Source organism: Antechinus flavipes, chromosome 1 (genome assembly GCF_016432865.1).
Source record: "Antechinus flavipes isolate AdamAnt ecotype Samford, QLD, Australia chromosome 1, AdamAnt_v2, whole genome shotgun sequence".
NCBI lineage: Eukaryota > Metazoa > Chordata > Mammalia > Dasyuromorphia > Dasyuridae > Antechinus > Antechinus flavipes.
Genome location: NC_067398.1, coordinates 676,037,514 through 676,157,582, shown reverse-complemented (window position 1 = coordinate 676,157,582; position 120,069 = coordinate 676,037,514). Strand labels below are relative to the sequence as shown.

Sequence of the window (120,069 nt, the reverse complement as noted above, 5' to 3'; positions counted from 1 at the left end):
CATGACGATGTGGCACCTCGGACGGCTGACGGGGGCGGCTGAAGCCGGGGAAAGCCAGGCTCGCAGAGCGCCTGCGCGAGGTGCTCGGCTCACGAGCCGGGGCTTCCCTGAGTGCTGGGCTTGCCGGGGAGGGGGAGGGACCGCGGTGACGTGGCGGGGACTGCGGGGCTCCGAGGGCCAACTGGGAGAGGAGAGAGAGAGGAGGGGGAGATACAGGACAAAGGAAGGGGAGACATGGCGAAGGGGGACACGCGAGGATGGACAAGGGGTGGCTGGGGCTGTAATAGCGGGAGAGAGGAGACCTCAAGAGGAAGCATAAGAATGCAGGAGGGAAAAGGAGACGGTGGAGATGGGGAGGGAAACACGAGGCTGGCGGGCTGGAGCAGAGGGCGCAGGCGGGTGAACCAGGGATGGAGAAGAAGGCAGACACGGGGATGCTCCATGGGGGCCCAGCAATGCAGGAAGGGGAGACACGGAGATTCACAGCAGTACACGTGCATCAGGGAAAGTCTGGCGATGGAAGAAGCTTTAGGGGAGCCCCTGCAAACGTGAGGGGGCCACCGCGGCACTAATATCAGCACGAGGAATCCCTCCCCCCTACCCCCCGCACTGCGGCATCCTCCGCGCGGAATCCCCTAGCCCACGCGCATGCGCCGCCCCCAGGCCGGGGAATCCCCCCTCTTCTCCCCTCCCATATCCTCTCCCGCAGTCTGTCTCGAGGGGGCTGGTGGAGAAACTGGCTTAAACCGGAGCAAGGATGAATTATTGATTTGCTGAAAGAAGCAGACGGAAGGAACTGGAAAAGGAATGGGGGAGGGGCGGGGGCTCTCGCTCTTTTCTTTTGAGATTCCCTTCCCCCCAACTTCCCCTTCGCGGTTCATCCCGGCGGGGCTGCCCGTTGCCATGACGACCGGGAGCCTCGGTTGACAGGCTGCGGGGGCGGCTGCTCGGCTGCTCGGGGGAAGCCAAGCACACTCGGCGCTTGCGCGAGGGCCCAGGGCTCACGAGCCCGGGCTTCCCCTCCTGCGTGTGTGGACCCGCAGGTGTGGGGGGAAGGGCGGAGAGCTCCGCAGAAGATGCAGCCTGGCCTGAAGGGAAGGGGTCCCGGCCTCCTCCCCCTAGGATGCACTAAGACCGGGGCGGGTATGGGAAGGGGGTCACTGGGGGCAGGAGACTTAAGTTAGGACTGTTGAGGTACTTGGAGGTCTCCAGTGGAACGTCCTCTGTACAATTTCGACTGCCAAGTGGACGGAGGGCTGGAGCTGGCCTGCAGAGTGACAGGCTAAAGCGCTGGAGGACCCCGAGCTTCTCCCCTAAGCCAAAGCCCGTGTTTTAAACATTGCTGTGCTTCCAGCGTGCTCTTATGGGAGCCAGTAATTGAAATTGAAGCTAAGTGCCCCCCATCCCCAAATGGCAATGGAGCCCTGCAGGGTGGCGTGAATGGACTGTAACGCATGACAGAGGAGGAAACCGGGGAAATCGTGAAAAGGAAGTCATCCAAGAAATGCATGCGCTAAAATGGACTGTTCCCATACGGTGAGAACCAAGGGTAGCCCATGGAACAGCCCAAGTCCTCCTCTGGTAACCTTGACACGTCAAGAGAAATGGGAAGGCTGACCCCACCCCCCAGTGACTTGTCCGGACCCCGGGAGACGAGCTCCCCAGGGATTTTTTAATAGTGAAAAGTAGACTCCCAAAAGGACCCGCACGGACTCCGTGCACAGAGTAGACCCACACTTAATACTCGGTTCTTAAGCTCAGCTGGACAAGGGCAGGCTAGAAAAATCTAGAAAGCTGAAACCGTGGGTGGGTTGGACCAAATGTAAAAGTCTTCCGTTTGGGTGCAAAGAATCAACTTCCGAACTACAAGATAGAAGAGGCTGAGCCAGCCCAGCAGTTAATCTGGAAAACCCCAAACTTACTGGACTTCAGGGGGCCTTTGGTGGCAGCCCAGGAAGCCAATGCCTTTAACTGTGGGATGGAGGGATAGTGTCCAGAACTGAGGAGATATTTAGTCCTCCTGCCCTCTTCTCTGGTCAGACCCCATTTGGGAAATTTTAGGTTACAGGAGTCGAATTTTAGCAAATGATTAACAGAAGTACAGATTGGCCAGAGGAGCTCAATTAGGACTTTGAAAAGCCTTGAGTTTGTGCTGTCCAAGGATCAATCGAAGTTTGGAGGAAAAAAGACCTGAGGGGAACATGACAACTGCCCTCAAGTATTTGTGGGGTTAGGGTTAGATTAGTATTTGGCCCCAAAGGACAGAGCTAGAAGTAATGCGTGTCAGTTGCAAAGAGGCAGATTTAGGTTTGATTTAAGGGAAAACTTGTTAACAATGAAAGCTGTGGTTCCAAAAGGGAATGGGCTGCCTCCATTCTTTGGGTTCTTTGTCACTGGATATCTCCAAGCAAAAGCTGGATGACCACGGAGCAGGTAAGTTCTAACACAGTCTGTTGGAAACAGATCTGAGAATCTGTGGTTCTGTGATAGGGGAGGGTAATTTGGGGGAGGGGGGAAGACAAAGGAGTAATGGGGAGGGGAATGAGGGAAGAGGAGGAAGATAGAGCCACAGTCGGCCAGGCTGTGGAAAATACAGGGACTTCTGGAGAAAGGCCCCTCCCCAAGCTGGGAGCTGGCCAAGGCAACAACCAGCTTGTCAAGAGAAAGGAGGATGGAGTGGGAATGGGAGGGAGAATGGATGAAGGATGGAGGGAGAAGGGGAGTAGGAGGAAGGGAAGAGCCCTGGGCTGGGAATCTGCAGACCTTGATCCTGCTGCTATCTCTGACCTTGAACAAGTGTTTTTACTCCCTTAGTCTGTTTCTCTTGGGCTGCAAAATTGGGGAGCTGGATCTGCTGGTTCCTAATTTCCCGTATATCTTTCTCCTGCTCTTTCTTTTTCACACAGATACATACACACCCTTCTATCACCCTCTCAGCACACTTCTCTGAACCTTCCCCCCCACACACACACACACACACGCCTACTCACACGTGCATCCTGACACACTGAGTGCCTGGCATTTTTCCCTGCTTCCTGGCCAGCACTGAATTCATACAACTGAGCCCTTTTCACACCCTCTGCCTGCTTTGTTCATGTGTGCGCTGTTCCCAGCACCCCTTCAGATACAAATATGTGGCATTTTATACAGCATTTCCCTTCCCTCTTGACCCTCATGTTCTCCTTTGGTGCCCTTGTGCTGTTTCCCACATCCCTTTCTCTTTCATTGGCATTTTCTAATATTCTCTGTCTGTCTCTGTCTGTCTCTGTCTCTCTTATACAAACACACACAGTGTCCTCCCTCTGATACTCTCTGATTTCCATCTCATATCCAACATCACACAGTTTCATTCTCTCATACATACAATATTATTTATTTTTTACTCCCTTATCTTTCTTACATACCTTTGTGTATTCTTTCTCTATCATTCTTTCCTTAAACACCCTTGTTGTCTTTGACACACGCCTGTTTGTGTTCTCTCTCACCACCACACCCTCCCCTCACACACACACACACACACACACACACACACACACACATCCCTGTGTTCTGTCACACACCTCCATACTCTTTCATACAGATGCCTACCTTCTTTCTCATATTCCCTTTGTTCTCTTTATCTCTGACTCTTCCCCTTTCTCTCATCCTCCCCTTCTCTCTTTTCTTTCTCTGCCTCTCAACTCTTTTTCTTTCCCTATCTCTTACACATACACAGACTTATTTTTTCTTACAACTGAGATGTGTGAAATATCAGAAACAGGGATAGAGAAATCAGAGAGAGAGAAATGAGAGGAGAAACAGAAGAAAGAGAGAGAGAGACAGGAAGAAAGGAGAAACAGGATGGGAACAGAGGGAGAGGTGAAGGAAGAGAGAAGAGAGAAAGAGGCAGAGAAATGGGATAGGGAGAAGAGAATCATGGTGGGGATAAAAGAGAAAATAAAGAGATTAAAAAAAGAGAAAAAAGGAAAAAAGAGGGAGAAGGCAAGAAAGAGAGAAAATAGATGTGTATTTGTGAGACAAAAAATACAGGTTGTAAGACAAAATATAGATATATGTGAGGGAACACAAAAGTATATGTAAGAGAAAAAGCAGGAATGCATCTTTCATATCCCATGTTCTCTCTATCTCTTTATTTCTTTTGTCTGTGTGTGTGTCTGTTTCTGTTTGTCTCTGACGTTTTCCCTCTTTTATACCCTCCTCATTCTATCTCACATATCCATTGTTCTCTTTTACACACAGTTGGGCTCTTTCACATACCCCATGCGAGCTCTCTCTCTCTCTCTCTCTCTCTCTCTCTCTCTCTCTCTCTCTCACACACACACACACACACACACACACACACACACACACACACATACACACACACACATCCATTTCTTTTTCATTTATATACACCATTGCTCTCTCTTCCTCTCTCTTTTTTCTCTCTCTTGCTCTGTTTTTCTCCTTTCTCTCTCTTCTCTCTCTTGTTCTCTTTCACACACACACTCCCCCTATGCTTTTCTCTTATAAATCCTTGTTCTCTTTTACAATCATATTCTCATATACCCCTCTCTCACATACACACACCACCTCTGTCTTCTCACGTACACACTCTCTGCACTTACATTTCTGCTCTCTCAAACACCTACTTTCTTTCTCTTACACATACTCTCACCCACACTCATGTTCACTCTTACACACCCACATTCTCTCACACATACCTCCATGTTCTCTCTCTTACCTCACATTCTCACTTTCTAACACCCCACATTCTCTTTATCTTACATACTGATGCCTTTATCTCTTGTACACCCCCACATTCTCTCACACTTCCCCAGGTTCTCTGCCACACACTCCTATGTTCTCATATCTACCCTTGTTCTTTCATGCCCACGTTCAAATACACTCTTGTGTCCCCACAAATGACCCCCGTTTTCTCCTCTCACTTTTATCTTTCTTGCACAAACTAAGCTCTCCCAAATCTCTTTCCTTTTTGCTGTTTTATCTTCACTTCCCCAAGTGGAAAGGATAGGAAGTATGATAGAGAAGTGGGAGCAGGGGCAGGGAGGGAGGTGAGGAACATGATGGAGGGAGCCCACCTGCAGAGAAAGAAGGGAGGGGGTGCTACATGGGCAAGATGGAGGGGGAAATCTCATCCAATGACTGCAGCTCTTCCACGCTGGCCCAGTGCTGTGGGGAGGGCTCTGAAGAGCATCAGGCTATTTTTAGAACAAGGAGAGAGAAAAGGAGAAAGGGACAGCCCCAGAGAGAGTCCAATTGGGAGAGAAAACTCCCCCATTCAGGGGTTTAGGAACCCCCAGTGCTTGGGCATTCCTCACAGCCCGTAGGCAGCCCAGCCATCCCAAAAGGGGAGGGGGATGATGAGGGGTCTCTCCCTATCCACGCTATACCTGTTACCCCACCCATCCCTCAGAGGTTAATAGTCGGGATACCCTCGGCTTAAAAGAGAAACCGAAGGTTGTACAAGTCATTGCTAAGGGAAGAGGGGAAAAAAATTATATCAAAAACAAAACGAAATTTACTGTTTGCATGTTTATTAACCATAATATGAATCACAGAATGTCAGAACTAGGAGAGACCTTAGAAACCTTATAGTTGGAATTCCAAGTTTTACACATTAGGGCTGGGGGGAAGGGCGAGGCGATAAGGGACTTACGGAGCCCTGAGCCGGATGGGCTGACAAAGAGATCTGAAATTCAAAGTCTAGACAAGATTCATGAAGGTTCCTGCCCTCCTTCGGAAGGTTAAACTGCAAACACGAGTAACTCTAAATCAGAACATTTCATGTTAAGTATGTTAAAGAGATTTTTAAAAATACTGAGTGAATACTGTCACGTCCATTCAGGCAAGGCTTCCTGAAAGAGGGAGCATTTCAGTTGGGCTTTAAAGGATTGATAGACTTATTGTCCTCATCATCATTATTATTGTTATCCATAATATATTATTATTATTATAATCTCTGTCTCAGTTTGCTCATCTGTAAAATATGTATAATCATAGCACCTAACTCCCAACGTTGTTGTGAGGATCACATGAGATATATGTTTAAAGCACTTTGCAAATTTTAAACTTTTTTATATAAATGCTAGCTAATATTAATATTATTATTATTAATGACAACTTAAAAGAAACAGTCTGGTGTAGTAAATATTAGGTCAGGCTTAGAATCAGAAAGACCTACCTCTGGCAAATATTAGCTGTGTAATGCTGGACAAATTTCTTGACTCCTCTGACATTCTCTAAAGCTAAGGCATGGTCTTGCCTCTGATCTTTATCATTTGAGGGTATTTCCACACCGAGTCTGAACCAAAATAATAATCATGACAACAACAACAACTACTATTACTACTACACAGTCATTGACGCATATATCACTCTTTAAAGTTTTCCAGTTTTTCTACACATTTATCTCAAGAGGAAGATTAGATGGAGCAGGAAGAAGACAGTACAGACAAAAAGAATAAGTATCATAGTATATATAAAAAAGAATAAGTATAATAGATAGATAGATATATGGAGAGAGAGAAAGTACATAAGTAAAAGCACAGAGAATAGGTAATTATTTAGTATATTAGGCAGGCAAATTGTACCCTAATCAATCCAATAGGTGCATGGAGTAGAGTATAGCATTTGAGGAGGGTAGGAATTGTGAGAATTGTGTCTCTTGGCACCAGATAGTTGGAAAGTCTTGAGAGCCAGGCAAAGGAGTTTGAACTGGATGCATTAAATGAGGCTGAGATGACCAGAACCCTGCATCAGGACCAGGGACAGAGCTGAGCTCAGCCCCAAGGCCTGGGAGACTTTTGCTGCAATCAGACGCACTGGCAGAAATGAAGGCCTGTACTAGTTAGGGGAGAGGACAGTAAAAAGAGCAATGGAATTTCACTGGAGTCAGGGTCACTCTGAGCCTCACTTTCCCCATCTACAAAATAGAGTAATAAATAGGACATAAAGTACCTAACCAAACAGGTCAGGGTATTTTGAAATTTAAAGGAGATAATGGATGTAAAGTACCTTGAAATCCTTAAAGGGCTATAGAAATGTCCATCATTATCACCATCTTCATTGAGGGAAGACACTTCAACATTTTGTTGTCCATGAGAAAGAGAGAAGTCAAAGATAGGCCCCAAAGTTTTGAACAAGGGAGAATAGGGAGTGCTAGTGCCCATGACAAAAGAGAGGGAAAATCAGAAAGGGCAGAGGAAAGATTAAATAAGTTTCTCCTTGGACTTGCTGAATCTGAGATTCCAGAAAGAACTTCAGATGAAGATGGAACTGGGAAACTAGAGCTCAGCTTTACACTGATAGCCATCTGGCCATCCCTGTGATCTGACGATCACCCAGAACTGTTCCTCCTCCATGATGGAGAATGCCAGAAGCCTTCTCTCTAATCTCTGCTGCCTCTCCTCCTCCTTAACTTCTCTCTTTATCTGTCTATCCACCATCTCCAGTTCTCACAGTCCAACCCTATTTCAGCCTCATTTCCCTGCCTTCCTTATCTTGGCACTATGCTTGACCAACTCAATAGATGCTCTTTATCCTTTGTCCCCTTGTCCTATCAGTTCTGCTTTGCTAAGCCTTAAAGCTGGAACCCTCCCTCCCCATTCTCACTCATTTGCCTTCTCTCTTCTATTTGTTGGTGAGTGCTGCTGAAATAAGTCACCCAGCACTGCTAATTGAGTTCTCCACAGATTTATGTCCTCTGATAGCAATTTGGCCTTCAAGGGTGCATACGATGCTTTTATTCTTCCCTGTTTGACTACCTGTCAAAATTTCCATAGCAGCTCTTCTGGACCTTCTCCTCTCTCTTTAACCTGTCAATTTTCAATAGAAGACCCCAACTCCTAATCCATTGAGAAAAGAAACCATCCATCCACCATGACATTTACATCATGCCTCATTCTCTCCTTGTATGATTCGGTCTTTAAAGAGGAGGTGACCCTTTTTGCTAAAGCTTACTTCTTCACACATGCCCTCAATCCCATTCCCTTCTGTACCCTGCAAAAGTTTGCTCCCTTGATCATTTTCTTTCTTTTTGTTAATCTCTTCTTATTCATTGGTTTCCAAGTCTCTCCATAACCTTTTTTAAAAATCACTTAACCTTGCAATCCCCTCATGCTCTTGTCCTATAGTATATCAGTTTTCTCTTACATAACCAAAACGGGTTTTCTGTGCAAGCTATTTCAATTTCCTCACCTGCTTCTCAGTCCCTGGTGATCTAATCTCCAAAGCTACCACCAGACAAGAATATCTACCATCAATTTCTTCTCTGTTCACCAGTGAGTGGTCTTTCTCGGTCTTCTGTCTCTTCTATCTGCTGCTGATACCCTCTCAAGCCAGATACTCTCTCCTCCCCTGGTTCTGTGATTACCACCCCCCTCCTTTGTTCTCTATCTGGTTGATTACTTTGCTTCATCATCCTTCTCGATTTCACTAAGTATGGGTGACCAAAAAGGCTCCATTCTGGGGCCTCATCTGTCTCTGTTTGGTGATCTCAGTTCCCATGGGTACACCTGAGTATCGTTTCCATGCAGACTCCACATCTACACATCCAACCCCCCAACCTGTCTCCCAAACTTCAGCCCTACCTACAAATTCAACATTTCTGAAACAGAAATGTATTCTATTTCTCCCAAAACTCATCCATCCTTCAAACTTCTTTATTTCTCTTGAAGTCACTACCATACTTTTAATCCATATAAGGTTTGCCACCTCACCCAATTTTCCTTTTCCATTCACTTGCCAAGTCTTGTCAATTCTCTCTTCACAGCTCAGGCATCTGTCTCTTTTCCTTCTCTCACCCTCACCTCTTGCCTTGATTCAGTGATTTCTCATTAGTTCCTGCTTCTAATCTCTCCTCTCCCTAGTCTACTTCTACACAGCTGCCAAATTGATATTTCTAAAATACAGATCCCTTCATCTTACTCTCCTGTTCACAAGCTCCACTGCATCCCTGTTGCCTCTGGGACAAAATACAGCCTGGTCTTCAAAGTCCTCTGCATTGTGAATCCCACCTCCTTTTCCTGTCTGATATCATAATATTTTCCCTTTTGTGCAATCTCTGATTCAGTCAGACTGGCCTGTAATCGTTTTCCCCATGTGATATTCCATTTTCTGCCGTGATGTTTTTATACAATTGTCCCTTTTCCCTATCAGGTAGCCCCCTTTCATTTCTATTTTATAGAAATGGACCTGGCAGCCCATAAGTTCCTTTCAAAGCATAGCTTGGGCCTCTCTGGACTGCCCTATTTATCTGCAATCTCTCCTTCACTTTTGAAATTACTTAATATTTATTGATTTGCTTTCCCACGGTCTCCCCAGTAGAATGGAAGGTCCAAGAGGTAAGGATGGCTCATATTTGTCTCTATATCCCTAGTGCCTAGCATAGTGTCTGACTCCAAGGAATTACTTACTAAATGTTTCCTGAGCTTAATTGCTAAAGAGCTTCAGAACTGTACACAGAGATTTGGGAGTCCTCTTTAATGGTGCTAATTGAATCCATGGCAGTGGATAAGATCACAAATAATAACAACTGACATTTATCTGGAGTTTCTCATGATCTCATTTGAGATGTCCTCAATTTCCCCAAGCCTTCCCCACTCCATTCTGCCATACTTTGTGGCTCAGTATTCCAGATGAGAATGAGTATTCCAGGGCACATACAGCATAACAAGACCATTACTTTCTCCTTCCTGGGAGTTCTGCCTTTCCCAAAGCAGCCCAAGATCTTAAGATTTTTTTTTACATCATCTTACCCTGTTGGCTCATAATCAGTTGGTAGTCCACTAAAGCACTGAGCTCTTTTTTTTCCCCAAACTGCTGTCTAGCAGTTGCCTCCCTCATCTTGTTCTTGTAATGTCTATTTTTTAAACCTAGATTTGAGACCTGACATTATCCCTGTTATGTTTTATTTTATTAACTTTATTAGCTCTGCATTCTAAAGCAGCAAGATCTTTCTGTATCCTTTGCAATCCAATGTGTTTGCCATCCTTGCCAGCCTTTTGTAGTTATTATGATGGGGTGCTGTGTTCTAAGGGGCAACCTGGCTCTGACATTAAGGGTCCCCATCTCTGATATTCTGTGTTCTAAAGACCCTCTAAGCTCTGACATCCTGTGTCCTAAGAGCCCTCCAAGCTCTGACATTTGTTTTCCCAAGTGCCTTCCCAGCTCAGACAACTAAGGGCCCTTGAAGTCCTGACCTTCTCTGTTCTATGGTCCTTTTAGATAGAACTTTGGGGTCACAAAATCTCAGATGGGGAAAAGACCCCACAGGTCAGTTAACTAAGCCTGCCCTGCTTAGGACTCCCTCCCCCATTTTATCTGTGGCAGATGTCATAGAGCTGCCTCTTGAAAATTTCTAGTAAGGAACAAATGCTCCCTTCCAAGGAGGCACATTTCATTTTTGGACAGCTCTAATTGGTGAAGACTTTTTCCTTCCATTGAATTGACGCCTTCCTCTCTGCCGGCGCTCCTCATTGCTCCACGTTTGTCCCACGGGACCAGACCTGTGTTCTCATGTCCATTTCTATTCTAACCTTCTATATTTGAGTCTCCTTCCGAATTCTATGTTCTGTATGCTAAGGACTCTTCCATTTCTGAAATTCCATTTCTTCCAGGGATCCTCCCAGCTCAGCTTTTATGTGTTCTAAGAGTTCTTTCAAACCTCACGTTGTGAGATCCTAGGAAAGCATGACCCAGCCTGGCAGAGAAGGGGCCGCCATGTGGGTAAGACTGGCTATGGGCAGATGAGATAGAGGGCCGTTCTCCCTCTAACCCCCATCAGTCTGGGGGAAGAAAACCCTAAGTCCTGGGCTTCCTCCACCAGGCCTGGTCCACTTTCTACCTGGGGAGAGGTGTACCAAGCTGCTCCACTAGCAGTACTGATTGACAGTTCAGCCCACCAGTGAGAGGAGAGGCAGGACGACCTGCTCAGAGTGCCTACCCTGGATGGATCTCCCCCAAGGTCAAGGCAGTTGCCCGGCCCTTCTAGACTAGTGAATGGGGCACTGCATCACTGGCTCCCTTGGGGGGCTACTCGGCCCCTCGGCTTAGACCTGTCCCTCTAAGCCCCAGAAGAAGGAAGCTGAGCAAAGCAGGGGCTCACTGGTGGAGGGCAAGGAGCTCTGTGCTGGGGGATTCTGGGCCGGAGCCTCCCTAGATGCCGGGACCTGGCCCAGCCTCCTGCCGCCGGAGGTGCTCCTGGTGTCAGGCTGGTGTGGAAGTCCAGGGAGTCAGTGTGTGAAGCTGAGGCCCTGGGAGGCCCCACACCCAGCTCTGAGAGAAGCTAGTAACCCCCTGGGCCAGGAAGCCAGCCCTCTCTCCCTGCTCTGAAGCCCCCAGGACCCTGCGGGAAGGCAGAAAGAGTCCTTGGCACCCAGCCGGTGGAACACAGACTGGAGGGGCGGTGGGTGGGGGGAGGCTTAGAACCGGAAGGAGCCATGGAACACCCTCAGAAGAGGATGGCAGAGCTGCAGGGAGCCTTAGAATAGAGACTTCTGGGGCGGATCGGGCGTTGCGGTGCCGGGCAGGCCTTGGAAACCACCTGGGGTGCTTTGCCCGGGAGGCCCCCGAGGCTGGGGGGGGCTATGTGACTTGGCCAAGGTCGCACGGGGCACCCAAGCGCAAGTCCTCAGCTGCCCAGGCCGGAGAGCGCCCGCTCCTCCACACCCGGAGTGCTCTTGGAGCCAGGCTTTTTCTCCCTTCCCAAGCTGGGACCTTCTTCCACCTTGTGCTCCCCGCTTCCCCGTCCAGAGAGAAAAGGGACTCGCGTGGCCGAGCAGTTGAGCACACAGCCAAGGGGCCGGGTGCGCATGGCACCTGCGAGAGATGCTGCCCTGCGCTCCCCCGGGCCCAGTGCTCACCGACTCGGCGCGAGCCTGGGACCCCGTAGGGGAAGGGAGATGGGGGAGGGAGGAGGGAAGGGGCGGGGCTTCGGGGCTGCGAGGGGGCGGGGCCTTCGGGGCGGGCCGAGAGCGTCACGAGGGTCTCGCGCCCGCCTGAGCCCACCAATCAGCGGGCCGGCGCGGACGTCCCCGGCCCCCGGGAGGGCGCGGGCCCCAGTCGGGCGGGCGGCAGCAGCGGCCGCAGCGGCTGCAGCCCCCAGTGGAGGTGGAGACGGCGCGAGGCGGCGCGGCTGCTGCCGGCGCGGGGCGGGGCGCGGGGCGGCCGGGCCAGGGCAGGGCATGCACCAGCCGCCGCCGCCGCCGCCCCCCGCAATCCCCTGCCCGCGCCCGCCCCGCAGTCGCCCCCCGGAGTCCCCGGGCCATGGCCCGCCGCCGGGCTACTGGCATTGCCCGCCCCCGCCGCGGCCCCGGCCCGCGGCCCCGGGGGGGAGCCCACCGGGATCTGGGGCCACGGCTAGGACGCGGCCGCCCCCTCAGCCCCCGCCGCCGCCGCCTCCGGCACCCCTCGGAAACTTCTCCCGCTCCCCCTCCTCCTCTTCCTGCTGTTCCGCCCGCGGCCCCTGGAGCCCGAGCCCAGCCCCGCTCCAGCAGGTAGGCGGGCGGCTCGGGACGGGGCGCCCAGAATCCTAGGGCCCCCCGGGGGGGGGGCGGGGGACGGCAGCGGGGGCCCGGGGTCTGGGGAGGGCGCGGCGGGACACGAGCGGGGAACAGCAGCCTATGAGCTGGGGGTAGCGGGCGGCAAGCGGGGAGCTGGAGCTGCAGTAAGGGCTGAGAAGGGCAGGGGCTTCCGAGGGGTCTGCGAAGGCAGGCGACTGTGGCCGGGCTTCCGGGGCGCTGGACAGGGATCTGGGCGGGAAGATGGGGGAGGGGCCCTTCAGGGAGCAGTCCTGGGAGGGAGTCACCTGGGACCCTTTCCCATGGCCGGGGCCTGGCAGGGGCCCCCCAGTGCCTGGGCGGCAGGGGCGGCTATGAGTGCGTGTGTTGGTGCCGCACCGGGAAAGGCAGACGGAGGGCGCCCGGTGGCGGCGTCAGGCTGACTCGGGAGAGCTGCCGCTAATTGCACCCTGCTGATGGGGTAGCCACTGGGGAGATGCGGGAGGGAGCCCCGAAGCCCGAGACACTCGGCTTAGGCTGAGAGAGGCACCGGGCAATTAATCGGGCCGTTGCATAATGCAAAGACCTTCCTCCTTTGTCTGGAGGGAGAGGGGAGTAGGAGACGGAGCCCCAAGTTGGCGAAGAATCCAGCTCCCAGGGGAAGGGAGGGTCCTTGCATGGAGCCCCTGACCCGCAAGAAAGGGGAGGACCCTGGTGGGGTAAGCTGCTGCGGTCCTTCCCCTGGTCCTATCCCTCTGCCTGGGGGAAGGTGGCCCCCATCCTTCCTGCGCCCGGTGCCAGGCGCTTCCTTCTGGGAAAGTTGAGTCCTCTTCCCAGGGGCAGGGATGCGGAATGCCGGAGCTTTGGGTCACTTTTCAGGGGGACTCCCGCCGCTTGTTTCCTTCTGGGAAAGTTGAAGTCTCTTCTACAAGAGGAGGTGGGGATGGTGAAATTGGGAGCCGGGTGTTGGATTAGATCAAGGGCGGTTCTCCCTCGAGAAAAATCGGTTCCTCTTCTATCCCACTAAATTGGGAGGCCCTGGGGGCGCCTTACACCCTGCTAAGTCCCTCTCTTTCCCGGCCCCTTCGGAGAGCTCCCTTCTCCTTACCGCTGCTCCGAGCCACTTGCTCCTAAGCAGCTCTCTGCCCCTACTTTGATTCTTAGGGTGGGAGATGTGCTGGAACTCCTCCCGGATTCCTCGGCCGACTCTGGGTCCCCCGTTTGACCTTGAACAAACCCCTTCCTTGCTTGGGGGTAAAATGAGGAAGCTGGTCTCTCCCAACTCTCACGTTTTTGTGTTCTGAGGTCCTTTTCAGCCCTCGTGTGGCCTTTTTAATGCCTTTCCCAGGTTTCAGGATATATTCTAAGGGCCCTCCCTGCTCTGATGAGATATTAAAGGTTTCTATGACTAGTTCCCAGGAACTCACTCTAGCCATATTACCACTTCCCAGGGCCGGCGAACCTCTATAGGCATGTGGGGGGACAGAGGGGAGAAACCCTTCTCTTATCTCCCCCCAGTACCACCTGAGGCAGCATTCTTGGGTCTTCCACTTGACAGAAAATCCACCCTCTTATCCTAAACTGCCAAAGTTAAAAGGGCACTGAGACATCAAGTTCACCCCCCCCCCCATTTTATTTAGTTAGAAATTGAAACCGAGAGAGGAGAAAGGACTGTGTCAGCCATAGTGTGACCACAACTGATTGCTTTTACCCAGTGAGACGTGAGGAAGGAGGGTTTTTCCTGAAGCACACTTGGTCTGTTTGTAAGACCTGGGCACGTCTGCCAGGGGACCTTTTGGCCGGTCCAGTAGAGTGGTGACCTTAGGTGTCTCGCTGAGCCTGCGCCTCCCCAACCAGGACTCTTCAGAACTGGAGTCAAATAAAATCGGGGTGGGGGGGGATTGCAGGTTAGGGGAAGGCCAGAAACAGCAGCATGGCAGGAGCTCCTGCAGGCTCCTGTGTGTCCGGAGGCACTCGGCCGAGGAGCCAGATTTCCAAATGGCAGCTTTGTCAACGCGTTTCTAGAAGGTCACTTGTTCCCAGCCCTCTGGCCCACTCCCCTCCCTTCTTGTTAAACCCCTTTAATAGCCTTCAGCCTCCACAGCCCTGGTGAGAATTCCACCATGACCCTGGCATCCTGTGTGGATTTAAGTCGCAGCATTCCCTGGTGATAGAGAATCATAGATTCACAGAATGACAGAGCCCAGAAAGGCCATTAAACCAGGAGATTTCAGAGCTGAGAGGGCCCTCGGGCCAGACTCAGCAGAACCTGTGAGCCAAGGGGCATGGAAAAAACACTCGTGTAATAGGGTAGGAGCCCTGCGGGGAACATCAATTAGGAATAGAGAAAACTGAGTTGATCCTCCCACCTTCCCCCCAGTTTGCTACCTCCTAACCCCCTCAAGGTGTGACCTTGAGCACCAGGTCCCTCGAGCTCCCTGAGCCTCAGTTTCTCCCTGTGTAAGATGAGAGGCTTGGAACGGAGAGTTCCTTCCAGCTGTGATGTTCTTGCATGTCTTGTCCTTTGTAACAAGTGTTCCTGCTCTCCTCGTGGTTTGCCAGCTTTTTGCTTCGACCTTTCCTTCTCCGGCTTTTTGGTTCCTTTTCCAGGCAAAAACAACATCTCTGCCTGTTCACCTTGGGAGTATTTTTAACAGGTCGTTCTGAGACTAGGGAGTGAAGGGATAATTAGCCCTTTGTTTGGCTGTGGGAGCTGGGCAGGCCCATAATCATCCCTCACATAGGCACCCAGCTTTATAGTTTGCAAGGTGCTTCTGCAAAGTGATTTTGATTAATCCAATATCCTTTTTTTGATCCTTATGGCAGCCCTGGAAGGGAGGTGATGGGACTTTTACTATCCCCTTGTTATGAATTACTAATGGGGAAACAAAACCCCAAAAGGGGAAGTAATTATCTGTGGTTCCAGGTCCATGCAGAGTCAGGTCTGGAATCCACGTGCCCTGCCTCTAGCCCCAGCAGTCTCTCATCCGTGGAAAGCTGCCTTTATCTTGTTAAGATCTTCTTCCTACTCAGAGGTTTCCTTCCACCCTGATTCTTGGGCCCAGAAAAGAGCATCCTTTTTCCTCCATGTTGGGAGCAGGTAGTCACCCTGATGCCCAGATTTATCCAACAGCCACTTAGCCCTCCTGCCTCCCTGACCCATCCCAGACAGCCTCCTTCTGCCCTGATACCCTCACCCAACCACCCCAAATCCAACAGACCTTTCCCAGAACTCTGTCCCAAGCGACCTTCCTTGGAAGACCCAGATGAACCTTAGCTAGTTTTGACAGCATTGACTTGTCCACCCTGAGCTGCCATGGGCTTGACTGGTGGGATGTTCATGATTGCTATTTGTTATGTGGTGACTGTGGAGCCTGAGTAGCCTAGGACAGCTAAAACGAAGGGGCTTAGACTAGACTGCACTGGAGTTCCCTTTCAGTTCTGTGGCCATGATCTTGTGCCCCTCAGGGACTCCTCCTCTTGGGACTTCAGTTTCCTCAGGTATCCAATAGAAGATGGATATCTAAGGTCCTTCTGGTTCTGACCCGAAAGTTCTGTGGTTCTGTGATGGGCAGGGAAGTGCCAGTCCCCTGAGGCCCATCCAGATAAATGGTGTGGGTTTACCCTGCAGCCGGCAGCACTAAGTTAGACCTTAGAAGAAGGTCCCAAGGAAAGGCTTGGAAATCCTAAGACACACTGCTGGAGAATTGAGGAGAAGTTTGAGCACATTTCTGATAGGCTCTCCTAACCTGGCTCCCCGAGAGCCTGGGTGAGTAATGTGGGGTACCAGAGACTCGTTGCCATAAATTAATCCAACCTGGCCAGCCAGCAAAAGACGTTGAGGAAATTAGCATAAAAGGAACCTGCAAGTTATATCTGAGTCTCAGTTTCCTTGGGTGTAAAATGTGTCAAATGATTTCTAACTCTGGGATCCCTTCAGGTTTCTACCCCTGTGCATAATTAGAGATTAGACTCTTAGAAATAAAGAAATAAATATTTTTACATTTTAGAAATTAACTTAGAAATAAAGTCAGGATTCCAGGAACTTCTGAAGGAAATATTAAGTTCCATTTCTGAGCTCTCTCCCCATTCCATTGTCAGCCGGCCCTCAGTGACAGAGGTGAATGTGGAGAGTAAAGTGGCCATGGGAGTTGAGCCCAGGGCCTGGCTGGCCCCCGGGCCTGACAGGAATCCCCTCGGTGGTGCAAGACGGACGGCCGCCCTCTCCCCGGCTCTGAGTTTGCCTGTCTTTGTTTTCACGCCATCCAATGACGGTGACTCCTGCCTTGCATCATCGAGGGGGCCTCCTGACTCACAGCCTCCCCTTGCTGCCCGCAGGTTGGCGTCGACAGTGGGAGGCTGAGCCATGCCGCCTCAAGATCAGCCAGCAGTGAGCCCAACCCCTTTGTCCCGAGAGCCATGAACAGCTGCAGGTACAACGGGAGTGTGGGGCAGCCCCCAGGTGCTCTCAGCTTCTCCCTCCACGAGCCTGAGGGCCAGCCCTTGCAGGCCCTGGGGGGCGGGGGCACCAGCCGGAGCTCGGGCCTGGAAGTGGTCGTGTCTAAAGGGGAGCAGGTGCGGGTGTCCCCGGCCAGCCTGCACGACCGCGTGGAGGAGGAAGAGGAAGAGGAGGAGGAGGAAGAGGGAGACCACACTCCCCGGAGGGGCCCCCGGAAAACGCAGAACATCGGCTACCGGCTAGGACACCGTCGGATCCTCTTCGAGAAGCGCAAGCGGCTCAGCGACTACGCTCTTATCTTTGGCATGTTTGGCATTGTGGTTATGGTGACTGAGACGGAGCTGTCCTGGGGCGTCTACACCAAGGTACCCCTCCCCGGGGGTCCCGGCTCCTGGGAGACTTCCTTCTGCAGGCGGGAGGGCCTCCCCCCGGCTTCCTCCCCAGGGATTTCACTCCGGCTCTTCCCCACCGGCCCTGCCCTTCTCTTGGAGTCCCAGTGAAGCTGTGGCCTTGGATGGGCCCGAGCAGGGCCCAGGAGCCCACAGCAGGATCAGTGTCAGGCCCTGCACACGTGGGTGGGAGAAAGCAGCCTCTCTGTTTTCTCTGAGCTTTAACCGACGTGTGGTGGGGTTTTGGGTGGGGTTTTGTTGCATGATTCCTCAGTTTATTACCCGGATGAGTGAGCCTGCTCTGGTCCAACAGCACACCCCAAGGGGAGACATTCCATGAGCCGTGAGGGTTCTTCTGATAAGGGAGAGGCCCCTGATCCCAAAAACATAAAGAAGCTGTGGGCGGGGGTCAGTGGCAAGAATACCCCTGCTCTTGGCCATGGGGAGGACTCAGGTTCAAGTGCCACTCGTGGTCTTAAATACTTACATGACCTTGGGCAAATAACAATCTCTCCAGCCCCTGTTTTCTCAGCTGAAGAAGGCAGGGGGTCCCTGATCCCTTCCTTGAAGAGACCAACTTAGCTCCTGCCATCCTTGTCCTGACCCTCAGCATTGGAGCCTTTTCTATGTAAATGAGTGTCATGGGCAAGGACGGCAGGCAAGGAAGGCAGAGGTGCTTTGGGCTCTGCAGGAGGGAAATCCAGAGGAAAGAACGGGGAGACGGGAGATAAAACCCAGCCGGTGAGAGTCAGAGCGGAGGGGCCTTTCTCTGGGACCATGCACGCAGGATCCCTGGAGACTGTGTGACTTAACACCGCTGCGCTTGGCCCTCAAGCTGACTTCCCAGGAATTTGTAGGGAAAGTGCCCGAGATTAACTAGTTCATGGGCTAGAAGAGCTAACATAAGAGCCCTAGGGAAGGCCATGAAAAAAGAAATCCCCCTCCTAGAATCGCTTTTGCCACCTGCAGAATGGACATGAGAATACCGAAACCCAGGGAGTGCCCTCTGTTAATCAAGTGTGTTTCACCTCACTTGTTTTTCTCAATCAGCCCTGGGAGATGTGGATGGTGTGCAATGGAAAAGCCCTTGTGACCACAGCTTAGAGGCTGAGGTCAAGGGCTGGCTCCAGAGCTTCTGGCTGTGTGACTGTGGGCAAAGGACTCCATTCTCTTTAAGAAGGGCCCCTCAAGGGCAGCTAGATGGCACAGTGGATAGAATATTGACCCTGAAGTCAGGAGGACCTGAGTTCAAATCTGTCTCAGATATTTAACACTTTTCCTAGCTGTGTGACTGGGCAAATCACTTAACCCCAATTGCCTCAGCAAAAAAAAAAAAAAAAAGAGCCCCTTAAGTTTGCACTTCAGAGCCTGCTTTGTTGGGTCCAAATCCTTGTTAGCACCTAATGAGGAGGATGGAAGAAAACCAAGAGCCAGAGGTGATCGGGCTCCCTGGAGGCCAAGGGACTGCCAGCTCCCTGTATTTCCCAGTACGTCACCTGGCCTCCCGGGGCACCATTCTACAAATATTTATTGAGTTTTTTTCAGGCTGTAGGTAGAATGTCCCACTGCCCCAGACTTTTCCATGAAGGATTGCTCCTCTTTCCTTGTTGTTCTGCTGTGTCCATAGACCTGCCTCCAGCCTATTACCAAAAGGAAAAGCTGGAGGGCTTTGCTAATGTCTAGGAAAGAGTACTGGATTCAAAGTCAGAGGATCTAGATCCAAGTGCTGCCTCTTATAATTAATTACTGTACAATTTTGGGCAAACCATCAGATGTTTCTGAATCCTCCTTTCTTTTTCTTTAAAATGAGGATGGGGTGATCCATGCATTCTGAAGTTCTTCCTGAGTGTAAATCTATAGTCCTTTGCAGAGTGTGGCCACTCCTCCAAACCTCCCAATTATCATGGACCCATTTCTCTCTCTTTCCCAGGAATCTTCATATTCATTTACACTAAAATGCCTTATCAGCCTCTCCACTGTCATCCTGCTGGGTCTCATCATCATGTACCATGCCCGGGAGATCCAGGTGAGTGCTTCCCCAGCCCCATCCCATGCCCATGGAGCTTCTGCAGCCCAGCAGCAGAAGGCAGCTCCTTCTGGCCACAGCTTGGAGAAACACCTCTGCTGGACCAGGGGAGTGGGTCTGCCTCTGGAGGCTTCTACTTCAAAAGACCAGCCAGCCTGGACTTTCCAAAGGGTGCATTCAGTTCATTTAATTAAAATTGATTCAGTGCCTACTGTGGACAAGACCCTATAGACGGAAAGACAAAAATACATCAGTTTTTGTCCTGTAGGAGAATATGTCCTTGTGAGGGAATCAGCATACCTCAGAGAGGTAAAGAGCAAATAACTGCAGCTTTCTCAAGCCTCTTAAATGAACCAGTGGGACCAGATATCTGGTCTCTAAGGCCCTCCCACCTCTAATGTTCTGTGTTCTAAGGTCTCTCCCAGCTCTGATATCCCATGTTCTAAGCCCTCTTTGCCCTGACATCCTGGGTTCTAAGGGCCCTCCCAGCTCTGACATCTTGGGTTCTAAGCCCTCTCTGCCCTGACATCTTGTGTTCTAAGGACCCTCCCAGTTCTGACATCATGGGTTCTAAGAGCTCTCCCTGCCCTAACATCTTGTATTCTGAGGGCCCTCCCAGCTCTGATATCCTGTATTTTTTGTTTTTTTTACATTTAGCTTAATTTTATTTGTGCTCGCTTTGAGGTAGGGATCATTTAGTAGAAACAAAATGTGTCTTACTATGTAGACCTTTTAGCCTACAATAATGATGTACCTTAATTGTGTCCTTGCACACAAGTCTAACATTACAATTTTAAAAATAAACACAAGTAAGACTTCTAGGAGCCTTTTAGGATGAAGTCATTCCTAATTTTTCTTTGTAGATAGATCGAGCACCTCCAAATACAGGTTTCTATTCCCAATGGATGCTTTATGTAAAATGAACTCTTAAGTAAATTGAGCACAAGGTCAGTCTCAGAACAAGCCAACGTAACATTCAGCCCAGCTGGCAATAAACCATAAGGCCAAGTGAATAAACTTTATTTGCAAATAAATTTCAAAATCTAAGTTAACTTTCTATATTTAAATCTAGAAATCATGCTGATTAACACTTCGCTACACAGAATGCTCACCAGAACGTTATAAACAATGAATGATGCTGGTTTAAAAGTTAATATAATAACACTGATTAGAAGTGCAGCTTGTGAAGCATTGTGGGTGGTACATGTTTGGCCACATACTTCAATGGGTAACATATACTGAATATGTCCTTCATTTTCAATTGCTGCTGGGATCATGTGCTGTAAGAAATGTGTACAGTATGAAAAACCCAAATACTCAGGAATGAAAAATATTTTAGGGGAAAAAATAGATTTTTCACCAAGCAATTATGCAGTCTCACTGTATAATTTTCAGGCAAGATTTTTCCCCCCACGTAAAACAGATAACATTTTACAGAACCAATGTTTTTAGTTGGCTTGGTGCATTTCCTTTGTCTCTGTACATTGCATTATTTTGGCCTGTTCTTTAATTTCATGTGCAAACAACATGCCAGTTTCAAAGGAAAACGATTTCTTGTGTCAAAAATAATTCTGGATTTGAAAAACCAAGGACTAAAGAAATCCATACTAAAATGACATCACCTGATTCAAGGGGGAAAATGACATAACTAGTAATAGAAAATACTAAATATTTTTCATGAGAAAGAAGTCTCTGCTGAGAGTTTAGTTTTGATGTTTCAGAATGCTGCTGTTTGTTTTATTGGAAATCATGGGGACTGAGTCCCAGCAGAAAATGTGAATGTGATCTGCATTGATTTTAGTGTTGCTCTGTGAAACTGGGAGGTGCCCCTAGACTCAAACATCTTGTTAAAGAGGAGCACTCCTCACCTTTGCTTTCCCCAAACTCATCACTCTCCACTGGCTCAGTTGCTAGCATTTCAGTGTCTTTCTTCCTGCTAAAATAACGTGTTTCAGGAACTGGTAGAAATGATTTCTTTCTCATATAGTTCATCTTATCTTACTTCACAACAAACTGATAGATGATAAAACTTTCTTCCCTAAAACCTCCAAGCCAAGAACCTGGGGGCAAAGATTCCAACTGAGCCAAATTTGCCCTTCTTTTTTCCTATTTTTCCTGGCTTCCTAACTTTGATATCAAACTTTTCATTTCCATTTAGGACCATGAGCTATTCAGGTCATTTAGTTTGTCAATTAATTATTTTTAGCAAGTCATTTTGTCAATTTAATTGATTAATTTATCAAGTTATTTAATTTATCAATATCACTAGACTTCTTCGTAAAGGAATGTAAGTCAAATCCTAGATTCTCCACATTTTTCAACCAATTGCTGCAATTCTTCTTCAGGGGCTATTTGACTTTTAAGCAATCTTTTCCTTTCATTTTGACTTGCCTCTAATCAGAATCGCTCTTTGCTTTGTTCTGACTCCAATTAGAAAGATCTGTATGAGTATGAGCTGCTAGTAATGGTTAACTTCACTCTCTCTTCAAATTACATTACCCAGGTGGGATGACAGCCTCACTTTGTAGTTACAAGTATGGCTGCCTTCCAGGTCTCAGTACTTATTTTCATGATGTTCTAGGGATAAGCCAACAAGGCTCAGTAGAGAAATGAATTGGGTATCAAAGGTAGGATCCTTCAGATGCTTTTCATTATCTCCATCCAAACATTTTCAAGGATTTATATATACTCCCTCTTCATCAGTGACATCAGAAAGAGCACCCTTGGTTCGCTGAACTTCACCATCAAAATTATTGTGTATATTGACATACTCTGTGTTCTAAGGATCCTCCCAGCCCTGACCTCCTGGGTTCTCTGATAGTATCTTTTTTAAAAGCACTTAATGCTTTTTACTGCTCCACCTCACAGGGTCCCTCTTCCCTGATAGCAGAGCCCCTGGCAAGCAGAAGAAACCAGCCTCTTAACTCAGTCTGGGGGTCTGCTCCTGGTCCTGCATCCAGGCCACTCTGGGTGTCAGAACTGCTTTCCTCCACATGATTTCGGCCCTGGCTGAGATCGTTCTGGTCCGGGCAGCTTTGCTCGGCGTCACTTCTTCCAAACTTTTCTATATTTCACTCTCTCTTCCTCTTCACTCTCTCTTCCAAGCTTTGTTTGGCCATTCCCGGGTTCGCCAGTGCCCCTGGCCCCTCTTCCTTCCTGCCACAGAGAGTGAGGCTTCTGGGACACTTTTGCACATGGGCCTTTCCTGCCATCTTTGATTTCCTTGGGAGGGATGTTCAGGAGAGGAGCCCCTGGCTGTGGACGTTATTTTTTTAAAGGCCCCGTGTTGTCCGCCTCCAGCCTCCCGCCAGCATGGGCCCCTTGGTGACAAACAGGATAGATCAGAGCCCTGACAGAGCACAGCTGGCCGGTGTCTCCCTGTCCTGGCCCCACAGGCTCGCCTTTCTGTGGTCGCCTGCGTTTAGTTGCTTGGTCAGCGTTCAGTCTGGTGTGGAAAGTAGTTTGGGGGTCCGCCTCCACGCCCTTTCCCAGGGGTCCCAAAGGACCCTTTGGCCCTGGCGTTCTCCCCTCGGGGAACCTTCCTTACTTGGGCAGCCAGGCCGGTCAGCAGGCAGAACTTGCCACATTCGAATCCAGTCTCAGAGACTAACTAGCTTCCAACCCTGCCCCAGTTTCCCCAACTGCAAAATGGGTGGTTGTGACCGTCAGATGAGGTGGCATTTATAGTTCTCAGCTGCGTGCCAGGGTGCTGTCTGGATGCTGCTTCTCCCCCATAGGGCAGGCTTTGGGTAGCCCTTCCCCCTTAGTCTCCTCCCCCCTAGGGCCTCGGGCAGCCCCTCCCCCTTGGGCCTCCGGCAGCCCCTCCCCCTTAGGGCCTCGGGCAGCCCCTCCCCCTTGGGCCTCCGGCAGCCCCTCCCCCCTAGTCTCCTCCCCCTTAGGGCCTCGGGCAGCCCCTCCCCCTTGGGCCTCCGGCAGCCCCTCCCCCTGAGTCTCCTCCCTCCTCTCACAGCTGTTCATGGTGGACAACGGGGCCGACGACTGGCGCATCGCCATGACGTACGAGCGCATCTTTTTCATCGCGCTGGAGCTGGCCGTGTGCGCGGTGCACCCCGTGCCCGGCCACTACCTGTTCACCTGGACGGCGCGGCTGGCTTTCACCTACACCACGTCGGTGGCGGACGCGGACGTGGACGTCATTCTCTCCATCCCCATGTTCCTGCGCCTCTACCTCATCGGCCGGGTCATGCTCCTCCACAGCAAGCTCTTCACGGACGCCTCGTCCCGGAGCATCGGGGCCCTCAACAAGATCCACTTCGACACCCGCTTCGTCATGAAGACGCTCATGACCATCTGTCCCGGCACCGTCCTGCTCGTTTTCAGCATCTCCTCCTGGATCATCGCCGCCTGGACCGTGCGCGTCTGCGAGAGGTGCGCCTCGGGCTCTGCGCCTTCCCCCCTTCGCTGTGGCCTTTACTTGAGGCTCCGAGTTAGGCCCCCAACTCTTCTCCCAAGCTCTCTCCCTAGGGGTCCCTGTGACCCCCAGTTAGATGCCCCCCAATACGCCACCCAGCACTTCCCCATCCGCCCCAGGGTCCTTGCCATCTCTTCTTCCCTTCTATCCTTGGAGTGACCCCGAGACCCCCTCTGAGGCCCCCTTCCCTGCAGACTCCCTGGGATGCCCACTCGGCCCCCTCACACCAGGTCTCTCTTCCAACCCTCTCTGGCTCCTCTCCCCTGGACGCCCTTCCGGTCTCGGCAAGGTCCTGGTGCCCATTTCTCTCGGTGACCGACGCCCCACTCTGCCATCCTGAGCCCCCGGCCTTCTTTTCTGCCCCTCCCGACACGGTTTCTCCCCAGTCTGCTCTCTGACCCCTGCATAGCCCTCAGTGACTTCCCCCCAGTCCTTCTCTTCTCTGAGCCCCTCAGGGCTCCCCACCCTTATACCTCTCTGCCCCCGGCCCCTCTCTGCCCCTGGCCCCTCTCTGCCCCCGGCCCCTCTCTGCCCCCAGCCCCCTCTCTGCCCCTGGCCCCTCTCTGCCCCCGGCCCCTCTCTGCCCCCGGCCCCTCTCTGCCCCCGGCCCCTCTCTGCCCCCGGCCCCTCTCTGCCCCCAGCCCCCTCTCTGCCCCCGGCCCCTCTCTGCTCCCAGGCTCTCTGGGATGCTGTTCTTCCAGGACCCCTATGGTCTCTTGTGTCCAGAGCCTGAGGTCAGCCCCAAGTGGGCTACACGTTGTGTCCTCATCCTGGCCCAGCTCTTGTCCCCTCTGACACAGGGAGCTCCCTGCTCCACCCCATCCCCTTCCTCTTTTCTGACTCCTCTTGGCCATCCTTCTTCTAAGCAGCCCGGAAGCCGGAGAAGCCGACAGTCTGCCTCGTGTCCTGCCAGGGACCCCCTTTTCTCTCTGCCCCCCACTGGAGCCCAGCTCAGTCAGCTCAGAGTGCTAGCAGCCCCGGGCCCAGGTAGCATCCTGCTTGCTACCTGGGGCAAGGAGCCTGGGCAACAGGGCGGATGCTGCGGGTCTCTGGCTTCCCAGCCCCCTCTCCCCCCTTTCCGGCTCCCCAGAGGGTAGGCAGATGCTTCATTTAACCACCTCTCTTCTTCCTTTCCTTCGCTCCGTCATCTGCTAGGGAAAAAATGTGAGTTGGCCTCCGTAGCACAGAGCTGTTGGCTCCCTCCCTTCCCTGACTCATGCCCGTCAGAATTTATGATGAGCTGCTGTGGCTGGAGGAGGGTGGGCTAAGGGAGGGGGCAGACGGGGAGAGGCTCCCTGGGGGAGGCAGCGAGGCCGGGGAGGAAAGGCTGGAACATTGCCCTGGAGAGGGGTCCGGGCCCTGCTGCCACAGCCCCGCTCCAGTGGAGCCTCTTGGGTAGCAGCCCAGCTTCCAGCTCCTTTCTGTCCCCACCTGTAATGTGGGGCGTTGTTTCTCCTACCTGAGCTTAGAGGAAGAAGCCCTGGGCTCGGGCGGCCCTCCAGCCTCCCCCTCCCGGCCCCGGACGTTACCGCAGTGCTGGGAGAAAGGCCTAGGGCCACACAGACCCCCTGCCGAGTCCCCCATTCCCCTGGCACGTGGGCGTGTAGGCCTGATCCTGCCCAGAGAGCTTCGAGTCAAGCTGAGGACCCGAGACCTGCTGGGGAGGGGGATGATTCACCATCAGGTTGGGCTGGGGTTGGCCAGCGGCCCAGGGAGTCAGGAGAGCCGGGGCCGCAGGCTGGCTCTGCCCTCACCGGGCAGCTCGGGGTCGCCATCTGCAAAGGGAAGGGGTTGAGCTGCCCCCCCCAGCTCCAGAATGACGCCTCCGTGACTTCTCAGACAGGAGCCCTAAAACCTTAGGATTCTAGTCCTTAGTGCCGGAGAAGGTCCCAGAGGAGGCTGTAGTCCGGTCTTCTGTGTCCCCGTGGGCATCCAGCCTCTAGTGCTTGGAAGACCAGGGACACGTTCCCTAAATCACCTCTCGGTGCAGCCGCAGAGATGAGGGTGGGGCCGTGAGGGATGTGCAGGGGGAGGGTCCCCCACAGTCCCTCCCACCCAGAATCCTCCGAGCCGAGGCAGGGGTACCTTGTCCTGCTTGGGCTCAGAGAGCCCAGCCCGGAGGCTGCATCTGGCTCATACCCGCCAGTGAGAACGGTCCCCCCCAGACCGGCTGTCCCGCCCGGGTGAGGAGCAGGTGCTGCTGCAGAATAGACAGAAGGGTGTTCTAGAGGCAGCCCCATTCAGGAAGGGGACGGCCCTCTCGTTAGGGTGTCTCCTGTGCCCAGGGCTGCGCTCTCGGGCTGGCCTGGACTGCAGAGTCCCCCCTTCTTCCCTGTCCTCCCCAGGCTTGCGGGGCCCTGACTCAGGAGGGGTGGAGCCTCTGTGGGCCCCAGCCCTTGGAGAGAGCGCTAGGCTAGGAGCCCCAGCTGAAGGCCAGGCTGCCCCCTCATCCCGGGCAGAGCTGAGCCCCCAGGTCCTCGTAGCCCCCAGCCCTCCTCAGATCCCAAGCTTCTCCCTTCAAGGGTCGCTTCCTGCCTCGGCCTCTCTGATCCCCGAGGACCTAGGGAAAGGAAAGGAGCCTGGGAAGGGAGTGGGGAAGCGGGGAGAAGCGGCCAATCCTAAATTCTCAGCCTGACTTGCTTAACGCTGCCTGTGTGTCCTCTGCGGATCTGTTCCCGCTCCTGCCCCTCCCCATCCCGCATGCCCCCTTGTCCGCCCCCGCCCGAGGGGGTCCTTGGTCCCTTCTCTGTGTTTGATGCCCAGCCCTCCGGTACCTTTGAGGGGCCCCACCATGGGTTTGGTCAGGACTGGAGGGGGTCTAGGGTACCCCAGCACCTCACTGGCTCGCAGGGCCCCAAAGCGGGGTGAAGAGGGGAATGGCTTTCAGGAAGCAGGGAGCTCTCAGCCCCTCGCTGTCACCATTTCTAACGGGGTCCTGTGGCCATTCTGGGGGGCAAGAGGAGACAGTCTGCTCAAACTCAGGGTAGATCCTGGCAACGTCCTCCTTCCCCTCAGCCACTTTGCCCCATTGCAAACGTTACTTCGAGATTCCTGCGCCAGTTCTCTGCCTCCTTTTCCCCTCCTGCACCCACCGTAAATCCCAGGCTTTCAGGCTTTCTTTGTCTCCCTCTCCCTTGTAGGCTAGGCAGAGTTCTGGCCACTGTTCTGCCATTGACTGTATGATGTGGACAAATCCCTTCCCTTCTTGGAGCCTCAATTTTCCCACCCATCAAATGGGGGCACCATTTCCCATCCTCCTTCCTTTCTCACTGGGGGGCAAAGAGAACAGCTGCCCCTGAGTGTCTCCCTCATGTTCCAGGCATCCCTTGTGGCTTTCCCACCAGCCGGGGCGCTGCCTCCTTGTGTCTGGCCCCCGGCCCCTCTCCCCTGCTGCAGCTTTTGCCGCCGCCTCAGTCTCTTGCTGACTGTCTGTGTCTCATTCTGTCTCTTGGATGGGAGTGTCAGTCTCTTAATGCCCCCGGACTGGGGGAGGGCACCAGTAAAAGTCCCCCCGTGGGCTGTGGGGAGGGGGCAGGAAGGACGGCATCCCGAGGGGCCAGAGGGAGCTGCCTGTCTGGGGCCACATAAAATCCTGTGTTTCCCAAGCCTCCCGGGGTCAGCCCACCACCCTTCCTGCTTGGCTCATGCTCGCTGGGCCTGGGCGGGCCTATTTTGGGCTGCTTCGAGCTGTCGCCCTGCGGGCAGGGGTCGTGGAGAGGGCACGCCCCCGCGCCCGGAGGTTCCTGTTTGGGCAGCTGTTGGGGCAGGAAGAGCCTGCCACGAGCTCGCCCGGACCTCGCCCTTCCTTTCCCTCTAGGTACCACGACAAACAGGAGGTGACCAGCAGCTTCCTGGGGGCCATGTGGCTGATCTCCATCACCTTTCTGTCCATCGGCTATGGGGACATGGTGCCCCACACCTACTGCGGGAAGGGCGTGTGTCTCCTCACGGGCATCATGGTAATGGATCTGGCCTGCGCAGGGTGGGCCCTGCCTGGGGGGCTGTGAGAAGGGGGGTCCCACCCCCTCCCCGCCGGCATCAAGAAGCGCCCGTGCCCCCCCCCACCCCCGTGGGCACCGGCAGGGCCCGCAGAGGGCGAGACGGGAGCCCTGAATCCCAGGGGCTTTCCGGGCTGGGCCTGGGAGGGAGGCTGGAGGGGGCATCTCCCACCCCCTCCCCGCTGGCATCGAGAAGCGCCCGTGCCCCCCCACCCCCGTGGGCACCGGCAGGGCCCGCAGAGGGTGAGACGGGAGCCCTGAATCCCAGGGGCTTTCTGGGCTGGGCCTGGGTCACGGCCTCACACTGGCCCCCTCCGCAGGGTGCGGGCTGCACAGCCCTGGTGGTGGCCGTGGTGGCCCGGAAGCTGGAGCTCACCAAGGCTGAGAAGCATGTGCACAACTTCATGATGGACACTCAGCTCACCAAGCGGGTAAGTGTTTCTCTGCCCTCCCAGAGCGTCTGCCCCCGACTGGCACGGCCAGATCCTCCTCCCGTCTCTCAGGGGCTGCCCGGGCACAGGCAGAGAGACGGCCTCCGTGCCCCCGCCTGGGGCCAGATCCGAGGGTCCCTGGGAGAGGGGCTGCCTGGGGAGGCTCCCGGAGGTGCCCCGCGCTGGGGGCAGGTCCTCACTTCCTCGTGTGTCTCGTCAGGTCAAAAATGCTGCCGCCAACGTACTCAGGGAAACGTGGCTCATTTACAAACACACCAAGCTGGTGAGGAAGCCCGACCATGCCCGAGTTCGGAAACACCAGCGTAAGTTCCTTCAGGCCATCCATCAGTAAGTGCAACACCTTTCCCTGCTTCTGTTTCTGGGTCAGTCCTTCCCCTTCCACACCCTCCGCCCCGGCCGCCGCTGCCGGACAGCGAGCCCAGCCCTCCCTCGGCCACGGGGCCACCGTCCCCCGGGAGGAGAAGCCTGTGCCCACCCCGGCTCTGCCGCCCTGAAGCCGAGGGTCACAGCCTCCCCCGGGGGCGGCATCGGGAGCTGCTGCGATGGCGGGGAGGCCGAGCCGTTTGTCTGCCCTGTCGGGGGTGGGGCCCCGGATGGCCTCGGTGCCATGGGCGTTCTGGGTGCTGGGTGATGGGGGCCCGGCCCGGGGGGCTGACACAGACGGCCTGTGAGTGCCTCCTACGCGCTGGGCGCTGTGTGGGCCTGAAATGGCCTCCAGCCGGCGGGGAAGGGCCGTGAGGAGAACTGGCCGTCTGAGCCACGTGGGAAAGGGCGTCCCGGGCCGCCTGCAGCTAGGCTAGGCTGGACTGAGCCGGACCAGAGGCCTGGAAGGGAGATAGCCCGGCCAGGGCCACGCCGCGCCTCTGGGGAGCCAGGTCCCGTCTCCTCCGCCCTGTGCTGGGCACAAAGGGAGACCCTCCTCGGGCCTGGGGAAGGGGCAGGGCCCGAGCGCGCCGGCCCCTGGGAGGGGGGAGCCTGTCAGGCTTCAGGAGTCCGGGTGGGGGGATGAGGCCCTGAGCGGGCCGGACTTGGCCATGGGGAGGAAGAGAGGAGTTCGAGCTGTCCCGGGTTTGGAGCCTGGGAGACGGGGATTTGGAAGGGGGGGAACAAGCTTGTCCCGGTGTGGTGGCCCAGCAGAGGCCGGGAGACGCATGGGACGGGCCCCCTGTGTTTGGGCTGGGAGGCCGCGCTCTCCGAGGGCCCACCGGGGTTGGGGCTGGGGCCGGGGCCGGGGCCGGGGCCGGGGCTGAGGCTGAGGCCGGGGCTGGGGCCGGGGCCGAGGCTGGGGCTGGGGCCGGGGCCGGGGCCGGGGTTGGGGCTGGGGCCGGGGCCGGGGCCGGGGCCGGGGCCGGGGCTGGGGCTGGACGCAGTGCTAGGCTGCCCTGCCTGACCCATGAGGCCCTAGACCGCCTGCGCTCCGCTCCTGTTGGGCCTTAGGGCCGCCCGAAGAGAGTAGATTTGCTGAATCCCATGCAGGCTGGGCGTCAGAGGGTGGGTTACGGCCTCGCTCTCTCATCTGGGAAACGGGGGAGCTGGCCCTCCTCCCGCCCACCTCCTGGGATGGCTCTGAGGAAAGCCCTTAAATGTTAGGCCGGAGGCCGCGCAGGGGAGAACTATATCCTGGCGCGGTGATTCAGGCCGGGAGGAGGGGCAGCGTCCCTCCCAGACTCCGGGGGGCAGGAGCAGCTGCGGGAGAGTGCCTGGGCCTGGATCGCTCCAGGGACTTCTCTAAGCTGTGCGGGGGTTCAGGGAGTCGGGCCCTGCCGACCACTCTCCTGCCATTGGGGAGCCCCCATTCTGATGGGGAGAAGCTCCCCGGGGGCTGTGGGCCTGGGCCAGTCATCGTTAGGTCTCAGCTTCCTCATCTGTCCAATAGAAATGTAGCAGCCCCTGGTCACTGTGAGCATCAAACGTGTCTGGAAGCCCAGAGGGGGGGCCCCGGAAGGGCCTTCTGGGGGAGGGGGTGTCCGTCTGACAGAACTGGGAGGGCTAGCCAGCGGTTTGCCCAAGACGGATCAAAGCTGCGGGGCGGGGGAGCTGGGACGTGAATGGATCTCCCAGCTCCAAGGCATGAATTGGGCACCTGCTGTGTATGAGGCACTGATAAAGGAACAGAGAAGACCCGCTCCCTGCCACTGGCGCCCAGTCAGAGCTGGGACCCCCACCCCGGGACACAGGGCGGACAATGACAGTGGGGACTGAGTCTGGGACTTGCCCAAAGTCACCTGGCAAGAGAGAGAGTCTGCAAGACAAGGGACCCCTGCCTGCCCCTCGCTGCTTCCTGGGGGCACAAGCACTTGGCCATTTTTTAAGGTCCTTTGGTTTTAAGGAAACACTCACAGCTATCTTTACCGTCAGCTCGCACCCAACTGCTTCTGAGCCGCAAGCCCTGATTAAGCCCTTACGCTGTGCCCGGCACAGTGCTGGGGGCACAAGCAGGGATGGGCGCCCCTGCCTTCAGGGCCCCCTGCTGGGGCTGCGGGTGAGACACGAGCACTCACAGAGCTCATCTCTGAGCAGGGACCAGGGAGGGGGAGCAAGGAGGGGGTCAGAGAACCGGGGGCAGCCCGAGCGAGGAGAACCTGAAGGAGAAGTGGCTAATGGGCGGTGTCGGAGGCCCCACTTAGAGGGGTCAGCAGAGGGGAGGGCCGAGAAAAGGCCATTCGATCTGGCCATTAAGAGATAATTGGCAATTTTAGAGAGGTTCCGGTGGCCGGGCAAGGTGGGAGGGGCTTGCAGAGGGCGTCAAATGGAACGACGAGCTCCAGATGCCAAGTGTCCATGGCTTTCTCCAGGAGTCTGGCCAGGAAGGGAGGAGAGACAGGCTGCTAGCGCCAGGGAAGGGCTGGGGGGGACATCCAGGGAGCGATGGGAGAGAGCGGACAGGCCGTCGGCGGGCAGCAGGGCCGCCCGGGCCACTTCCTCCCATGAGACGGGGCGACGGGAGGTGGAGGAAGGCGTGCGGGAGGTGAGATGTGGCGGGGGGAGCGCCCGGGCCTGCTTCCGTGAAGGGCAAGTGGAGGGCCTGGGGGATGGAAACGCTGAGGGGCTGCGCTCAGGCCCGGGTGGGAGGATACGGCACCGGCTGCCAGCTCCATTCAGCCCATGGTAGGAGGGAAGGAGGCAACTGGCAGGGTGAGCTCTGGGGATCTGATGGTAGAACCCAGGGAAGGGGGGCACGAGCGCCGAGGGGAGGTCAGGAAGGACCCTGGGGTCAGTGCCGGAGACAGCCCGGGGGACAGAGAGCTGAGAGGTCAGGGAGAGTGAAAAGCAGACGAGATGTGGTGGCGGAACGTTGTGACCGAAGGGTCTGCATGGGCCCTGATCAGGCCTGGCCATCTCTGCAGGCCGTGAGTGGGGATGCCCAAACCCCCCACCGAAGGCAGCAGTTGTGGGGGGAGAAAGGGAGCCTTTCTCAGAAAGCCTTCGGGTCACCCAGAGCTGGGACTAGAAGGCGGCTCTCCCAGCCCTTGCTCCTTCCCCTGAAATCTTGCTTAGTCTGGTGGGAACAGACTGGATTCCTTGGGGCCCTGCTGCCTGCTGCTGGGTGGGCGGGCAAGGACCGAGATAGAATGCCCCGGTCTGTGCACCATGAGTAGAAGTAGCTGAAGGGGGGCCGGCGAGGTGGGAGGGAAGCTGACCCAGGTTTGAGGTGCTTCTGGGGGACTGGGACAAATCCCGGGCAGTCCGGGTTCCTTAATAAGAAGGGAGGAATGTCCTCTCCCCCAGATGGCACGGGCTGGACTTGTCAGCTGCCCCCAGTGTCGGCCATAAAGCCTTGGAGGACACTGGCTTCTTTAGCCCCAGCACAGTGGGCACTGTGGGGAGGAAGGGACTTGGGCCTCCACTGTGGCATGGTGGGGGTGGCAAGGACTCAGTCCCCACAGCCCCTGAGGTGCAGTTGCTCAGTTTGGGGGCTCGCCACCCCTGACCAAGGCACTGCCAGCCCGCCCTTTGTCCAGATTCCTGTACTGGGTGAGAGCCCCAGCTGTAAGGCCAGTGCCATCCCCTCCCTCCCCTCTGAAGGGATGGCATCGGGCGACCCGGGCTGGGGGGAGTCTGGCCAAGGAAGCTGGCTGGTGGGGCAAGTGCCAACTGGCAGAGGTCCCCAAAGCTGGCGCAGCCTGGCCCGTCCCCTCCGGGGTGCCGTGGTGGGGAGGTGGGCAGAGCTAATGGGCACCGGGCTTGGGGCAGGCGCTGATTAAAATCTACACTGTGATTTCTTTGCTCTGCTTGGTCCCACCAGGGCTCAGAAGTAAGTCCCGCCCCACCCATGGGGATCAATTGCTTGCCCACCACCTGCATGGTTCTGCATCAAGGGAGGGATGGGGAGACATGATCCAGCCCATCTTTGGCCATGAGAACCACCGGGCAGCCCCTTCTCCCCCTCCCCAGGCAGATCCCCACCCCCAGCCAGGACGGGCCGGGCCTAGAGCAGGCGGCTCTGGTGGGGCCTGTCCCAGCCTGCCTGCCTGCACTGGGCCTTTGCTCAGGCCTAGGGGACGAGCAGGCCCTGCCCGGCTGCAGGCCTGGCCCGGGGCAGAAGGGGCGGAGCCCATCACCTCACGCCTGAGACATCACCCCATGGCCTGGCTTTGGGTCCCAGGCGCTGCCTCCCTGGGAGGAGGGGGCCGGGAGGCCAGCTCGCTCTCCCTCCCTGGCCTGTTGCCATGCCCCCGCCCCACGACACCAGCTTCGTTTCTGACTCCAGGTGGATCACAACTAGGAGCGGAAAGAGTGGAGGAAATGGGGGGCCCCGGGGGCACTGCCCCCCAAAACCCTCCATTGCTCCACAGGCTCCCCCTCCCACCTCATTCTCTTGCTGCATGTCCTGTGAGGTTCATCCCCCAGGGCTGGGTGGAAGGGCTGGGGTGGGACCCCTGCATGAAGGGGAGGAGGCCCCAGGGGCCACCCCCTGCTCCGGCCCTGCCCCTCACCCCCTTGTCCCTCTCCACCTCCTCCCATTCCCCGTGTCTCTGCAGGCTGAGGAGCGTGAAGATGGAACAGAGGAAGCTGAGTGATCAGGCTAACACTCTGGTGGACTTGGCCAAGGTGAGGCGGGCACGGGGCGCTGGGAGAGCCAAACTGGCCAGGCCGAGGGGGCACGGGGCCCTGGGAGAGCCAAACTGGCCAAGCGAGGGGGGCACGGGGCCCCGGGAGAGCCAAACTGGCCAAGCCGAGGGGGGCACGGGGTGCCGGGAGAGCCAAACTGGCCAGGCTGAGGCGGGCACGGGGCCCCAGGAGAGCCAAACTGGCCAGGCCGAGGGGGGCACGGGGCCCTGGGAGAGCCAAACTGGCCAAGCCGAGGGGGGCACGGGGCGCCGGGCGAGCCAAACTGGCCAGGCTGAGGCGGGCACGGGGCCCCGGGAGAGCCAAACTGGCCAAGCCGAGGGGGGCACGGGGTGCCGGGAGAGCCAAACTGGCCAGGCTGAGGCGGGCACGGGGCCCCAGGAGAGCCAAACTGGCCAGGCCGAGGGGGGCACGGGGCCCTGGGAGAGCCAAACTGGCCAGGCTGAGGCGGGCACGGGGCGCCAGGAGAGCCAAACTGGCCAGGCTGAGGCGGGCACGGGGTGCCAGGAGAGCCAAACTGGCCAGGCTGAGGCGGGCACGGGGTGCCGGGAGAGCCAAACTGTCCAGGCCGAGGGGGCACGGGGTGCCGGGCGAGCCAAACTGGCCAGGCCGAGGGGGCACGGGGTGCCGGGAGAGCCAAACTGGCCAGGCCGAGGGGGCACGGGGTGCCGGGCGAGCCAAACTGGCCAGGCTGAGGGGGCATGGGGCGCCGGGAGAGCCAAACTGGCCAGGCCGAGGGGGCACGGGGTGCCGGGAGAGCCAAACTGGCCAGGCCGAGGGGGCACGGGGCGCCGGGAGAGCCAAACTAGCCAGGCCGAGGGGGCACGGGGTGCCAGGCAATCTACTACTTTTATCTGGTCTGGGGAGAGGCTCCCATGCTTGAGGAGCCAAAAGGATTCTGTCTCCCCCCCACCCCCACCGAAGTTCTTTCCGGTTCTAGAAGTCTGGGTTTTAGGTGTGACCGAGTGCCCGCAGCCTCGGGGCTGTGGTGCCCGACTGGCAGCGGGCTGGAGGGCAGCACAAACTAGAATTGGCTTCCTGCCAAACTCGGAGAATAAAATGAAGCCTCAGCGGAGGTCCCGAGAGCCGAACGCTGCTCTGGGCCAGTGGCTAGCAGTGCCCGGCCCCAGGCCTGAATCTCCCCCCTGCCCTCCAGGCCTGCGGCCGGGCCCTCCAACCTCGTTGCCTTCCTCCTCAGACCCAGAACATCATGTACGACATGGTGGCTGAGCTCCAGGGGCGCAGCGAGGACCTGGAGAAGCGGATCACAGCCCTGGAGACCAAGCTGGACACTCTGGGGGCCACCCTGCAGGCCCTGCCCGGCCTCATCACCCAAGCCATACGCCAGGTGCCGGCCGTGGCTGGGGACGGGGGCGCTGGGACCTCCCCCCGCCGGCGCCTGGCCCCGCTGGCCCCCGACAGCGGGTGAGCCTGGGGCGGCGGGGGCAGGGAGAGTAACTCGGACCTTTTATGTTTAGCCATTGTGTGGCTGATCTCATTTGCTTTTTCTGTAAAGCCCTGTACAGTTATCTCTCTTGGAGTTCAAGATGCTGGAGTGGAGCCCGGCCTCCTTCAGCTGGGGCCCTGAGCCCTGGTGGCCCTCCTCTCTCGGTCTGGGTCCCCAGGGCTGAGGGCGGCGGCTCCCCCCGCTGCCCCCCTGCCTTCCCCTCCCCCCCAGGGCCCCCTCCGAGGGCGGAGACTGGCCGCTGAGGCCCCCTGGAAACGGGGGCTCCGGATGGCGATCTCCCCGCGCCCCCGGCCAGCCTCTGCTGTCCGGATCCGAGGGAGTCTCTGGGGCTCTTGTTCCCTGGGCCCCTGGGAACTGACTGGAGCCTCCTCAGAGTTGGGGTCCCCTCCTCCCGCCGCAGGGGTAAGGGGCTGGCCGCTTGCCCACTTCAGAGAGGCGGAATGTGTCGGGGAGCCGAGCCTCCCTCTGTTCCTCCCGGCCCCAGCTCTGTGGGGTTGAGGCGGGCCGGGGAGAGGAATATGGAATATGGGCAGTGAGGGCAGGGAGGCTCAGGAAATGGCGAGGAGGAGAGCGTGGCTGAGAGCGAGACCCCGGAGTTGTTACCCTTCTCCCCAAGGCCCCTCTCATCACTTCACTAACACCTTTCTGACCCGGGGGGCCGACTCCCAAGAGGGCTGGGCCACAGAGTTAAAACTGTATGGGGGTACGGGTGGGGGCGGGGAAGGTTTCACTGCCATTAGCTCCGGGCCAGGGTCCTGGGCCCCCCTTTGGCAGAACATCTCAGCCGGCCCTCTGGCCCCCAGAGGGCCTACAGGAGGAGGAGGAGGCTCAGCGGTCTCTCTGAGGTGCTTGTTGCCACCAGTGGGGGCTGGCTAGAGATCCACTGGGGAGGGAAGGAGGCTGGTGGCCTCTGGGTCCTCTCCCTGCCCCCAGGAGCCCCCCACCCTCAGAGGCCAGGTCCCTGACTGGAGTAACTGATCCAACACTGCTTAAGCGCCACTGTCTACAGAGCTTTGTGGAAGCCCATGGGGAGATTTCGGGGATCCATGAACTTGGAGGGAGAAAACAACGACATCTTTATTTTCAGTAACCTTTACCAGAAATTTAGGATTCCCTCCAGTGAGGGCCCCGAGGCTTCAGCAGGCCGGCTGAGGGATCCACGGCACACACGAGACCAAGAACCCCTGGCGGGTTGGGGTGAGGGCCAAGGGGTAGCTGAGCTCCTCCCTGCCCTGGAGTCCCAATGATAACTAACCCAAGAGCGCACAGAGGGGAGAGGTCTGTCCAAGGGCCGGGGTCAGGCTTTCCAGAGGGGCCTGATGGCTTTTTAAGAGAGGTCAGGCGTTCTATTCATAGGGGGCTCCCCCAGCCCTGGGTGGGGTCAGGAGGGGGCTGTGGTGATCTACCCCGGAAAGGCTTTGAATTGTGCTGGAGAGGTGCTAGCCCAGAGGCTTTCAATCAGCCCAAAATATGAATCTAGCGATGGGCGATTGCTCGAACAGCCCAAGAGTGGGCCCTCTGACCCTGCCTCTCAGAGCAAAAGGAGAAGGCCCTCCCTCGGGCCACGGAGCACTGGGCACAATTGGGGGTCCACCCGGTGCATCCGGGGAGCACAAACACCAAGGCCTCAGCCCAAGCCAAGCCCGTGGTTCCAGGATGCCCCACCAAGAACCACTCCTCGAGGGCCGGTCTCCTCCGCCACACCTTAGAGCAGGGGTTCCCCAACTTTTTGGTCTCAGGACCCTTTTGCACTCTTAAAATTACTGAGGACTCCCTAAAGAGCTTTTGTTTATCTGGGTCATATCTACTGATATTTACTGTATTAGAAATTAAAATGTCTTAGTATTATTATAAAACTAGTTTGATCTTGCAGACCCCCCCTAAAACAGGCTCAGGAACCACTACCACTCCCCAGGGTCCCTGGGCCACACTTTGAAGTCAACAAGCATTTATTAAGTGCCTACTGTGTACCAGGTACTGTGCTAAGTGCTGAGGACTTTTTCAATCCCTGGGGCCTGGGAGCTTCCTCAGACTGGGATCCAGGGTTACCTTTAGGCAAGGTCCACTTATAGCCTATTCCCTACGGGCTTGGGGTGGTGAAGTCACTGGGAAAATAGATGAACTGGGAAGGCAGGTGGCTTTTGGCTCTCATTGAATACAAGACCCTTGGCCCACTGTGAGCCTGTCCGCCCACCCATAGAGTTCCAGCACTGGGCTGGCTCATCCCTAGGTCCCCAACAGGGGCTTCTAGGGCGCCTCCCCCTGACGTGGCCGTCTGTAATCTGGCACGGCCCTTCTAGACTTGGCCACAGGGGGGCGTGCGGAGACTGAGCCACAACTGAAGCTATCCCCTAGAAGGGACCTAGGGCTCAGAATCGGAGAGAGAAGGGCTTCCGGCCCCCTGCGTGGCTCTGCGAGAACTGGGGTCGCTTCCCAGCTGCTGGGAGCCCGCCTTGACTTCCCCTCCATTCCGCTCTGCTCTGCAGACTTTCCTGGAGCACTGCCTTTACCTCCCTCCACCCCAGACACTTTGTAATGATGGGACCCCCCCCCTCATAGGCTCCCATCTCCTTGGGGGCAGGGACTGCCACACAGCTCTCCTCGTCTCCAACATTCTTAAAAATAGTAGGGGGCTAATAAATGCTTGTTGCAATTAAGATAGAGGAAAAGAGCAAGACTTGTGGTCAAAGGGCCAGAAAAGGAGAGGAAGTTAAAAAGTGAAACAGAGAAAGGGAAGTCCATGTACCTCCTCCCTCCCCCAGTCCTCATTTAGAATAAGCTGAAGGTGCTGCACACAGTAAGTGCTTAATAAATGTCTTGAATTCCTTTGTTGGGGTGGAGTCCTTCACTCTGCTGTGTCTACTGAGTGCAGCAGCTTTAGGTTGGCCCCCAGCAGAGAACTGGCTCCATAGCTTAGTTATCTGGGCACTGCTCAGCAAAGTCCCTTTGGGGTTCCCAAGCCTCGGCACCCCTTTATCCCAGGGCTTAACTCTTATGTCATGGATCCCTCTGGCAGTGTGCTCAAGCCTATGGGTCTCTTTTTAAATGAATAAAATAAGATTCATAGGGTTAGAAAGGACGTGAATTATAGTTACTATTTTGAACAAGTTTGTGGACCAAGTTGATGAGCCCCAAGAGCTTTGTTGGAAATCCCTTTTTCCAGCAGCTGCAGGGGGAGGGGAAGCAGCCTGTTGTTTGAAATCCTGAGGAGCTGTTATCAGGGACACCAAACTGAGGGCCCCAGACAGGATGGGGACCGTATCAGGCTGAGCCCAAGTTGGAGGGAGGCCTGGACACCTCAGATAAGGCTTGTTTTCCTTTCCCCTAGGACAGAAAACATGTAGCTACAGTTGGGGCCTCAAGGGAAACAAATCCAGCTAGGTGCCCTTCTCCCTCCCGTCAGAATCTGAAAGATTGGTTGGGCCTTTAGAACAAAGAACATTAGAACTGGTGGTCTTAGAACCTGGAGTGTCAGCTGAAAGGACCCTTAGAGCACAGAATGTCAGAGCTGGAAGACCTTTAGAACATAGGATATCAGGGAGAAAGGACTTTGGGGCAAAGAATAGCAGAGCCGGGATGGACAGTAGGACCTAATATCAGAATCTCAAAGGGACCTTCAGATGCTGTGTAGTCCAGGCTCAGTCCCCACTGCAATCCCTTCTGCAGTTCCCCCTACAAGAGGTCCTCTAGCTTTCCTAACAGGGCAAGTTTCTGTGTGTGAATGGGAACCTGGGAAAATGGGTAACTTCTCAATAATCAGAACTGTCCAAGTCAGGATTGGCCTCTGGTGGCTTTTATTAGGAAATTTCTATTTAGATGGAACCAAATCTGCCTCTCATTTCTCTGAGACATCACAGGAGACGTCTGTCATATCCCCACTGTCTTCCCCACTCTCCCAGGGCAAATATCCTGTTTCTTTCATCATAAAAGTTGCTTTCTACGGCCCTCACTATTCTTGTCACGTTCCCTAATCTTAAACTATCATACCCCAGGTTGAATGCAATATTTCAGACATGCTATGACCAAGACGGAGGGATGACAGGATCATCACCCTCTTTGTTCTAGACATGATACTCCATACAGTCGAATTTATTTTTTTCCTTCAAGTCACACTATTTGTATTAAGCCTGTGGTCCACTGAAACCCCCCAGATCTTTCTCAGGCAAACTTTTCTCTAGTCACAATTCCCTTAGCTTGTACTTGTGAAGTTTTGTTTTTTTTTCTTCTTTTAAACCCAGGGTTATGTCTGTTCAACTGTATTAGATGCAGCCTATTGCTCTAGCTAATTGAGATCTTCATTCACTGTGTCAGCTATCTTCCCCAACTGCATTATCCAAGTCAAGAGCATTAGACTTAGAATCAGGGAGACCCAAAATCCTGCTTCTGAAAATAGCTGTGTGGCTGTGGGCAAGTCAATTACCCTCAATGAGTCTGTTTTCATATTTGTGAAATGGGGCTAATACCTGTGCTACCTACCTCACAGGGTTGTTGTGAGGCTCCAAGGGAATCGTGTGTGAAGTGCTTTGGAAACTTGAAAGGCCTTGATTGTTGTTCTCTGCGTGCCCTCAGCCAAGGGTCCCGCTCCAGGAGCTCCTCAAAAGTTAGAACACGGAGATCTCAGGGACAGCCTGGGGTGAGGGTGGGGGCCAGTCAGCCAGCTCTGAATCTCCCAGCGATGTTCTCATCTCACCCACATTGACCAGCTAGACCCCAAAGACTGCATGAAGACTCGCTTGCTGAAATCTAGGGACACTGATAAGCACAGAACACCAGAGCAGGGGGGAACCTTTAGAACCCAGGAGGTCAGAGCTGGGAGAGCCCTAAGAACATAGACTGGGAGGGCTCTTGGAACACAGGATGTCAGAGCTGGGAGGACCTTTAGAACCAAGGTGTCAGGGTTGGGAAGGTCCTTGGAACATAAAACAAGATCTCTGAATGCCCCATTCTTGGGTGGATCTGTTTCCGACCCCTTGACCGTTGGTGATTTTTCCTGTAATTTCTGGGAGGAGCTGTTGTGAAGTGCTGTGCAAATTTAGTTATTTGTCATTCCATACCAAAGTCAAGAATACCTTTTCCCCAACATCCCTGGCAAGCAGTGGGGGCCTCTGTTTAAAGCCCTCGGATGATAAGGACCTCGTGACTGCTCTCCCAAGTGAGGAAAGGTACATAGATGCGCAGATGACTGGCGTGGTCTCTGAAGACTTTTAAAATGCGTGTGTATTGTGTGTACGTGCGTGTAAAAATCCGTTACATCCCTTCTCCCTGGGAATGTGTCTTCCCTGCGTCCGCTCTCCCTTTTGACGATCCATTTTCACGCCTTGCCCAGAACTACGAGCCACCTTTCAGCTCGGGTCCGCCCTTATCCTGGACCCTGGGGTCCCGGGCACGCAGGGACGAGCCCAGCCTCCCCCGTCGGTGTTTCCCCACGCGGCGAGCACGGAATTTCCAGCCGCGAGGGTGGGAACCTTCCGGGCAGGGGCAGGGAGGATGCCTGGGGCGGGGCTTGCAGACAAGGTGTGGCCTTGGGCCACGTAGGGGCCCCGCAGAGTTCAGCTTCTTGCCGGGCTGCTGCCAGCGTCCGACAGAGCCTGAGCTCCGACCTCCCACCCTTGGTCCCCCGCGGTCCCGCCACGGCCCCGTCGGGCTGAGTAAAGGACCCAGAGAAGACTGGGCTGCCGGTCCTCCATCCCTCCGTCTCCTGGGACCGCAGGCCCCGAGACGTGCACGGGCTGCTCCCTCCACCAGCCCCCGGCCAGAGGCGCGCAGGCTGCCCAGAGCAGCAGCCACCCGGGACGACGCCCTGCCCAGGCCGCCCGGCTCCCCCAGCCCGGGCTGCCATTGAAGCGCTGCTCCGCGCTCCGCTAGCTCTCCGACGGCTCCGCGCCATGGGCCCCGGCGGCATCCGCAGCTTCAGGCTGGAGCTCAGGCCCGGCGCCTATCACGGCGGGGAGCTGCTGACCGGCCTGCTGGTGCTGGAGCTGAGCCGGCCCCTGCGAGTGAAGGGCCTGGACGTGGCGGCCAGGGGAGCGGCGGCCGTGCACTGGCTGGACAGCCGCAGCGTGGGCGTGAACGCCGTGTACAACGACTACGCGGCCTTCCAGAGCTTCCTGCGGAGGCGTAGCCAGCTGCTTCCCCGAGGTAAGCCCCGCCCCCGGCCCCACTGCCGGCTCGGAGGCCTCTCTCCCTAACTGGTCCTTCTGGGGCCGCGTCGTCTTGGTCTGGAAAATGGGCCCAACTTCCCTCGGCAGCGCCCCCGATTTGTGAAACTAGCCTTGATTTCACACCACCCTTCCTCTGAAAAACGGGCCTCGGTTTCCCCAGTTTGTTATTCCATCCGTGACCTAACAAACGGGCCTCAGCCCACCTTCCCTCTTCAGCTCAACTTCGCCGGCATCTCCCCAGTGCCCACCGGGTGTGCATTCGGGCCTGGAGAATTCGGACCACGGCAAACAGACCGAATATGAAACGCTGAGTTAGGGACACAAGAAGCAACCAGTTTGCTGGGAACTTAGAATAGCCTTTGTTAGAATGGCTGGCCGGGGCGCAGGAAAGGAAGTAGCGAGAAATGGCTGGGAAAGTAAACGTCAGCCAGTTTGAGAAGGGCTTTAAAGGCCAAAGTGAGGAGTTCTCATATACATATCTATGGGTATACATGTGCATATAATGTATGTGTGTGTATGTACACACACACACATATGTGTAGCAGTAGGGAGCCATTAAAGATGTCTAAGCCAAGAAGTGACATGTCAGAGCCTGACTTTCTCCCTAGATTATTTGACAGCTATGTCTGTGGATGATGGATGGAAGAGGGAAGAAACTGGGGGCAGGTAGACCAATGAGGAAGCTGTTGCTGTAGGGTGAGTTCAGGCCCCTCAATTCGTAGGTTGCTCTGGCAATGATGAATAAAAGACTTATGAAGCGTTTACTATGCACAAAGCACTTTGCTAAGCCATGAGAACATAAACACAAGTGAGCCAATTGGAGGAGATAATACATATGGAAGCTTTCGGCTGCAAGTCTGATGGGAAAGTCCTATGGTCCTGGGAGTGTGGTAATAGCAAAGTAGTGTAATGTCATTTCCTTTGATGAAATCGTAACGGTTTCTGACATTGAACCATCGGAGAGGCCGATAACTTTGGTGAGGAGAACTCTCCTTTCTGAGTCTTTGACAGCTGTGGCCACAACCCCAGCAGAAGTAGGGCGAGGCTGCGTCTCCGTGAGTGTTGCTTCTTGGAGAAAGGCGGAAGGCCCTGGGCTGGAAGCCCTGCTCTTCCCAAGGCTCTTGTCCCCGGCTGCTTCCATCAGGGTGTCGGGGAGATGTTAGCTAAGGGGAGGGTAGGTTGACATGTCTGGCACAGGCTACCTCCTGTCTCTGTCCCTCAGGGGGCCTTGCCGCTTCAGCCAAGCTGGCTTACCTGCCTGTATATGGCCATTGGTAGTTAGTTGGTAGGAGTGGCTGGCCCCTTCTCCATAGGAGTTGCTTCCTGGATAATAGCTGTGCAGCCTGGGTTGGAAGCGAGACTGGTTTGTGGGATGCTGTCAATAGGATTTCTGTGTTTATCTGATGATTGGAGGCAGTTGTCTCAGTTGGTGATGAGACAAATAGGGCCCCCTCTCTACAATTATGTTTCCCCTCAATGATGACTTTGACAACTGGACTGGGGGCTGAACTGGTAAGGTCACTGCTATCTACTGTTATTTATATAGATTTGGGAGTCAGTCATGATTCTATTATCATTAGAGAATATACGTAGATTTGGGAATCAGTCTTGATTCCCAATTATCATTAGAGAATCAATGACCCCAGAGTGGATAAGCTCACTGAGGGAGGGTGTAAAAAGAAGAGAGGAAGTCAGAGATCTGGGGCTCATGGGACAGTAGTGACCCCACACAGAAGGAGCAGGTGATGCTTATTTAGGTACCTGAGTTCTTGCTTGAGTCACAAGAGCAAGATTCAAGGCCTGTCTCATCTACTTATTATTTCTGGCAAATCCTGTCATCTCATCTGAAAAAATGAAAGAATTGGGCTAGATACTCTTTGAAGTCCCTCTGGGATTCTATGACAATCACATTTCAAGTGGATCAGAAGTGACTGAGAAAGATAGGGAGGAGGAGAATTAGGGAAAAACAGAGGGAAGGGGGGCTTTCTTAGAAAGTATGGGGGACATTGTCCAGAAAGAGAGAGGTCCAGAAGACTGAAGGCTGACAAAACACCGTCAACCTCAACAGGGCTAACCAGAGAGTACACCTTCAACAGAGTGACAGAGTTGGAACTTGGATCAAAAATGGTTGAAAAGTGAGTATCAAGAGAGGAAATGGAGGCAATGAGCAGCAATGACTTTCTGAGACTTTAGCCAGAAAAGGGGTGAAAGAGCATAATAGCCTTAGAGGATGTTGAAGTTGTTTGTTGCTGTTGTTATCAGAGGCAAATTTGGGCATATGAATAGGCAACCTGGAAGGATCCAGGAGAGGAGAGGTTAAGATGAAAGGGGCTTGGGGATTGTTTTATTAAAGCAGTGATTCCCCCCCCAATCCAATCCTAAAAGCATTTATTAAGTGCTGACTGTATACTGGCTAGACACTGGAGGAATAAAGATGAAAGAAAACTAACAGCCCTTGGCCTCGAGGAGCTTACAATCTAGTTGAGAGGGTACAACATGTAAACAGATAAGTATAAACATGATAGTTTGTAGCATAAAAGAGAAGTAAATACACAGCTCACCCACTTCATGCCCATAATCCTTCTAGCTGTGGCCAGAATCAGATTAAAATGTAATTGGTAAATATTTAGGTGCTGTTAATAGATAGAGAATCAGGTCTGGAGTCAAGAAGATCTGAGTTCAAATGTGACCTTAGACACTTACTATGTGAGCCTGGCCAAGTCAGTTCACCCTGTTTGCCGCAGTTTTCTTATCTGTAAAAAAGAGGAGCTAGAGAAAGAAAAACCAAATCACTCCATCGTCTTTACCAAGAATACCTCAAATGGGGGTCACAAAGAGGCAGATATGAATGAAATTCTGAAAACCATGAAACAAAGAATAGGGAAAAATTAACATGATAAATAAAATTACAGTAAAAGATAGCACTACATTTTAAAACTAAGAATATAATCTTTAGAGATAATAAAATAAAACTACAGCAAAAGATAGCACTACATTTAAAAACTAAGATTATAATCTTAAGGGTTCTTTGTGTGTGGATTGGAAGACCCCTTTCTATTTTAATTAGGCACTCCTGGTGAGGAGGATGTATAAGATAGGATGGTTGGCCCTGTCAAGAAGGGCCATCTCTTTCAAAACTGGAGCAAAGGAAAAGGAAATAGGAAACAATGCAGAAAGATTTTGAGGTGTGGAAAAAGGGAGAGAATATTACTATGGATGGAGGTCTCAGTAAAGTACAAGGGAAGGTGGGAGACAATAAAGAGTATTGCATACACGGTCACCTGATTTCACCACGTATCATTTAGTTTTGCATTTTTCTTTGTTACAAATGAAGGCTCACTGACTATGAGGAAAGGGGATAGGATAGAGGAGAAGATATATCCAAAATTGATTCTGATATAAAAACTTTAAACATCAATAAAACTTAAAAAAAATAAATAAAGTAGAAGAGAGTGTACTTCATCTGCAGAGAAGGAAGGAAACAGGAAATTGAGGAAAGAAGAGAAAGCTCAGGACAGTCACTATGAGGCCTTAGTAGCATGAAAGATCCATTTCTCTTCTCCACATCCCATGTTCCAGGAAGAGGGCCTCTCCATTCCTAATTTGGGAAATGAAAGACTAATCCCAGCCAGGAACCTGGAGGTTTGACCTAGTACTGAGGTGGTGAATGGTAGGTTGTTTTTGGAGCCCTGAGCTGGCTAGCCCGCCTTAGATGGAATTAGTATGTCTGTTCCCATTAAGAAGAGGGGAGGTTTTTTTTTTGGGGGGTAGGGTAGTAGTTCTGTGCCCAAAAGGCTGAAATTCATATTTGGGTCCTGCCACTGCCTAGATAAGCAATGCCTGAAGATTAATATTTGCTCTTACTTGTGAAATGGAGGAAGAGGACTTGCTCCTGCCTCTTATCTTCTGCTGTCCCTGTAAGATATTAAGAGTGAGAACTTAGAGAACTTCTACATTTGATGTTTTTACAGTTAGGGAAACTGAGGCTCAGATATGGAAATTGACCTGCTCAGCATTGCACACTTGTTTTGTCATCTGGGGAGCTACCTAGTTTGAGGCTGGGCAGAGTTTATAGGCATTAAGAGCTAAAGAGGACCTTGCTATTCATGTTGTCTAAACTACTTATCTAGCAGATGAGACTCTGAGGACTAGAAACATTAAAATGACTTTTCCAAAGTCTCATAACTAAACTGGCCGATTTAAACCTAGGTTTTCTCATCTCAAATTCAGAACTTCATTGCTTTACTATAGATGGAGAGACTGAGGCCCAGAGTACCAACTGCCTCAATCAGTCAGTCAGTATTTGTTAAGTCCCTACTATGTGCCTAGCACTATGATAAGTACTGGGGGAACAAAAAAGAGACAGTCCCTGCTTGTTGGAATCCTTACAAACTGCTAAGTCATTAGAGTTGATAGATTATTGATCTGATCTTACAAGAAGATGTTTTGGGCCAGAACCTGAAACAAGGTACTAAGTAGAACTAATTAGTACAATATTGATGGATTTATGTATACCATGTATATCTGTTACAAAGTTCTGGCCCATATTGATGGATTTATGTGTACCCCTTCAGAAACCCACTAATCTGATTTGATTTCTTTTTTCCTTTGGTGTTTTCATCTCCCTTCCTGAGGTGTCAGGGAAGGCGTGATCACCTCCTTGAGAAATCAGGGAGGTCATGACCACCCTATGTTCTAAAACAAAAGAAAGGCGGAGATGTTGGAATCCTTCCAAACTGCTAACTCATTAGAGTTGATAGATTATTGATCTGATCTTACAAGAAGATGTTTTAGGCCAGAACCTGAAACAAGGTACTAAGTAGAACTAATTAGTACAATGCTTGTGTTTACACCTTTACTCATCGGAGTTCACAAGTATGCCAGATTCATCTTCATCTCACGCCACTGTAGTTGGTGGCTGGGCTCCTGCACTTCCCCCACTGAGACCAAGCTGGTCTGAAAGACTCACCAGACCTGCTCTTAAGGAACTCACACGTCTAATGATCACAGTAAGATGCAAGATGGCATGAATACTAGATCTGGAGGCTGAAGATCTGGGCTCAAATTCTGGCTCTGCTGCATACTATTTGTGTGCTCTTGAACAAATCCCTTAACTTATCCAGGCTTCACTTTCCTTTTCTGTGAAATGAAGGAGTTAGACTAGCTGGTCCTTAAGGTATCTTCTAATCCTCCATCTGTGATCCTGGACCTTCTCTGACCCCTAATTCTGAATCTCCTCTCCCTCTGGCCCCACCTCTTCTGAAGGCCTTTCCTTCCTTTCTGTATCCTCCCAGCTTGGTCCTCCCTTAATGGAAAGACTGCAGTTATAGCCCTAAAAAAGCTGTTTACACATAGGAAAGCAAATTGAAAAGACCTGAGGTTTCCAGGTGTGAAGATGGAGCCCTTTGGCCCATGGGTAAATATTTATCCCGGAGTTTGTGCCAGCTTGGAAACTGCCTGCAGGAGAGGCAAAAGGGTGGATTCAAAAATGGAGGGGGCCCAAGAATTCCCCAGCTGTGTAACCCAGGGTCTTCAAAGCCTGGTCATCCCCACCTGGACCAACTCTGATGTTTTTTATTCTCCCAAAGACTTTTTAGAGGAAGTTTCACAAGGGAAGAATACTAAACTAAGTTCAAATCCTGTTTCTACCCTTTACAGTGTGACCTTGAGCCATCTGCTTCCCCTCGTTTGAGGAAGAGGGGGGACAGATTGCTAAGGTACTTTTCAAATCACAGATACAGAAAAAACCAGATGTGGTCGCCGGGGTCTGGGGGAACAGAGGGAGGTCCCCAGGTGTATTCAGAGGTGGGGTTGAGATGTGCTTCCTTCCCCCTCCTTCTCCACACACCCCTTCACCCCAAGAGAACTTTGCCAAGGAAGCTCTGGGTAGCTTGTTCTGAGATGTTCTCCACATATCAGCCCTAGCGGGAGCTAGCAAACAAACATGTCAAGTCACGGGCCAGGGATGAAGTATGCGGGGTAGAGTCCTGGCAGGCCCACTCCAAAGCCTCGGGGATGCTACTTATCTCCCCTTCTTGCAACAAGGATGCAAGTCTGCTTGTTTATTCAGCAGACCTTCACCAAGCACCTACTATGTAAAGGGGAGAGGCAACAGAGTAACCATCCTCCCAGATCCCAAAGATTCAAGCCCAACCACAGATACTTTTTAGCTATTATGACCTTGAGCAAGTTACTTAACCTCTCACTCCCTAAGCTCTCAGACTTGAAGTAACCAAACTAGTATCGATTTACATTGATAGAGTTTCTTCATTGAAAGTTCCCTATGCCAATGAAATCACAGATTCTGTTCCATACACCCGCCCCCATACTTGGAAGACTGGGATGGATGCTGGGAAGGATAAACAATTTAACTCAGACCGGGGTCCCCGGCCTCGTAGAGATTACAGTGCAGTAGAGGGCTAAGACATAAATACGGAATATCATGTGACATCTGAGTAAAAGGTGAAAACAGTGTTTTGTGAAGTTCCAAAGAAAGTCATTACCAACAACTAAGGGTAATGGAAGGACTTCTGGAGGAGGGGGTGTTGGAGTGGGGCTTTAACGGATCCAAAAGACAAAGAGGAAGAGAGAGGACTTTTTGAACAAAGGTAAGGAAAGAGGCAAGGAGGCATGTGGTGTGTTTGGGGGGCAGAGGGTGGACCAGTGTGATGATGACACAGGGCAGGAACATGAGAAAAACCAGGGAACACGGAGGCTGGTCAGACAGAGGAGGCTGAACTTGGGCTTGTGGACATCAGAGAACCCATGGGGATATTTTCGTGGGAAGGAGTGACTAGTCCAGAACTGCTGCATAAGGGAGATAAGCAGGGAAGGGACAGATTGGAGGCAGGAAGACTTGTTTGGAGGCTAATTACCATCATCTAAATTGGGGGAGGAAGGGAGTGATCAGTCAAGAGGAAAGGGGGTGGGGAATGTTCTGGTAAAGGAATAGATCTCTTAAGAGAGCAGAGTTCAAGAGGACCCCAAGGGGTTTCAAACACAGAAGACTAAGGGAAAGGTATTGCCATAGAGTATTCTGGGTAATTCTGGATATGACTTTTTAGGAAGGACATTGATTGCCAAACCGAATAAAAAAGGGAAACCTTTTTTAGTGCAAACTTGAGGATTGGCCAAAGGGGAAAGAAGGAAAAGGAGGGAGGGAACAAGCGTCTTTTAAGCATCTACTATGTGTCAGGCACCGTGCTAAGCATTTTACAAATACTATCTCATCGAAACTTCACAATAACCTTAGGAGGGAGATGCAGCTGAAGGAATAGGAGGAGTTTAGGCTAAAGAAGAGATGAATAGGGAGAGCATGAGCTCCATCTCAAATATTTGAAGGGCTATTATATGCAGAAAGGATTTGACTTGTTCTGCTTAGACCCACACAGAGTTAGAAGTACTGAGTGGAAGAAAGACAGGTTTGGAGTTCCGTGGAAAGGATATTTCCTAAGAATCATCCTTGTCCAAAAAAGGAAATGATCTACCTGGAAGTCACTAAGTGGAGAAAGTTGGAGATATTGAACACATTAGAGAAGAAAATCAGCCAGATCCCACTACAGCTCTCTAGCTTCTGTGACTTTGGAATAGTGGAGTTCAGAGTCATTTCAGTCATGCCAGGCTCTTCATAATCCAATTCGGGACTTTCTTAGTAAAAATACTGGAGTAATTTATCATTTCCTTCTTTACCTCATTTTACAGATGAGGAACTGAGGCAAAAGAAGGGACTTGTCCAGGTTCACACAACTAGTAAACGTCTGAAGCTAGATTTGAATTCAGAAAGATGACTCCAATTCTAGGCTGATATCTAGAATCCTCTGTATCACCAAGCTGTCCAGGAGTAAGGGAGGAGAAGGATGACTCTTGGACATTTTGAATTTGTGATGTTGATAGGACATCCAATTAGAAATGATCTGTAGGCACCTGGAGATGTAGAGAGCAAAATAAAGGTCAAGGATAGAGGTGGAGATGTGAGAGTCAAATGCATAGATTGTTTAGGGAGAAAAAATAGCGGGATAAAGGCCCAGAGTCACCACTTGTGCATATTCACATTGAAGAGTTCCAAGGTTCCATGAACATTCTGTATCCTAAGGACCCTCCCAGCTCTGACATTCTATGTTCTAAGGTCCTTCTAGCTCTTTGTGTCCTAAGGATCCTTCTATTTCAGATACTCTGCAATTCATCTCTTCTCCTTACCATCTTTTAAGATTTGGTTTGTAAAAATCAATTGATAACTGTATTTAAGAAAAAAATTGGTTTCATTTGTAATTCTACATATTTTTAATTCATTTACAAAGATTATCCAGAAAAACGATCCTAAGGTGCCCACAGAGGTCCTTGAAACAAAAATAGGTCCATCATCTATTTGAGAGGGGTCCATCCCAGGGGAGGAGAGACAGAGACAGAAACAGGCAAACAGACAGAAGTGAAGAAGATAAGAGGAGAGGAGAATAGAGGCGGAGAGAGAGAAAAACACACACAGAGAGAGGAGAGAGATGGAAGGAGGGAAGGAAAGAGGGAGGGAGGAGAAAATGAGAGAGATAATAGTGTAGAACTTTTGCTTTAAATTAAAATTAAATGCATATTTAACATGTATTGATCAACCTGCCATCTGGGGGAAGAGGTGGGGGGAAGGAGGGGAAAAGTTGGAATAAAAGGTTTTGCAATTGTCAATGCTGAACAATTACCCGTGCATATATCTTGTAAATTAAAAGCTATAATAATAAAAAAAGAAAAAATAAAATCAATTAGAGCTAAATGCCATTTCCACCTCCTCCAGAAAGAGTACTCTGATTTCTGTCCCTACCCCCTCCCTCAGAGCTTTTCTCTTCCCTAGGGCTTTACCTAGAGAATGTAGTGCTGTGGAATCTAAACTTGTCAGGGTCTTGACTGTGAGCTCCAAAGAGGGCATCATTTCTTTCACAAAACACCGACCTTTCCCCAGGACCAAGTGCTACCGTTTTCATTGTGTAGTTTATTTTGGAGTAACTAAATTCCATGCCATGGAGTTCTGTGGCACCTTCCTGGTTCCCCCACTAGATGTCGCTACAAGTGCACAGTCACTCTATTCCAGGTGTCCTAGTGGAGTGGGTGGGGGCAGGTGGCGAGTTCCAAAGAGGTCCAAGTCTGACCTCTGTGTCCTGGGCAGGATCCAGCTTGAACTTGTGACTGGGTGTCCACAGTGTGAGGAAGGGTGGGGTTGGGAAGGGATCATGGCTGGCTGTATTTTTCCGTACCTCTGGACGCCAGGCCCGGGCTCAGGTGGGTGGGTAGCCACCTGGCCCTGTGGGCAGGATGAGGACTCAGGAGCAGGATCAGTATACTGGTTGCCTTAATGAAAGGGGACTCACCCCCTCCAGTCCAGAGCCCCAGGAAATGCCCTCAGTGGGCCTCCTTCCTTTTTTGCCCCTCCCTGTTGCCAACCCTAACCCTCAGACCTGGCACACACACAAACAAATCATTTGATTCAGAGCTGAAAGAAGCCTCTGGTTCTCCACTCCTCATTTTACAGATCAAGATGCCGAGGTCCAGAGGAAGGACGTGTGCTTTTTCTTAGCTCATACATGTGGGTGAAGAGAAGGGAGCTAGGGTAGAATTTGAACTCAGCATTTCTTCCACTACAGAAAGACAAGTCTGGTAGAATGAGAAGAGCCCTCTGCAGGAAAAGGACTGGGTTCAAGTTCCCTGCCCCTTCTCCAGGCTGGCCATAGTTGGTTGTGCTATGAGCTTTCTGACGCTTTTGGGAAAAGGTCTTGGCTATTCCTCGAATTCTTGGGAGGGAGGTCATGGGGGGGTCCCCGCCTCTCTTGGACCCGGGGCATGTTTATCTCTTGACGATTCTTCACACATGTTCCCTGAGAGTACAGTCTGATCTCACCCTCACCCCATCCTCTGCTCCATCTAGCCCTGCCCCCAGCCGTCAAGAGGGGACATGGCCCTCTGCCACCCCCACAGCAGGCAGCTGGCTCTGGCTCTGGGGCAAGAGATCTGACTGAGCCTTCCTTTTCCCCACACCCTCCTCCAAACCCAGCTTCCTGAGGACAGAGGCAGGCCCAGGCAATGTAGGGACTCTCAAGCTAAGGGTTTCCCATTCTAGAAGAGAGGGGGAGAAAGAAGAAGAGCGGAAGAGGGAAAGGAGAGGGAGGAAGAGAGGGCAAGTGAATCACCAGAATCCCAGAACTGGAGCCAGGACTTCTGCAAGCTGAGGGCATGGATGAAGGGGAGTCAGGGAATGAGTGCATCCTAGATGGGAGAGCCCATACCCTTCCTACCAAGCCTTGCATCAAAACCCCTCTAGCGACTGCTGCTCCTCAATCTGTCTCTCAGTCTTGAAGAACTACTCTTAAAAGAAAGGCTGTGGTGGAAAGACCATTTATTCCTTTGGGAGTCACAATCCCACTTCTGTGACTCATGAGCTGTGGCCTGAGGTGAGACTAGGGAAGGAAGGAAGATAACAATAACTGTCCTAAGTGCTTGTCTGGATTGTTATGGGGCTCAAGTAACAGCATGAGCTTTGTGAACTTTAAAGCTCTTTAGAAATGAATCATCATCATCATCATTGTCATGATTATAAATAACATTTATATACTATCTCCTGTGTCAGACACTTTACAATTCTAATCTCATTTGATCCTTCCTTCCTTCTTTCCTTCCTTCCTTGCTTCCTTCCTTCCTTCCTTCCTTCCTTCCTTCCTTCCTTCCTTTTCCCTCACAACAATACTGAGAGTTGGGCATTATTATTATCCCCATTCTACAGAGAAAGAAATAATCAGTTAAATTACTTGCCCAGGCCACATATCTAGTAAGTATCTGAGCCTAGATTTGCTCTTGTCTTCCTGACTCCAACCCCTCCACATCCTTTTTTTTTTTTTTTTTTTAAGAATCATAGGGATCCTAGGTTGAAAACTGGAAAGAATCTCAGAGACTATCTAATCCAGCCCTCTCATTTCATGAATGAGGAAACTGAGACCCAGAGTCACATAGGTAAGGAGTGACAAAGTTCTAGGAAATCAAAATCCCCCGATATCCAGCCCAGAACCCCTTCCCCTGCTGCTATATCGGCTCTACCACAATAAGGAAATGAAGCCACTTACTCAAAGTGAAACATGCTGATGGAACTGAAGCCATATAGCAAGTAAGTGGGACAGCTGAGATTTGAACCCAGAGTAGAACTTCTCACGACCCCAACCCATTCTTTCAGGTTCTCTTTCTCTCATGCTTATTCTTTAATCTCTCTCTCTCTCTCTCTCTCTCTCTCTCTTTCTTTCTCTCTCTCTGTCTCTCTCTCTCTCTCTCTCTCTCTGTGTGTGTGGGGGGGATGTCTCTTTCTCTCTCTCTGGCTCTGGCTCTTTGTCTCTGTCTATCTGTCTCTGTTTCTGTCTCTCTCTCTCTCTCTGTCTCTGTCTGTCTCTCTCTGTGTCTGTCTGTGTGTGTCTCTCTGTCTTTGTCTTTCTCTCTGACTCTGTCTCTCTATCTCTCTATGTCTGTCTCTGTCTCTGTCTCTCTCTCTCTCTCTCCCTCCCCCCTCCCAATTTATGTTTGCATTTTCTTGGATATACTTCCTACCATTCAGCCATTGTAACAAAGAATTAAAATAAACACCCACAGAATAATAATCTACACGGTCAGATCAGTCAATAAACACTTATTAAGCACCTCCTATGTGCCAGGCACAGTGCTAAGTGCTGGGGATACAAAAAGGCAAAAGACAAAAAGGAGTTTACTGAGTGATGGAGAGCACACAAAAGTTCTACGTGTGGTCAAGTTACATGCAGTAGAAACTGACAATAACCAGCCGAGGGGAAGCACCAGGTTTAGGGCGACTGGGAAGGGTTTCCTGGAGAAGGTGGGAGCCTTTTAGCTGGAATTTGAAGGAAGCCAGGAGGCAGAGACGAAGAAGGAAACTATTCCAGGTATGAGAGCCCGAAAAAAAGCCCGCTGGGACAACAGCGTCGTCACTCTCTGCAAAGGAGAGAAGGTCACACTCACTCTTTCACATTCTTTCCCTCCCTCCCTCCCTTACACACACATCATCTCAGATTCACTCTCACCAGTACATAAAGTCATTCCTTCTGGGCACAAATGCTCTCTCTCTCTTACACACACACACACACACACACACACACACACACACACACACACACACACACTGGGTGGGTGGGGTGGACCCCTGCCTTAAGAGTTCCATCCTGGGTCCCAGCTTTAAACAACAATGTGCCAGTTTTCTAGAAAGATGGGAACATTCTGCTCCTGCCCAGCGAGATGGGTGGGTGGAAGTCTGCCTCTCCAGTGCTGCCCGGGCCTGGGCTGATTTCACAGCTGAGGCCCCCACACCTGGGCCTGGGCCAGTAGTCAAGCTCTCCTGGAGAGAGGAGCCTTCCTGACCTCTTGACCTCCACCCAGTACCTCCCCCCCTGGAGGATTCCGGCTCCATCTGTGTGCCTAACAATGCAATGGCGCAGTATTCTCCCCCTTCTCTTCTTGAAGACTACCAGATGTTGGGGGGAGGGAGGGAAGGAAGGCTTGTGGGAGAGGGAACAGAAGCGGTCCCCCCCCTTCTCCATGTTAAGATAAAAAAATTAGTTTTGTTCTCCTCTGTCCCAGAGGACAAGACTAGATGGAAGTTACAGAAAGACACATTTTGACTTGATGTCAGTAAAAATTTCATAACAATTAGAGTCTGCCTTAAATAGAATGGGGCAAAGGTGGTGCAGTGGTTAGTCAGGCTTGGAGTCCAAGTCTCATTTTCTTGAGTTCAAATCCGGCCTTTGACACAGCTACTATGATCCTGGGCCAGTCACTTTGCCCTGTTTGCCCTGTTTCCCTGTGAGCTAGAGAAGAAAATGGCAAACCACTCCAGTCTTTGCCAAGAAAATCCCAAATGGGGTCACAAAGAATCAGACATGACTGAAATGCCTGAACAACAAAGTGGAATGGGTAGCTTTGAGAGATGGTGGGTTCCCTTTCCTTGGAGGGTTTCAAGCAAAACTGGGCAGAAGCTTTGTCCAGTCTTTTTCTGTGGGGATTTCTTCAGTTGCACCAGATAACTACTGAACTCCCTCTCCACTCTCAAGTTCCCTATTTCAGGATAAGCCTGGGATCATGAATACAGAAAACAAAACCAGTTCTTGAGATGGAGAATGGCAGTCTTGACCTCAGGAATCATTTAGGATGATACCAGTCATTAAAATAAAACCCATGTAACTAGATGAGGATCATGGATCCCTGTTCTAGAGCTGGAAAGATCCTTGGTTTTACAGATATAGAAACTGAGGCCCGAGTGACTTGCCCAAGTTCTTTCTAATACACTGGTGGATTCCCCTTCCCTGGAAGTCTTACAGAGAGGAGTCTTTTTCACTTAGTCCTCAGACACCCCCGCTCAGGGACTCTGTAATTGAGGGAGTCACAGCAATTTTTCCCCTGCAGGCTGGGGGGATGCTAAGGAAGTGGGGCAAAGGTGTGAGCAGTGACCAGCCCCACTGATATAGAACCTTAGAAAGGTCATCTAACCCAGATCTGTCATTTTACAGATGAGGAAAACCAAGGTGTGGAAAAGGAAAGTGACTTGCCTGGTGTCACAGTAATAAGAGCTAAGATTTGAACCCAGGGTCCACAATTCCAAACTGTCCCCTTTCCACTGTACTAAAGAAGTTCCTCTAACTATTTAGGGAACAGGAGAAATCCCAATCGATCTCCGTTAAATTAGGAAGGTAGGGCATGAAGAAAGATTTGGATAAGCAATCTCTACCTTGTCCCTGGGCCCGGGAAAACTCCCATTTCCAGAAAATTGAAACCTTTGCATTTGGATTACAAAGTTTTTGGGAGCTCTTGGGCCCAGAGGGATGGGAAGAGGGATGGAAGGGCTGGTGGCCTGAAACGTAAGGGGAGGGGCTGATTAGTTCTGGAGGATGGGCCAAGTCTGCCTTGAAGTCACCTTGTTAGACCAGCTTCTCCACGGGGGGTAGGGGTGGGAAGGAGGGGGTTAAGGAGTGTCTCCTCCTCCATTCTCCTCCCTGCTCTAGACTGTGGGGAAATTCCCAACTCTGACCCACAGTTTCATCACTAAGAAGCTCAGCGCAGGCTTGGGAAAACTTGGTTTCCTATCGGTATTGAAGTCAGAGCTGGAAGGGCCCTTAGAACACAGGGGGTCGGAGCTGAGAAGGAGGCGCTTAGAACATGGAAGGCAGAACTTGGTAGGCCCTTAGCACACTGTGTCAGGGCCGGCGGGCCCTTCGAAAGCAGAGCTGGGAGGAAGGAGACCCCACAGTTCGACCCCATGGCAAAGATGGGGCAGCTGATACCCGCAGTTGGGAAAGGAGCTCGCCACCCACTGCCATTGGCCCCGAGGCCTGTGCCCTTGCCACGGCGGCCAATTAGTCGGTTAACTTATAATGAAGTTCAACCCCGAGGGTTGGGGGGAAGGGAGGGCAGAACCGCAGCGAACCTGGCTCAGGGCCAGGACTCCCAGCTCAGTAAATAAACTTGAAAAGCCCCAGGAGTCCAGTGCCACGACCTCGGGTTTCCCGTCTCTGCTGTCCCATGCCCCCACTGTGTGAGCTCGGAGCGGTCCCTTCATCCTCCCGCCCTCAGTTTCCCCAGCTGAGGGCACTGTGGTCGGGGACAGAGTGGTCAGCAAGGCCTGCGCTGAGATTCTCCCCCCGCCGCTTTCTTGTAGCCTGTGAGCCGCAGCGAGTCACACTCTTCCCCAGCCTCCGGAGGTTTCGCGTTCTCTCGGGAAAATGGGGACAGACCCTCCCCAGAGGACGGTTGGGAGGCGCTGGTGCAGGGGCTCGGCCCGCTTGAAAGCGGGATGGTTGTAAGCGGGGGGCGAGAACTCCAGGCTCCGGAGTGAGGGAGATGCAATTCCGGCCCGGGGGGGCAGGGTGAAGGTCAGCGGGCCGGACTTTGCCGAGACCGTTCCCTGAGCCTAGGAGGGGCAGGCGGGGCCCTCGAGGCCTCAGGTTGTTGGCGCATAGGTGAGGGGGAGTGGCAGGAAGGTCGCAGAAGGCCGGGTGCCACGGCATGGGGAGAAGCACCGGGATCGTCGGGACGGGCGGCCTCGGATCCGCTCCCAGGAACCCGGACCCCCAAATCTGGGCGGGGGAAGGGGAAGCTCTTCCACGTGTTTGTTTTTCTTCGCCGCTGCGCTCCGCCGTTAGCCACGCCCACATCGTCGCGCCATTGGCCGCGCCTTCTCAAGGGCTCGCGGCGCGGAGTCGCGATTGGTCGGAGGCCTCTTCTCGGCCCGCCCTCTCGCGGTATAAAGGAAGCTGCAGGCGCTCTCGGGAAGTAGAGCCTCCGGTGAGGCGGCCTGTGGTAGCGGAAGCTTACGTGCTCTGGCCTCCGCCCCACTCTTGCCCATCTCCGGTATCCGCGATGATCTTCGACAAGGTGAAGCGCTTCGCCGTCTTGCTAGACGGACCCGAGCCCGAGCCCGCATTCTGTGGCGGCCAGGCCGTGTCCGGGACGGTGCTGCTGGAGCTGGCGGCCCCGGCGCGGGTGAGAGCCCTGCACCTCCGAGCCCTCGGCTGCGCCCGGGTGCACTGGACCGAGTCCCGCAGCGCCGGCTCCAGCACCGCCTACACGCAGAGCTACAGCGAGCAGGTGGAACTGGTGAACCACCACGATATGCTGCTGGCCCCAGGTACGGCACCCCCGCCCCCAGCAGCCCTGGCGTCCGGAACCCCGGGGATGGGGGTGGGGTGCACGGGAGCAGCGGCCGGGATCCCCGCCAGTCTCCCTAGCTCCTCAGTGGCCTCTGCACTCCCCTCCCCTGGACTGGGCATGAAGACGATCCCGGCAGTCTGAGCGGACCGCTCCCCGGCCGGTTTTATTGTTGTCTGGGGGCAACTGGCCCTAATAAGTTCCCTTAGCCTGCGCGTCTATTCTCCGGCCCCGCCCCCATCACCAACCTCACCACAACCCCCCTCAATCTCTTCCGCCTTTCAGACTCTGGGGACACAACTACCTTACAACCGGGAAGGCACGAGTTCCCCTTCAGCTTCCAGTTGCCCACGTAAGTGTCTGAGCTGGGCAGCACTTGGTGGGACCGGGGACTGACTCCCCAACCTGTTACTGGGGATGCTAAAAATACCCCGGACCTCTGTGGGTGGTACCACCTAGTGTCCTCCCATCTGTGCCTGTTTCCCTCGCCTCTGCGAGCCCCCCTCCGGCTGTCTCCTTCTGTCTGTCTGTCCCCTCGCCACCCCCTTTCCCCTGTGTCTTCTTCCCCGCTTTTTCCCTTCCTCTCATCCAGTCTCCTCCCAAGAGCCCACATGTACATTCATGCTCAGCCCTTCTAAAGAAGCCAAGTGTGGATAGAGTAGGGGAGTTTCCTGAAGCTCTTTCCCAGGGCCTTCCACCCCCAGAGTCTCACCTACCTCTCCTCTCCACCGATAGGACTTTGGTGACCTCATTTGAAGGGAAGCATGGGAGTGTTCGTTACTGCGTGAAAGCTAAGCTCCATAGACCCTGGGGTACGGCCAAACGGGCCAGAAAGGAGTTCACTGTGATCGAGCCCATCGACATCAACACTCCTGCTCTGCTGGTATGTCGGGGCACAAGCTACATCACTGAGGCTGACTCCGGCTCTCCGGAGCCCCCCCCCCTTTCCCGGCGCCATTCCGAATCCCCTGAGACACACACTAAGCCAATAGGCTCCATTATGGGAAGGTCTTTACAGGAGTGGGGATCGTATTGGGAGCACACAGCAGGAACTCGCTGAACAACCTTCAGCAAAATCTCCAAATCTGCCTCAATTTCCTCATCTGTCAAAAGGGTGATCTTATCTTTACCTTATGGGATAAAATGAAGTAATAAATCATAAACTGTCTGATCTGGGAGGGAATCTTGTCCCATCCCTTTATTAAAACAGGTGTGGAGAGGGGAGGGAACTTGCTTGTGGTCCCCAGAGCCAATGAGTCACAGAGCAGGACTTTGAAAAAAACATTTGCAGCGGGTTTATGGAGCATAGCTGGAGAGGCAGCCTCAAAGCCAGGAAAATTCACCCCTGACCCGCAGTGCCTGCCTGACTCTGGACAAGTCACATCACCCATCGATGCCCCAGGCAGTTTTCTGTGGCTAGCCGTGCCACTGTGCTTTGGTAAAGGGAATTTCTGCGCTGGGAATTCCCAAGGCTCAGTTCTTGGCTCCTTGATTGATAAGGTACATTTCTTAAGCATCTGCAGACAGACCTGGGGCTGCAGACACAAATGAAGCAGACTTTTTCTTAGAAGAGCTTCTGTTGTCATTGTTTCTTCCCTATTGAGTCTGAGCACATTGCAAATAGAAATGGTTCCTTTTTTATCTGTGGCCCCGATGCCCCACACAGTGGCTGGAACTTCCCAAATTCTGGTCTGAATGAATCAGAGTTCCATGGAGTGAGAAAAGGCACAGTGAGGCTGTGAACCCCAATAGGTACAGGGAGTGGTACCCATCCTGGCCCTTCTGATATCCAACCAGGTGTAGTCTTAGTGTGAATAGCCTCTTGTTTATTTTTGCTTTTTGGGTTCTGTTCTTTCACAGGCGCCTCAAGCAGGTGTGAAAGAGAAGATCGCCAGGGCCTGGTACTGCAATCGAGGCCCAGTTTCCATTACAGCCAAGATTGATAGGAAAGGCTATACCCCAGGTAAATGGGGCACTGTGTGCTCACCTGCATCCTGGAGAGGGCCAAAGGGAGGCTGGGCTGTCGTTATCTTTTATCTTAATCATCTGCCAAGGGGACCAGAGACAGCTGAGCGGACAGTACTCCTAGAGGAGAGACTATAGTGTGTGGGTAGGGAGGAACTTCTTGTGTATGTGTGGCCCCCAAAGGAAAGGGGCCCTCAAGGAGAGGGGTAGGGTAGAGTACAGCGTACCCCATGTCTCACTCTGATTTGACAAATTCCCCTTCTCCCTGGACCACAGAGATTTCCCCTCTAAAATATGGGGTCATCTATTTATAAAGTTGAAAGGGACCACAGAGAGTCAAACTCCCTCATTTTAACAAAAGTTTTCAGTGACTGACAGGGTCTCACAGCTAGATCTGATGTGGAATTGGATCATGTTTTGGAAGGCCCCTTCCAGCCGTAGAATTCTACCATTCTTAGCCTAACATCAAGGGTTAGCTTCCTTCTCCCTTCCTCCTCCTCCTCATGGATCATCCATCCTCTTTCCCAGGTGAGGTCATCCCCATCTTTGCTGAGATAGACAATGGCACTAGTCGGCCCGTTGTGCCCAAGGCTGCCATTATCCAGACCCAGACCTTTGTTGCTCGAGGGGCCCGGAAGGAGAAGAGATCAGTGGTGGCGAGCATTGTGGGGGAGCCCGTTGCTGCAGGGAAACGGGAGCTTTGGCAAGGGAGGGCACTGAAGATTCCTCCCGTGGGACCTTCCATTCTGCAGTGCCGAGTCCTGCGTGTGGATTACACTCTCAAGGTAAGACCCTCAGTTTTATGGTGGGGACTAGGGGGAAGGGTTTTGGGAGTATCAGAAATGAGGCCATCTGACCCTGAGGTAATTAAGTGCCTTCTCTGAGCCTCAGTTTCCCTGTCTGGAAAATGTGACAGTTGAATTAAGAACTCTTCCAGCTCTTAAAGTCTCTGGTGAATAGAGATCATGCCATGTGTGGTTTGTTCCATTTCCATAATATTTAGTAAGCACTGACAAGCGGAGCCAAGGATACAGAGAAAAAAGTGAAGGTCGGACCCCCATGCTTGAGTTTACTATGAGATCAGTTAAAATAACTAAGAGTGTTTAAGCCAGAGAACAGTAGGCTGAGGGAGGAGGGGCCTGTGAGACTGTTATCCTGTCTCTGGACTTGCTGAGCTGCCATATAAAAGCTTTGCTTTCCTAACCCCAGAGGGCAGAACTAGTAGTGGGTGAACGTGAGAAGGGCAGATTGAGCCTTGCGGTCAGGAAAAACTAACTGTCAATTTGGTGGTGCTATTCAGTCATGTACAACTCTTCGTGATCTCATTTTGGGTTTTCTTGGCAAAGATACTAGAGTAGTTTGCCATTTGTTTCCTTCCCCAGCTCATTTTACAGATGAGGACATTGAGGCAAACAGGATGAAATGTCTTGTCCAGAGTCACACAGCTAGTAAGTGTCTGAGCCTGATTTGAACCCAGGAAGCTGTTTTCCTGACTCCAGACTGGGAGTTACATACTCTGTACCACTTAGCGGCCCTAGAATGGAAGGCCAGCCTGAGTGCCTTTGAGCTGAGCCTAGTCAAAGTACGGAGGAGGGTTGATTTAGGGCTGAAAGAGATCTCCAGAGCCTAAGATGGGTAATAAGCCTCAGAACCAGGATTTTAGCTCAAGGCCTCTGATTTCAATGCTCTTTGGAAGGAATACTGTCCAGGGAGAGAGTAGCCTGTGGATGCCTAGAAACACCCTCTGTTCTAAGGCTCCAAATCTAGGCAATCTGGAATGGCTGCAGCTTTCTCTCATTATGCATGCGGGGAAGGTGCTCCCTCTGGGATAGTGGGGAAGATGCGCTTGCATCTGCTGCTACATGTAGGCCTCTGGCTGTCATGGTGAGAAAAGCACGGGCTTTGGAGTCGGGACTCCCCCAGTATGACTTTGGTTGGCCAAGTCCCCTGATTCCCGCACCTTGGAACCTTCTGTTAAATGAGAAGGGCTGACAAGACAACTTCTTCCCGCTCTCAATCTGTAATCTTCACGGGTCCTTCCTTGTGTCAGAGGACTAGGAGAAAGTTAAGAAAGGAAGGAATCGCTTCCTCCTGGTCCAGGAGGACTTCAGGGAAGAAGTGGAGCTTGAAGGAAGAAAGGGGAAGGACTCCATGGTAATATGAAGAGAAGACTGACATTGATAGGCCTGAAAGGTTACTATCAGCTCCTCCCAGTAGATAGAGAGAATGGGCAGGAGCTCATCCCATTTGACAGATGAGGAAACTGAGGCCAGTAGTCAAGGAGCAGAGCTAATGCTAGAACCCATGACTAACACATGATCTGAGGTTCTGTCTGTGAGTCAGATTCTGGAAGAAAATGAGAGACAGACTAGAGAGACCCAGAAAGAGCAAAAAATGATCGGCACAGTATTGGAGAAGGAGCCTAGAACAGCATCAGGAGACCCAGGTTTTCATCCCAGCCCATGGGTGAGGCCCTTTCCTTGTGAGTCTCAACTCCCTCATGTGAAAAATAAAGATAATAAAATCTGCCCTGACTATCTCTGGAAGTTGTTGTGAAAGAACCGGGTTATCGGGCTACAGAAATAGTTGTATGTACTACATGATCGTGTAATTGCATGTCAAGCAGTGAGGTCTGGTGGCTAGACTGGCAGCCTCCAAACAGAAAAGATCTGAGTGCAAGTCTTGGTTCTGACACATACAGGACTTTGGGCAATTCATGGCATCTCTCAGTGCCCCAGGAAACTCTTGAAACCAAAAAGCACAGAGCTGGTGCTGATTGCACTGGTGAAGGGAGTTCCCTCACCCACAAGTTTCTCCCACTGGGAGGATGGAGTTCCCCACATACCAAGTGTTGTAGAACATCTTAGAGCTGCAAAAACAAAGCAGCCTCCCCTCAGGATGCCTATCTTCAGCTCTGTTTAGTGCCTAGCGTCAGAGGAGGGGGAAGAAGATTTACCTCCAAGACAGTGGGTGCCCAATTGAGTCCAAACTCTGGCATAGTGTGCTGGCAGGACATGTGCCTCCCCTGCCCTTGTTCTTTCTTGTCCCAACAACCCTGTTCCTTGCCTCCTTCCCAGGTGTGTGTGGACATCCCAGGCACATCCAAATTGCTCCTGGAGCTGCCCCTTGTCATTGGAACCATCCCCCTGCATCCATTTGGCAGCCGGACATCCAGCGTGGGTAGCCAGTATAGTGTCAATCTGGACTGGCTGCATATGGCCATCCCTGAACAGCCTGAAGGTAAGCTTTGGAGTCTGCACTAGGGGAGGGACCGTCAGTGTCATCCAGGCCAGTGCCCTGGAATATGGGGGATCTGAGGTCTAGAAAGAACCCAGGACTTGCTGAGCTAGGTCTTAGGCCTTGGACCCCTCCTACTCCCCCAACTTCTCAGACTGGGGCTCTTTCTGAGGCAACTGCCCGCTCCGCTGCGGGTTTTGGAGTCAGACAGCCTCGATCCTGGTCTCAGCACTGAGGTCTCAGGACCTCACTTCTGTCCTCCACATTTTTCTTCCCGTTAAAATGAGAGTAGTACAGGGAGGCTTCCTCTCAGTGAGCGGAAGTAGTACAGTGAGGCGGGGTGAGGGAGGACAGAGGTTACCTCTGGGGCTGAGACTACTTCCCCCCTTTCTCACTGCTTCCCCGTGATGTTTCAGCTCCCCCAGAGTACTCTGAAGTGGTGTCTGAGGAGACCAGCCCAGGCCTCTCGCCTCCACCCCAGGAGGCTGGCAGCAGCCAGGCCCTCGAGGGCCCCTTCTTTGCCTACATCCAGGAATTCCGCTACCGTCCGCCTCCCCTGTACTCTGAGGTCAGTGAACTCTCTTCCCTGGGGTCCATTCCCTGAGGGCCCTAAATGGTGGGGAGCAGGAAGATGATGGCCCCTCCCTTCCTGCTTCCCAGAACATTCTGGATCTCTTCTCTCATGTAGAAGGAAATTCACATAACCTCCTTTCATTCCTCATCAGAAACTCCTGAAGGGTTGTTGAGAGGGAAGGGATTTGTAGAAAGATGAAGGAATTGCATTTTGTTCAGTTGTTAAATAAGCCTGTGGTCCATGGAAGAGATCCAATTTTTTTTTTATTTACAAAGCATATGCATGGGTAATTTTTCCAACATTGACCCTTGCATAACCTTTTGTTCCAAATTGTCCTCTCCTTCCCCCCACCCCCTCCCCAGCTGGCAGGTAGTCCGATACATGTTACATATGTTGAAATACATGTTAGATCCAATATATGTATACATACTTATACAGTTAAAAATCAGATCAAGAAGGAAGAAAAAGAAAGAAAACAGTGCAAGCAAATAACAACAGAGAGTGAGAATGCTAGGTTGTGATCTACACTCGGTTCCTGTGGTTCTCTCTCTTCATCACTAAACAACTGATCTCCTGGTTCTGCTCATTTCACTCAGCATCAGTTCATAAGCCTCTCCAGGCTTCTCTGAAATCATCCTCCTAATCGTTTCTTACAGAACAATAATATTCCATAACTTACTCAGCCATTCCCCAACTGATGGGCATCCACTCAGTTTCCAGTTCCTTGCCACCACAAAAAGGACTGCCACAAACATTTTTCACAAGGGGGGGTCCCTTGCCCTCCTTTAGGAGGAAATCCAATTTTTTAAACTTTTTTTTTTTTTTTTTTTTTTTTTTTGCTGAGGTAATTGGGGTTAAGTGACTTGGCCCAGGGCGCACAGCTAGGAAGTGTTAAGTGTCTGAGGCCAGATTTGAACTCCTATCCTCCCGATTTCAGGTGCTCTATCTACTGCACCACCTAGTTGCTCCAACTATTTTTTTAAAAATCTCTTTCCTCTCCCACTTTCTTCTACCTATTGAAGGAAGAAATACATAAATAAAATCTGAGCATAACAGACTCCCCTTGCCCAGGTCCAGAAGCCTGTCTCGTTCTGCAGCAGGAACTCCAGTTCACCCCTGACTCTTGCTTTTCTCTCAGGTGGATCCAAATCCTCCCTTGCAGACCATTCGGCGGCGATGCATGACGTGTTGAGGCCTGAGACAGCGTCTTGATTCTGACCAGAACCAGTCCCCGGGATCCGGGGAAGGCTTCCCGGCTGGAGCGAGGCCCAGGAGCCCCACTGTCCCACGCCAGAGCAGGCAGCTGGAGCGAGCTCCGGCCTTGGGTGGCGATGCCAGGGGGTGGGGAGTCTGCTCTCCGTGACTTTAGGACCTGGCTGCCGAGTTCCTCCTTTTTCTCTGGCCCCAAGCTGCTTTCGGGTGAAGATGGTCCCTGACGTGAGACCACCTTGTTCTGTTCCAAACTTCTCCTCCAACTTGGAATTAGGAGAGCAATCTTACACGATCTTCTTGAAGATTACAGAGATGAGGTCCCTCGAGGGGTCTAAAAGGAAAACTGTGACTCGGCCAAAGGCACCTGTTGATCATACATGATGGAGTCCCCACTAGAAGCAAGGCCATCTCTCCCCAGCCTGGGGCTCTCACCTACGGACTGCCTCATTTTGGACTGAGGACCCCTGAGAAGGCTGGGACAGCAAGGGCTTATGGGGCTGGCCCTATCCACTGAGCCCAGGAGGGGGGATGGAGTTAGAAGAGACAGAGCAGACAGGGCTTTAAGAGGGAAGGATGGTCTGGGGTGCTAAAGGTGAGCATGGCCAGGGCTTGAGCAGTCCCTGTGAAGCTGGTGCTAAAACTGGGCGGGACCAAAGGGGCTTCCCCCGGCCCACCTGGGTCTCAGAGCCCAGGTGGCTGCCCACCACAGTGCCCAACTCAAACCTAGGCAGTGCTAGCTCCTTCCTTTCATGAGCAAGTATACACTTGGCCTTGACTACAAACACACACTCATCTGCACTGTGGTTTTGATAAAATCAAAGAACATTCAGGGGAGGTTCCTTCTCTTTTTGTACAGTTGTTTGAAAATAAATAAAGGTGAATACCAGATTTTCTACTGAGATGGATGTTGGCTTTCTCTGTTTCATCTCTAAAGCAATGTACCTGAATAATAGTTGACCTTTCCAGAGTTCCCTAAGGTATAGAATTTGAAGGTGGATTTTAACTTTTAAATTCCAAATTCTTCCCTCCAGCTCCTCCCCCACCCATTGAAAAGACAAGCAGTATTATACATGTTAAATCATGCAAAACTTATTTCCATATTAGCCATGTTACCAAAAAATAAATAAAAATAAGCTGAAGGAGGTTTCTATGCTTAGAGTCCGGTTTAGAACTGTATTTCTCTTTAGTTATCTAGATATTTTTTCCTTTGACATCAGCATCTTTTCCAAAAATATCCATTCTTTGGTGCCAAAGAATAAGAAATAGAGACAGTTCATTACCACTACCCATGTCTATAGGCTGTGCACTGTTTGGCACCCATACCTCCCCCACCTCTGCAAATAAAAGCATGAGGTGCTTCTCTTCAGGACCACCTCCCATTAATAATTACTCTGCAGGCGGGTTTCTTTGCTATATCCATTTTGTATGTTCCTCCCTCACTGCTTCAGTTTAAGTCTTCCCAGGTGAGAGAGAATTTCTTCCCAACCTTACTTTTGAAGACAAAGTAAGATTCCATCCCATTCGTGGACTACAGATTTATTTAACAACTGGACAACATGTAATTGCTTCATCTTTCTACAAATCCCTTTCCTCTTAACCCCTCAAGAGTTTCTGATGAAGAATGAAAGGAGATTACGTGAATTCCCTGAGGTCAGACATGGCCAGTGAGTCCTGCTCCCTTCCCACTGCCCCACCCTGCCTCTGAAGCTTTTGAGTGGAGGATCTGGCTCTAGATTCCTCCTTGGAGGAAGAATGGCAGGAGGTAGTCTTGGTAGGAAGGATTAATAAAGGTGGATTAGATTAAAAGGATCTGCCCACAGTATCACTCAAGATCTGCAGACAAGGGCCGAGTGTCTCGTTTTACAAATATAGAAAAGAATTCTATTCTAAGACATGGAAATCCCTGATTTGAGTCTAGCTCCAGCTAGTAATCCGTTATGTAATTTGTACAGGTGCATTTCCCTTTCTGAGCCTCAGTTTGCCCCCTTAAAAAACAAAAACAAAATTCCCAATAGTCTGTTTGATCCTTCCTATCTCTGAAGGCCGAGTCCAAAGAGCCCTTCCAGCATTGACATCCTGTACTCTGAGGTCACTCTCCACCTCTGACTTTCTTTCCTGCTTTTAATAGAAATCCTCTGTTCTGGCCCTCCCTTCCCCAAGGGAGCCAGAGTCACAGCATCTGAGCGGGACCGAGGGTTTCTGGGTGTCGATTTCAGCATCCTAGCAGGGGAAGGTTGGGGCGAGCGGGACAGAGACCTGATCCCTGTCACGAGGTTCCCGCTCCCCTCCTACCCACCCCCAGCCGTCTGGGCCGAGCTTCTGGGAGGAACAAGGCCTGCCTGTGCACAGGAAGTGCCTGTCCAGCTGTTCCTGGGACACAAAGCCGCCCCAGTTTGGGCACAGAGCAGCCGTTGCTCTCGGGGGTGGGGGTGGGGGGAGTGCGGAGGGGGGAGAGCGTAGTTCAGCCTGTACCAGCACCCCAAGAACCCCGGCTCCTCAGCGCCTCCCCACCGCAGAGGAAACGACCATTGTTGATTCTTCTGCAGACCAGAAAGCTTGACTAAGAATTTTGTAAGCATTCTATCATGTGAACCTCACACACACACAAAAGAAAGAAATCCCTGTTGCTGGTATTATTCAACAGATTGGGAAACTGAGGGAAACCGAGAGCTTAAGGGTCTAAGGGATTCCTAAGGAACTGCTCATCTCAGAAGCACAAGGCTTGGGGATTTTAAAGGCTTGGGACTGGGTTCAATATAACTTGAGGGTGAGGGTGTCCCCTGCACACACACTCCTCGATCTCTTTAGGCCATCAGGAGACATGGGTGGGGTCTCCTGCTTTACCTGGAGGTATACAAACCTTGGGTGGAAGATCACCCCAACCAGGAGTCTGGGGAAGAGAAAACTGAGTGGGGGAAGGTGGGACGAAGGACTTCTGAAACCTTCACCTTTGCCTCCTATTGGCTCTAGATCTTGGACATGGCCCCTAACCTCCCTCTCAGCTTCCTGTCAAAAAGCTCCAACGAATAGAGCACTGGGCTTGGAGTCAAGAAGACCTGAATTCGAATCCAGCCTCAGATACTTTATTGGCAAATCAGTTTTCCCATTTGTAAAATGGGGATAATAATTCCATCCATTTCTCAGGATTGGGGTGAAGATCAAATTTGAAAAGTCCTTAGCACATAATAGGGGCTATGCAAACATTAATTAAACAAGTACAACACCCATTGAAGAGCATCTGAGGGAAGGCAATCAGAATGGGGAAGGGCCTCAAATTTATGACATGGAAGTAACAGTAGAAAGAACAGGGTATTTAGCGGGGAGAAAAGAGCACTTGGAAGTATTTGATTAGGATTGTCCTGTGAAGGATTTAGCTTTATTCTGCTTGGTCTCAGAGGGAAGAACAACTGGAAATAGGGGGAAGATGCAAAAAAAAACCCCTCAATTCAGGCTTAATGTCAGGGAAAAAATTCCAAAGAATTAGCCCTCTCCAGAAGTGGAATCGGCTGCCCCTCCCCCAGTCCACCCAGGAGGCCTTTTGGTGGAGTCCAGGTGACTACTGGTCAGCGATTCTTGTTCAAGGACGGGTCAGTCAGGCTGGCCTGAGGTTTCTGCCCGGCTCTCAGGCTCTGTGATCCTGCCCTGCCTTCCTCACAGAGCCGGCATTTGAGGTCCCACACGCTTGGGTACCAATCCACCTTTCCAGTGAGTGGAATTTTCCACTCTTCTCCTTGCACACTCTTTCAGTCCAGCCAAACTAGAAATACTGTGGGCTACTCTCGCTCTACCCTCTCGCTTCCCTCTTGCTGTCTCCTCATCTCTCTTGAAGAATCTTTTTTCTTCAAGGCTTAGCTCAGGTACCACCTCCTCCATGAAACCTTCCTCGATTTTTCCCACTGAAGCCTTTGTAGGGCACTTCCTCTAGCCTCATTTACCCCCTACTCTGTCTTATACTTTAGCCCCGTCCCTGCTGGGTCCCTTCCCCAGGTGGCACAAGGGCCAGACTGCAAGGTCCGGAGTAGGTTCGAATGTGGTCTCCCTGTGCTGGTTATAGGAGGGAGGTGGGTACAGACACCCCCTGAGCACGCAAAGATTTTTCCCAGGGAAATGGGCGGATGAGAACAATTTGTTCCAATGGCCATTGGCTGAGGGCGGCTGGAGCAGGTGCCAGGGAGAGCCGAGACCTGGGTTAGACCTCAAAGATGCTACGGTTATCCGTTGCATCCTGTGCCGTCGGCAGCCTCGACTTCTGTTCTGCTGTGGGACTTTGATGAATCTAGAATAGAGACTGAGACTGATGGCTTTGTGCAACTCTGCCTTCCTTAAATCCAGCTCACAAGCAATCGAGACATTCCCTCCATGATGTTGTCAAATAACAAAAAGACATTTAGTAAGAATATTGAACGGAAGAGGAAGCATCTCATGGCTTCAGAGACCGTTAAAGCTTTAGACTGGGAGGTGGGAGAACACTGCAGATGCTCAGATGGGCACTGACCCCCTTCTGGGAAGCTGGTCCTGAGCTCCATGAACCTTCCCAGAAGCCTTTGGAAGCCGGGTTACAGCCCTTAGGCTTTGATAAGTATTCTACTGGAAAGTTCCTCCAGCCAGGCTCAATTAGGGCTGTTGTTTTAAATCATGTAACCTGTTGTATTTAAATCAAGTATCCATTTGGGGCTTATTGTGGTCTGCTGTCCCAAGCCTAATATCTTCCAAGTTGCTGTCCAGGTTTAAGTTTCTTAAGTTTCTCTTAAGTTTTTCCAGCTTTAAGTGAGTGAATGGGGAGCCCCTCCTTCAGTGATTTGTATTCTAGAGTTTATTGAACATCCAATTTTTGTAAGACCGAGCTCCCAAACTGAGGCCCGAGAAAAAATTTCTCAGGGTCCATAAACTTGAAGGGAAAGACAATTACATTTTTATTTTCACTGACTTCTAACTGAAAATTTCCAACAACCATGACACGCTAGGCCATGGGAGGTAGGGAGGGTGAGCAAAAGATCATGTAACAGCTGAGCCAAGGGAAAGACAAGGACCTGGGGAGGGGATATTGGTTCCAGGGTCCAGACTATTTGTCAAGAATCCCCTTAAGCCCCCCACCAAGAAGCCCCAGTGACAGCTACTTCTGTTGCTGTTGTTTCCCCCCATGCAGGTCTATCTAGGTCTCTAGGAACTGCTTCCTGTAGCCATAGGGAACTTTGGCTCTAGCAGCAGAAGGCCTTTGTCATGGCCCTCCAAGGACTCATTACAGGCTTTAGAAGTGGAGGAGACCCTAGAAATCATTGAGTCATCTCCACCATTTTATAGAAGGGGAAATCATAGCTCGTAAAGGCTTTGTTGCCCCCCAAAAGTCGCAGAGATGTTACATGTGCCTGAACAAGAATCCATTCCATGTCAGAAAATCATAGAACTAGAGCATTGGAAGGGTCTCCAGGACCAACTGATGCCCAGGTGATTGCCCAGTCTCTGCCTGAACACTTCCAAGGGGAAGGGAAGCACTCCTCCTTAGAGACAGCTCATTTATTCCACTTCTGGACAACTCTTATTGCTAGGCAGCTTTCCCTGATATCAAGCCTCAGTTCACCTCTTTGTAACTTTCCTGGTTCTGCCCTCTTGCACCGAGCAGAACAAGCTTCCTCCACATGACCACCCTTTAAAGACCTGAAGAAATATCTCCCTCAGACTTCTCTTCATGCTAAACATGGTCCAGTTCCTTTACCTGATCCTTTTCTGTTATAAACTTAAAACCCTTCTCTCTCCTGTTTTCTCTCCTCTGGAAAGCTTATCAATGTCTGTTTTAAACCATGATGTCCAAAACAGGAAGTTCTGATGAGGGTAAAAGACAACGGACTTATCACCTCCCTGTTGCCCAAAGCTAGGCCCCCTATTCATGTAGCCCAGACTTGCTTTAGCTTCTTCAGCAACCTAATCACACTGCTGACTCATCTGAGTTTTCAGTCTACTAAAAACCCCAGATCTTTTTCAGACCAGCTGCTAACTAGCCGTTCGATGGGGATTGTGTTATTTTTTTTCACCATAGCCAACAAGTGGTCATCCAACCTCTGAAGATTCCTAGAGACAGGAAATCTGCTACCTTCTGAAGGAGCCCATCTCAGTGTGCCAAAGTGGAAAGGTCATTGGCTATAGGTTCAAAGGATCTGGGGTCAAATCCTGCCTGTGTTGTTTGCTCTATGTGTGTTTTTGGGAAGTTAATTTAATCCCTCTGGACCTCAGTTTTCTTACCTATAAAGTTAAGGTAGAGGGATTAGTTCACTAGATAGTCTCTGATATCTCTTCCAACTCTAAATTTATTTTTTTGTTTGTTGTTGCTGAGGCTATTGGGGTTAAGTGACTTGCTCAGAGTCACACAGCCAGGAAGCTTTAAGTGTCTGAAGCCAGATTTGAACTCAGGTCCTCCTGACTTCAGGGCTGGGGCTCTATCCACTGCACCAACTAGCTGCCCCTCAATTCTAAATTTATGGTCTGCTTCTGGATAATCCTAATTGTTAAGAAAGTTTTTTGTTTTGTTTTTTTTAACTAGGGCTGAAATGTATAGAAGGCACCCATGTATATACATGGTTAGGTATAAGAAATATAGGTATGTGTCTGTGTACTAACATAAACATGTATTCAAATCCTAACCTTTAGAAATATGTACTCACACATAATTCCCCAGCATCCAGAAGTCTTAGAGATGTCTCCCCTTCTCCCCTAAACTCCAGTCTCCCCAGACAGACACTTGGTTGCCTTCTTATCAATTTTCAGGGAATTCTTGGAAAATCCCCAAAATTGGCTTGAAAAATAACTATTCTTAGACCTATGTGGTTGTTTGTCCCGTTGCCGAATGGGGTCAGACTCTGAGGATCAGAATACACACCATTACTCATCTTCCGCCCCCAGCTCTGTGCCTGGCGCCATCACAAATGGGCCATGTTCCCCCATAAACAACCTCGAGTTTTTGGAGAAGGAACATGTGTGAACCGTAAACAAGCCTGCTTGGGGCCAGAAGAGCTGGATGGAGGGAGGGTGGGTCAGAGGGAAATTCCTCCTCTCAGCCCAGAGGAGGGACCCTCTTTAAGGAGGAGGTCAGAGCCCTCAGACCAAAGAGCCTGAGAACCTGAAGTGGAGAGACATAGAACGTTACAACTAATTGGATCTTATTACCTTAAAAATCCTAACATCTTAGAATAGGAAATCATGGAGTTCTAGAACCTTAAACGCACAGAATCTTAGGACTTTAGAAGTAAGGAAGAAAGAAAAGAAGAGAGGGGAAAGAAGAGAAGGACAGGAGGGAAGGAGAGAAAGAAAGAGGGAAGGGAAAGAGGAAGGAGGAAAAAGGAGGGAAGTAGAGAAGGAAGGGAGGGAGGAAAAGGAAGGAGGGGAAGATGGAAGGAAAGGGAGGATGGAAAAGAAGGAGGAAGGAAGGAATTAAGGGAGGAAGGAAGAAAGAATATTCATTAAGCTTCTACTATGTGTAGGCACTGTGCTAAAGGTTTTACAGATAATACCTCATTTGATCTTCACAATAACTCTGAGAGGTTCATGATGTCATTATTCCCATTTTAGAGATGAGGAAACTGAGGCAGACCAATATTAAAGTGACTTGCCCAGGGTTACAGCTAGTAAATTTCCAAGGCTGAATTAAAACTCAGGACTTCTGATTCCAGATTTTGGAATCAAAGAGTCTTAGGACTTTAGAATTAAACTCATAGAAGACTCAACAAAGATTCATAGCATCTTTAAAAGATTCAATGGGATTTTTTTCTCTTTCATAAATGCTACTTTTTCCATATGTCTTTTGTTTTCCCATTCCACTCATTCCTGAATCTGTCTTTCCCAGGTCTATCAAGGACCTTTTAAAAAAGGAATCCAGTGGAACTGTCCTTTGAGCCTGACACACCATGTCACAATCTCCCAGAATCTCAAGATCACAGAATCTTGGGACCTTGAAATTAGACCCTCTCAAAGCTAAATGCCCCTTTAGAGATAATTATTGAGTCCAACCATGCATTCCCCTGCAGGAAGCCCCTTCCAAAGACTCTGCAATGATTGAATTGACTTCCCAGGCATTTATTAAGTGTCTACAGTGTGTCAGCCATCAGGCATACAAATGCAGAAATATTTGTCAGGGGACAGAATATGCACAGCATTTAAAGAGGAAGGAAGCCTTAGGGATCAGGAAAGACCTTTTGCTCAAGGTGGAACCCGAGATGCCTCTGAAGGAAGTTGGGCGAGGAAGGAATCACTGGAACAAAGGTTATACTTAGACCCAGAGACTCATAGGCAGCGAGGTGGTCCAGTGGCTAACCACCTCAAATCAAGAAGACCTAGCCCAAATCCAGGGCCAGATACTTAACTAGCTGTGTGACTCTGGGTGAGTCACTTCACCTTTGTCTGCCTCAGTTACCTCATTTGCAAAATGGGGATAATGATAGTACCCAACTCCCAGAATGAGATATTGTTGTTAAGTCATTGTGCAATCCCATTTGGGGTTTTCTTGACAAAGATCTGGAATAGTTTACCATTTCCTTCTCATTTTATGGACGAGGAAACAGAAGCAAGCAGAATTAAAGGGACTTCTCAGGGTCATTAAGCTACTGAGGTTTCCTGACTCCATCCCCAATGCTCTAACCCTGTACCACCTAGTTGCCCCTTCAAATGAAATGATTATTATTAGAAGCAATTCAGTCCAATTTCCTTATTTTACAGTGAGGGAAACTGAGGTAGAGAGGTAAAGTAACTTGGCCAAGCTTGCACAGGGAAATGAGCATTAGAAATGAGATTTGAACCTGCGGCCCCTCGTTCCAAATCTAGTGCTCTAATCTTGTACCACAGTGAGTCACTCAATAAAGTCGTCACCATTCTCTGACTCCCTCCCCTCCGGACTTAGCTAGACTAGCCTTTGGCCAATAGCCCAACAGCCCAAAGAGCTGGGGGAGGGGGAAGATGAAGAGATCATTCCACAATTGGAGCTCTAGATCTATAAACTCTGTCACTACATACATGTCAAGTCCAGTCAACAAGTACTTACTAAGCGCCTACCATGTGCCTACTAACAAATAGTAGGATCTTAATAAGTATAGGCCCTTAATAAATCTTCTGATTACGCAGTACAATGAAAGGTGAAAGCTATCCTTGCTTACAAGGTGTTCCTAATGGGAGAGTCTACATGTAAACAGGTAGATACAAACACAATTCAAACAAGGAAAATTCGAGATACCTAAAATGGAAGGCCCTGGCATTTAGGAGGAAGGGGAAGTGATTTATCTAGTTATACAGCTCATGTTAGAGGTGAAATCTGAGCCCAAGGCAGCCTGACCCAACTTTGGTACTTTAAACTCCCCACCATCAACTTAGACCCATAGAATTTGCCAGCCAACTATGGATAAAAATTAGCTCCCAGTGGGTGATTGTTTCTTCCCAACCCCAGGAACTTTTAGGAAAGTGTAAAAGGCCCGGGCCACAGGAAGTCTCACTCCAAAGAGTTCCTGGAAATCTTTGAAATGTTGAAGAAGCTGTAATTGTAGGCATTCTTAAACTAATTCTCACTCTTTCATTAAAGACACAGACCCCATTTCTATGGCGCTCACCATCTAGGAAGGGGAGAAAACACCAACTCTGAGGAAGGAAACAAGCATTTATTAAGTTATTATAAAAACTTAATAAATAAATAATTTTAAAAGCCTTATTATGTGCCAGATACTGAGCTATCACTTTACAAATATCTTGTCTGATCCTCACAATAACCCAGGTACCTGGGTACTATTATAATATCATTAAAATTAGGAAATTGAGGCAAAAAAGATCCTAAATGTCCCAGGATCATACTACCAGTAAGCATCTAAGGCTAGATTTTAACTTGGGTCTGGACTCTAAGTCCAGCAGAATAAATAGAAAGGAAATACCATATCATATTAATAGGATATAGCTTCTAGAGGAAATATAGCCATAATCCTAAAGTCTCCTGACCTTACATAGAATGCTATTGTTCTGACAATGAGTCTGTCAAAGATTCTAAAGTCTTCTGGCCTTAGGACTGTCCTATAAACATTACTGCCTGTTAGATAATCTGCAGGTCAGTGATAACCAAATTCCTGAGACCACTTCTCAGCTCTACCTCTGGGTCATAAAATTAGCATATCAGTGACAAGAAGAATTGGATCAAAAACTGAGGGAGGCTCCTAAGAGGGAGGAAGAGACCCGGCCACAGTGCCAAGGCAACTCCACTCTTACCACAAGAATTTTTGTAATCCAAATCTATTCAACCTCCATTTTATAGTGGGGAAATCATGGCCAGGGGGAAAGTCACTGAAATGACTTTCTTGCTATGTCTCCCATCCCACAGTCCCGCTTTCATCTCTACATCTTTGCACTCAGGTCACTAGATCTGTAAGACATTCCCTCCTCATCTCTTAAAAATTTTTGTTTCTCAAGAGAACTGTTCGGTTCTGTAAACAAATATTGTATCTAGAATATACCGTAACATATTTAACATGTATAAGTCTGCTTGCCATCTAGAGGAGGGGGTGGAGGGAGGGAAGGGAAAATTCGGAACAAAAGTGAGTGCAAGGGATAATGTTGTAAAAAATTACCCATCCATATGTAGTCAATAAAAAGTTATAATTATTTTAAAAAATTGTTTCTTTCCAAATTCTATTCAGTTGTCATCTTCTCCATAAAGGCTTTTCTAACTCCACTCCACTTACACCCAGCCGATAGAGCTGCCCCCCCACAAAAGTTACCTAGTCTAATCAAATCAGGTCAACATACATTTGTTAATTTTTTACTATGTGCCAGGCACTATACTAAGTTTTGGAAATACAAATACAAGCAAAAGTAGTGGCTGCCCTCAAGGAGCTTACATTCTCTTCCTCCCCCCCTTTCCTTTTCCCCATCTATCCTCTTGCTTGAAGCTGGGCAGGAGTTATGCTTCTATATTATTTAATCTTCACAACAGCTCTGAGAGGGGGATGCTATTATTATCACCATTTTACAATTGGAGAAACTGAGGCAATCAGAAGGGTTTTTTTTTTAATGATTTGGCCCAGGATCCCACAGCTAATAAGTATCTAAGATAAAATTTGAACTCAGAGCTTCCTGACACCAGACCCAGCCAGTGCTCATGGCCCTTTCTCCAGTATCACTCAAGCATTCAGCCTAAGTAATTTGAGAAGTCTCATTTGTTGGACTATTTCTCTTTCTTATAAGGAAGGATTGAAATAGTTCCAGAAATGACTTGTATAAAAGTGAAAAACATTCATAAAACTAAAATCAACTTTTTTTAAAAATTAAAACTTTTTCTTCTCTTTTTTCTTTTTGCTGATGTTATTGGTTTTTTTTTAATTTAATTTTATTTTTTATAAAGCTTTTTATTTTTGAAACATATGCATGGATTCTCCTCCTCCCCCTCACTCCTTCCTCGAGATGGCAAGCAATTCAATATATGTTAAACATGTTAAAATATATGTTAAATCAATATGTATAAACATATTTATATAATTCTCTTGATGCACAAGAGAAACCAGATTAAAAAAAGAAATTATATGAGTAAGAAAACAAAATGCAAAATCTTTTTATTTTTAAAATATATGCATAGATATAACATTCACCTTTGCAAAACCTTGTGTTCCAAATTTTTCTCACTTCCTTCCCTCCACGCCCTTCCCCAGATGGCAAGTAATTCAATAAGCATTAAACATGTATAATACTTCTATACATATTTACACAATTATCATACTGCACAAGAAAAATCAGATCAAAAAGGAAAAAAATGAGAAAAAAATGCAAGCAAACAACAACAAGAGAATGCTCTGTTGTGGTCCACATTCAGTTCTCCCCAGTCCTATGCAGATAGCTCTCTCCATCACAAGAACATTGGAACTGAGAGAGCCGCATTCATCAGAATTGATCATCATATAGTCTTGTTGTTGCCATGTACAATGATCTCCTGGTTCTGTTCATTTCACTTAGCATCAGTTCATGTAAGTCTCTCCAGGCCTCTCTAAATCATTATTTCTTACAGAACAATAATATTCCATAATATTCATATACCACAATTTATTCAGCCATTCTCCAATTGACAAGCTTCCACTCAGTTTCCAGTTTCTGGCCACTATGAAAAGGGCTGCCACAAACATTTTGGCACATACAGGTCCCTTTCCCTCCTTTAAGATCTCTTTAGGATACAGGCCCAGTAGTAACACTGTTGGATCAAAGGGTATGCACAGTTTGATAACTTTCTGATTATAGTTCCAAATTGCTCTTCAGTGTGGTTGGATCAGTTCACAACTCCACCAACAGTGTATTAATGTCCCTGTTTTCCCACATGCCTTCCAACATTCATCATTATCTTTTCCTATCATCTTAGCCAATCTGACAGATGTATAGTGCTATCTCAGAGTTGTCTTAATTTGCATTTCTATGACCAATAATAATTTAGAACACCTTTTCATATGGCTAGAAATGGTTTCAATTTCCTCATCTGAAAATTGTCTTTTTTTTTTTCTTTCTTTTTTAAAATTTTATTTATAAAACATATGCATGGGTAATTTTTCCAACATTGACCCTTGCAAAACCTTTTGTTCCAAATTTTCCCCTCCTTCCCCACCCCCCTCCCCTAGCTGGTAGGTAGTCCAATATATGTTAAATATGTCAAAATACATATTAAATCCAATATATGTACACATATTTATATAGTTATCTTTCTACACAAGAAAAATCAAATCAAGAAGGAAGAAAAAGAAAAACTGAGAAAGAAAACGAAATGCAACCAGATAACAACAGAGTGAGAATGCTATGTTGTGGTCCATACTTTGTTCCCATGGTTCTCTCTCTGAGTGTAGATGGCTCTTTATCACTGAACAAGTAGAACTGGTTTGAATCCTCTCACTGTTGAAAAGAGCCACATCCATCAGAATTGATCATCGTATAGTCTTGTTGCTGTGTTTAATGCTCTCCTGGTCCTGCTCATTTCCCTCAGCATCAGTCCAGGGCTTTCTGAAATCATCCTGCTGGTCATTTCTTACAGAACAATAATATTCCATAACATTCATATACCACAATTTATGAAAATTGTCTTTAAAACAACTTTTTTTTAAAAGGAAGATCCTGGCTTTCCAAGTGTGGCCAGCCTTGTGTTCTGGAGTAACCTGTGCAGCATCTTTTCACTTCACGGAAGGGCAGAGATTGCTTCCCCAGCCCTTCCCCCAGTTGGCCCAAGGTTTGTCATATTTTCTAGTAAAGGGCCGGAAATCTCATAGGATATTTTGGATCTGACCTGAGCACTCTGGGACAGCCTGCAGTCATTAGTATGGCCTGAGACTTCAGACTAGGCCCTCACAAAGAAATCTAATTACAGCCAATTCACACTTTCCACTAATTGCAGGAAGGGAAAAGTTGTGGGTAAGAGAAAGATCAACGTGAAGATTGTAATCAGAGGCAGTTTGGCAAGGAAGGTGGAGGAAGGGCCTAGTGCCCTGGGCTGGCAGCTCCCAATCCCTGGCTCAATAGCTGACAAAGTGGGACTGTAGGCAAGTCTTTGCCTTGCTTTGGGTCTCAGTTTCTCTATCTGCAAAATAGACATCTTTAATGTCTACCTCAACCTTCTGTGATCTAAAGGCACTCCCAGCTCTGACATTCTCTGTCCCGTGTCCCCTCCCAGGTTGACATTCTGTATTCTAAGGTCCCTCCCAGCCTTGATGTTTTCTGGTTTGTTTGTTTGTTTTTTAATTATTGTTATATTTTAAATTTCAAGATGTCTCCCTCCCTCCCCACCCCCAACTAGAAAAGGCCACAATTTCTCACAGATATAGATATATGTGTATATGTACACACACGCACACACAACATACACACACACACACACACACAAAAGTAAAAACAAATTATGTGTATCAATTCTTTCTCTGGAAGTGGATAGCAACTTCCTTTATAAATCTTTTGAAGTTGATTTGAACACATTCTCTATTCCAAGAACCCTCCCAATTCTGACATTCTGAGTTGTAAGAACCCTCCCAGCTCTGACAATCCCTATACTAAGCCCTCCTTCCCACTTTCTGTCTTCTAATTCCCCCAAGTTCTGCCATTCTGAGTTCTAAGGTTCTCCCATCTAGTTCTGACATCCTCTGTTTTAAGGACCTCCTCCCCAATTCTGACATTCCCTATTCTAAAGTTCCCTGTAGTTGCAACATTCTGTGTTCTAAGAACCCTCCCAAATCTGACATTCTGTGTTCTAAGAACCCTCCCAAATCTGACATTCTGTGTTCTAAGAGCCCACCCAGCTCTGACATTTCCTGTTCTAAAATTCCAGAATGCCCAAATGTACTAGTTTCATCATAAAACAACAAAACTCCATTAGGGGGTCACCTTATCAACTTCAGTCGGGCTTCAGACTCCAGCTTCCCCTCGATTGAGGCTTTTCAGCCTTCCTGTTTATGCTTACTGAGGCTCATTTAGGACTTTAGATGGATCTCCTGGTCTAGCCAGGATGGAGGAGCCCAGCTTTCCAGGAGAAGCAGAGGGAGATGCTGCCTGGTGCCTTGGAAGGAGCTCTGGATCTGGAAGGAGTTCTGGATCTGGCTTCTAAGCCTGGTTCTCTTGTTCCCTATCTGTAAAGTGTTGACCAAGGCACTTCTCCTGTATGAGCCTCAATTTCCTCATTTGTGATATAAAGACTTTTATTGTCCATTCTAACCCTAAATCTATAATCACAGGAACCTATAAAGTCTCTTCCCCTCCCCATCTCCCCTATAAAAATCCTGGCTCTGTAAAGTCTCTAGCTTCAGTCAGGAAGTAGGAACTCACAGAGTCTCCTGAGGATCCAAGTGGCAGGTACCATGTCACCTCCAGGTTGGAGGATCAGACTCTCAGACAGTTCTGAACTGGGAATTAAGGCAGGGTTCCCATCTTTGGGCACACCCCAATACTTTGTACCCATAAGCCACTCCACCAGTAGGTGGTTTTCCAGCCTCCCTAGAGGTTGAGCTCTGTACACAGTCACACTGTAGGGCTGCTGGGCCATGAGGAGAAGTGGACCCATACCCTTAGGACACTCCCAGATTAGCTAGAACAACTAGACTCAGGCCTCAGAAAGGACCCCCAGGACAGAGATCTTCCCATTGACGCTCTGAGCAAACCCATTTCTGTCTCTGGGACTAAATTTCCCCTTTTAAAAAATAAAGATCCCTTCTAGTTATAATAATAATAATACTTGTCATAGTCATGGTAATAAAGAATCATAGTAATAATATTTATACATACCTTAAAGTTTACTAGTACTATAGGTATGTTATTCTGTCCTCACAGCCACCCTGGGAGGGAAGTCATACTATTATCCCCATATGATAGATGAGGAATCAAGGCCTCTAGACTTTGAATGATTTGCCCAGGGGGTCAAACAGCTAATAAGTGTCTGGGGCAGTATTTTAACTCAGGTTCTCCTAACTTCTAGCCCAGCTTATTATTTAGTCAATTAGTCACATTGGATTCTTTTTTCCTGAGACAATTGGGGGTAAGTGACTTGCCCAGGATCACACAGCCAAGAAATGTTAAGTGTCTGAGACCATATTTGAACTCAGCTCCTCTTGACTTTAGGGCTGGTGCTCCATCCACTGAGCCACCTAGCTGTCCCTACATTGGATTCTTCATGATTTCATTTGGGCTTTTCTTGGCAAAGATACTGGAGTGGTTTGTCTTTTCCTTCTTCAGTTTATTTTACAGATGAGGAAAGTGAAGTGACTTATCCAGTGGATGGTTGCATTAGAACTCAGGTCCTCCCGACTCCACACCCAGCACTCTATGTACCCCTTGCATCTAACTCTGATAACTTATGGAATGGGGTACCCTTTGTGGTAGGCTCATAGATTCAGAACTCTTCCTTTCGTAGGCCACAGAGGAAAAGTGTCCTGCCCTTGACCGCACAGGAAGTAGCAAAGCTGAGATTCAAACGTAAGTCCTGATTCTGGGGACCATGTTCTTTTCCGGATTTAGCTGGAGGTCAGTGAAGGCTGTGGTGGAAACTGGGGAGTTCCGGGGAGTTGGCAAGCTGGGAAGAGGAGGCTGGGTAGCCAGGTCCCTCTCTGGGCTTCGGGCCTGATGGTGGGGCAGGGACTCCAAGCTACACCTGCTGCTTGGAAACTCGATCCCTCGGCAGGATGGAAAGGTTGGCGGGCGGCTGCCGGCTCCCCGGCTGGCCGGCACAGGCAGGCAGTGCCCCGCTGACATTAGCACGGCTTAATAGGGATGCTGTGTATTGGCGGTCCAAAGCTGGGCTGGCTCGGGACAGAATGTGCTGGGAAGGGAATCAGCTGGGAAAGCAGACAGCGAGGCCGGCCCATCTGTGGATTCCTGAACTCTGGCCCAGGCCGGCAGCTAGCACCCAGCCGGGGAAAACAAACCCCTCCATTGAGGAGCGCTCCCAGCCTGACCCCAGCCCAGCTCCCAGCAGGCCTGGGAGCCCGGCTACTACAAAGGCCTAGGAGCAGGGGCAGGGCCAGACACAAGCAGAGGCAGAGGCAGAGACAGTAGCAGAAACTTAGAGAGACACAGAACCAGAGGCCGGCAGCCTGCCGGGTCCTTATCCCAGGATCTCTGGTGAGTATCCAGAGCTATCCGCCATCACAATGAGGGGAACTTCTGGGGGCTCTGGAGGAGGAATCTTGCCTTTCCCCTCAGAATACCATGTCCTCAGCATCTGACCCACTGCCGCAGCCCAGTTTTAGGGGAAGGATCCCCTTTCAAATCCCACCTGGGAGCCACAAATTACTCCAAAGGTCTCCTAGCCATTTGCAGGGCCCTGAGAATTCAGCTCAATGAACAATTGAACTGGATACTTAGTAAACAGCTCTGTGTTCCCAGACTTTAGTTATAAAAACATCCGGAAACTGACTAGTGACGATCCTTAGATCCCAAACTTCAGGACATGGGATTCTTTACAAAGTATCGGCCGTTTATAAATAGTAGCCATACCCTAGAGAGGCAGGATGGGGTAGTGTAATGGGTAGGAAATTAATCTTAGAAGCTGACCTCCTCCCCAACCAAGCCTTCCAGGCTTTAAATCATTTTCATTTCCTAGAGCCCCAGGCAGAAGCAGTCTGTTTCTATGGGTAGGGGTTTCTCTTGGGGAACACAAAAGAAACCTGGGGACTGGAAGTAAAAGTCCTGCCCCTGGGTGCCCTCACTCCACCTCCCCTTCCTCCAATCTATTTCCTTAGAAAAAACACAGCTCTGTAACCTATTCAACTTGTAAAGGACTGCTTGCCATCTGGAGGAGGGGGTGGAGGGAGGGAGGGGAAAAATCGGAACAGAAGTGAGTGCAAGGGATAATGCTGTAAAAAATTACCCCGGCATGGGTTTTATCAATAAAAAGTTATTTAAAAAAAAAGTATTGTATGTATAAAAACAAGCTGTACATAATAGATATCCACAAATGCCAAAAAAAGAAAAAAAAGAAAAAAGAAAAAAGAAAAAAACACAGCCTTCTTAGTTATCCAAACTTGGAACCTCAGAATCATTTTTCTCTCTTACAGTGGCAAAGTCTTGTTAATGGGAAGGGAATAAGCATTTATTTAGGGCCAGCTGTGTACTAGGCACTTCACAAATATCTCATTTGATCATTAGCTCAGTTTTACAATTGAGGAAACTGAGGCACACAGAGGTAAAGTGACTTGCCCAGAATCCCACAGCATATGAGCTGGATTTGTATTCAGGGCCTCCTAACTTCAGGCTCAGCTCTTTATCTACTGAGCTGCCTTACGAGGCTAACTTCAAATTTCTCCTATCTGTTCCTGACTTTCCAATCACATAGCTATAAACTTAGTTTGGGCCACATTGTGGCTTGTCTAGCCTTTTCAAACAGCCTCCTACTTAGTCTCTCTTAATAACTGCCAAAGTAATATTTTTAAAGCATAGAAGAGCCATGTCACTTTCCTGTGTAAGAAATTCTAGTAACTCCCCTCTAGGATAAAATCTCTCAGCATTTCAAGCCCTTCACATCCTGACTCCAATCTGACTTTCCAGCCTTTTCACATGCCCTATTACTAAACAAACCCAACTCTTTGTTGTTCTTTTAAGGTGCCATTCATCTCCTTTTTCTTTGCCTTTGCCCAAACAGTCCCCCACACTTAGAATACATTCCTATCTCCCTCTTCCTCCTATTATAATCCCTAGTTGAAAGTTACTTTTAATATCACATTCTACATAGGACTTTTCCTAATGATTCCCATCTTAGCTATTAGCACCTCCCTCCTCCAAATTATCTTGCATTTATTTTGTTTGAACTCACATTTTGTTGTTATTCAGTCATGTCTAATTCTTCCTGAGCCCATTTGGAGTTTTCATGGCAAAGATGCTGCAGTGGTCAGCTAGATGGCACAGTACTGGCCCTGGAGTCAAGAGGACCTGAAAATCTGATCTCAGATACTTAACACTTCCTAGCTGTGTGACCCATGTTAAGTCATTTAATCCCCATTTGCCTCAGTTTCCTCATCTGTAAAATGGAGACATAATGGATAAGGAAATTGCAAAATCACTCCAGTATCTTTAGCAAGAAATCCCCATAAGGTCACATAAAAGTTGGATACAACTGCACAACAACAATGGGGGAGGGGGAGACAAGAAGTTATTAGGACATCTGAGGAGATCTAATTTAGAAGGTAAACTAGAGTTACAAGGGGATTTTGGAGATGAAGAAGGAGGGAATTCAAAGACAGTGAAAACGCCATGGGCATTGTAGATCCCTAGAGAAAGGAGAGATGCCATCATTGTTAGCACCTTGTCCTCCTCTGCCCTTTAAGCTTCCCCTCATGAGCTAATCTCCAGTCTCAGTCAAAAGAAAAAAAAAAAAAAAAGAGAAGAAAATAGTCTTAGTCAGAACTGACTCATTCCTTTATCATATAAATAGTTTTGAGCCTGTGGCCACTTCTGACCCAAGGAACAAAGCCTTGAGAGATCAACAGCAATGTGGCCTCTCTTACAGTGACTTGTGATTGGCTCTTCCTAAATCACAGAAGATCAGAGCTGAGGGAGGAGGAAGGGAGGAAAAGAGAGGGGAGTCTTTAGTCTTAGAGCTGATGTAATACCTGAGGAGGAGGGGCTGGAAACCGGGGACAGCCAGCACGCACACTAGAAGAGCCCTTAGGGCCCAGAATATCAAAGCTTAGGGTAGCCTTAGAAAGTCATCACTGTGAAGACCCTTAGAATTGAGTGTCAGAGCTGGGTATGGGAAGCAGGTATGACTTGGACTTACCTAAGGGTGGACTTACACTGGAACCACCCTTAAAACCCAGAATGTGATAGCTGGGAGGGCCTTTAGAACACAGGAGTCACACCTAGGAGGGAAACAGAGTTTCAAACCTGAGTCCTTAGAACACAGACTGTCACAGCTGAGAAAACAGAGCTGGGGAGTCCTTAGAACCCAGAATGTTAGAGCTGGGAGACACTTTAAAATACAGGTTGTCAGAACCAGGAGGCCTTAGAGCCCAGAATGTCACAGCTAGGTGGTCCTTAGAGCCCAGAATGTCACAGCTGGGAGGGCCTTTAGAACATAGGAGTCACACCTCGGAGGGAAACAGTTTCAGACCTGAGTCCTTAGAACACAGACTGTCACAGCTGAGAAAACAGAGCTGGGGGGTCCTTAGAACCCAGAATGTTAGAGCTGGGAGACACTTTAAAATACAGGTTGTCAGAACCAGGAGGCCTTAGAACCCAGAATGTCACAGCTAGGTGGTCCTTAGAGCCCAGAATGTCACAGCTGGGGCTCCTTAGAAGAGAGCAATGTGAGGGCTCTTAAAACACAGAATGTCAGAGCTGGGAGAGCCCTTAGAACATAAAAGACTATATATACCATATAGTCCAGCCTCTTCATTTTTACAAATGAAGTAACTGAGTCCCAGAATTGAGTAGTAACTCATGCAGTATCCCAGAGACCACAACAGAGCTTAGACTCAGGTTTTTAGCCTCTTTCAAGTGTATCAGGCTGATCCAAAGGAAGATTTTCTGAGAGGGTGAGAGAGGATGACTGGATAACTTTTCAACCCTGCACTTGAAACATAGAAGATCTTCTACAATTGGAGGAGGGAGATGGGTTCAAACTACTCATGGTGAAATGTGCCTCTTTCCTTAATACCACAGTAACTGGGGAGAATGAGCTGAGAGTTACTCATTTACGCTGAGGATCCCCCCAGAAATGAAGCCACAGGACCAGGTATGGTGGTACTGTCGAGTAAACAGTGCCCAGAGCCAATCAGGCAACTCCAGGGAAGCCTAAATGCCAGGTCTGAGAACCTCTTTCCCTGAGTGGGCCATTTGGAGAGAAAATGAACAAAACAGCTGGGAAGGATCCCAGAATTAACTTTTGTAGTCTAGTCTCCCCCTTTTGCAGATGAAAAAACTGAGGCACATAAAGCAGAAGAATATTAAAAGCACAGTGAGCCCAAGGCAGGGTGAGAACCAACATCTCCAGACCCAGGCTCAGGGTACTTCCCATTCCTTCCTAGAAAGGGAGGAAGAGGACAGGGAAAACAATTTACAAATTCCCTGAGCTAAGTCTTAGTAGATGGAGATTGGGCCTGGAGTTTGGAAGTTCAGAGCCTGCCTTAGACACTTACTAGCTGAGTGACCCTAGATAAGGAACATAAACTTTTTCTCTATTTCTTCATTATAAAATGGGCATGTTAAATAATAGTATCTACTCTCCAGTGCTCTAACTAGCTGACCCTAGCCTGGCAATATAAACTCTCTCAGCTTCCATTTCTTCATCTGTAAAATGGGAATGATAATAACAGCATCTACTTGCCAGTGAACCAGTGAAGATCAAATGGAATACTATTGTAAAGCGTCTTGAAAACTATGATGCCTTTAATTCCTCCCTCTCACTCCATATCCCAAGTCAGCTCCCAACTGCCTTCCTTGGGCCCATCCCTCTGCCATAGACCTCGTATTAACTGGGCCATCCTCTTCCTGCTCCAGCCTCTCTTTCTCCATTAGACCCACTGCAAGAGTCATTTTTCTAAAAACCAATTCCAGTCATAGTGCTCCCCTATCCCGACTTTCCATAGCTCCCCAAGACTGCCAAGAGAAAATCCAAATTGCTCAGCCTAGCATTCGAGGCTCTGCAATTCAGGCCCCTCCCCAGTTTTATCTCCCCTGATATGCTCCAACTAGGCCAGAGTTCTCACCACTCCCTGTATAATCTGCAGTTTCTCACTGCTGGATTCCCAGGCCTGGGATGCTCTCCATCTCCAAGTAGCTCCCATCCCCCCATTCCCCATCCTCCCCCCCCATCCCTCGATGCCCTTTGACCTTCTAGTTTAGCACTTCCTCCAGAAAGCTTCTCCTTATCTCTTCCTTTCTCCAACACCAACAACCCATTGGAAGTGTACACCCCCTAAATCCTACCACCCCCATGGCCCTTGTCTCACCTTGTTCCCATTGTATTTCTGGGGTTCCCTTATCCCTTGACTGGACTGTGAGTTTTCTGGGAGCAAGACCTCAGGTTTTAGCATCCTTGTCTTTCCCAGTCAAGTATAGGAATGAGGTGACTGAGCAAAAATGTATCGCTACCTTCTTCTTTAGAAGCTATACAGCAAACCTCTCCTCTAAGGAAGATACTGTCTCCTCAGCAGACCTGAGGCCAAAGAAAAAGATCAAGTCTCCCTTTAGTATCAGCAGGAGGGGGGACCATTATAGAGGAAGAAAAGGTTTCTGGTCAGAAACTGATGGGAGCTAGCAACCTAGACTCCCTGGGGCTTAACTTGGACAAGGAGAGGAGAAGCTAGAAATCTGGAGAGCCATCCCCTCAGCACCGTGCTCAGAGAGTCATCAAACTGTGCACACCCTTTGATCCAGCAGTGTCACTACTTGGGCTTGTATCCCGAAGAGATCTTAAAGGACAGAAAGAGACCCACATGTGCAGAAATGTTTGTGGCAGCCCTCTTTGTAGTGGCCAGAAACTGGAAACTGAGTGGATGCCCATCAATTGGAGAATGGCTGAACAAGTTATGGTATATGAATATTATGGAATATTATTGTTCTATAAGAAATGACCAGAAGGATGATTTCAGAAAGGCCTGGAGAGACTTACATGAACTGATGCTGAGTGAAATGAGCAGGACCAGGAGACCATTATTCACTTCAACAACAATACAATATGATGATCAATTCTGATGGCCATGGCTCTTTTCAATCATGAAGTAATTCAGATCAATTCCAATAATCTTGTGATGAATCTGCACCCCGAGAGAGGACTGTGGGAACTGAGTGTGGATTACAATATAACATTCTCACTCTTTTTGTTGTTAGCTTGCATTTTGTTTTCTTGCTCATTTTCTTTCCTTTTTGATTTGATTTTTCTTGTGCAGCATGATAATTGTACAAATATGTTTACATATATTGGATTTAACATATATTTTAACATGTTTAACATATATTGGATTGCTTGCCCTCTAGGGGTGGGGCAAGGAGGGGAAAATTTGGAACAGAAGACTATGCAAGGGTCAATGTTGAAAAATTATCTATGCATACGTTTTGAAAATAAAAAGCTTTAATTAAAAAAAAAAGCCATTCCCTCGGCCTTTCAGCATCATCTCTGTCTTCAAACCCAGCTTAGTCACTTTCTCCATGATCCCTCAAGCTGCTAATGACCTCCCTCCCAGGTTAGTGTGTTTTTACATAAGCTCCTGGAGGGCAGGCATTATTTCACTTTTGTCTGGCCCTGTTATAGATGCCTAAGAAATCATAATATTGATAAGGGCTTAGAGAGCCCATCTTTAGAATATAAGAGAGAAATAGCTATAGAATATGAGGGAAAAATAGCCATAGAATATGCAGACTTCCTGGGCTGATCCAAGCATTGCTCTTCCTTCTAAGACCAACATACCCAGGTACCTAGTGCCAATCTACTCTAAGCAGGGGAAAAACTAGACCCTTCTCTCACTTCTCATCTCCAGCTGGTCATGCAAGGAAGCAGGGCAAGGACCATTGACTGAGCAGGCCAGATGCTGTCCAAGGTTAAAGACTCAGACTTGAGAGAACACGAAATGTCAAAGTACCTTAGAGTACTGTCTGGCCCTTCTGTACCCTGCATAGTGCTAATACTGGCACTGTGTACACATGTCAATATGTCTGCAAGACCAGTCCCTGTGATTTTGTTGATAGGACCACCAATCATAACTTAGTCTCTTTGAGAAAGATCTGCGGCTCTGGGAACTTATTAGAGCTGCCCAGATTTACAGAGCTAATAATTGTCAGAAGCAAGAGTTGTAGCCAAGTCTTACTAAACACACACACACACACACACACACACACACACACACACACACACACAAGAATATTCACAGGCACACTTAATCTACAAACCCACAGACATATGCAAATGTATCATCACTTATTCCAACACACATCCCCTTGCAAACAAGCACTGAAAGAAGATCAGGAAGGACAGATTGAAGCTCCCACTAGAGAGAAGGGGACCAGGCTTCCTGTTTTCTGAGTTTAGAAACACGTGAGGGGCCCGGAAATGGTGACGCTGAATTTGGCTGGGAGGACTGGGCTCATGTGTCACGAGACTGCGGCTGGGTGGCCCCAGGGACACAGTTTGGGGAGGAAAATGAGGAACAAAAGTGGGAATACTAGAAATAACAACAACAACAATATTATTCTTTTTTCAAAAAAAATTATGAGGCTTTTTATTTACAAAACATATGCATGGGTAATTTTTCAACATTGAGCCTTGCAAAACTTTCTGTTCTAACTTTTCCCTCTTTTCCCCCACCCCTTTCCTAAATGGCAGGTAGTCTCACACATGTTAAATATGTTGAAATACATGTTAAATTCAATATATGTATACATAGTTATACAGTTATCTTGCTGCACAAGAAAAATTGGATCAAAAAGAAAAAAAAACTGGGAAAGAAAACAAAATGCAACCAACATCAGCATAAAGAGTGAGACTGTTATGTTGTGATCTATACTCAGTTCCCACAGGCCTCTCTCTGGATGTAGATGGTCTCTTCATCACAAGATCATTGGAACTAGCATCAGTCATCTCATTGTTGAAGAGAGCCACGTCCATCAGAATAGATCATCGTATAATCTTGTTATTATGGACAATATTCTCCTGGTTCTGCTCATTTCACTTTGCGTCAGTTCATGTAGGTCTCTCTAGGCCCCTCTGAAATCATCTTGCTGGTGGAACAACAATATTATTCTTACTATTTTTATTTTTTCAGTTCTCATTCCCCTGGGGACTTTACAGCTTACAGATCACTGATATCCCAATGACCTGGGAAAGTAGACAATGTAAATGCCGTCACAACCCCCATTTTACAGGTGATAAAACTGAGATCTAGAAAGGAGATGTGTTTAGCTCAGTATCTCACACATAATTAAGTACTTACTGAATTGAGTCATTCAGACATAGCTAATAGAGTGTCTGGCCCGGTTTTCTGGCTGAAACTTTGAGACCAAGGCTATCCAGAGGAAGGAGCTTTGGCTCTGCAAGATAGAGAGGCTGTTCCACCTCAACTCAGGGGATTCCAAACTCTGACTCTGAACACCTAGGGCCAGGTGAGGCTTATCTTGATAAAGGGCCCAGAAACTTCTGGCAACTTGGATCCCCAGAAGCTGTAGGGCCAGGAGTTTTCATTAGACCTGCAAAACACCTTCCTATCCTTTTCTTGGTTCTTCTTTTCCTGACTGAACTTGAGGTTTGTCCTGGTGCTAATTGCTCCGTTTCCTTCTCTCTTCTCCCAAATCTACACCTCCTGAGCAGTATCCTGACCCAGCTCTGGAAATATATCACTAATTCTGGGACCTCCAACATGAGATGCTCCAAATTGGCGCCTCCTCACATGATTCGTGGGAGAAATCTTTTGTTCCAGCTCATCATAAGGCTCTGGAATTACTGGGGAAGTCCAGAGAGGCAGTGGGCTAGCACCTCCAGGGAAATGTAGCACAAAAGAGGACTGGTTCTTCCTTGTTAACCCTCGATCCTACATTTCTGGAGAGCTTGATCTGACCTGCTCATCATAAATGTCCTTCCAATAAGCCTGGAATTCTCCTTCTTAGAAAAACTCTACTTGTGACTGTTTACAAAGCACTCTGCACTTTAGGAAAGGCACGAAAGCAGACCACTTTCTAGCTTACAAAGTTCACGTTGGTTTATAAGGTTTTAATCAGCTTGAAAGATGCTCTGGTTTTCCAGAAGTTCTCTGAGTCATGAAGGATGAGCCTAGCATTGGGATAAATCCCAGCCCGCTCCCCACAGCACGCACACAAACACACACACGCACACACACACACACACACACACACACACACACACACACACTTCCATTCTTGCAGTCGTCTCTCCTTCCCCTCCCATCTGGGGAAAAAAAAAGAGAAGTGGGATTTTTCCCAGCCTAGAAGTTGTGCAACTAACCAGAATGATGCAACCCCAAACCCAAGATGAATCCCTCCCTTCCCCCTCTCTGCTCACCCAGGATATCCTGTTAGTAAACAACCAAGAAGCACAAGACCCACCCTGAGCCAGGAGCCCCGGAACCAGGGGGATGGCTGGGCTCTGGCTGAGGTCTGGAGTTGGCCCACACATGGGCCCAGAGCAGAGTCTGGGGATGGGGAAAGTTCTCTGAAATCTGGACGTTTCAGTGACCGCCAGCTCCCTCTAGTGCCTGCCCTGAGAGAAGGTGGAGCTGGGAGAGACCCCGGAGCTCCGAATAGCCCAGCTGAGTGCACCTCGGGGGGTTGCCGGTTAGACAGTGTCTCAGCACATGGAACCCAGAACTCTGAGCTGGGGATCCTGGACCTCATCATCATACCTAATGCTATCGTTTTCTAGGTGAGGATATTCAGTCCCAAGTGGGAAGGGTCTTGCCCGATTTCTCTCAGGTCAGCGCCTGGGAACATTTTTGGTTGACCATAATAAATAACTAATTTTTTTTCCACGTGGGATAAAAAAACCATCAATAATCTTCACAGAATCTCTCTCTCCCTTTTTCATTTCTGTCTTCCTCTCACTTCTCTTTCCTCTCTTCTCTTTTTCTCCTTTCTTCTCCCTCTCATCTCTTTTTCTGTCTCTTTTTTTCTCTATCTCTCTTTGTCTATTGTCTGTCTCTTTCTATCTCTGTCTTTCTGTCTCTCTCTCTCTGTTCTCTTTGTCTTTGTCTCTGTTTCTCTCTATCTCTGACTCTCTGTCTGTCTCTCTGTTCTCTCTTTGTTTCTGCCTCTTTTTCTCTCTGTTTCTCTCTGTTTCTCTCTGTTCTCTCTTTTCATCTCTGTCTCTCTTTGTCTCTCTCTCTGTTCTCTCTTTGTCTCTGCCTCTTTTTCTCTGTTTCTGTCTCTTTGTTCTCTCTTTTCTCATGAAGTTATTTCTGTCTTTCTTTGTCTCTCTGTCTCTCTGTTCTCTCTTTGTCTCTGTCTCTTTTTCTCTGTTTCTGTCTCTCTGTTCTCTCTCTTTGTCTCTGTCTTTTTTTCTTTGTCCCTCTGTCTCCTTTCTGTCTTCTTTCTCTCCTTTCTTCCTCTCCTCTCATTTCTGTTTCTCCTTTCTGTTTTTCTTCTTTTTCTTTTCTCTCTCTTTCCCATCATTCTCTCCCTCCCTTTTTCTGCCTCTATGTCCCTTTCTCCTCTCCTGCTCTCTGTTCTCCTACCCTCTTTCCCCATTTTGACAATGCTGACCTCAGCCCCAGCTCCAGAGAGGAAAGTAGGGCTTTAGAGGTCACATGACAACCTGCCTCTTGCACTCATTTCTTTCTCCACCAAACATCCTTAGGCTGGCTGTTTCCCTCAGGCTTCATCTTTAGGCTGTCAGGGTGGGAAGCCGACTTTCTTGCTGGGAAGGAAGAGCTGGAGCGCTTGGGCAGGTCATGGGAAAGAATGATAAGATCACCAATTTAGAACCAGAAGAGATCTTACAGATTTTTTAGTCCAATCCCTCATTTCACAGATGTGGAAACTGAGGCCAGGCTGGGAAAGTGACTTGCCCCAAATTATATAAACAGTAGAGGTAAAGAGGGAGGGAATAGTCAGGATGTCACCAAATCACAGAATCTGAGGATTGAAAGGGAATTTAAGTTTCACCCACATAGAATACCCACTATAACATTAGACTGTGAACTTGAGAGAAGGGATGGTCTTTTGCATTTCTTTGTATCTCTCCCTTTTGTGACAGTGCCTGATATGTACTAGGTGATTAATAAAAACTTGTTTTTTTATTATTAATTTAGTATTATTAATAACAAGCTTATTTATTGATGGTTATACTGAACAAATGGCCATGCTCTGCTTGGGAACTGCCACCTCCCGATGTTAGTTGGCTATTTCTGGGAGGAAGCTTTTCTTGGGGTCAAACCTAATTAAACCTCTGTGTGTCCCCCTCTCCCCCCATATTGTTCCTGGCTCTGTCCCTCACCCCCAGCAGAATAAAATGAACCCCTCCCCCACAAGATACAGCCTTCTAACATTTGAAGCTGATTTCCAATCCAGAATCCTTGACAATTCCCCAGGCTGAATGTCTCTGGCTGGGACATTCAGAAGCTAATACAGATGCCTGTACCTCCTTAGACATTGCCCAACTGATGGCCCGAATCAGCTGTGTGCCAGTAAATGTTTAAAAACCAGCCTGGGCCGGGAGGGGAAAAAAAACACCACCCTTTTAGGTTTAATCAGAGTCACTAAGAGTTTTTCTCAACAAACTGATCCCTGATTTGTAAAGGCCACTCCAAGGTGTAAATTCTCACAGTGACAATTTAACAACCAGTTTTGGTGAGGCAGCATGGGCTGGCTCCATCCGGCACACACCTTTGATGGCCTATCAGCCTGGGACCTTCGCCTTAGTTACTAGATTGTTTTGTCCTCCCCTAGACACCATAATGTATAGCGTGTTGCACCTGGAATCAGGAAGACTTGAATTATTTATTAGTTGTGTAATTACTTTTTTGCATCTCAGTCTTCCTTACTAAAATGGAGCAATGATAATTGATGTGTTTGATACTTAGCAATTAGCACCAAATATTGGGTTTCAGTGCCGTGAAGAATTCACAATGACCGTTCTTTCTGGGAGAAGGAGGATTTATTTAGGAGAAGAGGTTTCAGACAAAATGAAGAGGTGAGTGGTAAATAGGAAATAGAGTTGGGAGAGCATAGAGTTGGCCAAAAAGTGGTCTTAACAATTGACATTGGAAAAGAGAAGTTCTCATCAATACCTGTAGCACTTGCTTCTTAGAGTTGCTCTGAAGCTCAGATGAAATGATGTACATAAATGGCAACATTTACTTGATTCTCACAGTGCACATACCTTAGCTGCTTTTTGTCATTGAAAAAGAAGTGGAAAAAAAAAAGAAGTGGAAGAGCACCCCTGAAAAGTGCTCCATCAACTAGAGCCCTTGTGAACACGAGAGGGTAAAATGGTGAGATGGATTGTAATTGGTTTTTTAAAATGGAGAAATTATATGACGTACCTATTCACACCCTCAGTAACCCCCCAAACAAACTCTCTTCCCTTAAAGGCTTCTTCCTAATAATAAGATGACACAATTTGGAGGGTTTAAAAGAGGACACTTTTACCTCTAGCACTTGAAAAGAGCCCAGCATGTTAGAATGAGGGAATCAGCAGTTAGAGGGCCTCTGCTTACTAAGTCTGACACCCCTGATTGAATCCTCTCATCTCTCTGAGCTTCTGTTTTCTCCTTTATAAAATAAGGGATTTCAAGATGGAAAGGTCACTTAGTCCAACCTCCTCATTTTAGGGAAACTGAGGCCCCAGTTATTCAGTGACTGGCTGAGGTCTGGAGGATCTCTCCTCTAGTTCTAGAGTCTCCAGAGTAAGGAGATTAGATGCTCCTAATGGACTAATTGGAGATTGATTTTAGGGGAAAGTTGGGCCAAGGCACTATACTTGTTGCCTTTCCATGGCCCTGGCCTGCTGCCAATTTTTTACCAAGTGAGAGCTGGGGAAGGAAGTGGACACAAAATCTCCTCTTCACCCCCAGCAGGACCTTCAAAGGACACAGAAGAAAGGGCCTTTGTCCTTGTAACCTATTTGAAGGTGATTAGTCACCAGCCCCAGAGATAATTAGAGAGACATTCAGGTTAAACAGGCATTGGGGAAAGCATTGAATAGGGGAGGGAGGGACGAAAGAAAATAGAATTTGGAGCGTATCAGAATTGATATTAACAAAAAACTACAAAAAAGGTCTGAAGGCTTTCTCCCTGGTATCTGATGTACTTGTTGGGGTGGCTCTGGACTCAAGGTGTCCAGTTACAGAGGATCTATCTGGGGATATGAGAAGATGTGGGTCCAAATTCTGAGCTGGACAAGGTAGCTAACCTCCCTGGGCCTCTGGAACACAAGCAGATCTGACAAGAAGACCTCTGAATCCAGGATATCAATAATGGCCACTTCACAGTTTTGTTGTTGTTCAGTCATTGGCCTTATTTAGGGTTTTCTTGGCAAAGATACTGGAGTGGCTTGCCATTACCTTCTCCAGCTCAATTTACAGATGGGGAAACTGAGGTAAACAAGTGAAATGATTTGCCCATAGTTTGACCATAGCCAAGAAGGAACTGACGGCAGATTTGAACTCAGGAAGATGTCACTCTACGCTATGGTGCCTTCTAACTTCCTACTTCACAGTTAACAAGCTATTTTTTGGTCCTTTCTGTCATGGAATTCCCATACTCTGGGGGAAACAGGGTGGCATTTATTCTCCCCATTTTAAAGATGGAAAAATTGAGCCCCAGAACATTAGTTCAGTAATAGAAACGTAATCACATACTTTTAAAGCTAACCAGCTAGGGTTTAATGATAATATCCAAATCATTGAATACTTATTAGGCACCTATTCTGTGCTAGATGGTGGAGGATACAAATACAAGCAAAACACAATTCCTGCCCTCAAGGAGCTTATAATCTCCATGTTCACAGATGAGTAAATGCAAGATCTGTAGAAAATAATTACAATAATGGGGCTGAGGAGGGAATCAGAAAAGACCTCTTAAGGGAAGGGGCTCTGAGGCTGAAAGAAAGCAAAGGGACTGTAAGAAGCAAAGGTTAGGAGGAGAGCATTGCAGGTATGGAGCACAACTTGTGCCAAGGTGTCAAGGTAGGAGATGCTGAACCACAAAGGGACTGGTTTGACTGAAACGTGGAGTGGGTAAGGAGGAGTCAGGTATAACTAGGTTGGAGCTAGATTGTGAAATGCTTTAAAAGACAAATAGAGTTTCGACTTGGAGGATTTGGGGGCATTTTTTTTTCTTCAAGACAATAGTAGCCATGGAAACTTTTTGAACCAAGGAGTGACATGATTAGAACTATGCTTTAGAATATCTTTTTCCTCAGTGTGGAGGATGGATTGGGGAGGGGTATCTGGAATGACAGAGACTAATGGGGAGGCTATTGCAAAAGTCCAGGCTAAAGGCAATAAGGTGGTGGTAGTGGTGGAAGTAGCAAAAAGGGGAGGAATTTAGGGCACCTACATGGCATGGTATAGTGGATAGAGCATCAGCCCTGGAAACAGGAGGATTTGGAAACTGCAAATCAGATCTCAGACATTTGCTAGCTGTGTAATCCTGGACAAATCACTTAACCCCAATTAGGGATTTCAGGAAGAATTTTTTGTTTGTTTGTTTATTTATTTATTTTTGCTGAGGTAATTGGGGTTAAGCGTCTTGCTCAGCGTCACACAGCTAGGATGTGTCTGAGATCACATTTGAACTCAGGTCCTCCTGACTTCAGGGCTAGTCTATCCCCTGGGCCACCTAGCTGTCACTCCGGAAGAATTTAAAAGATATTGAGGAAAAGAAAACAAAATTTGGTTATTGGCTTGGGAAGTGAGAGTGGGAAGAGAGTGAGAAGGTAGTGGAGGATCATGCTGAATTTCAAAGATGTAGGATTAGAATGCAGGTGTCTCCCCTTCCAGACTTCAAAGCCAGCCTCAATTACTAGCACTGTTGCCCTGGGGTTAACTCCAAGGTTAACCCTGTTTGCGTCAGTTTTCTTACCTACAAAATGAGCTGAAGAAGGAAATAGAAAACCACTCACTCATTTTGCCAAGAAAATCCTAAAATGGGTCACAAAGAGTTGGACACAACTGATAAACGCCTAAACAACAAAACCTCCAAGGAATTCCATCTGGTATCAAGTGCTCTTGGCACCTCTTCCCAAATGGTTGCCGACTTCCCGTCTCCTGCTAGCGTTAGTTGACTTCCAGTTAACCATTCTGTCTCCTCACCACAGGAAGAGAGGGAGTCATCAGCTGACTCATAGAAAGGTAGTAAAGAAACTTGTTCCTAGGTATGCTGGCTCCTTGGCAGGTTAGCTGGTGAGTATTAGAGAGATTGCTATTGACTTCTCTCAGAACTATTGGCTTTCCCTAGCTCTGCAATAACTTCAGATTACAATGATCTAGATTTTTTCCTCAACTTTCTCTTCTTCCATTAGTGAATTTCCTGTAAAAACTCTTGGAGACATTTAAGCTGTGTGTTCTAGAAACATGACTTCCCAATCAGAATCATCAGAATAATAGCTAACATTTATTTGGGGCTTAAAGATTTGCAAAGTGTTTTTATTATACCTACTATGTGCCAGGCACTGTGTTAAGTACTTAACAAATATATCATTGAATTCTCCCAACAATCCTGTTTGGTAGGAGCTACTATTTATTCTCACTGTCTATACAGATTTTGTCCAGGGTCACAATGGTGGACAGTATCTGATGTAGGATTTGAATTCAGATCTTCCTGATTCTGGGTCCAGCTTAATATCTGCTGTAATCCTCTACCTGCTTTTTGCACGAGGAGGTGCACGCCTAAGAGAATTTCTTCAATAGAGGAAGTCTTTTTTTTTTTTACATTAAATTTTTAAAAATTAAAAAAAAATTAATTATAGGTTTTTATTGACAGAACATATGCCTGGGTAATTTTTACAACATTATCCCTTGCACTCACTTCTGTTCCAATTTTTTCCCTCCCTCTCTCCACACCCTCTCCTAAATGGCAAGCAGTCTTATACATGTTAAATATGTTACAGTATTTCCTAGATACAATATATGTGTGCAAAACTGAACAGTTCTCTTGTTGCATAAGAAAAATCAGGTTCAGAAAGGTAAAAATAACCTGGGAAGAAAAACAAAAATGCAAGTAGTCCACATTCATTTCCCAGTGTTCTTCCTCTGGGTGTAGCTGATTCTGTCCATCATTGAGCAATTGGAACTGAATTGGATCTTCTCTTTGTCAAAGATAGCCATTTCCATCAGAATACATAGAGGAAGTCTTTTTTGGTGAGAGAACAGAGTTTGGCCACATTGCTTTCCCCAAAGAGAAGAAAGAAGTCTCTCAAAATCACACAGAAAGTGAGGGGGAAAGCCGAACACATTCTCGATGTCCATCCTTCCCCAACCAGCCCAACAGGCTTTCCTTATTGTCAGGTTATAGATGATACAAAGCTAGAAGGGAAGATTAACTCATTGGATGACAGTCAAGATCCAAGCTAAGAACAGTTGAACGAATCTATAAAGAAATATATGGTAGACACTATTTTTGGAAGGCAGCCAGGTGACAAAGTGGATAGAGCTCTGGATCTGGAGTCTAGAAGACCCGAATTATTACATGTGACCTCAGAAACTTACTAGTTTTATGACTCTGGGCAAATACTCTGTTTGCTCCAGTTTCCTCATCTGTAAAATGAACTGGAGAATGAAATGACAAACTACTCCAGTATCTTTGCCAAGAAAACCCCAAATGGGGTTGTGAAGAGTCAGACACAATTAAAACAACTGAACAACAGGAACAACATATTATTTTATATCCTGAATTTGGGTTCCAAAAATCAGGGGTTCGGGTAACAATATGGAGAAGTCATAGCTAAACAATAGTTTGTCTGAAGATCTGAATGTTCATAGTAGACTGGAAGCTCTACTCGGAGCAGCCATGTGAAATAATAATCATACTAGTCTGGTCCTTCTTCAATGCTTTAAGAATATGAGATGATTTTGGTGTAGACACCCCTACCTTTATATATAGCTATAAAATTTGATTCTATGGCCAAAATGGATGACCTTCCAGAATTTAGCTAAACTGGCTCTCCAGCTTTGATCTAAAGCCAGAACTTGCATCTTGGGAGCACAGTCTTCAAGAACCCAGGATTACCTCCACAATGAGTCAGCTGATGGAACCCTCTCTTCCTATGGTGAGGAGACAGAATGGTTAACTGGAAGCCAACTAAGTCATCTAAGGATATCTTCACTCAGTCCAAGAAGAGAGTCTTCCCCAGATCAAAGCCGATCCCCAAGCCAAACCATATTCCGGTATGAGAAGTGAGAGGTCATCCAGTAAAGTCAGAGACAGATAAGCAGCACTTGGTGACTCCTTGCTAAGGGACACTGAGGCATAGATTTATTGTCCTGATGATAGCAAGAGTAAGTCTGTTATCTTCCCAGGCTTTCTATTCAGGATAGGACAGAAAGCCTCATAAAATTTGTCAAAACAACTGAATGTCAACTCAGTGAAAACCAACATTCAAAATGCAGAGGAGTCCAATCTGGGTGGAAAGCAGAAAAGTTTCATTAATTGGAAAATCAGACACTAGTGTGGAGATGTCCCGCCCCCACCCCAGGGGAGATTTGTGCTTGAAAACCACAAAGGGGAGGTTCCTAGAGGGGTTGGGAAAAAGAATGGACAATCTTTCTCAGAAACAGGTGAATAGAGAGAAACAGGGTGTTTTGCAGGAACAGCTGACTGCACGGCTAGTTTGGACCAGTTTGAGGGGAACAGCTCAGGAAGGTCAGCTAGCAAATACCAACAAAGTTTTCTGGGAGTGAGCAAGACTTTGACTCACTGAGGGCTCCTGATTGGCAAACAGGCTTACTATGTCGGGTGCATCTGCCTGGTAAGGTAACTTACCAGGAAGTAACTCAGAAGGAACTAAGGATTCCAGGAGAAAACAGACATATTCATCTCAGAGGCACTTCCACAGTTCATATTCAGTTTGGGGGGTTCATGTAGGCACAGATGATCCTGTTAGAGGGAACCCAAGGAGATTTGTCAAAGCGGGCAAAATCCTAGGCAAGAAACTGAAAGCAACTTTAGAGGTACAGGTGGCATTTTGGCTACTGCTGCCCATTCAAGACCAGACATTTGATTTTATCAAATGCTTTTTCCGCATTTATTGATATGATCATATGATTTTTGTTAATTGGTTATTAATATGGTCAATTATACTGATAGTTTTCCTAATATTGAACCAGCCCTGCATTCCTGGTATAAATCCTACTTGATCGTGGTGTATTAACCTGGGGATGATTTTCTGTAGTCCTTTTACTAATATCTTATTTAAGATTTTAGCATCAAAATTCATTAGGGAGATTGGTCTCTAATTTTCTTTGTTTTCAACCTGCCTGGTTTAGGTATCAGTACCATGTCTATGTCATAAAAGGAATTTGGTAGGAGTCCTTCATTCCCTATTTTTTCAAATAGTTTATAAAGCATTGGGGCTAATTGTTCTTTGAATATTTGGTAGAATTCACATGTAAATCCATCTGGTCCTGGGAATTTTTTTTTTTTAGGGAGTTAATTAATAGCTTGCTCTATTTCTTTTTCTGAAATGGGACTATTTAAGCAATTTACTTCCTCTTCTGTTAATCTGGGAAGCCTATATTTTTGGAGGTAGTCATCCATTTTGCTTAGGTTATCAGATTTATTGGCATAAAGTTAGGCAAAATAACCCCTTATTATTTCTTTACTTTCCTCTTCGTTGGTGGAAAGTTCTCCCTTTTCATTTTTAAGACTACTAATTTGATTTTCCTCTCTCCTTTTTCTAATCAGATTTACCAAAGGTTTATCAATTTTATTGTTTTTTTCATAAAACCAACTCTCAGTTTTATTTATTAGTTCAATAGTTTTTTTACTTTCAATATTATTAATTTCTCCTTTTAATTTTAGAATTTCAAGTTTAGTAATGATTGGGGGTTTTTAATTTGGCCTTTTGCTAGCTTTTTAAGTTGCAAGCCCAATCCATTGATCTTCTCTTTCTCTGTTTTATTCAAGTAAGCCTCTAAAGATATAAAATTTCCCCTTATTACCGCTTTGGCTGCATCCCACAAATTTTGGTATGATGTCTCATTGTTGTCATTATCTTGAGTGAAATTATTAATTGTCTATAATTTGCTTTTTCACCCAATCATTCTTTAAGATGAGATTATTTAGTTTCCAATTACTTTTTGAAGACCAGACATTTGAAAGAGAGAAACAGAATAGAAAGGAACCAGATATTGGGGTTGAAAGGGACCTTACAGGGCATCTATTTATCCCCCTCATTCTATGGGAAAAGAAAGGGACTCTCAGGGGGGGTTAAGTGTCTTTCTTGTCCAAGATCACAAGGACAAGAAGTGGTAGAGCTGGTCACTGGATCTCCAAATCCATCATTTTTTTTTTTTTTCAGGTGACTATATTGGCAGCTATTAAGAGGGAGGTGTCTGAGGAGTAAGCTTGGATTTCTGGACCCTGACTTTAAAAGTTGTGTGAAGTGGCGGGGATGATCGCCCCATTAGCACCTGATTTCCATTGGTACCAAGAAGCAAGAAAGTGAAGGTAGGCAAAACATATGTCCATACAAAAGGGGTTATCCAGTATTTCAAGGGCCTCCCAGTCAGAACCGGGTTGGAGCAGTTGAACTATTTCTTAGTGAAGCACCAAATATTCTTGGAGCTAGGGACACTAACTTTCTCCTTCTAGTGGAAAGAATTCAGGATTTTGCCTGAATTAAGTTACGTCAACAAGTATTCTTTAAGGATCCTACTATGTGCCAGGTTTTCTACGAAGTGCTGGAAGGCAAAAAGTGATAACATTCAAATTACCAGGTGTGAATTAGATATAAACAAGATGAATTGGAGATAAGCAACTGAAGAAAGATTCTGGCTTTAAGGGGAATTCTGAAAAGATTTCTAGAAGTATGGAAATTTTATTGAAACTAATTGGAGCCAAATCATTATTAATCAGAGAAATTCAAATTAAGACAACTCCACTACACACCTGTCAGATTGGCTAGAGTGACAGGGAAAGATAATGTGGAATTTTGGAGGGGATGTGGGAAAACAGAGACACTGATACATTGTTGGTGGAATTGTGAACACATCCAGCCATTCTGGAGAGCAATTTGGAACTATGCTCAAAAAGTTATTAAACTGTGCATATCCTTTGATCCAGCAGTGTTTCTACTGGGCTTATACCCCAAAGAGATACTAAAGAAGGGAAAGGGACCTGTATGTGACAAAATGTTTGTGGCAGCCCTGTTTGTAGTGGCTAGAAGCTGAAAAATGAATGGATGCCCATCAACTGGAGAATGGTTGAGTAAATTGTGGTATATGGAAGTTATGGAATATTATTGTTCTGTAAGGAATGACCAGCAGGATGAATACAGAGAGGACTGGCGAGACTTACATGAACTGATGCTGAGTGAAATGAGCAGAACCAGGAGATCATTATATACCTCAACAATGATACTGTTTGAGGATGTATTCTGATGGAAGTGGATCTCTTCGATAAAGAGAGCTTTAATTGATCAAAGATGGACAGAAGCAGCTACACCCAAAGAAAGAACACTGGGAAATGAATATAAACTGCTTGCATTTTTTGTTTTTCTTCCCGGATTATTTCTACCTTCTGAATCCAATTCTCCTTGTGCAACAAGAGAACTGTTCGGTTCTGCATACATATATTGTATCTAGGATATACTGTAACCTATTCAACATGTAAAGGACTGCTTGCCATCTGGGAGAGGGGGTGGAGGGAGGGAGGGAAAAAATCGGAACAGAAGTGAGTGCAAGGGATAATGTTGTAAAAAATTACCCTGGCATGGGTTCTGTCAATAAAAAGTTATTAAAAAAAAAAAAAAACTTAAGATCAATTACATAATGAAGAATTTGAAAAAAAAAAAAAAAAAGAAACTAATTGGAGCCTAAGAAGTTGGGAGATAGAGATAAGGAGGGAGAGAATTCTAAGCATGTTGGGCTGTCAGTGAAAACTGATGGAGACTTAGCACTATTTTATGATGGTAAAGAATTGGAAACTGAGGGGATGTCCATCAAATGCAGAATGGCTGAACAAGTTGTAGTATATGATTGTGATGAAATACTATTGTTCTGTAGAAAATGAAATGAAAGAAATGGTTCCCGAAAAACTTCGGATGATTTATACAGATAAATGCAGAGTGAAGTGAGCCGAACCAGGAGAACAATCAATATAATTAACTATATTATATTGGTAACGAACTTTGAATGACTTAGGAACTCTGATCAACACAAAGACCAAGACAATTCCAAAGAACTAGTCATGAAACATGCAGCCCACTTCCAGACAAAGTCAGTGCAGACTGAAGCATATTCTCCCCATTCCCATCCCTTTTTTTTCTTCCAACTTGGCTAATGCTGAAATTTATTTTGCATAAGTATACATATTTCTGATTCATTTTGTTTTTCTTGCCTTCTCAAAAGGTGAAAGGGGGAGAGAAATTAGAACTGAAAACTTTTTAAAATATTGAATTTTTAAAAGAATATTTGTAAAGTATTTTGCAAAAGTCAAGAAACAATATAACTGCTAGGGTGTGTTTGTATGTGTGTGTGTGTGTGTGTGTGTGTGTGTGTGTGTGTGTGTGTGTGTGTTAAGAAAAGAAAAATCATGGACACAAAAGATGAAATGTCTTATTTGAGGAATAGCAAGGACAGTATCACAGTGGCATATATGGAGGGGAGTAAAGAGTGTTGCTGTTGTTGTTCAGTCCCTTCTGACTCTTTGGGACACCATTGTTGTTGTTTTTTTGTTGGGACCCCATTGTTGTTGTTTTTTTGTTTATTTGTTTGTTTTTTTGTTTTTGGTGACGATACAAGAATGGTTTTCCATTTCCTTCTCTAGTTCATTTTACAGATGAGGAAACTGAAGCAAACCAGATGAAATGACCTATCCAGGTCACATAGCTAGTAAGTGACTAAAATGAGGAAGTTTAGTCTTGCTGACCCCGGGCCCTGTTCTTTATCCATTGCACTACCTAGCTACCCCAAGTAAAGGTGGAATTAAGAGAAACTTGTTGCAGACAGAACAACCAGAAGGTTATTGTGATAGTTAAGATATGAGGTAACAAGGGCCTACAGCAAGATAGTAGTAGTGTCAGAGAAGAGACTGGGATATATATATATATATATATATATCTATATATGAGAAATATTAGTAAAGTAGAAATGACAGACTTTGATAATTCATTGGATATGAGCAGGGAAGGTCAGAGAAAGCAAGTTGGGGATGATGCCTAGATTATGAATTATGTATATTAGGAAGAGAAAGGGAAAGGAATTTTAGGGGAAAGATAATGAATTCAGTTTTGGACATCTTGAATTTAAAATGTTTACTGGCTGGCTTGACAAATCTGCTAATCATCTACAAAGAAATGATAATTTAATCTATGGGAGCTGCTGAGATTACCATGTGAGACAGTATAAAGTGAAAAGAGAAAGTGGTCCAGGATAGAGCCTCGGGGGACACCTACAGCTATCTGGACAAAGAAGATAGACACAAAGTCTGGAGATATCCTTTTTTTGGATGTGGCCACTGTTTTGAGTTTGCTTTGCTTGACTATATTGATTTGTTATACTGATTTTTTATTTCTTTTCTTTATCAGTTAATTGGGGAGGAATATCAAAGGGGAGGATTTTTTGCATCACTATTAGCAAATGGTGAAAAATAAATTCACCGTCATTGAAATATTTTATAAAACGAACAGAAGAGAGGATAATTCAGGAGGAAGCACCGACAAGCTGGACAGTTTGGAAAATAATATGTAGCATTTATTACATAGTTGTTTTTTTTTTAATGGGGAAGGTGAGAAGAAAGTTCAGAGTTTCATACAGAATCCTTTTTGTGTGTATGGAAAATCTCTATTTTTTTTTTAGTATTTAAGTTAAGAATAAAATAAAATCTACAGAGAATAAATACAAACTAATTTTGGGAGGAGGCACTAGCATCTGGGAGCTCAGGAGAGGTCTCAGGCAGTTAATACATTAGCTGAGCTTAGAAGGAATTAAGGATTCTAGGAGGCAGAGGGGAAGAGAGAGTGCATTCCAGGCAGACAGGACAGCTTGTGCATATGAGAGCATCAGGTGAAGTTATCTTGTGCCAGAAACAGTAAGGTAGGCCAGATTGGTTGGATTGTGGAATATGTTAAGGGATAGAGCCAGATGGTGAAGGATTTCAAGTGCCAAATAGGGAAGTTGGAATTTGAATCTACAAACAATAGGGAACCCTGCATGTCAATGCGCTGATGTGATCAGACCTGTGCTTTAGAACGATTACTTTGGCAGCTTCCTGGTACCAACTCGGGAGAAGTACAGAGAGGAACTGGATTCATCTAGAGAAAGATGACAGCAGCAGTAGGATTTTGTTGAAGTGACTGGACATGTTTAACTAAGAAAATAGAAGACTTAGGAGAAAGCCAAGAGCTATCTGCAAATATTTGAAGAGCTATCATATGAAAGAGTGATTAGATTTGTTTTGCTTAGCCTCAGAGGTCAAAGAGCAAATCCCAAAAATAGTTGAAAGGTAATTTTATAAGGAATATAGTACTCTGTAGTGTAGGGGAATGTAGAGATTTCTGGACTTGGAGACAGGGACATATGGGCTTGAATAAAGGGTGTGTTGGTAAATAACAACTGGTTCTCCAAGAAAAAAAAAAAAGATGCATATGCTATACTTTTAAGTTTAATCTTCATTACTAACATTTTCCCTCATCTTTTTCTTAAATCCAGACAATCAACAAAACAAGAAATCAAGCCCAAATTCCAAGACACAAATGCTCACACTGAGAATTTAACAATTAGTTGTCTCCAACTGGTTCTGCCATGATTCTAGCCTCTAATACTTAATGGAGTCATCATGGATGAGACATATAACCTCTCTGAGCCTTAGTTTCTTCATTTATCAAATGGAGACAAAAATACACTTATCTCAGAGCTATTTGTGAGGATTAATAACGCTTAATTGGGCAGCTAGATGCTCAGTGGATAGAACTGTAGGCCTGGAGTCAGGAAGATGAGTTCAAATTTAGCCTCAGATGTTTACTAGATGTGTGATTCTGGACAAGTCACCTTTCCCTGTTTGCATCATTTGTTCTTCTTTTAAAATGAGCTGGAGAAGGAAATGGCAAACCACTCCAGTATTTTTGCAAAGAAACCATCAGACAGGTTTGTCTGATGAAATGACTAAACAATAACAATTGTTGGTTAGTCAAAAATTAATTTAATGAGAATCAATAATTCCCATCAGTGTGAAAATTTCCACCTTTTAATCAGGTTTGTAAACCTCAAAGCATTGAACTCACATGAATCCTACTTAAAATTTTGTTACTATTATTATTGCAAAAATCAAATTGCCTCAAAGTAGAATAGGCTAATCTTTAAAGTAGTGAATTGCCTGTTCCTGGTATTGGGTATGATACAGAGGGGCATTCTGGTCAAGTAAGTTGAATTAGATATCTTCTGAAGTCCAGTCCAAGTGTGAGTTACCTGTCAGGTCACTTTCTATTTCATGGCTGATGGGCTCATAGACTATCATATGTATCATAGCTATAAAGGAACTTAGAAAAATCTTCCCTGTTTTTCTGAATTCTTCATATTCATCAATTTCTGACAGAATTGAAGGCAGAATCTGGCCCATTGCCATCAGTCCTTTACTTAAAAAGCAGTGCTGATTCACTAGATTTTCTCAGGAATGGAAAGGAGATATTTTCAATTACTCCTTTCACCTCTTTCAACTCACTTCTTTAGTGTAAGTTTCTTGAGGACAAGGATTATCCTTTCTTGACGTGACTCTTGCTCTACCACAATATTTCTTTACATTCAGTCACCACAGCTTTTTCAGACATTTCTTATTGTTTTCTTTATGTGACATACCTCTTCCCCCCCCCCCCATCTGTAAAGAACTCTCTACATAGAAAAACACTTAAGCAATTTACCATTATTGTAGTCATTGCATATATTTTCTGACTCACTTCCTTCTTTCTGCATTAATTTAGGCAGCTCTTTACATGTTTTTCTGACATCTTTATATTCATTATTCTGACTTTCATTACACTAATATATCACAGATTGTTCAACTATTCTTCAATCAATGAGCATTTATGTTTCTGGTTTTTTCTTACCATAAAAAGTTTTGCTAATTCTTAAAAGAAAAAAACACCACCACACATATGGAGTCCTTCTTTCTCTCTTCATCCTTCTTGGGTTGTATGTCTATTAGAGGAATTTCTGTGTCAAGGTGTGGTGAGCTTTTTCTTCTCAAAACGCAGCCAGGTGATAAAAGTTCAGATCTTTTATTGTCCCAATATAGCCCGGTTAGCTTAGAGGCCTATCTCTCTGCTTGGTTCCAAGAGCTCTCTCCGAATGTCACCAAATCCAAAGGTCTGGTCCTTCAGCCTCTGCCTCAGTTTTCTTCAGCCTCCAGCCAGCTCCAGTCTTCATGTCATTCCGGTGAAATCTCGACTTGTAGCGTCTTCCTCTCTAAAGAACACTTCTGCCACCAGCCAGCCAAGTGGAAAATATTCTGCCTTGCCTCGGAGAGAGGGCTTCTGGCGTAACTCTACTGAAATCTGACCGAGAGCTTCTGTCTGTTTCTTTTATCCAAGAGGGAGGAATTGTGGGATACGAGAGAGAGAGATTATGGGTTTTCTCCCATAGTGCTCTCTGGCCCAACGAGCTTCAAGGGAGGTGTGAACTCATTGAACTTAGTTCTACTTAGTACCTTGTTTCAGGTTCTGCCCAAAACATCTTCTTGTAAGATTAGATCAACTCTAATTAGTTAGCAGTTAGTAAGGATTCCAACATCTCCCCCTTTCTTTTGTTTTAAAACATAGGGGGTTTCTGAGGGGGTACACATAAATCCATCAATATGGGCCAGAACTTTGTAACAGATATACATGGTATACATAAATCCATCAATATGGGAGGCATTATACATAATTTACAAAAGCATACAGCAATATAACACAGGCTAGTGGTAATGTAACAAATAACATGAATCAACATGAAAATTTAACTACTGCAAAAGTCTCATCAACAATCTTTCATCTCAAGAAATCCAATGATTCTTGCAATTGCTTAAAATACATAAGCACATAGTAATATAACACAGGCTAGTAGTAATGTAACAACATAAATCGACCTGAAAATTTACAAATGTCCATAAGTCCTAGAAATAGTCCATAAGGAATCCATTGTTCATTAGTTCATGCGCCAGGAATCTAATAATTCCTGTAAGCTCTGAAGTACTGCAAAAGTCTCATCAACAATTTTTCATCTCAGGGAATCCAGTGATTCTTGCTGGTTTTTCAGGAACTGAAAGCTGAAGATTTTAAAGTTCTTTTGACAGTCTCATTGTTAGCCATCTGATTCCTTTTCCACCTGTGGAAATATAAGCAGATCCTCTTCCCCAAGCAGTTAACCTATCTAATTCTCTTCTGTTTACCACTTTTGGGATTTCTCCTCATCATCTGGTAATTACATTGGAGCTGTTTGCATTGGATATTGTCTTGTTGTCTTAAAAGGCCTGTATTCTTCCCAACTGTAATCCTGATTGCTTTTCTGTTGGTTGATGACATCAGAGTCCTGAATTTCTAAAGTCTCTCTGGGTGTAACCTCAGCTGCTATCATGCCCCACCTGTCCTTTGATTGATACTTTAGAGCTGGGCCCTGCCTCTCATTCATCTGGGTCAATATACATTTAGAGGCCCAGTGAAAGCCTCGGCTATATTTTGGACATGGGGTTTGGGGTTTTCTCTCACCCTGTCTTCTCACTCTGTCTCCATATCTACAATGAGCTCTCAAATGTCCAATTTTTCCGCAATGAAAACATCGACGAGTTTCTCTAGAATTCCTCTGCCAAGAAGGACCTTGTCTTTCCATGTTCATCATAGTCTGGGCATAATAAGTATTTATGTCCACTGTGGCACAGCATCTTATGATTTCTTCTAAAGGAGCATTTTTGTCTAGCCCCCATATAATTCTCTTGCAAATCTCATTGGCATTTTCCTTAGCCAAATGTCTAGTCATTATTTCTGTTGCTGCATTGTCTCCAATGGTTCTTATTACAGCTGTTTGTAAACGTCCCACAAAATCTGCAAAAGGTTCATTGGGACCTTGCTCTATTTTTGTGAAAGCATTATTTCCATCTTTCTGTCCAGGGAGAGAATTCCAAGCTTTTATTGCAGCCTTAGAAATTTGCTCATAGACTGTTATGGGATAATAAATCTGTTCTGAACTCTCTGCATACTGACCTTCACCAGCTAGTTGGTCAAAAGTGATTTGTACAACAGCTCCTTTTTGCCTATTGTGTTGGGCTTGAATCCTACATAATTCATGAAACTCCGAAAGCCACAATAAATTTTGTCCCGGTTCTAGACAAGTTTTCGTTATGGATTTCCAGTCATTCGGGGTTAGGATTTCATAAGACAAATTATCTAGTAACATTTTCACATAAGATGATGTAGCCCCATAAAGAGTGCAACCCTTTTTCAAATCTTTAATTTTTCCCAAATTAAAAGCAGTGTATTTTCTCTCTTTTTGACCTGAGGAGTTGAGCTCTTCAATCACAGGATATGCATTTATAAAATCAGATATATCTTCTCCTTCATTTTTTGCTTTAATTAATGCTTTTTCTAATCTTGTCAAATTCTGCTTTACAGGAGAAGCTGACTGTGTTTCTGTCTCTCTCCCTCCCCCTTGTTCTACCCATGAAGGGTTAATTGCGGGGGGAGGGTCATGAGATGTGGAATCACCTAATTCCTCCTTCTGTGAAGTATCATACTCAGAATTGTAATTAACTCCATTCTCATCTGATTTGTCCTCCTCTTCACCTAGTAAAGTTGGCACTTCCTCCTGTACTTTCCTTTTCATCATTCTATCACTTAAATAACTTCTTATAGCCAATTGTATTACATTATATGTATTAATTATTGAGTTAGGCCCATTTTTATCATAGAATTGACAAAGATCCTCTCCGACCAATTTCCATTCATTTAGATCTAATTCCTTATCAAGAGAGAAACAAGGACATATGTCCTTTACAGTTTGTAAAAGTTCAGTGATTTGCTGTAAACTTATAATTAAACCTTGGCTTTTCATAATTTTGACAATGCTCTCTAAACATTTTCCTTGAACAGAAACAGGCTGTTTTCTAAATATCTGTCCCATCTTAGCTGAAATTCTACTTTAACTCTTCTAACAAAATTTCTTTGTTGCACTCACCCTAATTTCTGGGTTGAAGTCTTTTCCACTGGATCAGGATCAGAGGCTTTTCCACTTGAATCAGGATCGGGGCTTTTCCACTTGAATCAGGATCGGAGCTTTTCCACTGAAATCCACTGAGGGGTCTGTTTGTCCCACGTTCAGGGCGCCAAAATGTGGTGAGCTTTTTCTTCTCAAAACGCAGCCAGGTGATAAAAGTTCAGATCTTTTATTGTCCCAATATAGCCCGGTTAGCTTAGAGGCCTATCTCTCTGCTTGGTTCCAAGAGCTCTCTCCGAATGTCACCAAATCCAAAGGTCTGGTCCTTCAGCCTCTGCCTCAGTTTTCTTCAGCCTCCAGCCAGCTCCAGTCTTCATGTCATTCCGGTGAAATCTCGACTTGTAGCGTCTTCCTCTCTAAAGAACACTTCTGCCACCAGCCAGCCAAGTGGAAAATATTCTGCCTTGCCTCGGAGAGAGGGCTTCTGGCGTAACTCTACTGAAATCTGACCGAGAGCTTCTGTCTGTTTCTTTTATCCAAGAGGGAGGAATTGTGGGATACGAGAGAGAGAGATTATGGGTTTTCTCCCATAGTGCTCTCTGGCCCAACGAGCTTCAAGGGAGGTGTGAACTCATTGAACTTAGTTCTACTTAGTACCTTGTTTCAGGTTCTGCCCAAAACATCTTCTTGTAAGATTAGATCAACTCTAATTAGTTAGCAGTTAGTAAGGATTCCAACATCAAGGTTATAAATTTTAGCCACTTTCACTCACAGGTCTGTCAACAATGTATTCCCAGCAATATATAACCAATTCACAGCTCCATCCACAATGTATGATAATGTAAGTCCTTCTAACATTATTTCCATCTTTTACCACTTCCAAGATATGGCCACATCATATTACCTTCACTCCTGCTATTGTCCCTATTTTACTCTCCACCTTGGATTCTGCCCCAACTTGCTGAATTTTAATACTTTAACTTTTGTTATGATCCAAGTCTCTATCCCTCTTTCAAGCCATCCATACCATGTTGACTCTTCCTTCTGTTCAGATCCTCTTTATATGCTTTTTTTCCCCCTAATCAAAGGTAAGCTCATTGAAGGCAGACACTATATAACTTGTATTCATTTGTATCCTTAGCACAAGGCCAGCAAATAGTAAATATTCCATCTGTCTATTCAGCTACTGTTGCTAATTTGATGGGCATAAATGAAACTCAGTTATTTAATTTGCATTATGATTAGTGATGTGGAAGACTTTTTTTCACAAGGTTATTCTTGATTTGCAATTCTTTTGAAAACTGTTAATATTCTTTGACTACTACTCATTTGAACAAAAACTGTTGTTCCTATATTTGTCTGTTCTATATATATCTTAGTTAAAACTTTTTTTTTTTTCAGATACAAAGAGAAAGCATTTATTTAGTCCCTGCAGGGAGAGATCCAAGCACACCTGGGAGGCATCTCAGCTCCCAACATTTTTAAAAAATCAATGATATTTGAGGCAAATAATTCTCCTAGCTGACATCACTTATTTAAACTGCATTGATTTTGTTTGTGCAATTAAACTGTATATGATTGCACAAATAAGTTTATATAGTTTATCTAGAATAGACTATTATATCTTTTTATTTGGCAATAACCAAATATGTATGTGTGAGGGGCAGGGTGTCTGTCTATCCCTTATTAGGTTATGAATTCATCCTACTAATCCTAATGGAAAGTATCTCCAATTCTACTTTTTAAGAATTATGTAATCATTCATGTTTGGGTTGCTTTTCCACTTAGAATCAATTGTGATATTAACTCATTTTTTAGACAGGGGAAACTGAGGTCTGGAGAGTTGATTTGATCAAAGTTCCCAAATTAGTAAGTGGAAAGGACAAAATTAGAATGAAAGTAAACAACCAAATCCAGATTTTTTTTTTCCCATGCTACATGCTGCTGCTAATTTTGAATAAATCTCTTCCCTCTCTTTCTCAGGTCCATCAGTCCCATTTTTAAAAAGACAGGACAGACCTGGATGATTTCTAAAGCTCTTTCTTTTCTTTTTTCTTTTTCTTTTTCTTTCTTTCTTTTTTTTTTTTTTTGGTGTGACCAGTAACTTTATTTTTGTCCATTGCAGCAAATAAAGCCCTTTCTAACGCTATTATCTTTCCCCCAGTTTTTTTTTTTTCCTATTCTTTCCCCAGCTGTTTGCCTCTAGACAATCCTGGACTACAGGTGTCGTGATAACAGATAAATGTATGCTCTCACACTACCCAGCTGAAAGAGCATAGCTGAGAACAGGAACAGGCCAGTTAGATCAATCACCAGCTTGTCCCAGGGTCAGCCAGAGAGAATTTCTCCCAGGAAGCAAAGATTCCAATCAGTCAGCAAAGAATCATAGTCACCTCTAGGCCCCAAGGGTTTCTCTGATTATACTAGGGGAAACACTGGGACCTGGCCTGACTGTTGGGGGGTGGAGTGTGGAATGGGAATGAGAATGGAAACGTTCTTATTCTCCTGAGGTTGGTCTTGGTTTCACCCACAGGAAAACAGGTTTCCTAGGAATGACAATATTGGAGACTTCCTCAACTGAGTAGAAAATCCAGGAGAGCTCAGTTCAGTTACCGCCATTCCCTTCCAATCTGGGCCTCGGTTTCCTGATTTGTAAAATAAAAGGGTTGCATGGATAACCATTAAAGTTCCCCTCTAATTGATGGGGAGCTCACTCTTCCTTTTTTCCACTCATTCAGGGTGAGCCCTAATTGTTAACAGACACTACATTCAAGTCACATGAAAAAACCTTTATTGAGATCTCATTAAGTGCCAAGTACTATGCTAAGCCCCAGGGATTCAAGTATTAGCAAAAAGAAAGTCCCTCACACAGTTTCTATGCTAGTGCCTTTACAGACATCTCAGACAAGGGCAGATCTGGTCCCAGTCATGTGAAAAAGATGGTGGGTAGAAGATATAAAGTGTCCCAGTTTCCTCAGTGACTGGATCCCAGGTGAATTTCTGACCCTCACTCCTACTTCCAACAAGAGAGCACGAGGTCTAAGAATAGCCCATTCATTGCTTCCTAGAGTTGTTTCCCAGGTTCCAGACTGAGGTAAATCAGAGTTGTCACAGCTGTGTACCTCCTACCTTCTTCATTCCCCCCAAAAGTGTGGGCAGAAGAAATACCTGGAGGAAAGGCCAACAGGTCCTCTTGTTAGTGAAACTGGAATGGAGATTGGGATCTTCTCTGGGAGGCTAGGCAGGGATGGAGCCAAACCAGATGGGAGTTTACTTTGTCATATCTATTCTGTTCATTAGGAATCCTGGGCTCCAGTCCAGGCTCTGCCATTGAATCTCTCCCTACTTGGGCCTTGATTCCCTAATCTAGAAAATGAGAAGTTTGGGTTAAATGATTTCCAACTCCCTTTCCAGCTTTGCCATTGGGTATCCTTTATTCTAAGATTCTTTCCAGCCCACACATTTTAAAGTCTTAGATCTAAACATTCTATGTATCTCTAAGTAGGTCTGAATCCAAGGTATATTACCTGTACATTTCTAAGTTTAAAAGTTATTGTGCTTTTTGCTTCCAATAACTCCTTCCTTCTCTAGAATCTTCACTTTGTAACAACAACAAATTAGTTCAGAAGAAAGAAGAAAATAAAATATAACATTGCCATCATATCAATTTTCCCTACTTGTAAGCTATCACCTCTCAGTGGAGATGAGGGAAGGGGAATATGTTTACTTCCTGAACCAAGATGGACATTTGTATTTCATTTGAATACTGATAATTTTTAGTGCTATTTTAATTTATATTCCTGTAAGTCATTGTATGTATCATTCTTTGGGCTGTTTTCTTTCATTCTATCAATTCACTATCTGTAGATTTCAATAATCTCTTTCTGTTCTGCCCACATACCTGGCAGGTATACCGCCTCACAATCTGTCCCTAACCCATTTCCCATGATTCTCTGTTGTATTTGTAGAATGTCAGAGCAGAAAGATCTTAGAGGGCATTATGTCTAACCTGTTCTTCTCACAGTTGAAGACATTGAAGTCTATTAAGGGAGAAAGATTTCAAAGTTTTGCAGCTAGTTACTTTCCCCCTTGAACTTTTAATGGAACTGCCTCTTCTTTCTGGAGTCCAACCCACAATTTCCTAATTCTGCAACTTTTCTTAGACAATTCCATCTTTGCCTGTTGAAATCCTGCCTGTAATTCAGGACAAAAGTCAAAGATCATTTCCTCCTTTTTTCCCCCTTCCTTCTTCTTCCTTTCTTTCTCTATCATTTAAAAAGAAGTAATCTTTCATTCTTGTACATGTTCTCTGGAAGTCCTCATTGCCTTTCTGTGTAGCCCTTAACTCACAAGAGTCTGAGTCTGACTTCTCCACCTGCCTGACTCAGGTGCAATGAGACTCATCAACTCTATTACTTTTGGTGAGATAAAGAGAGAATCATCAAGTTTTTTCATCTTCTCTATCACTGAATCATAAAGTCCTACAGGTTTTCCCCTTTGCCTGACCTCCACACCCATGCATTATCAAGGACCTAGAGTTGGACCCTTAGGACTTCCTGACCTTTTCATTCACCCAGTATCTGAACTGTCTTTTAATTGTTTTATCTCCCTTCCTTTCATCTCTTTCCCTATTGCCTTCCCTGGGTCAAATATCTTCAACTTATCTTGTTTCTATCTTGTACATAGTTGTTCGAATTGTTTCTATCTGGTACTATTTGTGTCTTTCTTTGTATCCCCAACACTTAGTACAGTGCCCAACACATAGTAGGCACATGATAAGGGCTTGTTGACTCGAATTGCATACAGTAAGCCTTAATAAATTCTCATTCTCATTCAGGGAAATTTACCTAGATGTAATGATGATGTCCACAGGGGTCTTTATTGATGTGAAGATAGTTCTGCCCAGTAGAGGCAACTTCCCAACCCTGAAGTTTCTCAATTCCCCTTCTTGCCAACTGCGTTGTTTTGCTAAGGCTTACATCAAATTGATTCCCACAGCGCCACTTAATCCCTCTGTAACTTGGTTTCTTTTTGAACAGAGGCTGTGGCTATTTGTCCTTAAAGCTAATCCTCTCTCCAACTGTAGAGTTACTCTTTCAAATAAGTTATTGGTGGAAACTAAGACCTTCCCTTTTAATAAGCAATGACCCAAAGAATAACCACAGACTCAGACTTTCAGAGCTGGGAGGGACTTTAGTACAAAATATCAGAGCTAGGACAGAGAATATGAGAGGAGAGAGAGACTGTTGAACATATAATGTCAGAGCTTAGAGGGCTCTTAGAACAGAAAATGTCAGAAGGAAGAGGGCTCTTAGAACACAGAATATCAGAGCTTGCTGACCCTTAGAACATGGAATATCAGAGCTTGCTGACCCTTAGAACATGGAATATCAGAGCTTAGAGGGTTCTTAGAACAGAAAATGTCAGAAGGAAGAGGGCTCTTAGAACACAGAATATCAGAGCTTGCTGACCCTTAGAACATGGAATATCAGAGCTTAGAGGGCTCCTAGAACAGAGCATATCAGAAGGAAGAGGGCACTTAGAACAGAAAATGTCAGAAGGAAGAGGGCTCTTAGAACACAGAATATCAGAGCTTGCTGGCCCTTAGAACTGAGAATGTCAGAACTAGGAGGGCCCTTAGTACATAGTATGTCAAGAGAAAACATAGAACACAAAACATCTGATTTACAAGGATCCTTAGAACATAAAGTATCAGTTTTAGAAGAGGCTTTAAGACAGAACACAGAATAAGTTTCTCAAATTTACACAACTAGGACAACTTTTTGTGGGGGTTTTTTGGGTTCCACTATTTGTGACTTTTTGCATTCCATTGAAGACTCCCCAATTACTCTTGTTCCCCTTTGAATTTGGGTTTCTCCAAACCAGAATCATCTGCCAATGTTTATCTCTTCTGGGAATCAAGGATCTCATGTTATGGCTAAAGAGAATGTCCCACTCCAGGGTACATTCTTCTGATTTGTGTATGGGGTTGCCTGGGCAGGGCCAATGGGTGTGTCACCACACCACTGGGACAGGATGTGACAAGCAGTAGATTATAACTGGTGCAACTTCCTGGATAGATGCAACAGCCATCCACAATCTATAGGCTATGAGGGCCAAGAGAAAGAGACTACAGAGATTATTTGATTCAATCTCCTCATTGAACAGAGGGCTGAGGCCCATCCCAAATACTGAGGTGACTTGGAAAGATAGTAAAAGGCACTTGGTGGCAATACAGGGACAAGACCTCTTGGTTCCCCGATCAAGGTTCTTATTGAATAATAATTAAAAAAAAAAAACAACACTTGTTGGCATTATTGTTTTTATTATTAGCAACTGCTTTTCTTTTCTTTTCTTTTTTTTTTTTTAATAGCTACCCCTTCATCCCGGCTGCCAATGCATGCAAAGATAATTGTCAACACTCACCTTTGCAAAATCTTGTAACAACTGCTTTTCCATAGTGATTTAAAGTTTGTAAAGGGCTTACAAAGCATGCTACTATTGACAAAGCCCTTCCCCAGCATATCTTGTTTGAATCATACAATAGCCATGGGGCTTAGAAAGGGATCATTCTCATTTTTTTGTTGTTGTTTTTTTACTATTGTTATAGATAGAAAAATCCCAGATCAATTCATCTTATGATTTTAAGAGATCTGGAGGCAGTGTTAGCACTGCCCCTTAGACCTTCTGGTTTTACAGGTGAAACTGAGACCCAAGGAAGAAGAGAATTGCTGCAGCTCACACAGATAGTGATAGAAGAGAAAAGTTTTAAGCCTGCTCTTATTCTAGAATCAATTGGTCTTTCAATTGTACCCAACTTTTATTCAGTAGTATTTTTCCAATTATATGTAAAAATAGCTTTCAAAACTCATTTATAAGATTCTAAGTTCCAAATTCTTTTTCTCTCCTTTTCTTATCTCCCTCTTCCCCAAGTCAGCAGTCTGATATAGATTATACATGTACAATCATTTTAAACATATTTCCATATCAGTCATGTTATAAAGGAAAATTAGAACAAAAGGGGAAAACCAGAAGAAAGAAAAAGCAAACAAATTTTTTAAAAGGATGAAAATAGTATGCTTCAATCTGCATTGAGTCTCTATAGTTCTCTCTGGATGTAGATGGCATTTTCCATGCCACGTTTATTGGAATTGTCTTAGATCAATGTATTACTGAGAATAGCTAAGTCTGTTATAGTTGATCATCACATAATCTTGCTGTGACTACAATGTTCTCCTGGTTCTTCTCACTTCACTTTAAAAAAACAACAACATATTTCCATATTAATTGTTGTGAAAGAAGAAACAGAGCAAAAGGGAAAAGCTGCCCCAAAAGGTGTAAATAGTATGCTTTGATCTGTATTCAGTCACCATAGTTCTTTCTCTGGAGGTGGACAGAATTTTTAATACTCAGTCTTTTGGAATTAGATCAATGTATTGTTGAGGAGAACGAAATCTATCACAGTTGATTATCACATAATCTAGATGTTTTTGTATACTATATTCTCCTGGTTGTGCTCATTTCAATTAGCATCAGTTCATGTAAGTCTTCCCAAGTTTTCCTGAAATTCATCTGCTCATCATTTCTTCCAGCACAATAGGATTCCTTTATATTCACATACCACAACTTGCTGATTGTCAATTGATCGACATTCCCTCAATTTCCAACACTTTGCCACCACAAAAAGAGTTATTATAAATATTTTTGTAACACTTTTGTTTTTAATGTCATCATCATTTCCAAATGTATCTCTCCAGCCCCATTCCCCCAAGTCCACAATCAAGTCATCGCTTTTAATGAAGGGGGGGAAGTTCAGCAAAACTAAACATCAGCTGATTCTGACAGTGTCTGGAAATGTTCCCCACCTGTAGTTCCCTTCTCTTTCAAGGAGATTGAAGCAGAGATTGTAATAGTTATTCCCCAGAGAAGGAAGTGGCACAGGCAGGGGAAGGGACTTGTCTAAGGAGCAGTGCTAAGACTGTCTTCAGGTCTCTTAAGAGTCCAGGGCTCTTGATATACTGGATTTCTTATTATACTGATGGATTGAAGCACTTGGGCTTGTGTTCCCTCATCCACCTTTCTCAAAACCTCAAAATATATGTGTTCTTATCATCGCCTCCTTCTTCTTCATTCCCTGAATCCTATCTTCTCTCATCTCCTACAACACCCTGCTCCACTGATCACGGCCCCTTATGCCAAAATAGTCCATCTCTCCCCCTCCATGAACACCCCCATTTCTACCAAGAAACACTTAGGAACACTCAGGTTTTTTCTCTATTGGAAAAACCTTCCCTTTGTTACTGCTGCTTTCTCTGAAAGTCTTCCTTCCTTGGCCTTATGGCTCTCCTTCTTTTCAAAGGCAATTCTCTCAAAAGGATGGAAGGGAAGTGGAGAAATCAAAAGAGCAATGAGGCTCATCTATTCAAATGAATCAGAGTCCTCATTAATTTGGAAGTTCCCTCCAATGATGCAACTCAAAATCTACCCAAAGCTGCCCATTTTGTATGCCTTTTGCTCGTTATTGTTCCATAAAGAATGATTAGTGATTTAAAAAGTGAGAGAGCTTTGATTTTTCTGACTTTGTGCAGATGCCAGTTGAATACTGAGATTGAAAATATAATCTTTTTTTTTCCTGAGAAAAAATTTTCTTAATATCTTTGAAAGAGTTTTGAAATTCCCCAAAATCATGAGAATGGTGATAGGAAGCAATGCAGTGGAGTTCATCTTCATAGACTCCTAATAATGAAACAGATTGAATCCTAATGAGTAAATCCAGAAAAAGTCACAGTGGATTACTTGTCCATACCAGCTCAGCATAGGGAGACAGATGGGGGGGAGGGGTCTTCTGACACTGGAGAGAAGTTGGGGCAGCAGTACCCTTCTTTTGTAGGGAAACCCTGCAGTACCCAGGGAGAGCTTTATATCAGGGCAAGAGGTTTTAGACCCCTTATTAAGATACCCCAAGATTTACACTATCACACTAAAACAGGTACAAGTGCCAAATGGAAGCTTTGTCATCTGCTATATGTCTGATCTGATTGTTTTGAAATTTAGCAATAATATTCCTATGCATTTTCCACAAAGGATCTCTTTGAGGAGGTGATTGGTGTATTTTTTTCTATTTCTACTTTTCCCCCATGTTCTATCACTCCAGGACAATTTTCTTTAATTACTTCTTGCATTATTGTGACAAGGTTCTTTTGTGGGGTCACAGCTTTCAGGTAGCCCAATTATTCTTATATTTTATTTTCTTGATCTGTTCTTCAAATCTGATGTTTTTCTTACAAGATGCTTTATATTCTATTCTAGTTTTCATTCTTTATATTTTGTTTTGTTATTTCTTGGTCTTATACCTTCACTGACTTCCCCTTGCCCAATTCTAATTTTCAAAGAATTATTTTCTTTTTTAAGATTCTGTATTTCCTTTTCTAATTGGTTAACTTTTTTCATAATCTTGTTTTTCTTGAATGGTTTTTGGTTTTTTTGGTTTTTTTAGTTTTTCCTCAATCTCTCTTACTTGATTTTTAAAGTCTTTTTTTGAATTCTTCTATAAATTCTTTCTGGGCAGGAAGCCATTTAACATTACTTATTGGGTTAGAGGCTTTTGTTAAAGTTCCAGTCAAAGCCCTGTAGCCCCACAGCTCCCCTACTTGATGTTTCTGTGAAGCTAGCCTGGAGATATTTGCAATTCAGACTGTTTAAATCCCATCCTGGGGTCTCTGGGTCTTCTCAGGTTGTCCCAGGAAAATCCCTGTTATACCACAAGTTTTTGTTTGTTTGTTTTTCACCAGTCCATGCTCACTCTGAGGTGCAAATTTGTTCTATTTGTGGGGGAAATCTGGAGAGTTTGAAATTTTCTTATCTACTTCATCATCTTCCAGAATTCTCCCTATTTTAAATAAACTTAAAAGAAACTGCCCAGATCTCTTACAATCTTACAATCAGAAGAAAAAATGTAAATAGAAAAAAAATTTTTTTTACCAGTTCCATCCTCAAAGAAATTCTCAAATGAAAGAAAATCTCAAATGATGTTCCCTGGAACATCATAAATTAAAATCCAGAACCTCCAGGTCAAAGAAAAAATATCGCAAACAGCTAAAAAGAAAGAATTTAAGTACTAAGGAACCAAAGTCAGGATCACACATGGTTTAGTAGGCATCACTATAAAAATAGAACAAATTTGCACCTCAGAGTGAGCATGGACTGGTGAAAAATGAAGAGCTTTGAATATTACATTTTAGAAGGCAAATGATAGGGGCTTACAGCCAAAATTAATTTACCCAGCAAAAGTTATGTAATACTACAGGTGGAAAAATGAACTTTTAATGAAACAGAGGATTTCCAAGAATTATTGATTTAAAAACAACAACAACAAAAACAGCAAAAACCAAAATCACAGAGAAATTTTAAAGTTCAATCATAGGAGTGAAGAAAAGTATAACAAGGTAAAAATGAATAAACAACAATAAAAGACTAAACAAATAAATTGCTTATATTCAGATTCAAGTAATTGATATATATATATATTCCTCCATTAATACCATAAGTATCAGGATTCATAGGAGGCATCCCATTAAACAAAGTCTAAGAGTGATTCTGTTATGTTTTGATAATCTTAAGAAAAAAATGAAAAGAGAAGGGAAGAGAAATACAGTGGAGGTTAAAAGGAAAGAAAGATTTGAGGGGAAATTATCTCACATGAATAACGTGAATAAGTAGACATACACAGAGTCCAGTACAAAAATACATTTCACTCAACAGGGAAATAGTAAAGAGAAGGGAGAAGAGGAAAGGGGAATTAGAGGAAAAGTTGATTAAGGGAGGGATTAATCCCAAACAAAATACATTCTAAGGATATATAAAAACATTTGTAGCTCTTTTTGAAATAGCAGAAGTCAGGGATCTGAGGGAATATCCATAAATAAGAGAATGGCTGAAGATATTAAAGCATATTAATTGATAGAATATTAGTTATGCTGAACTCTTATTAGCATAATAGCCAACCAAGATTCCAAAGGACTAATGATGAAACATCTTATCTCTTAATAGAAAGATGAAGGACTCAGAATGGAGAATGAGACAAATATTTTTTAGAATATAGTCAATGAAGAAATTTGTTTTGACTATATATATATAAATAATAAGTTTTGTTTTTCTCGTGTTTTCAGTGCCAGAGAGGGATTAAGGTAGGAAGATGAGAAGGTAGATCATGGCTGATTAAATAAAAAGTTTTTTTTTTTAAAGAAAAATAAAATTTCCAAAGGTAGTATTGCCTGTCCTTCTCCTCCTCCTATTGAATTCCGACCCTCTCTAGGTTGTCCATTAAACTTCATTTTCTTTCCTTCCCTTTTTTAAAAAAAGAATTTATTTATTTAATTCTCCTCCACCCCCTCCCCACTCCTCCCATCCCCCCATGATAACTGGGGTTAAATGACTTGCTGAGGGCTACAACAGTGTTTAAGGTTGAATTTGTTCTCAGATCCTCTTGATTTCAGGGCCAGTGCTCTAGAAAGTGCCATCTAGTGGCCCCTCAGCTTCATTTTCAACAATAAATGCTGTCATAATGTAAAAAATAAATATTTTTCATTCATTTGTTCTTTCCTTTAGAATGATTGTGGATATCTTTCAGAAATGGCTACAGTGCTCTGACTGATAAAATCAGTATAACATCACTCTCAAGCAAGAAGATCTGGAGGATCTCACCATCCATAGAGGATCTCACCATTCCTCTTCCACTTGAACTCTGTGCTAGATCTCCTCCATCACAGTAGGAAATTCTTAGGCTGAGCATACATCTGTCTGGTTTGTCTTTTATCTGATTTGATTTGAAACCAGAAATTGAATAGGACTGTTCCTGCTCTTGTATTTTTTAAGAAACCTTGGATGATTTTAATGGATGGATGGGAGACACTTTGAGAGAACGTAGAATACATGGAGGGGAATCAAGTGTAAGAAACCTAAAAAGATAATAAGGAATTAGTTGTACAGGGCTTTAAGCCAAGCAGAGGATTTTATATTTGATCCTGGAAATAAGAGGAACTGCTGGAATTTATTGAGTAGTAAAATGACACAATCACTTGGCAGCTTAGTAGAAAATGGATTGGAATGGGGAAAGACTTCAGACAGGGAGACCAATAGAAGGTTATTGTAATAATCTAGGTAGGAGCTGATAAGGTCCTAAATTGTATGAATGGAAAAAAGAGAACATAGAGGAGGTTGA

At 47.4% G+C, this 120,069-nt stretch overlaps 2 protein-coding genes across 3 annotated transcripts; both read left to right on the top strand.

Annotated features, from left to right (window-relative positions):
* The first annotated feature begins 12,292 nt into the window (after window positions 1–12,292).
* Window positions 12,293–39,331, top strand: KCNN1 (potassium calcium-activated channel subfamily N member 1). The gene is made up of 9 exons (XM_051972375.1): window positions 12,293–12,497; window positions 16,839–17,324; window positions 19,279–19,374; window positions 23,345–23,763; window positions 27,624–27,765; window positions 28,125–28,235; window positions 28,456–28,583; window positions 33,239–33,308; window positions 34,525–39,331. Exons 2-9 carry the CDS (start codon window positions 16,920–16,922, stop codon window positions 34,753–34,755), a joined length of 1,602 nt encoding a protein of 533 aa, XP_051828335.1. The 5' UTR covers window positions 12,293–12,497; window positions 16,839–16,919; the 3' UTR covers window positions 34,756–39,331.
* Window positions 39,332–40,330: 999 nt separating this feature from the next.
* On the top strand, window positions 40,331–64,505 carry ARRDC2 (arrestin domain containing 2). Of its 2 annotated transcripts, none has more exons than XM_051972374.1 (8): window positions 40,331–40,932; window positions 56,904–56,970; window positions 57,354–57,501; window positions 58,479–58,581; window positions 59,112–59,368; window positions 61,661–61,823; window positions 62,237–62,388; window positions 63,533–64,505. In XM_051972374.1, the coding sequence occupies exons 1-8, from the start codon at window positions 40,680–40,682 to the stop codon at window positions 63,584–63,586; spliced, it is 1,197 nt and encodes a 398-aa protein (XP_051828334.1). In that variant the 5' UTR covers window positions 40,331–40,679; the 3' UTR covers window positions 63,587–64,505. The 2 variants fall into 2 exon arrangements, with proteins under 2 accessions (XP_051828334.1, XP_051828333.1); XM_051972373.1 differs by lacking the exon at window positions 40,331–40,932 and adding an exon at window positions 54,924–56,598.
* Window positions 64,506–120,069: the final 55,564 nt, after the last annotated feature.

Coding starts and splice junctions, on each gene's coding strand:
- KCNN1 (XM_051972375.1), top strand. CDS start 16,920: ATGAACAGCTGCAGGTACAACGGGAGTGTGGGGCAGCCCCCAGGTGCT. Junction 23,764..27,623: donor ACCGTGCGCGTCTGCGAGAG/GTGCGCCTCGGG, acceptor CTTTCCCTCTAG/GTACCACGACAAACAGGAGG. Junction 33,309..34,524: donor CTCTGGTGGACTTGGCCAAG/GTGAGGCGGGCA, acceptor CTTCCTCCTCAG/ACCCAGAACATCATGTACGA.
- ARRDC2 (XM_051972373.1), top strand. CDS start 55,977: ATGGGGAGAAGCACCGGGATCGTCGGGACGGGCGGCCTCGGATCCGCT. Junction 56,971..57,353: donor TTCAGCTTCCAGTTGCCCAC/GTAAGTGTCTGA, acceptor CTCCACCGATAG/GACTTTGGTGACCTCATTTG. Junction 62,389..63,532: donor CGCCTCCCCTGTACTCTGAG/GTCAGTGAACTC, acceptor CTTTTCTCTCAG/GTGGATCCAAATCCTCCCTT.